Source organism: Epinephelus lanceolatus, chromosome 21 (genome assembly GCF_041903045.1).
Source record: "Epinephelus lanceolatus isolate andai-2023 chromosome 21, ASM4190304v1, whole genome shotgun sequence".
In the NCBI taxonomy this organism is placed as follows: domain Eukaryota; kingdom Metazoa; phylum Chordata; class Actinopteri; order Perciformes; family Serranidae; genus Epinephelus; species Epinephelus lanceolatus.
The window spans coordinates 7,632,289-7,745,544 of NC_135754.1; the positions used below are offsets into that span (position 1 = coordinate 7,632,289).

Genomic DNA, 113,256 nt, shown 5'->3' on the forward strand with positions numbered 1-113,256 from the left:
GGTTGAATGTAGGACTTACATTTGTCAAGTGGACAAAAACACATCACTAAACAAATGCTAATGTTGCTCGATGCCTGCTTGATGTATACATATGCAACTATACGCTAACACATTTGCCACAACTTTATACAGTGATATGTCAGTGTCGTGTTTTCAGCTTGTTTTGCAGGAGAGTTGTGAGCTCAGGGACAAGCTTCACAGACTCCATCAAGCTTGCTGTGATGTGTGAGTGAGAATATGTACAAGGCCAACTGCACTGTCTGCCACCAGGTTTTCTCCATTAGTCACTGAGGAATTTGTGACATCAAACAACATGCATCAGAGATATATAGTCATATAGTCCCCTACCACCCTGTTACTTTCCATTTCAGGAAGTTGCCAACCCTACATCCAAATGAATGCTGATTAAAGCCCTGTCAGTGCCTTGCCATGGCCAACATTATCAACTGATGTTAGCTGATCACATATCAGTGTGCATATTGGCCAATAAGTAACAAGGAACTGCAATATATAAATGGTAAAGACATGTTTCTTTTGTTTTATTTTGTTACAAATATACAGTCCTACATCTGAGCATTTAATTTATGTCTGTGAAGAAAACAAACTGCAGTTGTTATTTTATAGTCTAGACTATTATTCAAGATATAAACATGAAAAAATAACGGCACTTTGAAGACGTTAACAAAAGCTTTATTTCTAGAGCGTTCATTTGCTGCTATACAGTCTCATTCTGCAGTTGAGACAACCAAAGAGCTAACGACACAATGGCAGAGAGTCAGAGGGAAGAGCGCTGAATATGTCAAAAAAACAGAAGCTTATTTAAAAGAATACAAAATACAGACAGAGAGCATATCAAAAGTTCCCATAAATATCAGGAAAATTTAATTCACAGGAAATAATCTGCTCAAAATTAATTTTGAAAACCTCATTTTACACAAACCTCCTTCAATTATTGCATTCACTTTTCGGGTCAGTAGCACAGTTTATTAGTTGTTCCGTACTATTATTGTTATGCATTAAATAAAATATGAAATGTCCATAAAATATGTCACTTAGTCAGAGGTCACAAGTTTACTGGTTATAAGGTTTTATTTATTTTTTTATTTTTATATACTTTATTAATCCCCCTGAGGGGAAATTCCATTTTTTCACTCTTTTTTGTCATGAAAAAATACATGCACAAACAGGACCTATACATGCACAAAGTGGAGAGATGTCAGAGTGAGGGGGCTGCCTTGGTCAGGCGCCCCGAGCAGTTGGGGGGTTCGGTGCCTTGCTCAAGGGCACCTCGGCAGTGCCCAGGAGGTGAACTGGCATCTCTCCAGCCACCAGTCCACACTCCATATTTGGTCCGGACAGGGACTTGAACCGGCAACCCTCCGGTTCCCAACCCAAGTCCCTATGGACTGAGCTACTGCCGCCCGTTTGCTGAAGGGAAAAGGCTGGGAACCACTGGTCTAATAAACAACTGGGTGCATATAAAAATGTCCCACTGAGTAGCCTACATATGTCACTTCTTTAATAACCTAATTTAAGCTACTGGAAACTATCATTATCTTTTTTACCTTTAAAATGAGTATGTAGATATGGGCTTCGAGGAGCATATCAGAACATTCATATCTGTGATTCAGGTTGTCTGCACACAGTTCTCAACATACAGGTGTTTGAGCTAGCAACTAACTGTGCTGTTAACCCATGGGGGAATCAGACACAGACATCACACTATTGGGCTGCTACAAAGTCCCTTCTTTATGTCGCTTTTGCATTTTTACACAGAACCAAACAAGTGTGTGATTATAGACAGCATGCAGGCATCGGAGAAGCAAGAGGCGTGATGGGCATGGCATGTAACACAACAGTGTAAGCCCCAGTGCGACATATAACATATAACATAGCGTTTTCTAAACAGTAGCAATGGCATTAACGAGATGTAACAATCATTTAACGACACTGTAAGCGGTTGATCTAGTCCTCTACTTTGAGGGTAAGGAGGTCCCGGACCTCATTGTTTTCCCAGTTTGCAGACATTTTCAGCTGCTGTTCTTCTTCTTTGAGTTAGCTGCTGCTAACTGCTAACAGCTACTTTTGAAATCTCCTAGGGTGGGTCACACGCAGAAAGTTGCATTCACACCAAATGTGATGAGAATTTTCATGTCGCGTTACTCTCGCAAGTTGAACTCTATAATATTTTGTGTGGACTTGCATCATACATGCGTGAAATCATTGAATCGATGAATGGACTTCTGCTGGTGCGTTCTCTGTGTCAGGATCTCAACGCTGATTGGCTATCGTGGCATGAATTGGTCGCTGAAGTTTTGATTTTTTAACTCTCGCGAATAAGTGTATGTTGCAAAATCACAGTGCTTCATTTGCACCACTAATTTGTGTATTTAGCATCATTTGCATTGCATCCATTGCGCCGCCCAGCAGGAATTTGCATCTCATCGTGTCTTTACAGTGACTTTACATGTAATTCAATTGTGCAAATTGCGCCCGGTGTGAACACAACATAGCACTTCAAAATGTCACACCCATGCCACCCATGATACCGTCCTGCCAGTTGTCTCAGATGTCATTTCAGTGTTGTTGCTACCCTGGATGTCCTTTTAAAGGCAAGAGAACTCTGTCCCTCCATTTGGAAATTGTACCCTTTATATGGAACAGCGGGGCAACATAACAGCGTGAAGTTCCTGCCTTAAAGAGGCAATGAAAATGGGTTAGATAGTGGGCACTACACTTCCGCGACACTGCCATGGGCCAAGATGGCGCTATCAGCTGTGACCTCCATATGAGCGCAGTGCAGATTAGCGTAGATAAGCTAGTGGAATGCAGACACAGGGACTCACATGCACTCCCATGCATGCGCGGCAGGCTTGTTTACCACAACAGCAGAGAAGATTACAACACACACAGAGGGAGCATAACTTAATTCTCTGCCCAAGACTTCATTACTCCACTATATCTTTAATGATGTGCTGTTTTATTAATGCTCTTTAAAAAAAATCCAGTATCTGGCTCGACTGCAGATGCAGCTCTGTGTCACTGAATGTGTACATTTCTTATTGTTTGCCAGTGCAATTAGCAATGTACACATCTACATATTATAAGGTGATAATAAGAGAGTGTTTTCTTGCTCTGGCATTCCTCTGACTCCAAGTGAGTAAAGAAAAATCAATTAATGCAGCTTTAAAGCTGCATTTGGAAGTTAATCTTTTCAGAGATGCAGTGCTTATGAGTAATAAGAACAGGCTTATTTTTACATATTTCTGTCAGCTCCCTCAACTGTATATCATGCTCTGCCACAGGGCATTGATCACAACAACATTCTCCTTATCCCACCATGTGTTTGTGCCATCTTGTGTTTGTCCCTTTGTATGTCCCTGCACCCCCCGTGGGTGTGTATGTGTCCGTGTGTGATGTTTTTTTCTCCCCCATGCTTTATCTTTCTGTGGCTCAGTTTACAGAGGCTCACTGGGGAAGGAGGCAGACCAGCGGAAAAGAGGCGATGATGAATGATACAACACACACTCACCCACTCCCTTCCTCTTCCCCTCTCTCTCTGTCCACCTTTCTGTTTTTCCCTCTGTCTTTTTATCTCCCTGTGAGGAAGGGGAAGCTTGTCCTCTTCCTGTCGCGTGCGGCGGATGTTGCTGTGTAGCCGCATAAAGAGAGGACACCGTCCAGCAGCGATACAGCCAGACATGATGCTGCTGGAAGCCGGATAGAAAGAAGGCCTTACACATCACTTCAAGGGCCTGTCACTCTCTGCATGCATCTCGAGGACTGTGGGGAGCAGGCCACTTCATGTCCAAGGAGTTGTGGTGTCTGATTTGAATAGAGCCCTCTGAATGACACTCAGTCTGCTGAAGGCAAGCCAGGGATTGACACATAACAACCAGTGTGGCGGCCATAAAATGACGGGGGAATGCATCTTTCGTCAGCTGGAGCGTGTGCATGTAAAATGCATCTATCTTTGTACTTATTTCCATTTTATTTGTGTGTGTCTGCCTGTGTGCGATTAGGAAACTGTGTTTCTTGTGTCTCTGAACTCCCAGGGAATGTTTTCAACTCCCGTATCAAAGGCTATTCCCAATTTGTTTCTGTGGATCAAGCAACCGGGACGGCAGCTGAGTTGAATGTTAATAAAAAAAAGAGCGCCCTGCGGGAGCGCCCCAGCCGCTGTCATTACCAGTGTGGAGAGAATACAGAGTGCGGGTGCTGAGGCTGCACGCAGTTGAAGGGTGTGATGGTGGGGGTGTCCGGTTTAATCCTTCCACTTGCCTCTTCAGGGATATGCCCACACCCCTGAGAGATGCTCTGTTTGTGTATTTTTGATGAGCTAAAAAGTTGTGTTTCACCACCAGGGGCTCACATTGTGATTTCTGGAGCTGCGTGGAATAAACAAGCACAAGAGTACCTGACAGCATGCTGATGAAGAATGAAGATACGACCACTCTGATTTGTGGGACAGGAGATCAATGAAAATTTGATGGGTGTAGTTTGTAGCTCCCAGTCTCAGAGGCAAGACGCGTGGATGCTAACAGATCTGCTGTTCCAAGGGCAAATTTAAGATCCAGCCCCCCCCCTTCTTCTGATAAGTGCCTGAGGGCAACTTCCATCATGTCTTTCCAATAGTTCTGGTCCTGGTGTGTTTAAAGCTAATGGCGAAAGCGTGGCTGTTAGCACTCTGGTCATGACTCCTTCAAAGGGAAAGAAAGAATGAGGGAAGAGATGGAAGACGAATAGTGAGACATTGGAAAGGTGGTGACAGCTGCCTGTGACTGAACACCTGATCACTGTTTCTGTTCCTTCAGTCAATATGTACAATAGACTGGAAAACACTGTAGAGGAGCTAGCAAGCAAGAGTGGAGAGTGGCTGTGTTTAGACAGCTTGACGGATCTCAGAATTCCCCGGTCTTTTCTCTTCAGTCTCTCTTTGTATGTTCATGAAGGGATCATGTAGCCTGGTAAAACCATCCTGATCCTGACCTGGACTCGATGCCACCGCAAACACTTCCAGTGGGCAGAAGTATTCGCCTTGACAGACAAAGTCCTTCAGCCAATCAGCATAACCAATGGAGCTAGTTGGTCAGGGTACCTTCAGGCAGTTCGTTTTTTCGTTTTAAACAAAAACGAAACAACGGAAATACCATGGTTTTCCCGTTTTTTCCTTTTTGGTTTAAAACGAAAAAATTAAAAAATGGAGCCGTTTTTCCGTTTTTGTTGTCAGAATCAAAAAAACAAAAAACAACAAAACCAAATTCAAATAACAGCCCGATTTTGGTTTTTCGCAGATTCATTTTTTCATTTATTGTTTTGGACAAAAAGTAGAACGGCGGTGACATCAGAGGCGGAAGTAACTTCAAAATAAAAGACAGGAAGATAAGATTGCCTATAAAACTTATAAATATCCTATAAACCTTTCCCATGTGTCTTTTATTTCCACTTACACCTGATTTTTTGCGCATTTTGAAAAGCTGCCTGCCATTGGTGTGAGGAACTTTTTATTCATAAAAATAGAAATAAAATGTTATGATAGCAAATTTTATGGCTACAGTAAAACTTGTTGTTCAACCATAACGTTGCTGTTCAGAGGGAAATCGTCATGCATATTGTTCCCATGAAGGACGTATAGGGATTCCCTCAGAGGTTGTGTTTTAATATTAATTAACCGAATTGTTTGCAATAAAGTAATCGAGGATATAATAAATTATTGTGTGTGCTGTGTTGTTACTGTTAACACGGGTTTTCTCCATAACGCATCGTTGCATCAGTGAAGTGTCAAGCTGATGTTTGTCCTTTTTACCAGCAGATGGCAGTAGGCCTATGGATTTATTTGCTGTCATTGAATGCCTGGTTTTCTCTTAGTTTCTGTTGGATCATACAGATCTGTAATTCTTCAGGTTATTGATACGGACAATTCAAATTATATGCAGCATTTATTTACTTGTATTCTTTTAAATTGTTGTATCACATAGGCCTATGCATTGTTGGCAGAGATGGGCAGCATTTTAATTACATGTATTTAAAATGTCTTATCACCTACTATGACAATAGAAATGTCATACAAAAATACATCCTGTGCCTTTTTTCAAAATCTGATTAATCGAATAAAATAATCAATGATGGTTTTTTTTTTTTTTTAAATATATAAGTTAGTGGCAGCCCTAACTGTATGCAACACATCTGATTCATATTATTTTAACCTGTTAGTGTTTCTTGCAATGTCCCTCACAAATAATTGTGAATTTGTTTTGTTTTAACCATTTCTTTTCCAAAAAAAAAAAAAAAAACAGTTCATCTGCTTTAATCTAAATGTAATTTAGTTTGCGTTGATGCCTTTATGTTAGCATCATCATTAGGGTGGGGGAAAAAATCGATTCACATGAAAATCGCAATTCTTTTCTTCGACGATTCCGAATCGATTCATTAATCCAAAGAATTTTTTTTTTTTTTTTTTTTTAAAGCACTAGGATCGGGCATTGTTTAAATTTTAACGATTCCTGTTCTGATTCTTTTAAGAGGTGGGTTCAAAGAAGTTTGCATTGTCTAAATGAGGTGAGTTCTTTTTTGGCGGCTTCTTCGTTGTTTTTCGGTGGCTGCTTCTTCCTTGTTTTATTGGCAGTTGACGGACTGCAAACCAAAGACGAAGCAGGGAATGAAAATTGTTTACAAACTGTTTAAGGGAATCGAAATTAAAACTTCTTAATGATTCTGATGAAAGTGAAATGTTAGAATGGGTTCAATTCGATTCTCAATGCCCGACCCTAAGCAGCACTTTTAATTTATTTTTTGATAACTTGAATCTATTATTCTTGAAGTCACTGAGAATTCAGTTTTCATTTGTGCAAGTTAAGCATGAATAAATGTTACCTTTTGTCTTAAGTTTGTCTTTGTATGTTTGATTATTGCAATCAGTTGATTTGACTTTTTCAAATATAAAAATGACATAATTTTGTACATACATCTCTCTGCTTTCATGCCATAATTTTCCACACTGTCTCTCTTTGTGCACAGCAGACTGGAGTAGAAATTAAATACCCCTATGTACTGAATCAAGAATCAATTTTTGAACCGGGAATCGTTTTGAATCAAGAATCAATTTTGAATTGAATCGTGACCCCAAGAATCGAAATCGAATGGAATCATGAGGTACCCAAAGATTCACATCCCTAGTCATCATGGCTCAGGCAGGATGAAGATGGGGCCTCCGCGCAGTATGTGCTGCTCCTGAGAATCACCGGTCCCAACCACCTGGCGGACACGTCCCCGGCAACACTGAGCACAGCGAGAGTCTCCTGACCATTTCATTTTTTTTTAATTCCAGCCAGGACAAAACAGGAGTTTTTTTTTTCTTGTGTTCATTGAAAAGTAAAGATTTGTTAAAGATTTGGGTAACACTTCATAAGTCAGCCCGCGTTTTAGAGTGTACCTCTTGCCCACTTTCCCAGGAGTTATACGCTAACTCCTGGGAAAGTGGGCAAGAGGTACACTTACATGTACTTTCCTGGGAGTTAGAGCATAATTCCTTCCAGTCACTTACCACATACTTTCCAGGGAGTTAGTGTATAACGACGCGGTCACTTGGCATATACTTCCCCGGGAGTTAGAGTATAACTAGTCACTTATCTAATTTCACGAAATTTATGGTTTAATTTCCTCATATGAAGCTGTATATGTATGAAGTGCAATAAAAACAAATGCTTTTGCCCTTTGCTCATGGCAGATGATTCAGTCACGTTTATGTAGCCTATGTGTCATCAGGCAATTTCACCCACACTCCAGGGTTTTAATATTTATGTTTTGTTTACATTTCATTGTATGAGTTTGAATAGAAAGCGCAGTATACTTTCTCTGTACGTAGAGTTTATTTCTTACAATATTCCCGTATCATCCCTCAGTTGTCTTCAAGTTGCTTGAATGTTTGTTTGTTTGTTTGTTTGTTTGTTTTTACCTGTCAATCTAACTACATCGCTCTGGCATAGTCTTATTGATCAAACAAGGTGTCAATCACAGTCACTCTTGTTATGACTGTGGTCATTTATTTGGTTGTTTATGTTGTCTGTACTGACGGCTCTCTCTCTCCTCCCCTCTTCTGCAGTAGCAATCAGCCTGCCTGTGTGTGTGTGATGAGCTGCAGGTGTGTGTGATTCCCCAATCAACCACGTGATCGGGTTACTGCCGCTGATTGGCTGATTGCTCAGTTTTAAACTCCACCTGATGCTGGCCTTCGGCCTCTCACTCTGCCCATTCCCAACATGACAGCAGCTGGTATTCTGTATTATGATCTTGTGTGTTGCAGTAGCATTTGTGATTTAGAGCATTTGCCTGTAGAAGCTGTTACCTTGAACTTTCGTTTTGTGTGTTAAGCTACCTGTGACTGTGGTTAGAACAGCTATTCGTAAGCGTTGTAAATATTGTAAATAGTCTTGCTCAATTCAGTAGCAACCTTAAAGTAGGAGGGAGAAGCCATTTTTGTTCCTTTTTTCTCCTGTTTATTTCAGTTGGGAGGTAGATTAGTTTGATTGTCTTTTGTTTCCACATTTATTTTCTGACAGGTAAGGCAGGGATCTGGATTTAGTTGTTTTGTTTGTTATTTTTGGCATTGCTCCTCTCTGAAGCTATAAAATAAAACTGCTACTTTGAACTTTTGACATGGAAGTTGGCTGACTTTCTTGGGAGTGGGAAGAGCGGGGGCACTTTATCATGTGTGGCCCAGGTGCCCCTAGGCCTGGGTCATAACACTCTGCTTAGACCAGCTGTCATTGGTCAAACAGGGAGGTGCACACTTCCCATTGGTTAAAGGTAGAAAGTCCCACCTTTCAGCGAGGAGCTTGTACTCATAGGCGCAGGAATGACACAAGCAGACGACAAAAAGAAACAAGGGAAATTACACAATGTCTACGGTGTGAAGTGTTGATGTAAACACAAAGCTAACACTCCTAGATACTCGCAGGAGACGTGAGGGAGGAACCGAGGACCTGTGCGATGGGAGTTTTACCGCGTTTATCAACGTCTTGGTGAGTTAATGCTAACGCAGCTAGCGATGTTAGCTCATGCTGCAGATGATATCGCCGCCCACCGCCATGTAAAGTGTGTGCTTCCCCCTAACTGTGGCGTTGCAACCTACTCCTAACAGTAAAGTGCTACAGTTGTTTTGCCTCGAGGTCGTTGCCGTTTGTATTTGTTAGTAGTGTACTACATCTGCACTATTACAGTTGGTTATGGATGTTATTAATGATGAATAGTCAAGCGTAACACAGTGTGTGTACTGGTGTAGCCCACAGTTTCGAAATATGTGTGTTAATAGCATACATGATTTTGTTATTCATAGTTAAGTTGAACAATGTTAAACAAATGGTTAAAAACATTAACTTTGTAGTTCAAAAGGAAATACGTAGTATTTGTAATTGATTAATATGCTTAATAATCACAAGTTATGGATTTAAAGGCTAATAATTTATGATGTTAAATGTAAAGACAGGATAAAGTATTCCATGCTGAGAAAAACTGTACAGTTAAGTTATTCATCTGCTCACTTTGTGTTACTGTGATGTATTTATGTGATTGATTATGGCCATAAAACAATTTAAGTTGATGATGCAAAATAGTAATAGCTCTGTTTCTACACACGTGAGGTTTTTGAGATCCTATGGAAAATTACGTGTGGATTTGAGATTCTACCTGATGAGAGAGAGAGATGGTGAGCCACCCATGAACCTGATCTCTGCCTTGACCCAAGGAGTTGGATCAAGATCACCTATTATCCGCAGGAGCCCATCCATTTTTCTGTCTCCATCACTTGAGCGTCACACTCCAGTGTGGTAGTAGTATCACAACAACCTTTTCCACTTGACTTGTGACTTAAAAAGTGTATTTGTCACAATAAAGGATTAAAACTAAACCGAACAGTTTATAACAGAAGGAACAAAACTGAACTTGAATGAGACAACCAGTGGAACTCTGTTCTTTTTTGTCAGGGACACTTTGATTCGTCTTTGTATTATTTTCTGGTAATATTGTTACCTTGTGAAGCATTGAACTAACTGTTTTTAAAGGGTTAACATCTGAGTGCCACGCTACAGACTAAGGACGGGCAAACAGTGCAAACTTCATAATCCAGCCCGGTCTCTTTTGTTGGTATATACTTAGGTGGAAAGTACTGCCTAGTTTCCCTGTAAGTTCTGGGGAAATTACCTAGTACTTTCAGACTAAGGACAGGCAAACAGTGCAAACTTCATAATCCAGCCCGGTCTCTTTTGTCTCATTACTGTATTGTTTGTGTTTCGTCCTCGGCTGGCACTACAAGACTTCCATAGATGTGCACTTGAGAGAGGTAAGTTAGCTTTGTACTCCAGCCTGCCCATTAATTAGGCAATTCGCAGAATATAGACCCATTTCTTGACATATTCATATTCAAACTCATTCAATGACATGTAAAGAAAACATAAATGTTAAAACCCTGGAGTGTGGGTGAAATTGCCTGATGACACATAGGCTACATAAAAGTGACTGAATCAACTGCCATGAGCAAAGGGCAAAAGCATTTGTTTTTATTGCACTTCATACAAATTCATATGAGGAAATTAAACCATAAGTTTCGGGAAACTCCTGGGAAAGTGTGCTAAGTGACCGCGAGAGATACTCTAACTCCCGGAAAGTATGTGGTAAGTGACCGCGAGGAATTATGCTCTAACTCCCGTGAAAGTACATGTAAGTTCCCGGGAAAGTGGGCAAGAGGTACACTCTAAAACGCGGGCTGACTTATGAAGTGTTACCAAGATTTGTTATAAAACTGCTTGTGGTCCCCACTTTACGCATGTTGTGGTCAACACAAGCCTGGCCTTAATACTAGTAACTTTAACTAGTACACACTACATTTTGAATCTGTCATTACTGTGCCACTTCAATATTATTCAGTTTGGATCATTAGATTACTTATATATTCAAAGTATAAACAAACTGAGGAGCGTAAGGGTGACAGTGCTGCTAGCATCATTCTTTAGGACTATTTAAATAAATACAACACAGACATCAATACAGTTGCTTGGTTTTATGGACTTGCAATCACATCCAGGTCATAAATGATAACATAGTTGTATTTTTTAATCCCAATTTTCATGAAGTGGATATTTGTCGAGGCTCACTGTTGCAAGACAATGTTATCCCATTACAGGTCAGGCCCAGCAGTAAGGAGGACCACCCTACACTCCGTCCATAGCAGTCCAGTCTGGAGGGCCTCAATGCACAGGGCAGCAATGAGGAAACTGCACCTCACTGGGAGGCGGACATAAAAAAGTTTAAATTAAAATAGGAAAGGTTATTTGAACGTACCATAGCAGCTCCTTCACTTGCCTTCATATGAACATTAAATGTTCCTCATCACATTCTAATATTCAACAGTAGCTAAGGTGTTTGTATTCATGTATTTATTAGTTTATTTGTGAGGGACATTGCAAGAAACACTAACACGTTAAAATAATGCCATCTGCTGGTAAAAAGCACAAACATCAGCTTGACACTTCACTGATGCAACGATGCGTTATGGAGAAAACCCGTGTTAACAGTAACAACGCAGCACACACAATAATTTATTATATCCTCAATTACTTTATTGCAAACAATTCGGCGAATTAATATTAAAACACAACCTCTGAGGGAATCCCTATACGTCCTTCTTGGGAACAATATGCATGACGATTTCCCTCTGAACAGCAACATTATGGTTGAACAACAAGTTTTACTGTAGCCATAAAATTTGCGATCATAACTTTCTATTTTTATGAATAAAAAGTTCCTCACAGCAATGGCCGGCAGCTTTTCAAAATGCGCAAAACATCAGGTGTAAGTGGAAATAAAAGATACATGGGAAAGTTTTATAGGATATTTATAAGGGCCACACTGCCAACGAAGTGCTGTGAAGCGCAGCGCACCGAAATTCTCGCGCGAGCACATTCACATCAGACGCGCATTTCTCCATGCCGGTCGACAAGCGTTCTGCTCCCAGCTGTTGTCTCTGTCACATTTGGGGCTGTTTTTACATCATGGGTATCTCTCTCTGTTTGCGTGTGTGCGCCCCAACCCCCACCCCCTATAGCCGGCCCACACACTCTCTCTCTCTCTTTCGCTCTCTCTCTCTCTCTCTTTTTTGTGTATGTGTGAGCGTGTGTGTGTGTGTGTGTGTGTGTGTGTGTGTTCATCTCACTCGCACTCTGTTTTGATACCACTGACTAATATGTATAGCCTATATCCCTGCCCGGCTTGACACATTCACTTGCGGCTCGCGCAGCAAATAGACCAGACGCCGATGACACAATTGGTTAACATGGGCGCCGAAAGGAAACTGGCTTCGCTTCTTGGCACTTCGAGGCTATTCGCAGCGCTTCCGCGTCCGGTGTGGCCCTGGCTTATAGGTAATCTTATCTTCCTGTCTTTTATTTTGAAGTTTCTTCCGCCTCTGATGTCACCGCCATTCTACTTCTTGGAGAGGAACCCAGCTGCATCAAAGAGCATGGATACCAAGAGGCGAAGCTCAATAGAATTCCCCATAGCAACAGACTCGCCCATGGTTTCGTCCTACCGCCGCCATTTTGGACTGTCAGCAGACAGTGCTACTCACCTCGTGATAGCTTGGTCACAGCTGCTTTTTCACGTTTTTGTAAAGCAAAATATAGACTTAAAAAAAAAAAAAAAAAAACCCTGAAGAAAAACGGCATAGATGGCATCTCTGCATATTACATCCACTTAAGAGAAGATTAACTTAATTACTCCTTCAAAATCACCCCATAAGCCAATCTACCAAAAAAAAAAAAAAAAAAAAATCAATATTTTAACTAGAAACACATTAATGGCGACGTCACATAGTCAGGAATAAAGATTTATTTACAGTTTGTACAGTAAGGCTATTTTAATACCATATATTTTAATGCTAAAGCAGTAATCAGTTCTGATATAAATGGTCCAAGAGGCCACATATATATATATATATATATATATATATATATATATATATATATATATATGTATATACACACATATTAAATTGATATTAAAACACTTTAAAACTTACACCTAAGGAGTTCTTACCTGTGCGGGGTGTTCCACTGATAATTGTTGCAGTTAATTGCACTACACTGTTTTCTTTTATTTTTTTTCTCCTCTCTCCTTGACATCTTGCATGTTGTCTGGGCGCAACAGTCCAAGCTCAACAGTCCAAAATGGCGGCAGCGCTACCGCAGCGCCCCTAGTGGCTGTTGGCAAAAATTCAACGGAGCTTCGCCTCTTGGTATCCATGCTCTTTGGCTGCATGATGGCGGGCATGGGTGCCGCCATATATCCAATCCATACCAGAAGTCCATACCACAGTCTATGGTATTATTCGCCGAAGAAGAAGAGGAAGAAGACAACGGAGAAGACGAAGAGAAGAATGCAAACAATACACGCACGACTAAGAGAAAGAACGGTAAGGGAACGAGTCTTTTAATTATTAGGATTAGACAACTTTATTGTCATTGTACATTGTACAACGAAATTCTGTTCGGCACTTAGCACTAGCAGTACTAGCTAGTAGCTAGCACTAGCATAGACTACCAAGCCACTGCGTTTATACACGCCGTCATCTTCATTATATTTTAATACGTGTGTTATGGTCTCTAAGATGCAATTCTACGCAATGTATTGAATCATTAGGGGGACGTCTATGTGGGGAATCTCGGTATGCACAAATTACTACCACCGGATGGGTTTAGCTACATTTGTTGTGTAAAAACGAGGGCATGATTGGTATTAACTTAACGTTAGCTGCTCAAGGTCTGTTGTGCTCCCTTTCATCAATGTCTGTGTGTAAACAGTGTTAATGTTGGCCAGAGATTATTACTGCCCTCGCTTGATGTGTTGGTTCATTTAGACGTGTAGTTTGCAGTGGGGTTAATATGTGTTCCTCTGTTTTTTGGTGTGTTGTGGTGTAAAACATCTGTGCACACACTCACTGCACACAAGCCATTTTCCCAATTTTTGGTTTGCCTGGTCTCCTTGTGTATTAATGCTTGTATAACCTCAACCCTGCACTGCTCAATCAAGTTATATATAGCTTTTTTTTTTTTTCCTGGAGATATTCTAAAAATAGTAACGAGAGTCGTCTCATGTGGTGTACGACATGAGCAACCCCTGAGGGTTAACCGGGTCAGATAAATAACGTATACAATAGCCCCGGGTGTCTGCAAAAAATACATTTGTATTATGTTTTAGTAATGCAGAGCACTAATACACACACATAAATAGCTGCAGTGCCTCCTCCATCATGAGTCCTTTAGATCGGTAAAATATGGTTGATGGTCAGTATGTTTTACAGCTATCAATGTTGATTGACTTCTCCTTTTGCCAGATGCACCCCTCTATTTTGAGTGACGAAGCCAGCCTGGGGCACACAACCCTTTCACCATCCAAGTTTGGGTGTCCTCTCTGCCCCAAATTTAAAACCAAAAATGAGAGCGCGATCCAGAGGCACCTGGAAAACCATACGGAAAATGCAGTTCATTTCCATGGTATGTTGATGAGAAATGTCTGTTTGAGATCATATACTTCTACATGTAACAGTAATGTTTAATTGTATTTGTCTGGGACAAAACAAGACATTTTAGGCTGCATCTTGGGATCTTGTGATTTGTGGAACAGTGATTGACATTTTATACCATTTTCTTACATTTTATAGACCAAACAAATAAATTATTTTACTGTTTTTCCATTTTTTTTCTTTGTTTTTTTTCTACTTTTGAAATTGATATGGATATCTGGAATAAAAACTTGTTCACAAAAAAGAGAACTCCAAGTCTACTTCTTTATGTTGCCAGTACAATAGTGTAATATTGTGTTTACATGTGTTCCTGAAATATAATAGAATACATCTGACAATATGACAATCTAATTATTATGTTCATTTAATAGTTAAATAGTTACAATTAACCATACTGATGTAAGAGTAAGTATGACATTTGTTGTGTCCATGGTTTTCAGTTGTTTTGAATGACCTGATAGTAATCTGCATGTTGCAACTGTAGCCCAATAAATGAAAGTGCTCACCTTATTTAATCTTTGTTAAAAATTAATCCAACTAAAATTCATGTGTTTGCTGATTTTCTGCAATTTTTGTAGGTTTAACTTGTTGAGGTCATTGTTATTCCAAACAAAACATGATTGTATTTAAAATCATTGTTGAAATAATTGTATTATTATTATTATTATTTATTTTATAATATATATATATATATATATATATATATATATATATATATATATAAAATTGTTGGTTGCTTCAAAGTTTGTAAATGTATTGCTAAAATAAATAATATAAAAAAGACAGACTTAAAAACGGACTTCTGGGGGAAAAAACTGACTTCTGGTATGTATGAAACTTCTGGGATGGACTTCCGGTATGTATGAAACTGTTGGTATGGACTTCCAGTATTGTAGACACGAAGAAGATTGACTTCCGGTGTGGACTTCCGGTATGAATTGGATATATATGGCGGCGCCCTTGTCCGCCATCTTGTCTGCAGCTGGGTACTCTTGGGGACTTTTTGTCCAAAACAATAAATGAAAAAATTAATCTGCAAAAAACCAAAATCAGGCTGTTATTTGAATTTGGTTTTGTCGTTTTCGTTTTTTGATTCTGACAACAAAAACGGAAAAACGGCTCCGTTTTTTCATTTTTTCGTTTTAAACCAAAAAGGAACAAACGGGAAAACCATGGTATTTCCGTTGTTTCGTTTTTGGTTTAAAACGAAAAAACGAACTGCCTGAAGGTACCCTGACCCCAGTTGATAAATCAAGTTTTTGCCAAATCCAGTCTGAAGAACGATGAAAACATCTTTTCCTCTGACAAACTCCACAAGTGCATACTCTTGTTCTTGTTTAAATGTTGTTATTGACTCTATTTCTACAATAGCTTTACTTATTGCTGTAGGTGCAAATGCTTCTAGCTCTTATGTCTATGTTGCAAGCCTTGGTGGTGCTTTCTGTGGTTGGTGTTGGACGATGGTGGCGTGTGCCAACAGGTTGTTATCAAGCTGAGGATAACAACTCAGCAGACTGTAAACTCTCCTCCTGCCGACTTCTAGCTAGCTAGCTGCTAGCTGTTCAAGTCAACGTTTTCAAGTGTAAACATCAGTACATACTGAGGAAAAGATGGAGAAGGATGCGCACCAGCTGAACTACCATCGTGCCAGCCATTGTACAGACATTTATTAGGAACTGTAATGTCCTTTGATTCACCACAGCCTCATTCAACCAGGAAGCTCTTTTGCGATCTGCCAGAGTAGAGGACTCTGGTAAGAGAAGGAGAGACGGCGTGTGCTTCACGGTGACAGTGGACATGTGAGGTGCTCCTTGTTCAGCTGTGGATAACTGCTGTAACATTTCACAGTGCAAAGACGACTGCAGTGTGGTGCTGCGTGTTCAGGAATAGCAACCCAGTGGATCGTCTTGTTCAGATTGGGATGCATGGACAGTTAAATCATTCCACAATCAGAAACCGTGGATTACTGGAACCATCCAGAATCATGGACAACTATAAGGCATCAGCCAACGATGTAAGAAGACTTAAAAAAGGACTAAACCCTAGTGCACAAGTTATAGGAGCTGCTGGGATCCATTTCACAGGAGATGTAGGCTACCATAAATTATTTTCATGCAACAAATGATGACTGACCGATCAACTGACTTTTTGCTGTGTTTACTCTACTAACCTTAGAGGTAGCGCTTGCTGCTTCGGGAGCCACCATTACTGTTCTGCAAGCTGCAGCCTGCATTTTACATCATCAGCTATAACACAGTCCCTGATTAGCTGCTTGCATTGTCATCTACAGTGCAGATCCCTGATTGGCCTCGATTGGATTTAAATCTCTGGAAAGTGTTTGGTGCAGCAGCGGGGCCAGACATGACATGAAACAGAATGTTCAGCTCACATCATCAGGATGGTCTTAACAGGCTAGTGATCATGGGCATGACCACAAACTTTTTCAACTTGCACTAACAATTCAGTTCATTTCACAATAAAGTTAGCTTCATGTTGAGTCTTAACACACACCTTCACATGCTGTAAACACAGTCTGGTAGTCTGGGGCCATTTTTTTTATCACAGCATAGTTTCAAATAAGGGAAACATTGATGTCAAAGCACACAGTGATATTGCTTTCTCAAAGTAATGACTTAAAATTTCAATATAACAAGTTAATATATCAACATAACAAGAAACTTTCTCAAAAAATTGGTCAATACCTCCTTATTTTGAGATACTCAATCAATATTTCAAGAAGGTTTCTCATTTTTACTAACTTATTTTTTTGAGTATGTTTTTTATCATTATTTTGAGATACTAACTCATTGTTTTGTAAGCGTTTGTTTTTTTTTCATTATTTTGAGATACTAACTTATTTTTAAATTGTTTTTTATTATTAGAGATGCTAACTTACAATTTCGAGATATGAAGTCATTATTTTCAGAATTTTCTTTCATTGTTTTGAGACACTACATCATTATTTTGTGAATGTTTCTTTTTTTCATTATTTTCAGATAACATTATTATTTTGAGATTCTAAGTCATTATTTTGAGAACTCTCTTTCCATTATTTTGAGCTACTACTGCCTTATTTTGAGATAGGCTACTAACTCATTTTGAGAGCTTTTTTTTCATTATTCTGACATACTAAGTTATTATTTTGAGGAAGTTTCTCATTAATTGACAAAGTAATGAATTATTTTTAGTTACTAACTCGTTATTTATTATTATTATTATTATTATTATTTACTCATTATTTTTTCATTACTTTGAATGAGTAAGTCTTTATTTTCAGATTCTAAGTCATTATATTGAGAGATGCTAACTTATTATTATAAGAAAGTGTGTCTTTATAATGACTTACAGGACCTTCTTATCACACTGGCAGAAATGAGCTTCCATACAAGGTCCATTAAGAAAAGACTGATATGTAGAAGGAAACAAAAGACAAGCTGGGGAGAACTCATAACATTCTGCGCCACTGCTGAGAGATCAGTCCAGCAGTGTTTGTGTGTGTGTGCGTGTGTGTGTGTGTGTGTGTGTGTTTGTGAGTCAAGCATGTTAGTGTGAGTGTATTACTTGGCTTTTTACTTCCATCATGGAGGCTCTGGTAAAATTTGGATTAAGCATTATGATGAGAATTAGGAATGTAATCCTATAATTGTAATAAATGCCAGAACTGTCAAGCAGCTAAGCTAATGTTTAGTCTTAAGCATGTAAAGGGACTGGTTAAGGTTTGGATTAAAGGGTAATTCCACACTGAGTAATACAGAAGAAAAACTAAAATGTTCACCACATGCTGCACATCTGGCCTTAGTGATGTCACAGTGGGTATTTTCCATTAGTTGTCAGTGGCAGAATACCTGGCATTATTGATTTGAGCATGGCATGGGTTAGGGAATCAATTTATACCTAAGATGACAGAATAAATGGGACACACCTCTTCATTTTTCCTTTTCACCTTTGTCTTTACTACGCTTACACATTCACAAAGCACCCACTCAAACACACTGACTTCCTGTGCATGCACACACTGAGGCAGCCCAATCCCCTTGATAGTCTGACATTATATCACACTTCATGATCATACATTTTAATAGAGCAGCCAGCGGGGTTGAAGAACCTGTTTCACCTTAATCCATGTTGACACCCTCTCCTTATTCCACACGGCAACCTCGAAACATGAATGAGCCTCTCTTCAGGGCTCTCCACAGTGAAAAACTAAGGCAAGCCGAGAGATATTAGACATCCAACGTAGAAATGAAACACAAGCTGACACGCCCTTCACTTTGAAATCTTATCTTAGCATATAGAAAATCCTCCCAAACTTATCTAAGCCATTTATCAAAATCTTCAGCAGTTTTCTCTGTGCATATTTATCTTTCCCCGTCCTTTAGTTTACAGGATACATTTTCTGCCAGCCTGATAATTTATCCAGCCTCCGAAATCCTGACACAACTGATGTTTTTCTATCTCCCCATCTGACTATTATAAACCAGTGGGTTTTCTATGTGGCACAAGTCTGCCCCCTAGTGACTAACTGTCACCATGACTGTGAAGCTGACATCCATTCACACGGTACAATTTCTCATACGCCTAAACATGATTGAGTAGATTAATTTACACCTTCATCTAATTAGTCAGTATGTTTTTATGTTCTGCAAAATTCAATCACACACAGAGCTTTAGACTGGAAAGCTGTCAAGAGACAACAGGAAATAACATACTGTGAATACATGATTCACAGGGCAATTAGGCGTATCATGTTTGAATGTGAAACTGTTTTACACATTGCATATTCTGCATTACATAAACATCATCAAGGGTTTATAAAGAAATGAGGTTTGATTTCCAATCAGGCAAAGCACAGAACTGCCCCAGGGCCTCAAGACCCTCGGGGGGCCTAGGGGCTCCAGGTTTACCATGGCAGTTAGTTTGTGGTAATTTGATTAATTGGAAATTTTTGTTTGTTAATACTGTATGTGCCTCTCAAGCTCAGCAAAGACTGAAATGATAGAGGCTTTAAAGGAACACTTCAGTCCTGAAATGATAATTTGTATATCAGTTATTCACCCCATGTTATGTTGGGGAAAAACTTTGTTACTAACTTAGTTTTTCTCGCATGCCTCCACATTGAACGAAGAATCCAAAAACTGAGAAAATTCTTCATGAATTGAAGTCATAGGGGTCCGTGTTTAACAACAGCAAAACTATATGAAAATACTGTTTACAAACGCTCACACAGCTTGTACAGCATAATCCAAGTCTCATTTATCCATTTGTATGCTTAAAACAGGGGTCGGCAAACTTTATTATTAGATTAGAGTCATAATTGGCCAAAAAAAGCGTCTGTGTTTAGGGACCAGTCCAACTTATTATCCAGGTGTACACCTAGATACTTATAGCTTGGCACCACCTCGATGTCCACCCCACAGGTATTCACTGGCTAAAGAGGGGGCTTGGACCTGCGGAAATCTATCTATCTATTGTTTTTGTAAATGGACTCTGGCTTTGAACAAATAACTTTCACTTTCAGTTCAGTTTTAAATACCAAAGTTTTAGCGAGAATGCATGTGTTTTGGAAGAACTGAGCAAACGACTGGATAACTGAGACTTGGATACTATGAGTAATCGATATACAAATAGTCATTTGGGGGATAAAGTGCTCCTTTATGGTAAAGGTAAACATTTAGTAAACACATTTACACTTGCATCTTGAGACCCCATCTCTTATTAAAATCTAGTTTTATGGCCATTATTATTTCAGTTTATATTGTGCTTACGTGGTACACAAGTAGTATTTTTAAAAATAAATTATCAATTTACCACAAATGAGATAGTAATTTCTGACTAAAGCCCTTTTCAGGCATGCAAAACATGACACTGCTGGCCTCATCTATCTGTTAAAGTGATGACACCGGTGTGCTTTACGTTACTGTTCCCTGGGCTTCACTGAGACATGACAGGACATTTACAGTAAGAGCCACAGTTTTAGTGTGATATTTGGCATTTGGTGTATGAGAGGGAGCCATGATACACCCGGATTAGTATAAGTGTTGTACCAGAGTGTTGTCAGCTCTCTCAAAAACTGCAACAGAGATGTATTTTCAAACTTATTCTGCAGTTGAAGCCTTAATAATGACCATAGTGAGCACAGGGGACACTCACTACCACTTCTCACAATGAAGCCTCAAATAAATGTTCTCATCAATTTCATCATTTAACTATTAAATAGTGATTCTACTGACTGCACACGGATACAATGACAAGACCTTCAGTTGGGACTCTCATTTAATTCCCATTATCTCTCGCACTATATGTAAAGTGTTTTGCCAGATATTAATTTATCCATCCATGCAGTTAGCATGAATGAAACTTGAAAGTATAGAGGAAGTGCATATCTGAATTGTGATTTCATTTTTATAGGTGGTTCTGACATGATAAGAATCTCGTCAACAAATTAGAATCAGCTCACTTCCAATGCTTCCTGGTTTATTGAACTGATTTGATTTTCTTTGTGCAGGAAAGAGAATACATTTACGGTGGCATGCCAACGTTTGGGCACCCCTGGGCAAAATTTAATTTACTGTGTATAGCTAAGCAAGTAAAAGTTTGGGCACCCTGCATGGTCAGTACTTAGTAGCGCCCCTCAAGTACCACAACTTCTAAACACTTTCTGCAACCAATATATTCGGCCGAATATTGCAAAAAAAAAAAAACACACACAATCGGTATTCGGTGGAATAAGTGAAAAGCAAGGCCGAATAATAGCGGCGTGTTTTGATAACGCAATCAAACAGCGCGCAGTGACGGATGGAGTAAAATGTCGGCAGTGTGTTGATAAACAGTAACGGCGAATCCCGCCGGTTGTGGGTTGAACGGGGGTCACAGACACGGACAGGAATACGTATTCCTATCAAATACGGCGGCGCATTATAACGGCTTACCGGTGAAGAAGTCCGGCTCCAGGTGAATAACTTGTTGTCATGACTGCCCAAAAGTACCTGAACAGCTGAGCCATGGGGGCACACAGTATGTGGCGTATCAGAGGAGAAACTTTAGGGACTGTTAGTTACTTATGAAGGGACTGTCAGGGGAGGAGGGTGGCTGGTTGATTTTTATTTAATTTATTTATTTTATTTTATTCCCCCCTATGTTAATCACTTATTGATGCTGTTTTTGAAGTATGAATAAGTCAATAAGTAATTTATTCCATTGAAATATCATTGATGTATTATAGAAAAGTGATTTATCTTTTTACAAATGACAAAGGCACATCTGCCTCATTTTTGCTGTGGTATAGTTATACTACTCAGAACTGTGATACTGTCACTGGTATCGTACCGTGGGTCCCAGTTTTGGTACAGTGACAACACTATCTCAAACACACACAGACTCTGTGTCTGTGTCTCTTTCTCTGTCTCTCTCTCTCTCTCCTAATATGAGATAAAAGAACAACTGAACTCCATTTACCTTAGTGAAAAGGTATTCATTTGAATGGAACCATAAGCCAAAATTCTTTAAACTTATTTTTTTGTTACTATGGAATGCACTTTTTCAGTTTGTTTACATAGACAAGTCTAACTTGTTCAGTGCAATTGTTTTATACATATATATATATATATATATATATATATATATATATATATTTTATTTATTTATTTATTTATTTTTTTTGAACTTTTTCAGTTTGTAATCCCGATGCATGTATTTGCATCAGTTCAAGGGGCCTTTATTTTTATATCAGTAAGTAATGCACCTTATTTAAATTGATGTTCATTTGAGATATCAAATAGTTTTTTTGTTTGATATCTTTTTGAAAATGTTTGAGATGCTTGCCAATAGTTTTTCATTGGAAAAAATAAATATCTCTTCATTTAAAGAGTCAAAACTGTTTTGGTTTTGTTCATAGTATTGATGTCATGATCTTAGGTATATATACATATATATATATATATATATATATATATAATGTATATGTGTGTGTGTTATCAGTTATCAGTTATCGGTATCGGCCTTTAGGAGCTGAAAGTTATCGGTTATCAGTATCGGTTTAAAAGAAAAGTTATCGTGCATCCCTAATTTCACCTTGTGCTGCTTCAGCCATAAAGGTCCAGTGTGTAGAATTTAGTTGCATCTAGCCATGAGGTTGCAGAACTGAAACTTTTTTCTGTGTGCCAAGCATGTAGGAGAACTACAGTGGCTGATGTGAAAACACAGATGGCCCTATCGAGAGACAGTGTTTAGTTTGCTCATTCTGGACTACTGTACAACATGGTGAACTCTGTGGAACAGGACCCACTCCGTATGTAGACATATATTTGCTTATTCTAAGGTAACTAAAATGCAACAATTCTTTGTTTCAGGTAATTATACACCAATGAAAACATAGTTATGAACATTATATACAGTTTCTGCCAATATATCCCTCTAAATCCAACACAATGGACCTGTAATCTGACAGCATTCAGTTCAGACTGTATTGTGTCAGGACCACAGACTGTGAAAATAGTGGACGTAGCCACTGTGAAGTCCACCATTGGTTTGTGAACTCCTGATTTGCAGCCCTAATTTCAGCATTGTGGCCATCCCCATCTTGTTTTTTGGAGCCCAAATTGACCATAATTGGACAATATGGCGGAGCTAACCCTACCTTGAGCTGCTAGCTTAGGTAGCACGGTGCATTTATGGTTAACTCTGATAACACTAAGGCTAATGCTATTTCTTGCTAGCTAAATAAATAAATAAAAGTAAATAAATAAAAATATCAACAAAATGTACCTACCAGAAAGAATGATTATCCAACTGTTTTAGTCTGTTCATGAACCGAAAACAATAGCGACAGATACAGCTACACCCTCACTGTGTGAATCTTTTGTTAAGCCATGGGTATATTACCTAAGCAATGCTGTTGCTATTGAAGGGACTTGCTAGCACATGGCACCCACCCATCACTCAAATCCACCACACCCTTCATTATGTGTAAATTCAAGCCTTACTAACATACATGTGAGCATCTGAGTTGTCATGAATGTTGAAATTAGCTACAGAGACCAAAACTGTTTTTTGTGTCAGGCTGTAAACACGTTTATTTCTGCTTTAAATGTGGGCATTTTAATATGGGGCATTTGTGGGAACTGACTCGTTTTTGGAGTCAGCCTCAAGTGGCCATTGGAAGAACTGCAGTTTTTGGAACTTTGGAGTTGGCTTCATTTTTCAGTCTTGGAGGTTGCTGCTTGTTTGGGACTTCTCTGTAAAACTGACCTAGCAACAGTATATTTACATGACGTGTCATGTCTGACAGGGGCAATAAACAGAGAGTTTTTTATTTATTTTATCTTTATACAGAAATCTTGCATCTGATGGTATCCATTTAAGATAAGGACAAACCATTTTATTCTGTATTTTGTTTGCTACATTTGATAAAAGCATTCCTTTGTCAGTGGAATGACAGAGCTATGGTAGAATATAATGGTGCACCACTTTTGCCCTGTACCAGTATGAAATGGTGCCTTTTAAATTCTCTAAGTGCAGTCTTATCACCAAGTGTGGTGTTGTTGTACATAAATGCCACGATTACATGTTTTCGTGCATCATCAAACCGAATCTTGAAGTCAAAATGTGCCGAGATAAACAGACAGTGACATGTGATGCTCTGAAGCATTGCTTTTCATATTTCTCCATTTCTAAGATGAAACCCTTCTTCCTTTTGAGTTGAGGTCAAACAGAGGTGGGGGGGGCCAGAGGGAAATAACGCTGCTATGGATGAGACATTTACACATCTCCCACTTTTGCTCCACACAACCCCTTTTCTGTTTTTTGATCAATCCCACTGGTACCCTTGAAGTCTCCCTCAGCTCGAAGCAAACAAGAAAGGATGAGCAGCACAGGCCTGTCCTGAGGTAGAGAGGAGCTGCATATCTTTCACTGTAATTGCTAAGTTCTGTGACCTGAGCTCAGAGTATCCCAAGAAAGAGTACTGCTCCTCCTGCATGACTATATGGACTTAAAGTTACTGAATCATGTAATGTAACAATAGCTTTGGGCCAATGATGACAGAACCAATTATAGACACAGTTGCAATACACAGCTGATGTTACAGTAGACTCTACAGCAGTTCCTCTTAAAGTCAGGAGAGTGTGAGGGGTATTAAAATGGTCATTTCAACTGAAATGGTAAGAAAAAACCTAACCTCACCCACTCCTGGCAGCATCTATTCACAATAGATTGGGTTTTAAATGTCAAGGCTATAAACAAACTAAAAATAATAAGCCTGGCTGAATGATTTTATTGAAGAATGTATCCTACTCAAGTTTGTGGACTTATTTTTTCTCCTTTTTCTTTCTGTTTTATGTTATTTTACTGACATTTGTTTTTATCAATCAAAGAGAGTGGTGCCAGAATGAATCCTAAATCCCAGAAATTAGTTAGTATCTTTGCACTTCTGATTCCCTCGCTGTAAGTCAATAAGGTTATTGAATGGGTTTTTGGTTCAATGCCTGAAATAAGGTCTGTTTATGAGACTTTAACGTTTAGTTCCACCACATAAAATACTTCCATACATACCCCACACGTCAATCTTGAAGCCTTTACGTGTCTTACAAAAAGTTCTTGCTAACAAGTGGCTACATGAGACTACAGAATGTCATTCCACCAAACATTGCTTTCACAGCCTAGTTGTGGTGGAGATGCTCATGAAAATGGAATGAGTCTTTTAAAAATATGAAATAAATGATTTTAAAAAATGCGGGAGGCCAGCCAAATGACCGTCAAGCCGATTTGGGGAGGGCCCAGTCATTTCTGTATTTCTGTGGACGGGCCTGCATGTACGTATTATAATCTTCTTTTTGCCACAGAGCTTATTTTCTGCAATAATCCAAAATCAAGTGGAATAATTCCACTGGGGTTTTAGTTGAGGGAACAGGATGATGCTAACTTCCCAGTCGGCCTCCAGAAAAACCTTCATCCCTGCACCACTCTATTCTGGTCCAGTTTAAAGCTACATTAATGTTTTTGTTGTTTTTATGGCCCCTTGGAGGCAGAACTCCACAGTAAACTAATAATCATACACATTTGAAACATCATGACCTTGTAAAGTTGAAATGGCTCTGTCATGGTCTCCTGGGGAAAATATCCGGGCCTTAGGCTGCTGAGTGTTCCACTATGTTCACCAGTTCATTGCCAACTTCATCAATCTGCCATTTGATGCAGGGCAGGTTTATTTATATAAAAATATTAATGTCTTTAGATATGTATTTTTTTCCATTGCCTTTGATTGTTTTTATTATTTATTTATTTATTTTTTGCCTTGTGAAAAGCACTTTGTAACTTGGCTTTTCAAAAACACACAAATGAAGATTGTTATAATAAATTAGGTTTATTGTAATTTGGTATAAACATTCCCTTAAAGGGGAATGGCTCGCAAAATAGGTTTGCTTTTTTTCATTAGGGGTGCTTTCACACCTACCCTGTCTGGTTTTGGTTCAATTGAACTCTAGTTTGTTTGCCCCCTAAGTGCGGTTCCTTTTGGGCAGGTGTGAACACAGCAATCGCATTCGGGTGCACACCAAAATAACCGGACCAAGACCTTCTTGAAAAGGTGGTCTTGGTCCGGTTACAAATGAACTCTGGTCCGGTTCATTTGTGGTGTTCCAACCTAGATCCGAACCAACTGCAGTCACATGACACATTGTTTGGGTTAAACATGAGCATGTTACAGTCCTGGAGGATTATTAATGTGTGCCTCCTCCTGTACTGCCTTAATATGCACATTCAGCACATCCAATGCATCAAAACATTGTTTTCTAGTTGGTGCTGCGCCTCGTTTTCAAACTGTATGATTTGACTAAAATGAACAATACAAGCAATAAAGTACACGATGACCAGTGCTGAAATCAACCTGCGTAGTTGTCCCTCCACATTGACATTAGAACGTGTTGCATTTATCTTGCAAGTGTGCTCTTCTTCAGTGTTTTCTTTTCTTTCTGGATTTTTCCTACATGTAAATTCTGACCATTCAAGAGTAGCTCTTTCAAGCAAGGCATTTGATCTGGTCTGCTTGTAAATGCTGCTGTGAGAACACAAACCAACTCGAGGCAATTATGCAACTTTGTAACAAAACTAATCCCTGATTCGGACCAATGCAAGCAAACTCTAGGTTAGAAAGCACCCTAAGAAATGACTCCATATTGAAGTGTGCCATAGATCTAATCTTAGGTGTACTTTTACCACTGTTGCCTTGCAACTATTACTATTACCCAGCTTTGGTTTTGAATCTTTCAGGTTCTGTAGCTACCTCCACCTCGGAATAGGCGTTCGGATGTTTACTCATATTTTATCTCAGGCTTGGTTTACCTCTTTCTCTTTACCTGCTTTTCATTATCAGTCTTGCTCTGTTTCTTTGTCTTTTACTGTGCGCACTAGCAATGACCGACATGAGAGACTCCTTGGCTCTGATTGGTTGTTTTTGTTCAGCCATGTTGGATCTTTGCAAATGCCATTAAGACAACTAGGAGGAGCCAGAGGAAGCTGATTTACATTTTCTGCCTCATGTACTACTGCCAGGATATAGTGACAGTTTTAGCAATGTGACAAAAAAGTTTTTTTGTTTTTATATAAACGTTGCCTATTGTAGCTAAAGGGATCAGTGGGAAGAACGCATACCAAAGAGGGGGGTCTTTACCCTATGCTGTATTTTATAGTACGAGTAAGCCTGTGTCTATGTTGTATTAATTTCCCAGCTTATTGGATTCCTTTCCCCTCTCTGAGCCTCTTCTGTCACTGTGGACTGTTGTACCTCTCAGTGTCTCTGTCTCTGTATGCAGCACCTGGGGTGAGGCATGTTGCTCATCTCTTAAGCCCATTTAACAGCTCGTTACCCATCCGTCTCTTTCTCCCTCTTTCCCTCTGTTCCAGGCACTCATCACTTCTTGGTCAGGTTCCATTTTTTGCTAATGTGGTGGAAATGAGCCGTGGGCATTACAAAGAGAAGTGGAGCAGATTCATGGGGGCATTTTTCCGCTGCACACCATGAAAACACAAACAGGGCCAGGCGTAACAAGGCTCGACACACACAGGCAAAGATGACATGGGAGAACCTGATGACACAGAAGGCTCAGGGGTTAGTCACATGAAATTCAACTGGACAGCGACTAAAAAAATATAGAGGCTGTGAGTTACTCTGTACATAATGAGTAACTGAACCAAATCAGAAGTGAGTCACAGAGATATTGTCCCAACACGAGTAAAGCATTCTTGCCTAGGTAATAAAAATCAGGCCTACTGCAAATCTTCATTGTTAAAAGTACCAAGAACATGGCTTTCAACTTTTTTTTTAAAAAAAACTGGTCACTTGAAAGAAAAGTCCTGTAGTTTTCCTCTTGGGTCCTATTCTCATAACTGAGGCTGAGTCATGGTGTGAAGCTAGCTACTACAATATCAAGCCCCCAGCAACAGCACCAGCACCAGGCTGAAGCCAATTGGACATACTGTGTAATTACAACTTCCAGGTCTGTCATGTGATGCCATTGCGCCCAAAAACACTTTTCCCCTGAGACTTACATTGTGAAAAAGACGTCTGTAAATCACTGGATATTTTTTATGCCTCTGCACCAGCGATAGCCGTAACCGGAGGTATTAGGGTTTTTTTTCTCGTCTTTCCCACTCTTGAGAATTTGATAATCCCAAGAATGCCTTCAGGGATTCTTTTTTTTGTTTTTCAAATTCGGCAGAAAATTAAATGATGAACTGATTAGTTCTATCTCAAAAACACTTTTAGGGAAATGTCTTCAAATGTGGCACAAATTTCACTTGGTCTCAACGGTGAACTAATTAGATTTTGGTGGTCAAAGGTCAAGGTCACCATGATCTTGTCTGTCCCATTTTCGTGATCATTTTATCTCAAGAACACCCTGAGAGAATTTCTTCAAATTTGGCATGAACGCCCTTTTGGACTCAACAATAAACTGATTAGAATTTGGTGGTTGAAGGTCAAAGGTCAAGGTCACTGTGACCTCACCTCCCATAACTCAAGAATTCATTTCACACAGATGTCTAAAAGGATATAATGATGAAGTGATGACATTTTATACACAAAAGGTCAAAGGTCAACTTTTGGTGACAGTAATGGGACAGTGCAAAAATTCCACACCATCTCTCATGTCAAACTGAGGTTTATTTATTTATATGATGTCCAGTGATATACAATGTTTTGCTGGAGTCTCTGTCGTAGAGATAGTGAGTGTAAAGTTAGCATGAACCTGTCAGAATGACCACAATTTGAGAAAAAGACCCACACTGAAAACTCTGAGAATTTCCCATAAATCAATGTGTATGACATTTCTTAGAAACTATTACTTAAGGATAGCAAACTTAAAAAATGCTTCTTTTCTTTATAAAACTTTAATATTCATGATTAAATAGAAACTGAAATGCAATAAAAACAGACCTCCATCTACTATGAAATTCTGTGTTAAATAGAAACTGCCAAAGTCCAAAAATTATAGGAGTCTAACTTCAAAGATCAGACAGTGGAGTCCAGAGACTGCTCAGGATCGCAACAGTTCATTAGGATGAAGAGGCGTTTGGAAAGCTCCAGGCCGACGCGGCGAGTCGTAGAGGTGACGCCTTCTCCTCTGCGGATAAGAAGGTCAGACAGCAGGGAGATCTTCTCATGGTCGCTCTTACATTGATTGTAAGCCTGCGGAAAGACAGGAAAATTTTTAGTATTAACAAAAAGAAAAAAAAGTTACAATATTCTAATATGTTTGCAGACGTGTGTCTTTGAATACGACTGAAAATGTTTCCACCTAGATGTGTTGCCTTGGTATTTAAACTGACATAAAAGAGTCATTTTCTTGTAGGCTGCACTTAACATCCTGAGGCAAAAAAAATGGGTGTTATCTGAAAGATGTATTTGTAGTAAGAATGAGGCTGCACTGGCATAGACGCTGCTTTTTAAAATGCAGCAGTAATGAAAGAAACATATAATCAACAGAAAAGCAGGGAAGGGAAGAAAAACATTAAAGGAAGGTCAAAGACTAATAATAAAGGAATTCAGGAAAATGTATGCGTGTTCCGACACCGTCTGACCGAAATACACAAACTTACAGAAATAAGAAGGAAAGCAGCAGTCTGAACACATACACAGTCACTGCATAGACTGATAGCGACCTACAGCTAACATTTGCACAGTCTACTGAATATATGTATTAGCTGTTTGGGTCAAATAATCACAAACAATAAAAAAAGAGGTGAAAATTCGTCAGAACCCACATTAAGGCTGTAATCTTGCTCATATGCCAACTCGGTGACAGATAATTTTGAATCTGTCAAAGGTTAAAGTCAGCCTTGAAACAAAAAGGCAGCATATTGCTTTTGCCATGACAAAAACAATCTGCTCAATTTATTATCATCATGACAAGAAAATGAGACAATTCTCACAAGATTATTTTCACAATATAACAAAATATTTATATAATAATTTTCTAGTCATGGACTGTTTTCACAGCAGACATTTTGACTTGTCATATTAGGAAAATCACACGTGAAATTTATAAATTAATGATGACTCAGTGCCATTAAGTGTCCCAATAAGCTATTTCAGTGAACCAGGATGCACAGTACCCAGGGTTTCCCCACACATTCATTAATTTGTGGTGGCTCGCAATGATTAAAACATCTGCTGCCACAAGTAGATTTTCTATTTTTGGATCTGGACTGTTTATTAGGAGCCTATTGAAATATAAACTAAGCAAAAAAGTAAGGAAATTTGTGTTTGGTTATTTCTTTGTTGTAACAATGCTTCTTAGCAGTAAATCTTACACCGCTGGAAAGCCTGTTTATTTCCCTTTTGTGGGATGAGCAGCAGAGCTGAGTATGTGGGTTGTGCCCATGAAAAAATTGCCAAATCTTCTCTGCCAATGCCAAACAGCATTTTTTTTTTTGCTGTTGACTCTTGTTTGGTGTTTGGTGGATTGGATGATTGAAGTCTGAGGAAACGAGACATATTGGCAATTTAACAATTTTTCATTTAACAAACAGGAGCCTCAGTGGTGTGTGGAAGAACCATACACAGCCACAACATCAACATTGGTTGGCTTCAAGTCTGCGGTGTGGTTCACTTAACCTGTGGATTAAGAGGACTGAGTTCAGTTTGTTTAAAAAGGACTATATGTGAAAACACCCTAAAAATAACAACCCTTTGCCTCAGACACTGCTGCCTTTTACCAGGCAACAGCAGCGCACCAAGCTTCAGAGAGCTGGGGATGAGAGCAGGCTAGCAGGTGTCAGATCTGTGCAGAGCACCGGAACAAAAACAACACATCACTGACAGTATGATAATGACATACAAAACACAAGTTTCACCGCTAGTGGTTTCTGTGACATGAGAAAACTTTCAAAATAAGAAATGTCAGGTGACACCACTGTTTCTATGATTGCAGCAAGGATTTGTTGTTCATAATGTAGCATTATCAGAAAAAATAACAGTACGTGCCCTGGACGCTTCAGTAGTGAGTTTACTGCATCTTTTAAGATTTTAATGCGTCAGGGACACAGGACATGGATGTGCTTCATCCTGGGCATGAACTGAGTCTTAATCAAATGATTTATATCAGTCAGTGTCAACTTGTTTTCTGGCCCATATAGTCTGTCTTTAGGCACTGACTGGATGTTTTTCTCATTATTGCAGTACACCAACACAGACATCAATACACTTAAAAGATTTGTTGATCAAGAAAGTTTCATGATAGTTTTGCAATTCAACCAGATGAAAGTGGTGTGCTGTTATTACAAGAAAAGCTTCTTGTTAAATGTTATAATATAGTACGGTGCTATAATGAGGAAATATGTCACCAAAAAAACAATCTTGTTATAACGTACCCTGGGGTAAAAATGTGAGAGATACAAAGGTAGTTAATTGTGCTGCTATGAGGAGAGTGTCAGCAGTGAGTGTACCTTCCTGAGCAGCTGTGGGGAGGGATACGCTGCCAGGATGGCTGAGGCCATGTCTGGACTGACTCTGTTAAACTGCTGGATCTGTCTCTTCCACACCTGCAGCAGTCCCTTCCCAGCTTTATCCACCCGCTGCCCCCCCGCCCACTCACTCTCCAGGTGGAATGAGAAGCCTGTCTTCTCTCGCTCTCGCCTGAAAACACACACAGGAACATGGGAGATGACTGTTTGATCTGACAGAAAGAGAGCTAGACCGAAGCTAAAACTAGGATCACTCACTTAAAAGGGGCTTCTGCAACCGCTTTGGTTGTCATGGTGATATGATCGGAGAAGTCCTTCCAGGTTGACAAGAAGCGGACAGAGACGCCTGTGTGAAGCTGGAGATGCACCACTGCCTGATGGGATAATGGAGGGAAGAACAATGTGAATTACTATGAAGACAAAATCCCTTAACATAACTTTAATTAATGCTTTATTTACCCCCTTAGACAAATACCCTTTTGAGTCCAGATGAATGCTTTTTTAACTCTTTCAGATCACATCCCCAGACATTTTGTGCACCTATTTAAGAATATATACCAAAAAAATACAAAATACATTTCTTCTTCTTTCAACTAATTTCAATCACCCACTAATCAATCTGCAACTTTTTGCCACACAGAGCTAAGACTAATGGTGTGTCTCAAATCACATACTTCCGTTAGTATACTGTGTGCACTATGTACTCATTGGCGTAGTGCGCAAATTTCGACAGGGTAGTGTTGTCTCAAACCAAACACGGCCATTGTGCACTCACCGAAAATGATGACTGCAAATTAGCTAGTTAGCAAACTAGCATTAGCATTCGCGTTATCGTTCGTGGTACCAAATCATTACAGACTGCTAAATTAACCCAACAAACATACCTGACAACAATATAGTGGTGCTTAGTGCAAAAAACGTGTATTTGTACAATGCATCAACATTCATGGTCGCACAGTCCTCGGCCACTATTTCCAGTTTGAAAAGTGGTCCCTCCCCTTCCGCAATGTAGCCAAGATGGTGACCATTGATGGCGAGAAGTGTCCATAGTTCCAACTTTTTGACCGTTTTGAGTGCGCCATCCGGGTACTCATAGTGCACTGCATTGTTCCATACTTCTCAGTGTGAACGCACTTATGCACTCAAAATAGTAAGTGTAAGAACAGAAGTACGCGATTTGATACACAGCATAAGTTAATGAGCTAGCAACAGCATGCAAAAATACAAAAGCAGGTCAGCACACTAGAACCTGCTCCTTTCAGAAATCTTAATCGTATCACCACTTGTGACGTATTAGGCACCAGCCCTTCATCATACATGTCTGATGAAGGGCTGTCTTGTGAGGTGACAGACCTTGACCTTTGGCCACCAAATTCTAATCAGTTCATTCTTAAGTCCAAGTGGATGTTTGTGCCAAATTTGAAGAAATTCCCTCCAGGTGTTCTTGAGATATGACACTCACAAGAATGAGACAACAAAGTCACAGTGACCTTTGACCACCAAATTCTAATCAGGTCATCGTTGAGTCCAAGTGGATGTTTGTGCCAAATTTTAAGGAATTCCCTTGAGGCGTTGTTGAGATATCATATTCACGGGGATGGGGTGGACAGTAGGACAACCCAAAAACATATTGCGTCCGGCCACAGCTATTGCCGGCATAGGGCATAAAAATGACATGATCGGCAATGGATAAATTAATGGGAATCAGTTTCACTGCAAATAATTTCACAAAGTCTGTTTTAGATTATAAAAAATGCTTATGTACTTTCCTCTACTAACCAACCTACCTCCTCTAATTCAACCCGGGAAACCTCAGGAAGAACCTCAGCTCCACCATTCCTCCTTCTCTTCTTCACTTGTCCTCCTCCTCGCTCCTCACCCGCAACTGCCTCTCGAAATCGCTTCTGGCTTTGTGACTTCTGGGATCTGAGGACAAAAAGTCATAAATGTCAGGACTCCCTCCAGTCTGGGCAGCTCCCTGTGCCCCATTTCCCCTCTTCACACATATTTCGTTCTCACTGTTCCCGGCTGAGTTGTGGCACACTCTGCTGACAGTGATAGCTGACATGTTTCCACATGCAGCAGCAGCAGCAGCAGCAGCAGAGGTGTTTAGGTGGGTTTACAACGTATCTGAGTGCCATTCCTTGTTTTTTAATATTTTATCAAGTGCTATAGTTCACACTGTTGTACACATTCACACTGGATCCTCTGCCATCTCCACCAAATCAATCAGTCCTCTTCTACTGTCAGACACTGACTGCAGCCGTGAAGTGATTCAGTGCTTCGCTCAAAGGTTCATCAGCAGTAGTGTCTTCAACGTTGAACACCTATGTCCTGTCTTTTACCCTCTCCTATGTTGTCTCTGTTGCCCAAACTGGAACCAGCTGTCTCTAGGCTACTGCCACCTCACATTTGCCTACATAAATTATTGCTGAAATGATTGGTCGACTATAGATGAACACAAAATCTATCCGCCATTTTCACAAGTGATTAATTATTTATTATCTCTACTTCCTGGCTCTCCTGTGGGGATCTGCTGCTTTTGTCTGTTTTATATCCCTGGAAACTGTTTGACATTCAGACTGTTGGTCGGGCAAAACAGGAACTATAAAGATGTCGCCTTCTGACATTTTATAGACGAAACAATTAATCAGAACTGATGCTGTCCTTCCCTACCTGAAGTATTTCTCCAGCTCGATGACCACCAGACTGAGGATCTTAGTGGGGTGACGCCTCTGCTGCTCCTGCACCCAGGACGTCAGAGTCGGACTGGTGCCAGACCTGCCATGCCTCTCCTCCTGCATTAAATACATCCACACATACCACCCCGCTGCTGTAAATAATTACTACAACAACAAACATGGATTAATCTGCCACTGAAAACAGTCCCTAACAAATGCACTATTTCCTCCTGTTTGAGTAACGTTTGATAAAAGCTACATTTTGTTACTACCGGCTGTTTTAGAATATTATGGAGGCTTTTTAAAAATGAAACTATATTCTTGTGAGGTGTTTCTATAGATTTGCAGACAGTGTTGCTGTTATTGGACTTTTCGTGGGATTAGTTGACAATGAGAAAATGATACACTCTTAGAAATTAGGGTTCCAAACAGCTTATTCCTGAAGGGCTAAGGTTCTACCCACAAAAATTCACTTCTCAAGAACCTTTTTTTTTTTAAAGAGAGGGTTCTCCTTTCTACATTATTAACAAACAGTTAAGTTAGTCACACATTCACTCCACTTGGCACTCTGCTGCTCCATCTCCCCAGCCACAGTGCCCAGAGAACGCTCTGCCACTCCAAGAGTGCAGTGTTCTGAATAACAAAACGACACATTCCAACAGCGCTCTGAATTTACGAACGGTCGAGTTTGTGCCAGAGTGCGCTCTTGCATTAGGAGTATTGCCGAATGCACCCCAAGAGTTCTAATGAGAACCCTTTTCATCCAGAACCCTTTTTGAAGAAAGGGTCTTTCAAGGGTTCTTTGTAAGACTACAGGTTCCATTAAAACATTTCTCACTCTGCCTCAATTCCCATTGTGCCAAGTTTGAATAAGTTTTGCACGAAATACTCCGAGTCTCATATGCATTGCCTTGTACCTGTTACACCATGCCGTTAAGTCTTGGAACATAGCCAGTTTTCATTGAAACTGAAGTTCCCCTTCTCTTTCAGGGTGCAGTGACAATTAGGCAGCTGACAGTGGATCATCTGTCTCTGCTCTAAGCATGCTGGCAAGAAATAAAATGTGAGTTGTTGGTTCTGCCGTCCTGATGTAGTGACATTATTGCAAGAAACAATGGGGAAATTATTCCCCATTGTATATCATTTAAAGATTTTACACTGCATTGCATTGTCAAAAAAAAAGATTCATTAAATCCTACATCCCATATCTTAGCATTTTTAAGCTTTTTGATAGATTGCTCTTAATACCAATTAAGGCCGATCTGCAGGAACCCTGAAAAAAGGTTCTCCTGTGGGGACAAGCCAAAGAACCCTATATGGTTGTAGTTAGCACCTTTATTTCTAAGAGTGTGATATAACATTAGCCTTGTCTTTTGTTCGTTTTGATGTACTTCTATATCACATAAATCTCTAGCTCATCTCAATCATTATTCCTTTGTCTCAGCATTTATTTATCATGTTTGTGCTCTGTAGACCAAATCACCTCTGATCCCACTCACTGATACTGCCGCTTGTAGCTGTTACTATGTGGGAGATGCTATAAATCATTGCCCACTAAGACAAACAATTTCAGAAACAGCTTTTTTTTCCCCGACTGCAATATTGGCTCTAAACTAGGTTAAGATCTTCCACTGCCCTCTGCGCTGACTGCACTCAGTAATTGTAAATGTAGCAGATATGTTATGTTGTGGTTTGAAGGTGATTTATAGTGTTTATTCTCGCCATTTGTTTATAGCTATTTAATATTGCTAACGTGTGATGATGCTGAAAGAACAATGTTGTTTCAAATTTTACTAAAAACAAATACCTTCTGCTTCGATATATGTTCATTAAAGTGAATTGAATTCTTTCTATTTATTTGTACACGTATATTTGTTGTTCATATTTTAATTAACATATCTCTACTTGTGACTCTATTACTATATTCAGATGTCAAATTCTGTTGTCTTACATCCTCCATCTGTTCTGTTCTTACTTCAGCTTTATTCTCATGGCTCTATTCTGTTGTAGTTTATTAGAATGACCACATTTTCCCATTAGGCTCATTAAAGTTTCATCTGGGCTCATTTTAAAGTCGCTCTGTACATGTTGTAGTTAAAGTGTGTCAAGCAGCAGCACAGCAGCTGCTTCACCAACCTGAATGTAGCCGTGGATCAGAGTGATGAAGTCGTCAACTGTCATGTGCATCACAACATGGGCCTCTGGTACACACTGACCATCATCTGGCTGGAGACACACGGGAAACAGAGAGGAAATTAGTACTCCACCACTCATTACTAAATATTTCAATACTATTGTGTAGTGGTATTATTACTGAATGAGTGCTTGTAAATCTGCTTCTCATTCTCAACACTGGTCTCATTTGTTTAAGGCAATTAGAGCAAGGTGTCACAAGAAATTTGACAAGTATATATTCATGCTTCACCTTGAAGAGAACACAGCAGTGGAAAAATAATGTGTGTGTATGTGTGTTATCACCTGTGCACAGGGAGCTCTCCTCATCCAGCTGACACTGCGTGGGAGGGGTTGTTTCTCTATGGCACAGCTACAGCCCAGAGCCTGCACCGACGCCAAGAGAGTCCCGCCTCCTTCCAGCTGTAAGAGAGCTGCAAACACAAATCATGTCAACAACAAACCTTGCTTGAATAATGCCTTCAAAGCATAAAACAATAACACAGTAGACACATAAGACAGCCACAGAGCACAACTGACTTCAGAGTGATTTTGTTATCCACTTGAGCAGAATGCTGAGTATTATTTAATGTTTTCTCAGTACCTGGGTCCACAGCCACCACCATGTGCTTGATACACTCCTCTGGCCTCAAGGCCTTGGCAGCCTCTGCCAGAGCTTTTTTCTCTGCTCTCTGTCTCTCTTGTTCCTGCCTGAGCACCTCCTTGCCCCTCTGCTGTGCCTCCCTGGCCTGCCTCCTCCTCAAAGCCTCCTCCCTGGAGGCCTGGATCTCCTCCGCCGTTCGCTTGGCTGGTTTCCTCTTGGCAGGAGAGGTGTCAGTGGGAGGGAGCCATTGCTGAGGGAGAGTCGCCATCTCATCTGGAACATCTGAGACCCCACGGCTCACTGTTCTCACCTGATGGACTCTGAGAGGCTGCTCCGACTCTGAAAACCCATTCTGGCAAGAGAGCTGTGAGCCGGCCAGATTGGATGGCGAATACTGCTCAGCATCTTTCTCATTAGCGACAGTGGAGGAGGCACTAATCACATTGTCTTGTCTCTGTTTGAGTCTCTGTGCCAGAGGGACATAAGGTGCATTGTCATCAGAATCGCTGCTGATCATCATTACATCAGCACTGCCCTTCGCTGGGGAGAAGATGGCTGGCTCTTCTGCATCGGAGCCATCCAGGTCAACTAAGTTCTCTGGGTACCTCTGGGGGGCTCGGCTGAGGTTTTGACTCGGCTGGAGGAAGTCAAACACAGGCAGCTCCTCATCTAGGTCACTGGTGGAGTCACTGTAGCTGCCCATGTTAAGTCATGTCCAAGAAAAAATTACTGTATATGAGATATGACACAAGAATTACTATAGGATCATCAGGGGCTTAGGTTTTGTGACACACTGGGGGTGAATCGGGGTCTCAATGGTCCTCTGATATGAAATCTGGAGCACTAAACACATAAATTACTGCATTATGCACCAATTTGTGCCTTTTCTGCATCCCTCTAAAGTGAAAATATCCTTAATTTAAACAACTAAGGGATGAAAATGTACATGCTCTAAATACTGACAGGAATGTGTCCCCTGCATTCTTCCCGAAACCTACACCTATGAGGATCATCAAGGACCAGGTTATTCTTAGCCCCAGAAGTGCCTTTTCTTCTGGGAACAGACACCCCACCAAGCTTCGTTCACAAATCTGTTAAATGTGGTTTACGTAGTGTCTTAACAAGCGATATACTGTCTGCCAGATCATAATCTAAAATACACAGAAAGTATAGGTATTCTTCTAAATTCGGCGTAAAGATAGCCAACCAAACATTACTTATTTAGGTCAAATTCTGTATTTTATAATCAAAACAGACAAACTGTCGCCGCCCACTGCTGTATGTTTTGGTGTCAGAGAATAAGGACGACCAATAACAGAAATCGCTTGAAGTAACGTGAATATTTTATACGTTGTGCCGACATTGACTAAACTTGCCGATAAGAAATAGACTGTTTTTTAAAATGGAGTTTGGCACAGCATTAATGTTCCTTTTAAAAAAGGCGAAATACCAATGTAAGCTAAGCCCAATTTATCCAGACATACAAAACATGAGCTAACGTTAAGCAGCGAAGTTGGCGTTAACTCGACTAAAAAGAGACGCTGCGCAAACGTTAAGTTAGCTGGAAGTGGCTTTACGTTACTCACGGAGTTTCTTTACGTTTCTACGACATAATGCATACAGACGTGGGATAATGAAGAAGTAAGATGCTAAAATAAGGACCCCTGCTTTCACTTACTTTTTAAGTTCTGTCTTTTTTTCCCTTCAACTTGATTTCCCCGCCCCGGGCTGCAAGGTAATGCTGCGTTCAAGTTTGTGGAACGACCCTGTACTTCCGTTTCCCACCGGAAGTCTGTTAACATATTTGAGTTTGGTTTTAAAAACACTACAAGTAATGTTACTAAATTGAATCTCGAGGCATTTATTGTGTTGTTGTTGTTGTTGTTGTTGTTGTTGTATCGTGTTCAACAATCCATACAATCAATCATCTTAAAATAAAGATAATTATAAAATTTGACTAGAAAACTAATCAAAGGACAAGACAAAAAACTATATACTTAGGGGTGTCATTTAAACAAACTTTAAGGAAATTATTTAAGGGTTTACGAATGTCTTTTGTTTTCTTTGCTTCACTGTTCTTTGGTCCATGTAATAGTGTCTGATTTCTATTTTCAGTTGTTGTATGTATGGCATCGTATTAGTCCATTTGAATTTGTGAATGTGAAATTTTTCATAGAAAACAAAGAGGTTCAAGATGAACAGGATTTTTTTTTTCGCTATCAGTATAATCTTTTTTTCTAAATAAATAATTGAACCACTCAACGTCTTAAAAAATCGAAATCTATCCAAAACACATTTATATCCTCCATAGGCATTCATAAAATGTGACAAATTGTTTCGATTTTATTTACAAAACACACATTTTGCATCAGTATCATATTAGGACATTGAGAGTACCTTACCTTAGTATAAATCAAATTTACAATTTTAAATAAGACTCCTGCATATGCCATTTATCATAAGGTTACATTTAAGCTGCAGATTTACAAAAAGCATGATACTTCCTCGCATTAAAATCAACAGACAAGAATATTTTATTGGAGGGACTTATTGTTTGTAGTATTTTCTTAATTATGCTGACGTAAGCGTTAGTTTTGATGCCATTTAGCTACACTTTGGTAACAACGTATAAACTCTATTTTCAGTTTGCTGTTACGGTCCAGCATCTTTCCTGGGGAAATTGAATGCAGCAAAGAAAATCCGGATGTGACGCAATTGACGCAAGCGATGTCATTCAAGATGGCAGCGCTCGCGTCCTTGCTGCTCAAGACCAGAGCAGGTATCAAGTAACGTTATTTAAATGAATATTTTATCATTTCTTTGCACAAATTGCTCGTGAGAACGCGAGAAATATGCGCATTTATTCCCAGTTGCTCCGTGCGTTTTGTTAGCAGTTCACAACGCTTTAAATGTGTGACATGCTAACTTAGCTAGCGGTGCTAGCCTTTCAATGTGTATATTAGCACTGAATGTCATAGACTCGATGCAGTGTAAACATAACAATACTTATTTTGTAATTCACAAATTATGTCTTTTGTAATAATACTACGCTTATCAGTGAACAACTGAAGACGTCCGTGCATAATAATTGTCGCATGGTCGATTTGAGACATATTCACTTACTTTGGTGCTTTATTTATGCCAATAAAATGATTAGATTTATGTTCTGCACAGTTATTTCCCTCCACTTTGCGAAATAAGCAGGCTCTACAGAAGTTTCAGTAATTTTCAGCTATGTACCTCGCTGGTAATTCACATTAAACAAGTCAGATCTTGATAAACTGACGGAAAAAAAGTGACTGTAAGATATCAGGGCTGAAACTGGGGGTGTCAGTGAGTTGACATGAATTTCTTTGTGCTGCTGCTCGTTTCAGGTCTGTTGGTAGCTGGCCAGACCTCCCTGCTGGACTCTGTGAGATTTGCATCTAAGAAATCTGGTGGCAGCGTTAAGAACCTCGGAGGAAAGAGCCCTGGCCGGAGATACGGCTTCAAGAAACAGGACGGTAATAACATGATTATTTAACACCGCCTATGAGTGCTACAATTATTCCACACCCTCAAGTTCATGTCAAAGTGATAGCTGAGTACTGGTCAAATAGATGTAATCTCATGGTTTTAAAGTATAGCAGCTTTTGATATCTCAGTATCTCCTTTTGTGTCAAAAATGGATAGTAACACAGTGAAGAGAAGAGCTCATACACAGCACTGGGTCAAATTAGACACAGTGCTCCACATGTTAAAAGAGAGGGCTAGCGATTTATATATTTTTCTTATTATGAACAAAGAAAGACTTAAACTAACAATTAATGTACCTCAAATATACAAGAGTCCTGCACCAAGTCCTCCTTCATGATGATGCTAATTTTTAGTTTTTATTTAAACAGTTTCACAGAGCAGTAGATTCAACTCATTTCTAAGGTTGTTGGCGTCACTGTTGAACTGTATTAAATTATACAGAGAGGTGCTTTTGCCATTCAGCATGTCCCCATTGATGTAAAGGAGGATCCTATACAGTTATCATATATAAAACAAGTTCAAGTCTGTGCAAGTTAGTTTTCCATACTATGAGAAAGTGAATAGAAACCAATGAAAAACTAGAGGAATAATTCATATCCACCCAAACAATGTCTCTTTCAGACACGTTCGTGCTTAGGCCAGCAAAATAATGAGACACATTTTGCATGTGTACTAGACTGGCTTGCCTGCAGTCCAGAGTTGGCTCACAGTGAAAATGTGTAGTGCATTATGAAGGACAATGGAGAACTTTGACTGTTGAGTAACTGAAATCATATATCAAACAAGAATAGAAAAGAATTTCCCTTTCAAAACTTCAACAATCAGTGTCCTCAGTTCCCACTTTTTAAAAACATGTTGTAGACAGCAAACTCAGAATGAGTGTATAATCACAAAAAAACCCCAATACAGTTTGGACATTGAATATCTTGTCTGTGGGCTGTATTTAATTGAATATAGGTTGAAGAAGATTTTTACACAGTGTTCAAACTTTTTTGGAATCAGGGTTGTTTGCAAAACACTGTTAAAAATTTAAAGAAAATAACCAGAAGGGTAGTCAACACGACATTGGTAATAATGAGTGTTAATACTGGAGCTTAGACGATCTAACATCTCTTTTCATTTGGTCACAAGGTAACTTTGTCCATGCGGGTAACATCCTTGCGACACAGAGGCTGATGAGGTATCACCCAGGAGCACATGTGAGTTACACTTTCTGTATCAGAGAATGTTGATGTGATGTAGTGCAGATTTGCACATTCTCATCTCCTCCATCTCTGTCCCACAGGTGGGGATGGGAACCAACAAGACGCTCTTTGCTTTGGAGGACGGCTACGTCAGGTTCACCAAGGAAGTCTATATCCCACCACCACGCGACCCCGAGGTCATCCGGGTCATCACCAAGCTGCCAAAAGGAGCCGTGCTCTACAAGACTTTCATCAATGTCGTGCCCCTCAAACAGGAGGGCAAGTTTAAACTGATAGACATGGTCTAACACTGACTGGACTGGGCTGGGACGTCATTGTTTCCCAGGTATTCTTGCGCGTTGTGGGATCAGCAAGGATTTGTTTTGACCGATTTGTGGAGAACTAAGTAAGCAGCAGACCATCAGCCAGAGAACAGAGAGGAGTCAGTGTAAACCTGCAGACTGTTGGCCTCTCCTTGGTTCCCTGTCTCAGAGTTCCATGATTATTTGACACTCTTTCGCACCTATTAAACAGGAGTTCAGTTCTGTCACCCATGGATTTCCAGTTTATTTACAAAAAGTCAACAATTCAACGCACACTGTAGACTTTTTTTTCCCTGTATTTAATAATAAGATCATCCCAATACAGTCTGTGATACTGGCGCATAACCATGGGCTGGTGTCAATCATTACAGCTTTTGTTCACTGAGATGCTTCATGTCCACCAAGAAGTAAGGATACCTTAAAACTGAGGTGTCATCGCTGTAATAGAACATGTACTGTATTTACTGAATTAAAGTTTTATATGTGAAAGTCTTTAATGACTCTGGTTTTATGTTAAGTAAATTATCATGTGTTAGTACTTAAACATCAGTGGCTGCTTAAAGGAACATTTCACAGTCAAAATAATGATTGGTTTATCAGTTACTCACACCATGTTATGTTGAATTTGGGAAGAAACTTTTTTTTCTCCATGGTAAGCAAAGTATCTAAAAACAGAGAACATTGTTAATGAATTGAAATAAAGGGGTCCGCATTAACAGCAACACTATATTAAAAACATCTGTCTGTAACACAGGGTGAGTAATTGATATGCAAATGGTCAGTTTGTGGGTGACATATTCCTTAAAAATGCCAGAAATCTCCTTTTTTTTTTTTTTTACTTTTTACCATAGGCAATGGGGTCCTACATGAACCATATATTATTTCACATGACATGTTACTGTATTTGTTGGTTTGTCTGAGCTCAGTTTTCATGCAAAGCAGAAATGATGAGAGGGAAGCTGCTGAACTGACAGAGCGTTTTGGAGGTGCACTGCAGTAGCTGGTTGTTGAGACTCGTTTATCTGACTTCCAAATCTGCACACAATAATTACAGAGTAAGCTTAACTAGCTTAAATGTCTATATCTTTTGATTTCACTTTCTTAATTCTCTGACAGTAAATTGAATGTCTTTGGGTTGTGGACAAAACAAGACATTTTGGGCTTTGGATTGACATTTTATACACCAAAGAATTAATGATTTTATTAAGACAAAAATGTCAGATTGATCAACAATGATGTAATTGTTAGTTGTAGTCTCATTTCTTATTTTAGTCAGTGCAGCATTAGAAATGCTGATGATTCTGTCCCCTTTATGAGTGTAAAAATATTGATTTATCATTTATGAATATTCATCTTTGCTTTAACATTGATTGTTGCATATTGATTTACACATTTTTAATGTTACAGAGAACTAATTAAGACCTCAAACCAAGTTTATGTGCTATGTGGAAACAAATTGTTGGAAAGGTGTAATACCAAAATTGACCACATGATGTCGTACAATCACTCCTCCAGTACTTAATATGCTCCTCAGTTTGACTTACTAGTGTTAGAATCCACATATTGACATTCCAGGCCTATTTCTAAATAAATTAAAGTTACAGAAAAAAGAAGCAATCTTATAAGAGAATACCACCCAAATTAAGAATTCTATTATGTTATTTCCATGGCCTAGGAAAGTTCAATCAATATTTGTGAACATGAGATTCACTCTTAAAGAAACCTGAGAGGTATCTCTAAATATAAAATCTGGAGCTGCTCCCTAGACGATGAATAGGAGCCTGATTTTGCTTGTTGTCTTCTTTATACCCAAATGAGCTTTATTCTATTGTAGTGTTCACAGTTGTAAAATAGAAAATGTACCCATATATTCAGAACATTCCCCTGGGTGCTCTCATTGTCATCTATAAAGTCTTTCCCAATTAATTGTCCATGGAGCAGCTCCAGACTTTATACTTGATGACTCTGCAAATTTAACTCTAGTGTTTGGATAGCAGAGAGAGTTTTTCATGTTTAATAATACTGTTGGACTGTCTTTGTCCATAGGAACAACATGTATGGATTTTGAAAATAGCCGTAGTTTCCTTTTAAGAATTATACTTCCTAAGGTTTATGATTACTCTGTCACTTGGATAAAAGGAGCCCTTTGATGATTGCCAGTGTCCTTCAACAATCCCTGTGTAAAATTTGTTGTGAATGGTACGAGCTTATCAGCATCTCTTTGAACGAGCTTTGAACAGGAATTAGGAGATAAATGGGAACGGCTGTATTTCAGAGGCTTGTGGTATGCAGGGGGAGTGTGGGTAAGGCTTAGTAAACTATATGGGAGTTGAAACGCTGTCATGAAGCAGAACGAATGATGGATGTGAGCAGTTTGCAGACATGGCATTCTATGTCTCAGATGGTGGAGGGCACATCACTGTTTGTGGGTTGCTGTGCACTCCACAGTCTGATTGGATAATATACCGAGGATAAACTGAGGAACACTTCCATAAACCAGCATCAAGTAACCAAGTGTGAGCAATTTGATTCTTTGGTACCTGTTACACTGTTTGTGTTTTTCCTCTTTAGAAACCAAAAAATGAGTCATGAAGTTACTGAATAGCCACTGACAATTGTGCGAGATCTGTATTTTTGGTTCTCAGTCCAGGCAAGTATCGGTGCAGGTCATCAGTGGATCCACAAGCAGCAAAGTGTAGTCTAGTTCTCCCAGATGCTTCCTGGTTATGGTTGGTTTGTGTTTTCTGTGGTTAGTGTTTGATCTGGGTTAAATAGTAACTGTGCTGTCGTACTTTACCTCTCAAACTGTGAGTAACAGTCACTGATGATGAGTGCAGGCCAAACACTGTCACTGTTTAAGCAATGCTTGGTCTTGCCAAAGAAACTTCTACCAGAGTGAAACCAAGTTTCTTAGGCTAACCTGGCATCAGACGTCAATATGACATCGGAAAGATGCTGAACCCTTACACTGGACAGACATAAAAGTTAGGTTAGAATGAAAATCAGGTTGACAATATTTTGAGTGTCTAAGAATGTTTAAATGTCAAGTTGTGGGGACATTTACATTATGACGTTTTGCAGACTTTGGGTTTTGATTCTCATAACTTACAACCAAATGTTGTTATACGTCAAGATGACACTGGTGTGCAACATTTGAAAGACGCTGGGAATTGGTTACTTAATAACACAACTTAAACAAAATATCAATGTCATATGTCATCAGTTTTCTACGTCAAATGACGACAACATTAGACTTTGTCCTGACGTTGGAATTTGGTCACCTGACAACCTAAAGTCATCCAAATATCAACACCCAATGACATTGAGTTTTTGGTTTCTACTGTTGGAAATGTCAGCTTGTCTGTCAGTTAGTCCATTGGTCCACCACTTAAACATCACAACAACTATTGGACTGATCAGCATGAAACATTGTACACGCATTTATGATTCTCAGAGGATGAAGCCCATTACCAACAGGTTAATAGTTGTAGCTTTTAGTTAAATGAGTCAACGACTATTGGATGCATTACCATGAAATTTGGTACAGATGTTCACGGTGCTCTGTGGATGAATCCTAATGATTTAGTTGATTCCCTGACTTATTTTCTGGTGCCATCAGCAGGTCAAAATTTTCACCTGTCCAGTAAAATATCTTAAAATCTACTTGATGAATTGGCACAAAACCCTGTACAGATATTCATGGTTCCCAGATGATGAATCCCACTGATTCTAATGACCCCTTGACTTTCCCTCTAGCGCCACCTGCAAATTGACCTTTAAGTGAAATGTCTAAATAACTATTTGATTGATTGCCATTTCATTTGTTTCAGATATTTGTGTCTCCTACAAGACAAACTGTAATCGCTCTGATGACTTTTTATTCAGTTTCATCATCAGGTCAAAATTTTAATTGGTTCAGTATTTTGGTTTTTGACCAAATGCCATTTTCATAATCCTCAGGTGTACTTTGTGTTTAGTGCTAATAAGCTAATGTTAACATGCTAACATGCTAAATTAGGGTGGTGAACATGGTAAACATTACCTGCTAAACATCAGCATGTTAAGGCACTTTGAGCATGTTAGCATGCTTATGTTGGCACTCCGCTCAAAGCATCATGGTCTCTAAGTAGCCTATAGCATCACTGAGCTGCTAGTGTGTATCTCACTTGCTGAGATGAAGCAGCTCGACTATAGACAGACATGGTCCTGGGGTTTACGGTCCACATTTTAAGACAAATCGGCATCCATCCATCACACTTATTGTTAAATACAGAAATGTGAGCTAACAAAGTTACTCAAAAATGACTTTAAATTTACGAAAAAACTTCAGCTCTTATGAAAATTTACAGGAATGGCTGTACGAGCACTCATGTCATCACAAGTTGGTTTTGTCCATGTCCTTTTAGCTGTCATCTTTGCTGTCTTACATGTTTTCATGCTCCTCTCTGTCCTGCTGTTTACAGAAATGTCTGAGCTCACAAAACTGGGGCTTGTTAAAGGCCTCTGAAGTAAGGAATATTGACCAAACACTACTGGATACCCACAATATCCCCATAATAACAATATTGTTACCTTATGACGTACTGTTGAGTAAGGCTATTTTTAAAGCTGAATTTTTAGTTGCTTGCGTTATTACAAATGTCGATGGAATTGAGGTTTTCTTAATTAGAACAGAACCAAAAAGTGCCACTTTCTCTATTAGGGTTCTTTCTGTGACTACATTTAACAGCTAATCAATTTTTTTTCCTCACAATTCTATCAATGCAGTGAATTATTAATCCTAAAAGGGTGAGATTATACTGGGTGTTGGTGGAAAGCCATGGTATCATATGATGATCTAAATGTTGTTTCAGAGGTTTCTGAAAAGACTGAGTAGTGAAAGACTGATGGAGGCACTGACCATTAAGGATTTAATTAATATAAAATCTGTTGAATTCAAACATGTGGAATAAAAGTCTTCAGAACAAAAATAACCTGATTGTCTCTAAGGAATCACATTTGTCAAGCCTTTAAATCCATCCTCCCATTATGCCATTCTTGGAAAAACACAATGTAAAACTTGCCAGGAATTGAATGGACAAAGCAGAGCTGTGTCATTGTCACCCTTGTGGAGTGTATAGCCAGAGTCATTATCATGAGAATACCTCTAAGAAGGATCACAGGGATCTATCAACAGCTCTTCCAGAAACTCTTCTCTTGTGTCTGATGGCGTCACTCACTTGGCTCGAACAAAAGTAGCCCCTTTCCTCATGCTGTGGCTTGACAGCAGACTTTCAGATTGACAGAAACGTGGAGCTATGTGCTGGGCATCGGGAGGAAGCTGGTTCCTGTGGCGGTGTGGGTGGTTGAATGGGGTTGTGTGTGTCTTCAGTGAGGTTCGAGGAGTGATCTTGGGGGTGCATTGACAGGTGAACATCCAGGGAGTTCAGATTCACAGGTAAAATGTCAAGGGACTGGCGAAGGGTCTCTTCATATGTTGGTGGAGGCTGGAACAGAATGTGACAAAGAAAAGACTGTATTGTAATAAACGTAAAGATGTAGGTAAATGGAACTACGCAGTTGAAGACATTTGAAATAAGTTCACAGACATGGGCAGTACGATTCAGCCTGTACAAAAAGATTGTATATTAACTTCTGTGGCTCTGGAGGAGCTTTCAAATAACTGAGAAAACAATCATGGTGACATCAGGGTTATTACAGCTTCAGCTGGAGACTAAAAATTTATAAAGGAAAGGCTGTGTTACAAACTGGGGAAGAGTATCTTACAAAAATATGCTATTTGTATCATTATGGGAACTGTTAGCCAATGTCATCTAAATCATGCCAACACCTCCAGTTTATTCAGCAATTGAAATATCTGGTGTTGTGCTAACTGACGGATGTTTTTGCCAGCTGGAAAAAAAACACTATTATGTGAGCTCTCTGGGCAGCATTAAGAATGTGGACCTTACCTTCCTATATAGCTTTCTAGCTACCAAGCCACATCCTTGAAAATTTGAGACAGATAAGTGAGAACAAAAATGGCAACAAGCCTGGTGAAAATAATTGGAGGTCAACATTATTGTCTTTAAGGGGTTCTGGCATGCACAGACTACCTAAGGTATCCATTGGTACCATCCATGTCAGCATAGCTTGTCAGGAAGGGGGCTAAGTAAACCTCCTTTAGGGCAAGTTTTGGCAAGGGAACAACTAGCATGGCCATTTCCAGAGGGGTCCCTTGAACTCTCGCCTCAAGATATCTGAATGAAAATGGGTTCTATGGGTACTTACAAGGTTCCCCTAAACTTAAGAAGACTTGTTCCCTTTATGAATGTGAAATGGCCCATGACTTCTGGTTAGCTCTTGTCAAATGTATTAACAATATACTGGAAACAGATCTCATTGAGGGTCCAGCATTATGTATACAGGGCATCTTGCCAGTGGAGGCCACAAAAGTATGTCTTCAAAGATATGTTCCTGGGTAACACTAGCTCTCATCATGGGGAACAAGATAGTGCTGAGACATTGAAAGTCAAAGGAGAAAATCAGCTTTAAAGAATTCACAAAGTAAATAATAGTTTAAAGGTTTTCAGAAACATTTGAGGTCTCTATATGGAGATGATCAGTAAAGATGATTAATGTGTCACTTGATATCTGTGGTTCTTATGCTTGCTCTTTGTGCATTATATAATTGTTTATGCTAAGCGTATGAACATGCATGACAATATGATGTGTTATAAACGTTTTAGGACACCAGTGTTACACACTGCCAAGAAGAATGTGCCCGCCCTTTTCTTTTTTCCTTATAACTCTTTTCTTTTAACTTTGAATATTGTTTGTTCATTTATAATGTACTGTGTTCCAATACTGAAAAAGCAATGAAAAGTTTGAGCATAAAAAAGGCTTGTTCCCACTAAATGTTGTTTCCTTACAATCAACACACTCCTTCAAATCAAAGCTATATATTTGTCTTTTTGAGGAAAAGGACAACTAGCCTTTTTGAAGAACAATGAATTGTCCAATATAATAACACATTAAAACAGGATTGCTGAAGAACTCAAAGTGTTGACTGTAGCGGTATTATTCTATGTACATCAGATAATTAGTAGACTAGTGTTAACTGTAACCAAAGTATATCAGAATGTGATTCATTAATTCTCCATATTGACATAGTTTTTAACCGGCCTGTATTCATAAACAGTAAAATCGAATTCCTGAAATTCAGTTACGGCTGTTGGTTTTGGTGTGCCAACCCAAGATGTTCAGTTGCCCCATCTGGCCACACCTATGAAAAATTTCTGGGAGCACCACTGTCTACAATCTGTGTTGACTAACCATACCTAGAAACCCATGCTACAGCTGGATGTGTTGCACAGAAGTCCTGAGTGGAAGGATAAACTGTTAGGATGTTCTCCATGGAAATGACAAAGTCTCTTTTTCACATTACTGAGGTGATACAGATTTAACAAATGAGATAGAAGGTGTTAATTGGTGAGCAGGAGACACATAATTTTGAACCCTGAAGAGAACTAGGCTAGCTGACCACCTCCTAACTCCTAGTTTCATACTTGCCCCACAGAAATGATAGGGGCATCAATCTTCTTGTGCCACTTTTGGAAAGAAAGTGAATATATAGGTGTATTTCCCAAAATATTGAATGTTTATTTAAAACCTTTTTCATGTCAAGGTGAAGTGCAATCAAAGTTTGTAAGGGAAAGTACCTGGAGCCACTGACAGGACAGAACAGATTTTGTAGCTCTCTGTCTGCTCACCTTGGGCCGTTGCTAGCCATTTGGGTGCCAAAGCATAATTGCTTTTGGGTGCCCCCTCTTTGCCAATTTGAAGATGATAATTGCCTCACTTTCCCATTTAATGTAGGCTAACAAATTATAGTAGTAGTTCTAGTAATATTATATGCTCACTGTGCTCACCTCATCATGGCAGCCACTGAGGCCAAAGCGTTGTGAGATCATACTGTGGATATGTCTCTGCCGGTCCTTCTTACGAACGCTCTCATAGGAAGGCAGCCTCGGCAGAGCCCCATTCAGGTGGTAGTCATTTGGCTTCCCTATTATGAACAGCCTTCCGGGAAACTGCATACACACACATGCAGAAAAAAATCTGATATGAAACTTCTGGCAGATGCACTGGATACTTTTCAAATCTTTGCAGTTCTCATTAGTTATAAAGTCACACTTTCTACCTGTGCTCCAGTAGCTCCCTGGTTCATGGCAGTGCTGTGCTCATTAGTGATGCCAGTCAAAGAGTGCCTGCTGTGGTAATGAGGAGGATCATCCTGGGAAGAAAGATCATCAGAGATTAGTTTTCATTTTACAGAGTTAATGGTTTCAGTTAAGTTACTCTACATAGTATAATTGGTGTCTGTGTCCCATGTCAACATCTACAGCAGTGGTGGTCGTGATATTTCACTCAGAGGGTACTTTTTGAAAGTGGTCATTTGTGTAACCAATTCATTTTACTCCATTAACTACCACTGAGGCAGAAACCTCTGACATGAATATCTAAAAATCCATTAAAACAAAACTGTATCTTTCTGTATGGCTAGATAATACTAGAGGTATGTGAACCAGTGGACGACACAGGAAGAGGCTTTACACTGGTAAATATGCACCCCACTGAGGAGCCCTTTGATAAGAATCCCTGTCAGCTCCAGGGGTGATGTTGTGTAGTCGACCGTGACCTCTGACCTTCTGGCTGGTGGGTATTAAGGAGGGTTCTTGCTATTTCTCTCTGTGGCAGTGTGGTTGTAGTCTGGCTTCAGCTGCTGATCTTTAATCTGCCATGCATGCTGCTACTAACATGTGCTTGAATGCCACAGTGAAGCTGTGTCCAGACAGAACTGACACACGAGCTGGCAGGAGCACAGAGGAAAAGGAACGGGGAGCTGTGCACACAAAAAGCCCTCCAGTGACACTCACTTCTCACACTCTGGTTCGCCTTTTCCTTCTCATCCTTACTCTGTAATGCTCAGAGACACTAATAATGCAGGCCTCCTAGATTCTTGACTTTTTATCATAAGGAATATGGCAATTTCTGCCCAGGTGCTCAAGACCCTTAGGGGCCCCAGAACCTGCAGGAGACTAGAATAATTTGATCCCTGCAAATTATTATTATTATTTTAGTTAATATAGTTTTCTTATTAGTATTAGTAGTAGCTATTATCATACTAGTGTTGCATGGTCATATTCCTAAATAAAGTTGTGTGTTTAATGAAATTACTATAAACTAACTGACACACAGAAACCTGTTATTACTCCAGCATAGTAGCACAGGTTGGATCATACTAGAGGGCGGCTCGGACTGCGTATTTCTGTCAGAACCCGTCACAAGCCAGCGTCAGGAGTAGGCGAGCCCAACCCGAGCTCAACACGCATTCTGTTTCATGTCCAAACCTAACCTGAGCAGAACGCAACTAATGCAATGTTGCTGAGGCACTCAGTTTGTCGTTGTAACCCTATTGTTGTTGCTGTTGTTACCGACCGTCAATAGGCACACACACACACACACACACACACACACACACACACTTTCATCAGCAGTTCTAATTAATAAACTCTGAGTCATACTATTGTCATTGAGTCATCATCGCCTTTAACTCTTTTTGAACTGTAACCAGCTCGGGTCGGACATCCATATTCTAGTACATAAAGGGTGGTTGATGTGGGGCGGGACGGTCCCAACAGCATATGTATGCCTTAACAGGTGAATCAGGCCATGTCTCTGGGACTATTCTACTTTTTTGTGGTTGTTGATGGTTTATTGATTTTCTACTGCTGTTTTTGTACACTGCCCACATAGACTTGTGTATACTAAATGTTGTGTTGAAACTCAATTTCTAAAAACAGTAGAAAAAAATACTATAGAGAGTGTATCAAGGGAGCAAATGAGGATGGGAAGATTATTTCTCTGAGTGGGGAGTCATAAAGTATTACATTTGTGGAAGCTACAGCTGTACACCACTGCCTAAAGACAGTCAAATAGAATCTGGTATGAAGAGGTCGATTCTGTAAATTCTTACTGAACAGTTAATGTGATTGAAGTCTTTCTGTAGTAGAGAGTTGTTCTTACTGTGTAGTGCTCTGTTGTGGAGGGTCTGAATATGCAGCACAGAGGATCTTTTCTGTACAGGGCCACCACCAGCATCAGGATCACCAAACAAAATGCCACACAGGACCCTGAGGCCGAGGAGAGATACAGCATACAGTAAGGCTGCATGTGGACTCTACACTAAAGGTAAGTAAGGAGAATGGGCAATATGCCCCCCTGCATGTATCTCACTCTCTGAACACCAAATGGCAGTAAAGTTTACCTGATGCCCACGTACATGCAGTAAGCTCTGCCATTTGTAAATGTCTTTCATGAAATTCTGTACAAAACAAATGTTTCCTCATTGGTGTTTAAGAATCTGTGAGTTTTGATGAAAGGTTTATTGGTCATTCAGGGAGATCTGTTTGTTTAAGTTTTCATCAATACAAAATTAATTTGATATACTACTACTAATAACATTCCAACCATACTATATAATGCACTGTGATATCTCTAAAGCTACAATTTTCTGTATTTCCATGAAAAGCCAAGAAAAACACTCATGCACTGATGGGACAGAAATAAAATCCTTTAACTTTAACTTGCTTATTATTTTATATTATGTCAATGTAACAGAATGTTTTGGGTTAACCCCATTGGCAAATTTGTCACTGAAAATGTGTAAATGTGTTGTCTTTAAAATTTGATTATATTCAATACAGTATTTGGTGTTTGTAGGTAAAATTACTTGTTTGTGGGTAAAATTAGTAGGTAGTTACGCATCATATCAATACACATTTAAATAAAGATCCAGTAACCTGATACCTTTTGTGTCATATAAGCTGCATTTTCAAAGTTAATATGACAAAATTATGTTTAAAAATCACAGTTTACTTCATGTAAATTATTAAAAAGTTTTGCTGGCAGAAATGTCCCATCATGTGACACATTTATGTTGTGTCAGATTACTTTGTTGCTAGGGCTGGGCAATTTATGGATATTACATTAATATCGTGATATGAGACTAAATATCGTCTTAGATGTTGTCTCTTCCTGGTTATAATGGCTGCATTACAGTAAAGTGATGTCATTTTCTGAAATTACCAGACTACAACACTTTCTCGCCTCTACCTGCTCACTCATTATATCTACATTATTAATGATTATTTATCAAGAATCTCAAAATATTTAAAAGCACCAACAGTCAACCCCACCATATCGTGGCAATATCCATATGAAGGCATTTGGTAATAAAAAAAATATTAAAAAATATATCTTGATATTTGATTTTCTCCATATCACCCAGCCCTGATTAGGTTTACATTGTAATATTGCACAAACAGAAATTACATTTACCCCGTGTTATGACTGATGTAATGTAATGGTAAAAGAAAAAATGTGTAGGCTATACAACTGATTGTGGCCATGAACCACTAAAACGTGTCATAGTGTAGAAAGTGTTGGTCTCACCTGAAGCCACTAGGACAATCAGCAGCTCTGGAGCCATCGCAGGAATCGCTCTTGGTGTCGGAGATTAAAAAGACATGTAACTTTTAACTTGTCTCTACAAACATTGCCACAGCTTTCAAACACACCTCCCAACGTTTTGGAAAGTTGTCCTGTGCACGGTACAGAGTCAGACACCAGATCCCCCGAGATTAACCAGCGGGTAAATATTAACACCAAGGCAGGACAGAAAGTGTTACCGGCATTAATAACTCACCCTAAACTGACATCATTCCTGAGAAAAAGCAAAGCCAAAGCAAAGATGACTCTTGTGCAGACTCTAGTGGAAGTTAATGGCGACGCGCGCAGAGCTGATCTAATAGGCTTTTTCTTAATATTACAGTACAACAAATTACCAAAAATTACTACTACATACAATACAATTTTTACTGTATAATAATATCATACTGTGATCTTTTTTCCGCTATATTATTATTTATTTATTTATTCATTATTATTATTATTATTATTATTATTATTATTATTATTATTATTATTATTATTATTGTTATTATTATTATTATTATTATAAACTTCATTTTAACTCATTTGTCATTTTGTGTTTAATGCATAATATTTCTCGAAATTATCATATGTTTGCATGTCTAACACTGATGAACACATTGCTTTATTGACAGCAACATATTTTTTATATATAACATTATATGTATAAGGTGAGAAAACCAGTTTGAAATGATGAGATTATGTCTGGAGACCATTAAACATTGTTTTGAAAGACATTTTATTGATATATACATATTTTATTGTGATATTTAACCAAATTTGGAATTTTATTGTGAAGTTCATGCAGGTAAACACAGTAAGTTTACAGTAGCATACTGATGAATCACAGTAACATATGGAGTTTAATGTAAGATTACAATGAAATACAACAATTCTACAGGAGCATTTTGTTAAATCACAGTAATCAAATGTACATAAACTGTGAAGTTACAGTTAAATTCAGTAATTTACAGGAATGTACCATTACCATCAGTAATAACAAGCTTTAACTATGAGTTTACAGTTAAAAAATAATTTTACAGGAAAATACTGCTAAATCACATAACTACTGTGAGATCACAGCATACAGCTGTCATTTTAGAACAATTAACTGTAAAAATTAACAGTAATTTACTGTTAAAGAAATGCAACCAGTAGCCAGTAATTTACTGTAAATTTACAGTCAAATATTGTACAGTATACATTTACCATTTGTATTTTCATGTATATTATATATTCCCCCTGAGACTGTGTCCTCATATGAGGACATCACATTTTGGGACCTTATACTGTATTTCATTCTACTTAACTCAGACCTGTTGTCCTCATTTGTGGACACTTTTATGTCCCATCTAGTGGTAATATAAGTACAATGACTAATCCATGTAAAAAAAAAAAAAAAAAAAAAAGATGGCAGCCATCTCTGACAAGTCAGTTTGCAGTTGATCCCGACACCAATGTGGACAAAGTGCAAAACCTAATCAGATTTTATGGTTGAAACATTTCTATTTATGATTAATAACGTTTGTGTTTTTTTATGGAATAAAAATGTAACTAATTTAAGCAACAGTAACAAGTTAAGATGCTGTTAATTAGGAGGAACTTGTTTAAGGACACTGGGACTTAATTGTTATTGAAAAATATTTACTTTATTTTATACCTGTCGGGTCCTATACCAATCCCAAATGGCTTGGAGAAATTAAAAATGCAACAAAAGTTTGGGTCTCAAACAGCTAGCATAAAAAGTGACACATTATTTTCTTAATCTTCAACTGCTGTATAGTAATATTTCATGTGATTATCAGTGCAAAAAAGTAATTTGGCCTATAATTTTTTTGTACTTTGCTAGATTGAAAAAATGGAAAACTTTGGGACCATAAGGACAAAAAGGACAGCATGCATGTGGGGTCAGGACAGTTTAAAACATGGGAAAGTGCTTAACAGAGTTTTTTTTTAAGAAATGCACAGAAAGTTGGCGAAAATGAACATAAGTGGACCTAGAATGCTGTTCAATAAATGTAGTGGATGGAAAGTTCAATATTTACATGTAAAAGTATAAAGTAGCAGAACATGGAAATACACAGGCGAAGTGAAGCCACAGGTGACGACTTGAATGCCGCCTCATCCTCACATTCTCCTCATCACCCTCATCCCCATCCTCCATCTTCCTCATATCCTCCCATCCAAACAACCTGCCACTGTACAAACTTGACATCGTCTTAATTCTCTCAATGGCTGCTCGGTCGCGTCCTGTGTCCATCCTCCTCTTGCTCCCATCATCCTCACCTCCCCCCCACCTCCTGTATTGTATGCAGCGTGATGTGGGTGAGCGATCACGACATGCCTTTTAAATGTGAAGTGATGTAGGCAGGAGCCCGCAGACTGTGATTCACGCCACAGGAGGAGCTTGCAGAGGAGCGAGGAGCGCGCAGAGGAGAGGGCTGCGTGGGGAGGAGAGACAGAGAAAGAGAGAGACGGAGTTGCGTGGTTTTGTCAGCTCTTATTCTCCTCACCCGGCTCCTCCGTTGTAAACGCGCGCGCGGAGGACGACAGGATGGAGCGGATGGAGTCGATGGAGCCGATCACGGCGCACTACACCACGGCTTACCCGGAGATCCATCCCGATAGTGGGTACGAATCCAGAGAGACCACCGACAGCCAGGCGAAGACCCCACCAGCTCCGACATATGATGAGGAATTAGTGCACAAGGTAGGATCGCAATATAATGTGTTTTAGTGCGCCACAGACCAGCACTTTAAACTTAACAAGACGGGTGCTCTTTCTTTAATATTACTAGTTTGTAGCCTATCTCTTTTTCTGGTGTTTACTGGCATTTATGAAATGTCCCTTAAACCCCCCTGTACCCAGGTGCTGGACAGGTTTTGCGCTCTCCATGGTGCTGATCTTCACTTGGCTGCCGTTTCAGTTGAGCCCTTTCCAGGCTTGTTGCGTGTCAAATCTGCCCTAAAACACCCTTCCTCCTGTAGCCTAATGAACAGTCAGTGCTGCTCTTTACTCATATCTGCTTCCTGCTTCTTGCTGCTTCAGATTTGAATGAGGCTTGAAAGTGGTCACTTTGTGCCGAGATGCTCTTGAGCAATCCCTCTACCTCCTATAAACCTGTCACTGTCACTACAGGCTGTATTCAATGTTTTATAATTGTGTTATTTAAATGTAGTCTTTGTAGACTGGGAGATTGCATCTCCCTGTTATTGTGTTAACAAAATCCACTTCCGTTTTAAATGAGCAATTAGATGGAGGAATAGTGGTCCACATCAGAGTGATGACGGGCACAGGAGAAAAGGCTCATGTGGCATCCTTACTGTAAACGCTCCGTTGTCAATAGCAATATGCTGTCTAAAATTCAGCAGTGCTCTTCATAGTTGCATCCTTGATAATAAGTAGCTTAATGGTAATAATTTTATTTGAAGCATCTTTCAAGCAAGGAGCAGAAGTGCTTTAAGGTGAAAATTTTTGTAAAAAAAAAAAAAAAAAAAAATCAACTGCATAAAAAATAGTTACATAAGGTAAAAAACAACAAGTCAAAATAAACATGATCTGGTGGGAGCACAACACTGTTAAACAAGACAAGAAGGTGTGCCTATAAAAAACATTTTAAAGATAAGATTTAAAAGCCCGAATACCAACTGGAAGACTGGTGCAAAGCTGACGTGCCAGTACAGCAAACCATCACTTCTTGACCTTAACCTGGACTCACAGGTTAAGGTCAGCCTAACCCAGCAGATCATTGCAGCCCAGTCACCAGTAACTAATGTTGGCATTGTATGTATCTGCAAACAATGGATGTGTTACAGTTGTACATTTCATATGTATGAAGGAGTTCAGATAACATGACGATAAGCTGAGTTTCTCATCAGGAGGAGGAGGAGGGGATGACTGATGGCACAACTCCTAGTTTAGACAGCTGCCAAGCCGCAAACAGCAGCAGAACACTGCTCAAGACCAACAAAAGCAGACATTTTCTTTAAGGACAGGTCAGGACATTTCCAGCTGTGTTTATAGCAACAAATTTTTTAACAACAGTTAGGTACATTTGTAGCCATGTTTGTAGCAACAAAAGTGAGTCACAGTGAGTTGGGACATTTCCAGTTGTGTTAGTAGTGTCAAAAGCAGGTATTTTTTAATGAAAGTTTGGAATATTTCTAGCTGTGTTTGTAGCGATAAAAGCCGGTAGCAGCTGGCAAGCAACAGACACCAGCACAGTATCCACAACCAAAAAGACGGGTATTTTTAATGACAGGTCAAGACATTTCCAGCTGTGTTTATATTGACAAAATGTTTAACAACAGGTTGGGACATTTCCAGCTGTTTGTAGTGTCAAAAGCAAATATTTTTTAACAATAGTTTGTTACATTTCGAGCTACGTTTATAGCAACAAAAGTGGGTATTTTTTTAACAGCTGTTTGGGACATTTCCAGCTGTATGTGTAGTGTCAAAAGCAGTTAAGTTTAAAGACAGGTTCGAATATTTCCAGCTGTGTTAGTAGTGACAAAGCGGGTAGCGGTTCCTGAGCAGCTGACAGCAGCAGACAACTATCCAAAACCGAATAGGTGGATATTTTTAGCAACAGATCAGGACATTTCCAGCCGTGTTCTTCACTACAAAAGCAGACATTTTTTTAACAGTGTGGGACATTTCCAGACAAGTTTGTAGTGACAGAAGCAGGCATCTTTTTAACAACATTCATTCATTAATTTGTTTTCCATAACAGCTTATCCTGGTACAGGGTTTTGAGCAAGAGGCAGGGTACACCCTGGACAGGTCACCAGACTATCACAGGGTTGACACATATAGAGACGGACAACCATTCACACTCAAATTTACACCTACAGGTAGTTTAGAGTAACCAATAACCTAATGCACATTTCTTTGGTTTGTGGGAGGAAGCCAAGAACCCTGAGAAAAACGGACAGGAACATGCAAACCCGAGACAGAGAGGCCCCCGGCTGGCTGATGGATTCAAGCCCAGAGCCCTCTTGCTGTGAGCCGACAGTGCTAACCACTGCACTACCATGCCATCCTTTTTCAGTCTTGGACATTTCCAGCCGTGTTTGTATTGTCAAAAGCGTGTGTCTTCTGCCAAGCAGCAGCAAAAAGCAGAAGATTATTTGCGACCAACAAAAGTGGGTATTTTTTAACAACAGGCCAAGAAATTATTATGTGTTCCTAACCCTAACCTAGTGTTTTTGGGCCTTAACCTAACCACACATTAATCACAGCTTTGTCCAACATTAAATTGGTAATTGAAAATTAAAGAAACATAAAGTATTATGTATTACATATGAAATGTACCAGCGTAACATATCCTTGGTTTGAAGAAACGTACAATGCCAATATTTATTCTGGCAATGGCTTGATCTAAGAGGCCTTTGGGGCATTAAGGAGTTGAAAAATCACTAACATGACACCTGGCCATTTGAAGCCTGTAAGTAATGACTAGAATTTAAAGATAGACTAAAAGAAATCTATAACCAGTGCAAGGAGGCTAAAACTGGAGTGATGGGAGCAGTGCATTTGGTCTTAACACTGGGAGCCTGGCTGTGGGTCCAGAGGGCACTCCAGGACAAGGGTTATAATTAGGACAAGGAATGAAACTGCTGACAAAGCGGGTCCCACCGAGAGCATCCCAGTGAGACTCCCTTATGTTTGTGGGTGGAGGCCACTCCTATCCAAAACTATCTTTGAACCAATATAGCACTTATAATCTCCCCCCATATATGACCACCAGTTGTCATGTGACTTATTCAGGTCACATTATGAGGCCAGCATCAATTCCATTAGCTGGATGAAGACTGTGACATGCAGTTAAAAGCTCAGAAAAGAAAGTAAGTGCAGTAATACAACTTCTGTGGTGGAGTAAAAGTCCTTCTTTCGACATTTTACTCAAAGCTGCACAAATCAATATTTTCAAATTAACATTAGATCAAATGACGGTGTAATGTTGAAGGGGTTTCTAACAGTAACAACAGTGACTCTGAGTTCTTATCTTGACAGAGTGTTAAACATCCTTCTGTTCAGTGTTTTGGTTTCAAGGCCTGCAACTTTACTGTTTTGGTTCAGTGTCACTGCCGAAAAAGCTCTAGCATAACGCCCATGTTATGCTAGCAGACAAACAAAGATAGCAACTAGCTAGTGAACATAGCACAACACGTTGCAACTAAAGAGCCAGATATTTCTCTTGGGAGTTGGTGGAGACCAAATCAGAGCTAAAAGGAGAGTGAATGTTGGAGAAACACGACAACAAATGAACGCTAATGTTGCTCTGTCTCCTGAATGTAGGCGAAAAACAACTCAGTAAGCTAACATGACACAATGTCAGAATGAGTGAATGGAGTCAGGCGTCACTGATTATAAGGCTGGTGTTATTGGTAAAGATGTGACTCTTATGGCTCTGAGTGTACTTACAGAGAGCATGGTGACATTAGTTATGAAACCATGCTCAATGACACCCTATAAAGTTTAAGCAGCTAATGCTACATTAGCCCACATAAACCAACAAGTCAGATCCTCTGATTCCCTTCCAGCTCAGGAGTGCTGGCCTTTGACCTCACTGTAGACGGCACAAAGAGAAAAGAGACAGTCCATTTGGGCTTCAGTGAGATGTCACATTATATTATGAAGCTGTATTGCAGGAACAGCTTCCAGTTCAGTGTAAGGGAGCTGCGTCAGTCAAAGCTCATTTCCTTTGTATGTATTAATTTGGCCTTTAGTTTGCAATGTCCTTTTTTCTTCTGAAATATCAGTCACTGTGAGGAATGAGTGCACCAACATTCAATTTCTTTCCAAAAGTAAATATGATATTTTTACATTGTGTTTACGACATCTCACAGTTGTCTAAAGGTGTTTGACAATTACAAGAAATCTTCACAGACGTAATCTGCGATGTCATTGTTCCTGAAGAATGATTTTGTTCCTCAGGACTGCAGCTGCTGCTACGTGACTTTTTGTCATTAGTGTGAGTTTAGTGAGAACAGAGTTTTCCCAAAGGCTAATGGTCTGATGAGACATGAACCGGGTTGCCCTAATGTAACCATTATGCACTTTGACAGCTGCCTTTAATTGCCTTGGAAACAGTGTGTGTCTGTGTGTGTGTAAGGCTTCTACTGTGAGGGGAGCAGGTGCTTTGCAAAGGGGCAATCCAAGCTGTTCTTTCTAAAATCTGAAACAGTTCTTTCAGGTGAACCCTTTCTCTCTCCTCTTAGTTTCAACCTATCAGCCAGGATAAATGTTACCATTGTATATTTCTACAAACATTTGTACATGGATGCGTTGAAACTTTACATTTCTTTATGTTTCACCAACACTGTGGTTAACATGTGGTTCTGTTTGGCACAAAAAGCACCTAGTTATTGATAGGAAAAAAATATGTTTAAGCTTGAAATACCTGGTCTTCACTGCTCTAAATGCCAAATGTCTTGCTAAATAACCAACTGATTTGTTGTGTGTTGGTTTTAAACGGTACTCTGCAGCTTGGCAGCCACTTAGGTGCTATGCCATCCACTATTTGATGGATGATATGATAGGTTTGAAATGTACAATATAACATATCCATGGTTTACATAAATGTACAACACCAACATTTTACTCTGGCGACCCGGCTGTTAGTCCTCTGTCTCACTGATGTGCTTTTTGTCTCTTTTCTCTGGGGGGGTAGTAGCTTTTCTTTCACACTCTCTCACCTGTGCTCCCCCTGAGGGATTACGGTTACACAACAAAAATGGGGCTCCTGTGAGTGCTCTTTGGTTGGGTTGTGGTTAGACATAAATGACTGTGTGGCTTAAGCTCTGTCGAGGAGCTCTGTGTTGTTGGGGTTTTTTTTAAATCAGTGTAACAATGATCTTCTGTTACAGAATTCAATATCTTTTAGGATTTGGTTATCATGATATCAACATTTATTTAATAGTCTTTACAGGTCTGTGAAGGATAGGCTGATGTTATATAAGAAAGAAACTGACAATGCATTAGTCAGTATGTCAGTACTGTCTGACTTCCCTTTTCTGTAAGTAGCTCTCAGCCCAAGCCCACTGGGTCCTACTGAAGACGTAAATATTTAAAGCTACACTGATCAATATTGTTATGTGAAAATGGATCAAATGACTGAGTAATGTGAAAAAAAAGTCACTTACAGTGGCAAAGCAACAGTTAGTATTACCAAACTGTGCAGTTCCCCTCAATTCGCTTTTTAGCGTCTTTAAGCTCATTGTTTTAGTTTTTACAGCCTGCAAATGTACTATTATAGTTAACTCTTGCCACTCTCACTCATAAAGACGACTTTTGGCTGTGACCAGCATGGCTCTAAATTAACACTAGTGTTTCAGCATATCTGATGGATGCGTAAATAATGGCGTCGATGGGGCTCCCACCAACTTCACTATATTTTTGTTTTGATTTGTCGTCTTTTCGCCTTTGTGACTCAAGCATATATGGCCTATGATAGCGATACACTCATCAACATTGGAGAGGAAAGTACAGGGACTGGATTAAGCGCCAGCGGCTAATGGTGCTAACTTCATAAAAGGCATATTGCCGGCAACCATGCTGACAGAGCTAACTGTGTTAACAAGGGGGGAACTGGATGGTGGGTGCTAAGTTTCCGTGACAATGCCATCCTCATATCAGCAGTAACCGCCATACGGGTGCAATGTAACGTGGCGCCAATGGGCTAGAAAGTGGGATGCACACATGCACTACACGCGGACAGACCGGCTTGACACAACAAACCACAGAGAAGCTGTGAATCAGACATATTCACATGTATATATCCATATTCTTTATATTTATACTGTGGTACAAGCCTGTGCAGTTTCTTGTGTAATATTTTACCACTCTGTTCAATAATATTTATAGGCCATATTTCTATTTACTGTAAATATATTACACCATGTGTGTGTTTTAGTAATCCTGTGCAACTATCAATCATAGACATACAGTATCTGTAGAAGTGAAAGGTGTATAGCATATAGTATAAGGATTTTTTATTATTTTATGTTTACTTGATCTGATTTGTATTTTTGTAATATTCTTATCCTTTTTGGCACTCAATCACTTTTTTTTTCTATTGCTTCTGGCTCCTGAGCTGCTGTAACATGTGAATTTCCCTGGTGCGGGATTAATAATGTTGCGTTGCATTGCACGGCGTTGTGTTGTGTTACCTTACCTTACCTTACCTCTTTCCACGTCACGTCACGTCACGTCACGCCACCTCACCTCACCTCACCTCACCTCACCTTGTCTTATCCTTTCTTATCTTATTTACTGTGTATCTTTACATAGTACAGTAAATAGTGGTTTACTGCTATAAATGTCATATACAGAGCCTTTATGGTTTCAATGTTTTTAATGTGTTAATCAATTCATTTTTGGTTTGGGTCTTTTCATGGTGGTTGTTGACAATAGGACAAATATAGAATATAACTAGATTTATCCTGGATGTTTTTCAGTTAACTAACCACTATGTTCACATTACAAATGATTTTCAAACTATTTATAAAGCATTCTTTGTGATCCATAAATTTATACAGATATCAAGGTCCTTATTGTAAAATCTAAACATTTTGTTTGTCAACAGCACCCAGTAATTCTTATGTGGTTATTTTATGTAAAACTATATCTATATATGTATTGCTATTGTGATGTAAAATGAGAAAAAATGACAATGTATCCATATCACATGCTCTCTAACAGCTTTCAGGCTTGTCGTTCAACACATATAGAAGCACGCAAACATTGCCATTGATGTATATTTGCCTCAGCCGTCAGACTGACTTTTAATATTGGAAGCTACAGTTATCTGCTACAGTCATCTGCTCTGTGGATTCAAATCCCAGCTCTGCAGCATATCAAACAGTTTAAATTAGCCGCAATATGAAAACTGTCAAGCTAAATTACATTCTAGGCTGTGTGAAGAGTTCATAGTCTCCAGGAAGATAAAAGTGACTTTTCTCATTGCTCAGGCAGAGGAGATCAGCAGAACATTATGATTCTCTCCACTCCCTGAAATTGTTAATCCAACTTCCCATGCAGTAAATGGTCTTTGATATTTTCTATTGATTACAAGTATGATGGCCTCCATGGAAGCTGTTAATGAAGCTTCGTGGTAAGAACATGACTTAAACAGAAAGAAGGGAAATTCAGTGGTACTTAGGGAATGTTTGTTGTTTATCAGAGGAGGGGGTGGCTGGGGTGTGACTTATCTTGACCCTCCCTTGAGCTACAATATTTTTCCTTGAGCCTCCCTCAATGACTGGGGAGAAATGTAGGTTTATTTTTTTGGTGAAATTTTGAATGAGAAGTAGAATAAAGTGATTTTGATAACTTATTACTATTTTAACCTAGTTTATTATGTTTCCTGACATTCATAGCACATGATGTGTTAAAGAGCCACCGGAAATTTAAAATTCCAACAAAATATGTCTGCTTTTAGTGTCTGGCTATGATAAATGGTGTAATTTTGGCGATTTACAAGAAAGCATGCCTTTCAAACATGTCAGTGTCTTTTGGGTTTCAAAGAGTTTTAAAGATTAACACAAAGTACAACCGTTCCAACTTATATGTCACTTATATTAAGCCAAAATAAAAACTACAAGTCCCTCCCTACTGTTTAAAAATGATTTGAGATCCCCTCCCCCATTTTGAACCACCCCCTCCCCTCTTCTAAATAACAAACAATCCCTTAACAATCTGCTCATGAGAGATACATGATTTGTAACTCTCTCTTTCTCTCTCCACACCATAAATATGTACAATATACTGTATACATCATCCACATCATCCATGTCTAATCCCCGAACATCTGCAGTGTATCACCTAATTGCCTCCAGTCTCCAGTGGGGCTTTATGAGACAGACCCACTTCCCAGTTAACCTCTGTTACCACGGAGACAGAGTCATGCCCCTCTCCCACCACAAACACACTCACCATCATCACATATGTGTACTTCTACGTTTATAGTTGTTTTTCTGCTCTGGTTCTGCATTCACACACACACACACACACACACACACATGCAGGCGTTATGTTACATGCTTTCAGTGACGTCCAGTAAACAGGAAACAGATGCCACTGAGTCACAGGAGAATTAGATGAATTTGTAATATTGCTGTAAAGCCTCTGAGTTTACATTTCTGATAGTTTTTCCATTTTAAGAGATTCATCATAATCATAACTGTGTGACATGCTATGGCCTCAGTGTGTACAATATACTAAAACATATAAATATATATATATATATATATATATATATATATATATATATATATATATATATATATACATATATTTGCATTTTCAGTGACAAAGTTGTAAATTTGCTGATTAGCACTAAACAAGCACAGGTGAGACTGAAATGAATGCCGTAACAGTTTGTTATTAGCAGGTAACGTCTCTAATATATCCATGTTAACAGCGCATCACCACTAATTATGCATCAACTACCTGTTCACTGTCAGGCACAATTACTTTGCTGCTCTTTACTTTTTTAACAATGTAATCAAAACCTCCCTGAGTCCTCCATATTTTTTCACACAGGTTTCAAGCCACAGTGCTTACTTTTATCACTGAACAGAGGATCTCCTAAAAATAATTCTTCTTTCAGCTGCTGCACTGATTTTTCTCCCAACAGAGAAAATAATTACTGGAGTTATTGCTGATGCCTAAATAAAGTAGATATGAAAATTTCAGTGGATGATTGTTGATGCAGTATATTTCATCCACAACCGAGCTGTGACACATTTTTCAGAGTTTCTAAAATCCCTCTAAATGCTGAGATCAAAGGGAGGCTATAAAACTAACTGTTGAGAAAAGCTGCTGCAGCTTCTCAACTCTAATCCTTTTAGCCTCTATCATTTATAAGTGTTAAGACATCACCAAAAAGTTACAGTTCAACCACAGCCTGGCTTAACCGATGATTACATTACTCTGACTAAACTTTTGAACTTTTGACCTACTTGCTTTGTCTTGCTTTCAAAGCAGACACTCATTGTCACTTGGACATACGTGTTCTTCTCTGGTAAAGAGGTCGAACTTTTATGACAGGCTTACTACTCGCTGTTGTAAGACCATTTCTGAATGTCAGCAGTCTTTCACAACTGGGTCAGAGTATTGGGCTGGGTATTGTTTAAAAAATCCAATCCTAGCACCACTACCCTTAAAGTGTTACAGCTACCAATAGAGCATTTCAATCAATACCCATCATGGGAACAGAAGCATTCGGTTTCGTAAAATGCCACCAGATGCCACAGGCTTGTAGTATAGCCATACTTTTGAAAGTTTTATTGTCATCTCGGCACAGTGCACTCAGTCAAATACAGCATGCGTCACTTCACCACATTACGGATTGTATGGGTTGTAGTTGCTGCAATAGTGAGTCAATCACACATCCCATTAATTTGAAGAATGCTTGTGGTTATTGGCTGCAAGCAAACTGTACAAACCTGGATATAAAAAGGATTGAATGCAGGTACCCTTTGACTGGACAAGTTTCTACTTGGTACTGGGTTATTTCAGTCAATACTGATACCCAGCCCTAGTCAGAAAGGAGTGCTTTGAATCAGTAGTGTAGTGGAAGCTGATGAAGTGAGTGTCGGTGGATGGGCAGGTTTCCAAGGAGGAAGTGGGTATACTGTCCTATATATTGCAATGGCTTTTTGGCTGATAGGTGGGTAAACTGTAAATGGCCAGAAAAAGAAGTGGTTATACCATGTACACCTGGGTATTCTTTCCCCAAAACCATTTGTTTGACCACTTCTGAACAAAAATGGCCCATCAAAACATAATAAACATTCAGGCTGCATTTTCAGCATCAAAACTTATCCTTTTTGGGAAGACAGAAAATAACTTGGCTGTGTCTGTTCCTGTATTTGTCACAGTTGGAGAGCATTGTGTTTGTGTGTGTGTGTGTATATGTGTGTGTGGAGGTGTTGGGTACCTCAGTGTGACTCTTCTAAGTGGGCTACAAATGAAAGAGAGGCCAATAGAAGATAAAGTATTGACTGCTGGCCCTGGTGACTAACTTGGACGCTTCTGAATGCTGCCTTTCATTCATTTCATTGTCTTGAAGGTTATCTCCTGCTGCTTGTGAGTCACACTGCAACTGCCAAGCTATTGTAAAACATAATATTATTTGTGCTGCTTGGAAGCAACGATGTCCACCATGACGCACATGCTGACTCACAATCCAGAATTATTAAATGACTGTGGGGGTTCAGCCAGAATGGAAGGCTCAAGGCTGATTCTGATACCATTTTTATTGACTGTTTCTCTGCAGACAATCCTGGTCGGGGACAGTGGAGTGGGAAAGACGTCTCTGTTGGTGCAGTTCGATCAGGGAAAGTTCATCCCTGGCTCATTCTCTGCTACAGTGGGCATTGGATTCACGGTGTGTTTGCATGTACAATTTGTGTGTGTATCTTTTTCATACAGGATATTTTCTTGTTAAGTGTCAACTAGCTCACTCAAATCACAAAAAAATCATTTTTTGTCACTTACCTCTAGTGATATTCAGCCATAGAGAAAGTCCTGGTTTAATTGGACCAGTTTTTGACATTTCTGTGTGAGATTTCTGCTTTCACTCCTACATGGTGGAGGTAAATGGAATTTTGTGAGCGGTGCTGATTACACAAAAAATCAACACTAACGGGTAGTTAAGGGCACACTGTCCCCATTACACTGGACAGTTCACAGAACATACATTTTTGGCTCCCTTGGGAAACAAAAGCACTCCTCAAACACTGTAGGACATGCTGACCGTCACACGTCAATGGAAATGAACTGCTTTGTTGCCCACCAGCACTGTGATTCATGAGAGAAGAACAAGCCTGCTACTTTAAGTCTGTGATCAAAACATAAGTGCTTGGCCCTGGCTCCTGCTGCAATTTTGACTTGAAGATGTTCCTGTTTGCTCCATGTGAGTGTGTTCTATTTCCCTGGTCTGGTGGGAACAGGACTGACTAACCCGTAGCCTGGTGACTCTGTAACACAACGTCGTCCTACAAGTCTGATGGTGAAAGTAGTTGTTGCAGCTGGTAGGCTTCCTCTGGTTTTGGCCTTCTTTTGTTGTACACAGTCTGTATTCTATTTTACATATAGATGTAAAATGGTGGTAGCAAAGTTACAATTTGTTCTGAAACAAAAAATTAAAAAAACGAATTATAGCTAATAACCAAGCAGCAAACTCTGGGGCTGAAAGTGAAGCCAACTCAGTAGTGCCAAAACTGCAGTTCTTTAAATGACCACTTGAGGCTGGCTCCAAAAGTGAGTAAATCCTTATAGACCACCATGTTAAAATGCCCAACTTCACAGCAGTAATAAACATGTTTACAGCCTGGTACAAAAAAATGGTTTTGGTCTCTATAGCTGATTTCAACATTCATGACAACTGCAAGGTCGGTGAGGGGATAACCCACCCATTTCAATGTTATTTAGGCTTGAAATAGAGTGTGCCAGTAAACCCGGAACTCCGTTAGCGCTTTTAGCACTTCCGGTTCTCTCGTCTAAAAGTCAATATGTTTTTTGAATGGGATTTTGGTAAAATGCCTCAAATAAGGTCTGTGGTTAACAAAAGCTTAAGCGAGTTTCAGGTTTTGTTCTACGACATAAAACACGTCAGTAAATACCCTACTTGTGAATTTTGAAGCTTTTACGTGTCGTAAAAAAGGTGGTTGCTAACAAGTTGCTCAATAGGACTATAAACCCTGTCGGGGACATTAAACGTCATCACCCCCGAACAGGCGAGAGTGCTGGCAGTCCGCCATTACAGCTTCTTATTTAGCTTAAACAGTCCGATTTCCCCATTATACAGTGTTTTTAAAATAAAGCAGCCGAAATCAGTTGAAAGCTTAGTGGCGGTGACGTCAAGAGTCATGCGACCGTGGAGTAGTCATGTAGTCCGTTAAAGCCTAACGTTAGCTTTTACTTCTGGCGATAGCATTTAAGCTTCAAATGCGGTATGAAAGGTGTTCATATGTGAAGATTATCTTGCTGAACAAAACCTGTAAGTATCATAAACTTGTGTAAGCACAGAGCTTATTTTCTGACATAATCCAAAACGCAATGCAAAAATCACATTCACTTTCTCTTCCAGGAACCAGCGCTATGCTAAACTTCCGGGTTTTGACGTCAGCCCTGGCACACTCTATTATGCATAAATGAGTGAGTTAGCATGGAGCCCACACTGTTACTAATTGCACTCCCTGAAGAATCACTTTTTTTTTTTTTTTTTTTTTTTTTGAGAAAAACGAAAAAACAATTTTGGAGAGAAGCAGACAGAGGGGTCTGCAATATGTGCTGGAAGGATATATCCAGGATGTCAAAAATGACTCAGCAGCAACAACAGGTTACAAACATATAGATAGTTAGAAGTTTAGGCCTAACTAACGGCTAGAGATCACAGTGTGAAAGTGAACCACCACATCACTGGCAATCGTTCCAGCACAGCAGACAATGAATATAAAGGGAAACTTTGCCTGTATTTAAGCAGCTGTGTGTCGCAGTCTCTAGAAATAAACTGTGTTGAATGTCGGCAAAGCTCCCTGTTTCCCTTCACTGTTTTTGTAGAGCAGTGTGGGCCTTTATTCAGTGTTATAATCAATAAAGCAAAAGTAGTATATTATGTATACATTCAGTAGGCTTTACCTTCAGAAGCTAGCTAGCTAGCTAACCTTACACTTTTCAGGGTTTGATTTTGGTCGGGGAAAAAGGGAAGAAAACATGTCAACCTCTCCAGGTAACGAGTAACATGCCCCAGATACAACATTTAGCTTGAAGTCCACTAAACCAACCTGAAAGTGAAGAAAATCTGAAACAATTCCGTAAGAATCTACTGAGCACAGCCATGTCATTGTCGGCCCCTTGTCGGAGCTGGGCGATGCTACGCTATGATTGGCCAGTCTGCATTTGAGGGGCACAACTTAACAAAGGGTCAATTAAGGGTGTGGATGCACTGACTGACAGACTAGGTGTCATCACGGGCTCTCAGAGATGCCAGCGCTAACCCAGGTTTACTCACAATAGCTCTCCACACTGGCTATCTTTTGTGGAGTAGTTTAAGCTTTAACAGAGGTGTTTAAATACAAGTGGATGGTGACACACAGCTAATAAGCTATGATAGATTCCTCTATTTCAAACTTGCCATTTTTATATTCCATCAAAGGTCAGCATCCCAATCGGCAAAATAAATGTTGGCATTGTACGTTTCTGCAAACCATGGATAAGTCATATTTTTCTGTTACATGTGTTGAAACTTCTTTATGTTTTAATTTTCAATTTTATGTTGGGACAGTGCTGTGGTTAACTAGGGTTAGGTTTGCACAAAAACACTTAGTCAGGGTTAGGAAAACAGCATGTTTTGGCTTAAAATACCCAGTTTGGTTACTACAGACAGGGCTGGTTATGTCCCAACCTCTCATTAAAAAATACCCATGTTGGTCTCGAACAGTAGCCTGTTGCTTGGCTGATTGGTAGCTGTCTCGCTTTGGTTTGGATGCTATCTACAATGCCCTCTTTTTCCAGAATTTTACCATTTTAAATGTTGGTGTGACTGGACCTTTAATCCAAATAACACATCACACAGTAACAGCAGCTCCAAAGAAATCAGTTAACAGAGCTCTGTGGGTCTGTAACAGGGGCACTGATTCTTCCAGGAGGTGCTGCTGTTGAATCTTCTAGATGTATTTTGTATGTGTATTGAAGTGGAGGCAGAAATCTCAAAACACAAAATTTGAAATCTGAAATTGAAAAGATTGTTTTCCTTTTTTTTGGTAATTTGAATGAATTGTTCTTTTAATCAGTGTTCAATCCATGTAACCATCAGTGCAGTGCCCATTTTAACATAAATAACAATTTCTTTCTGCCCCTCCCAGAACAAAGTGGTTACTGTTGATGATGTAAAGGTCAAACTACAGGTCAGTAAGTAAATCAGTGCCACTGAAAACTTGACGTGCTTTCACAATAGCAACCTATTTTTAGAGCACAGGCTGGTTTCCTCTCGGGCACCAGTGTTGTAACTGAAAATTAGAGTTAGCCAAGTGGAACAAGGCCAAACTCTTTTTTTTCCTTGTACTGTTTCAGATTTGGGACACAGCAGGACAGGAACGGTTCAGAAGTGTGACACATGCATATTACAGAGACGCACATGGTGAGGCAAATACATACACTATAATCTCTGCCTGACTCTTAGCTGCACTTTTACCCACAAATGTTACTGTCATAGAGATGTACAGCAAGATAACCATCTGTTTATCCATCTTTTCTCTAAAGCTCTGCTCCTTCTATACGACATCACCAACAAAACCTCCTTTGATAACATAAGGGTAAGTCAGAGATATGTCTATTGCCTGAATGCTCACAGCCTTAACAAAAATTACCAAGGCTACAGGGTGTGTGTGTGTGTGTGTGTGTGTGCGTGTGTGTGTGTGTGTGTTATTGTAATCAACATGCCCTATAAGTTTCATCCTAATGCAAACACATGTTCTCTCTGATTTTTCAGATTGTGTATTCATGCGTCTGTCTGTCTGTCTTGTTTCAGGCATGGTTAACAGAGATCCATGAATATGCACAGAGCGATGTAGTCATCATGTTGCTGGGCAACAAGGTGAGGGGGTATTGTTTGAGAAGCTCAGCAAGTGAAAGAAAATGTGTTAAGGAAATAGAGAACAATGTGATCTTTAGTGACTATAAAACTGTGGCTTCTTATGATAACAGACCTATAATAGAAAATGGGAATGTGTCGTCAACAGCAAGTCGGCCATTTGTGCAGGGTAAGGCTAAAGTCTGATTTATGGTCCTGCGTTAAATCAACGATGTACCTACGTCATTGCCGTGACGCCGTCGTGAACCCTTCGAACTTCTCTGTCACTCCATTTCGTCACGGTGCAATCCACCGCCAGAGCGGTAGGGGGCTGCGTTCCTTTCCTGAATGGTTATCATCATCTCTAGTTGATTCTTTGTTTAGCTTCCGGCTTTTCTGGTCACACTGAACAATGGCAGTCTTTGTAGTGAGGTGATGAGGAGTTGTAAAAGTGCTCATATTTTCTGACTTCCTCAATGAGTCGCTCCTCGACTTGATCCATGCTCCGTCCGTGTACAACAACAAGATGTTTAAAGATGGCGGGGATGGCGCAATCTGGAAATACGGAACCGGAAATGCGTTGCTACCAAGCAAACCAATCACAACCCTCTCGGTCTGCACTGGGTCTGCGTCGCCTTGACGTGTAGTTACATTTTTTGGGAGGTGCACGTCAGGCTACGCTGGGGGCTACGGCTAGCCTCCTGTGTAGCCACATACCGTACGACGTAGGTACGTCGTTGATTTAACGCAGGACCATAAATCAGACTTAAGAATGCCATCCACTAGCTGTTTACTGTGAGTGTCCAACAAAACTTTTGAAGTAACACAGAACAGTGCTCTGTGAATAAAATTCAAAACACCAAATGTAGAATATATAGTATGTAGTCAAACACAAAGGTAAGCTAACATTATGCGTTTAAGTATGCTAGATACTGGAGGATTAATTATGCATGATTAGCCAACGTTTTGTTAGCATTCAGTTAGCATAACGTTAGCTAGCTTATCTTTTGCTGCACTCAAATGGAAATCGTGAGCTCGTGTTTACAACATGGGAAATCATGAACAAGGGAAAAAATGCATCTGCTGATTTACAGACCTCTCTGTCAACATGTAGGTCTATGGGAAAAAGTATTTTTAGGACAAAGGGCATCATGTGACAGATAATTACACTGTTTACCATACAAATTGGCTTCAAATCCTGGCAATCATCCTGGAGGCATGCTGTAGCTACGTACACTTTCCTCCAAAAATGGCAGCGCCAGCCCAAAATGCCCCCAGTGTTGCTCTCTGTCTGCTGGATGTGAGCATAGACAGCTGTTTCCTAACAAGTTTGCCATAGCAACTTTTAAAAGTGATATGTCAGTGTTGCGTATACAACTTGTTCCACTGCCCCAAATTACCCATAAAATCTATATGGACTGCTTTAACTAATGTTTTTTTTTTACCTTTTTATCTTGGAGACAATCACTTGCTACATTGGCCTTTCAGATTACCCAGTCTGATAGGAACTGAAACTCAAAGATTATCTATGTCTACCAAATAATGGGCCAGTATTATAGAATCAGAAACAGAATAAGAAATACTTTATTGTTCCCTGAGGGGAAATTGTGATTCGTTACAGTCGCTCCAATGTAAAGAGTACAGAAGTACAAATGAGACAACAGAATAGAAGTATGTAAATATCCGATAATAGAATAAGTATTATAAATGTGCAGTTTGCTACAGTGTTTTTACACTAGTGCTTAAGGTATTAAAAGTAAAAATATGTTCACTGTGCTGAGTTTGTAAGTGTGTAAAAATATACAAATACGTGCATTGTGCTTCATTACACTGTCTGAACCAGTGTTACATTAAGAAGTATAAAATGTATTATGCTATAATGTTCACTGCAATATATACAGAAATAGAATAAAATTATGTTGAATGAATATATATATATTCATTCAAGGGGTGTTGGTGAGAATAAATTAGTATACTGAAGAATATTACACAGCTGAATAATTGCAGTAGTGTGGCACTTGAATTATTGCACCAATTATTGCACTGTATTGCACAGTTAAGGCAGTGTTGCAAGGAATAATTGTACAGATAAGTCACTATTGCACAGTAGAAACATAATAGATAATTATGAATTATAAATGCAGATAGATAGGTGAATTAAGTCCAAATTCAAAGTCCATCACTTAGTTTCACACTGTTTGCTGTCAGTTGGTGGCAGTAATTCAATAAGTAGCGTGACAATGTGCGAGCAAAAGGCAAGGAAGACAGCCTATGCAAGAATGCAAACAGTGCAGGTTTCATGAATACTCTAAAACTTGTCATTGCAAATGTTTAATAAGGGAATGTTCAAAATATTTATTTACTGTAAATGTAAATGACGAGGATAAAGTAAATAACTTCCTATATTACTATATGACTAACAGTGCATTTGTATTACTGAACCTGATGTTAACCATTCTAACCATTCTTTACTGCATCTCTCCGTCAGGCTGACATGAGCAGTGAAAGAGCAATCAGGAGAGATGAAGGAGAGAGGCTGGCCAGAGTAAGTACTTCATTCACTGCTGTACAATCATAACTAATGTGCTTTTACTCAGCTGTGGGGCAGCTGTGGCTCAGAGGTAGAGCGTAGACTAATCAAAAGATCCGGCTCCTCCAGTCTGCATGTCGAAGTATCCTTGTGCAAGATACTGAACCCCAAATTGCTCCTGATGGCTGTTCCATTGGTGTGTGAGTGTGTTAAAACTGAGTAGCAGGTGGCACATTGTATGGTAGCCTTGGCCTCCAGTGTGTGAATGGGTGAATGTGACTCGTAGTGTAAAAAGCGCTTTGAGTGGTCAGATGACGAGAAGGGCGCTATACAAATGCAGGTCCATTACCAGGTCCATTTACTGTTGTTTGCTCCTCTTCTTGTCTTCAGGAGTATTCAGTTCCTTTCATGGAGACAAGTGCCAAGACAGGAGTCAACGTAGAGCTGGCCTTCACTGCTGTGTCCAAGTATGAAATAGTCTCACATACACTGTATACCACAACTGCTGTATTGTCTAAGTCTGAAGGGCTTACAGTGTTATTAATTTTATATATCATTTTACTACTAAAGACATCATATGTAGACACTTAACAGATATTAGCTGTACCATATTTTTACTGATGATGAACCAATACCATTGTTAATAAATGTAATCACTTATTTTTTCATCCAGAAATCATCAATAATCATTTAAGGGTAACATTTTTCGACGTGGTCCTTATTTTCCCATGTGTCTAATGGGAACAATGCTTTTTGAAAATTGGTCCAGTAAGGCTGTCATACAAATTAATGTGATAACGTATTAGTAATTTTATTATATGATTAATACAATTATTTTAATTAACGTACAAGTATATTGAGCAGATAAAATGATACCAGTTTAATAAAAAAACATTTATTTTGACATCCACATCATAGTGATGACACAAATGTTGTGGATCATTTCATTAATAATTTTATTTAATTGATTAATTTAAGGTAATAACAAAAATCCATCTGCGTTGTTTTCTAAACTGTGTGATGTTTGGTTCTGATCATCAGGGAGCTGAAGCATCGGGCTGTCCAACTTCCCAATGAACCCAAGTTCCAGATTCACGAATACATCGAAGCACAGAAAGAGAAGTCAGGCTGCTGCAGCTACTTTTAAATCTCCTGTCCTGAGTCCTCCTCCCACCGCTCTGGGTGAACAGACTGTCAGAGACACACTGAGAGCTACTGAGTGGGAGGAAGCCCTATTAATTCACTGCTGCTCCCAAAATATGATGCTGCCATTCATTCAAGACTAAAAGCCAAAAGGATAAACCAAGCTATGGACTCACAAAACCCACATATTTCTTAAGATGAGAACAGTTTACCCATAGGTATAAATACTGCTATATCTACATAACTATTTATATCTATGAGTTTACCCAGCTCCTTAGAGTGACGTTTGTCATCATGAGCAGCTGAATATTTTTGGTAGAAATTTTAACAAATCTTATAAAAAGTATTTCAATTCTTTGGGAAAATAGCCTTGTACTATTTGCTTTCTTTGCAAGAGTTAGATGGGAAGATCAAAACCAATGTGTAGATATATGTTTTAGGTACAGAGATGGAGTCAGGAATCAGGATGTGGTTAGCCTAGCTTAGCACAAATACTAAAGGTGGAAGGAAACAGCCAGCCTGGGTCTGTCCGAAGCTTAAGAATACACCTGCGGTTCCAAACCTCTTATATGTGCGTAAGTTTTTTAGAACATGCCTACCGATCAACCCAGAACTTCTATACTGCCGATTAAGCCATATATTAAAATCACATTGCTTGTAAACTTTTCTGAACAATAAACAAACACAAAAAAATGCTGTATTTTTGCCTTTAATAGATTTTTATAATCATTTATAGATGTAAAAAAAATTGTTATTTCAAGATTCATACGTATATTTCCGTGTAACCTGTTATATCTTCAGATTTACTGTACTATCTTACACAAAGGCTACTGTAACTTCTAGTAGACGGACACCTTCCAAACCCAAATAAGTCAGTATTGTGATTATGAATCACAGTCACATGCTTTTAATCATTGCAACATTGTTGTGCACACTGTACAAACACAGACAGCTGAGGCCCATCGTAACATCATGTTCTACAAATAATGGTCATAAACCAACATCTGGACCTCATCCCTACTCAACATATTTTGACGCATGGGCAGAAGCCTTTTGTCAACTCACATGACTAACAAGGGGTCAGCAGTCAGGTTTAGGCAACACAACTACTTCTCACAAGACATGAATCTTGATCTCCTGGGTCAAAAGTCCTGTGCTTGTTGGACCCATCCACCAACACTTCTACCCACCCTAAGCGGACTTTGACAATCCTAAATCTAAATCCGTTGCTCTGAACATCTAACAATGATGCAGATGGGTTAACACTGAAGTTTGTTAAAAGCGTGGTGCATCACGTACAGACTCTAAATGGGGCCCCTGGTGTCATTATAGTGTCACTGGGGACACTAACCAAGCAGCGTATTTTGACATCCTAGGAGTGAGACCACGCTGAATTTTTGACCTGATGGTGCTAAATGGAAAGTTCAGGGCTCACCAAAGTGATTAGGGTTCTTCTTAATGTCTGTATCAGATTCAATGGCAATCCATCTAATAGCTGTCACTATTGTCAGTAGCATTTAACAAAAAAAATCAAAATGTCAACCTTATGGTAGCACTAAAGCAAAATTGCGGAATCACCAAAATGAGCAGGTTTTATCCTTTGAGGACCATGAATATCTGCAAACATTTTCATTGTAATTCATTCAAAAGTTGTTGCACTATTTCAGCGTTGACCGACCAACCAACCATCATTTCATCCCTATACAGCCATCATACTAGCATGGCTAAAACAATAATTTGTAGTTTTAGGAGGAGTAACATGCTCTTAGCTTAGCATACTCAGCTAGTCCAACAACATCTCGACTGAAGCTCCTTACTGAACAGAGATATGAGATAGAGTTTGATCTTCTCATCTAACTACTAATATAAGTTATGCTTTTCTGAACAGTGATCATTTTTGTTTGCCTTACATAGATGTCAGGTTTTTCTACCGTTTAATTTATAATTAAATAATTGCTGATGGAAGTACAAGGATGTTATGAACTCACCAGTTTGCCAAAGTAGAAACAAAAAACTGCAAACACCCACACACCACTGGCATAAGCCAGGGGAACACACAGTCTCAAGGCAAACTTCAAAAATTCAACATTGTTAGAACCTTATGTATCATGCAATCTACCAAGAGATCCAGACAAAGGCCATACACTGTGTCACGGATGCAATTCAAAGCCAAGTACATGGACAAAAGCCCTGTCTGTTTATGACGTGGTCAGACTGGTGCATTCCTGAGAAGCGAAAGTCGGCTGCTGTTAAACGCTTGCTGACTCAAGAAAAGCTCAGGGACTCAGCTGGAGATGACGCTTATGTGCTCTCTGAGTGCCTGGGGAGGAAGACCACAAGACAACTCTATATTTGAACATGCAGAGAAACGCAAATGTTTCGGTCACCTGAAATGTGACCCTAGAGGAAGGATTGCTGCATATGACCAAACATCACATGAGCTACTTGATGATCTGCGGCTGGATTTCCAATTTGGTCCAATTTTAGGAAATATCTATGTACATACTGTATTTGTGAGTGAGTGAGCAGATTTTTGAAAAATCTTTTTGGACATGTTGGCTGCATTATTTCCTCCCTTCCCCATGGCTTGATTAACTTTAAAGCTTAGTTGCATGTTTGGATTGCATGTAACAAGTCTGTGCACAGTGCCTCCAGAACATATGAAACTCTGTTTATATTTGTATCAAGACGAACATGAAGTATAAACATATAATTAGCATTTCTCTTCGGATTTTAACTCGCGCTCAGGGTTAAATTTTGCTTTGAAATACAAGATCTAGTATGTAAGTCCAAATCAACACATTAAAGCTGCATTAATGGATTAAAAATTTGTTTTAGGCCATTTTCAGGCTGTGGAAAAGGTGTAAACACAACATATTATCACCTTGAAAATCAAACAGTTGCGTATTTTCACATTTGGCAAATACAGAGAAACATCAGTGCTGAGTTTCTGGCCATCCAATAAATCTAAGCATACTCTCTGTAGCTCTGTTTTGGTCTCCACCACTTTACAAGAAAAATATCTGTATTTTCAGCAGCTGAATGCTAAGTTTTGTTGCTAACTTTGTCTGTCTGCCATTTCTTTTTAGGCAGGTACTGAACTGTGGTTTTAGCAGAATATTCAAAGTTTCAGGCCAGCCAACCAAAACAGTTACTTAAAGATTCTGTATCTGACGGTTAGAGCATTAATATAGCAGCAAACCCTTATGTGCTATGTAAAGATATAGCGAAGTAATGGTGTCTTGGGAGGAGAATAAAGTGATACTACCTTGTAATCCGAGCTTAGCCACATAGCACCCATCCTCTGGTTCCCCCCTGGATAACAGCGTTAGCTCTGTCACCATTTTTGCCATTGTTTAGCGCTGTTCATGGAGTTAGCACTGTTAGCTGCTAGCTGATTGCTCTTCAGCTGAGGGGAGCTGCAGAATTTGGTGGTAATTCTCTGTGGCTTTGTCACTACAGGTCATAGCATTTCTATTGTACATATTTATTCAATCTATTGTTAATGTAAAAATATTCATTACTGCAGCTTTAATGATGAACTAATGATGTCAGAACAACAGCTCAATGTGCAGGTTTTTCTGTAACACAAGCAAGTTTAAGAACTTCTGCTTGCAGTATGCAACGTTCCTCTGCAAATATTTCATATTGGTCGATTACTATATGGATGCTCAGGTCTGACACAGTTTATAATCTAAAATTATTCAGATTATAACCATTCGACTTTGTACACATTGTTTGTACAACAGTTGTTTGTTGTCAGACCACGCTGCCAAAAGTTGTCTTTGATGTGATGTATGCTGCATAAGAAATAAACTATTTTTAAGTGAGCACACTTCATATGAACTGTGTCATGATCATTTGATGAAGTTGTGCACCTACAGGAATAAATAGGAACAAGACTTCCTATTTGCAGGTGTAACCTTCAAAATAAAAGCACAAGCGTCGCAGCCTTCAAAATGTGGATTCCAGTTAATTTATTTTCATTTTTGTTTTACACTCCAACTATACTACCAACTCCAGCCAGGTAGAGGTTGTTTCTAAGTTCTTTTATGGGGTACATACCTCACTTTTTTGAGGCCATGTAATAACACGTGTTCCCTTTAACAGATATATTTGCTCTCCTATGTTCAAAAGCTGTGTGAATTTGTGACCTTTATTTGACCAAATTATACTGCGGTTTTTTGGTTGTTGAAAGCTGTTTAAAAAAAAAACCTTGAGAGCCCTCAGAGGTTTAAAGATTGTCCTCATTTTTTAAACAGGCCTAAAACTCACTTCAGCAGAGGCCATCTGCCTCCAAGACTGTAACACTGGTGCTCTGATCAAACTGAGCACTTTCTATTTCAGGTTGAATTCTCTGTCCAATTATATTGCAGTGCCAAGCCCATGCTTCTTCAAACAGGAGGAGGCTAACAAACACATTCAGGACACCAAAAAACACAGAAGGTCCTGACTGCATGCCCGCACATCTTATGTTTCTGAACTAATTAATATATTTAGTAACAGCTGTGCTTTACTGTTATTGCTGAACGTTATTAATGACTTCCTAACATGCTATTTTGTGACCTGGGCAAAAGCATGAGTATAACCAGGGCTGTAGCACCAAATTCTGGGCCCTGTGCATAAGCAGTCTCTGTAGGCCCCCCCATCACACCTCTCTTGATCCGTGTCTGTCTCTTGTGCCTTCTGATTTTTTTTTTCAAAGTCAGTTTGCTTTCTTTCTTTCTTTCTCTCTTTTTCTTTCTTTCTTTCTTTTTATTTTTATGGAACCCGTGATTTCCCTTTTTTTGGGAGGACATGACAGTCTAGATAGATAGATCTAGTCTATGTTGGTGTTTCAGCAACATATGTAGTCACTAGTGTTGGGCAGTAATGCGTTATTAGTAACGCCGTTAGTTTTGGCAGTAACTAATACTCTAACGTGTTAGTTTTTAAATTCAGTAACTCAGTTACCGTTACCAGACGGTGCGTACTCCGTTATTTTTTCAACTAAAAAGTTACTTTTCTCAGTAATGCATTACTTTTTGGTTTAAGTAACTGAGTTACTAACTGAGTTACTTTTTTATTAAAGTAACTAGTAACGGTAACTAGTTACTATTTTTCAGTAACTAGCACAACACTGGCAGTCACTCACTCAGCTCTTTAGAGATGAATTCTACAGCGGGGCAGACTAGACCATTTTGCTCCTTTAAGGGTGAGAGGGGCTTCAGAGAGCTTCTACTATGTTTTCTTTCTTTTTTTTTTTTTCTTTTTTTTTTACAGAAAGTTCAGTCTTTACAACAATGTATTCAGGCAATTTTAATTTAGTTATGGCTCTAATTACTTTGAAATAAGAAAATTGCAAACAAAATTTTTTTTTCATGCCAGATTTGTCAAGGGCCCCTTCCCATTGAGGCCCTGGGTAATCAGTCCCACTATTAGTCCCATTATGATGCCCCCAAGTGAAACAAACCATAGTCTGTACATTTATAGTCTTCAAAGGCAAACAAGAATCTAATAATGTGCTCACACCAGGCGTGTATAAAACAATTCGAATTGTTGAGAGTGAATTACATGTAAAGTCAATGTAAAGATGTGATTAGATTTAAATTCCCACTGGGCGGCATGATCGACGCGATGGACGCGATGGATGCGATAGATGCAACAAAAATGACTTGAAATGCATGAATTCAGTGGCGGAAATTAACCTACTGCAATTTCATGTCATATGCTCATTTACCAGAGTTGAAAAATCTGAACTGGTGGAAGTTCATTCATGGATTCAGTGATTTCATGCGTGTATGAAGTAAATTATTAACGTATATGTAGCATGTCAACACAAAATATTCTAGCATTCAAATTCGCATCGCGTTTGGTGTAAGCACAACACAACATAACAACATCTGAAATCCATACATTGCACTATTCATACAGTAACTAAAGGAAAAAATATTTAAATTAGGCTACATTAGTAACCAAAGTGTTGCTGCTTGTCAGGGTCCTAGCCAGGCTTTAAAGATTTTTTTTTTTGTTATTAAACATTTGGAAAACATACAGAAGCATAAACATACAACATCTGGTAGAGGATGTGCATTCTGTACAAATACAGAGCAAAGTAATAGTGAACCTCAATGAAGATAAGGAGAAATAAATAAAGAAAATAAAATACTCTGTTTGGGGAGATGTATATACAAATAAATAAAAAAATATAAAAACTAAGTTGTAAAATAAAACATCAGGCATACAAAATTTGACAAACTAGAGCAAAAACATTAGGATCCAAAACAAGGACCATAATTCAGAAAAAAAAGAACTGAGAAAAGCCAACACATATCTTTTTTTGCAGTCCAGCTAGAGTTCATTTTTTTCAGTGATGAGAAAAATAGAGATTATATTTATTACATTTGTATTAAATAGTTATTTATCATATATTTATGTATTTATGTGTTATATGTTTATTATGTCAGACACAGATAGATTCAAATTGTCCATATAAAAAGAATGTGAGAGATATCAAATGCTGGAATGTCATGACATTCAGACCAAGGATTTAAAGACACTGGGGTTATAAGTCCAACCAGCTTTGCACTATTGGATAATTTTGTATATGTTTCTGAAAATTCTCAATAATGTTCTATTAATCTGGACATTTTTCCATGTTTAATATTTTAACCTTATCTATTTTTTTTATTTTTTAAAAAAAAAATTAAAATCAATTGTATGTTTTTCTAAAAGAAGCTCTAAAAACTTATAAGAGTGCCTTCCTCTCTGCCAGGAATATATTATGATGGGAAATATCAATTACATTTTTTGAAAATAGCTGTTGTTTTAAATTTTCTTGTGCTTTTTTTTTGTAATTTAAGCATACTGAGTCTAAATGCTAGGCTACTGGTATTCAAGACTCCCTGCAACAATGTTGTTTAGATAGGCTATCTAAATTCTTAGACAAAAAGATGCATACGACATTGACACGCAGTAGAGGCTTTTATTTTGAAAATCTGATGACACGCGTTAAACTCGTTGTGTGAGTTTGACGCTGGCACCTCCGCTGAGCACGGGACAGTTTCGGATTGGAGGTGAAAAAGAAGATTGCAACACAGCAGTTCATAGGGGAGGATCTGAGCACAAGCCGGCCGGTGTGAAAGCGCAACATAAGTGGTGGAAAGTTTACTGTGACTCAGTTGAGCGGAAGTCGAGCTCGAGCTAAGTCAGTGTGTGCAACAGGTGTCAGTTTGTGTATGGTTTTTGTGACTCCCTACTTAAAAGCTTTGAAGTGGTTCGGATAGTGAGGAGACAAGTTTTCGTCGGTTAGAAGAGTCTCAACATGTCGAACCTCCGACCCAGAATGTGTGTGCTGGAGAAAGGAACCAGCGGATACGGGTTCCACCTGCACGGAGAGAAGGGCAAGATTGGGCAGTTTATCAGGCTCGTGGAGCCCGATACTCCCGCCTCCGCAGCCGGGCTGCTCGCGGGCGACCGCCTGGCGTTCGTGAATGGAGAGAGTGTGGAGGGCGAGAGCCATCAGCAAGTGGTCGCCAGGATACGGGCCACCAACGGGCCTCTCGAGCTTATTGTGGTGGACCCCGATACGGCTGAGCTGCTGAAAAAACACAACCTGATGTGCCGAAAAGAGTACGTCGAGGAGGGGATTCCCCAGTTCGCAGGAGACAGCGACTCAGACCGCGGGGACGCACACAGCAACGGCACCCCGAGGGAGTCCAGCCCTGTCCCGCGTGAGAACGGGGATGCTTCCTCGGTGAGGTCGGACAGGTCAGGGAGGCTGAGTATCAGCTCCAGCACCAAGGTACAGTGAAGCACAGCAGCTCACTCTATTTAAGTTACTGCACACTTCACTTAGTGTACCATAGATTTATTATGATATCGTGTCATTGTGTTATGTTATATTCCTGAGCAAACATTTAAAGCAAATAATATGAGGCAAAAAGCCCCACAATGCCACCTAAATGGGTGTCTTCTTAAATATGTTTCTGTGCTTTTGGGTTTTGATGAGTCCTCTGTAAATTAGACCTTGAGAACTGTGGGTTACAAGGTAACCTGTGAATAGGAGAGTGCAATATGGATAATCTATTATGTAATCTTGTATCATATCACTATACAGTATCATAATGTAGGCTAGTACAAACTATGAAAAGCAATTCAGTAACTTGACCATGGAAATTTCTTCTTGGCCTTTGGATCAGTTTGTGTTACAAAACACCGTAAACTCAAGGTCCACATACTTTTATGTTGCCGTCACTTAGTTATTATCTTATCAGTTTCTTAGTGTTTGTTGATAAGTATCTGTCAAATATTCTGTTAAGTATCTTGACAGAAGTGTCTGTTTTTGGCTAATTCAGACACTTCTTAAATTTATAATTATAATTTATTACAAAAAGCAATATTACCATGAAGCATTGTTGATTTACAGCATCATTTACAATGTCCTAATACCTAAGCAGCTTTTAAAGGGTCAGCTTGGTATGAACAGTATGGGAAAACCTCTGACATTTGACAGATTTATATCATGTCACACCACATGCTGACATATTGCCCAGCTCTACCAGTCACTGTGTGCACAAGCACAGGATGTAAGGTCTACCAGGTAATTAAAAACACAGTTCATTCCATATTATTGCACAGCCCAGTCACCAAAAGAAAATATTGGCATCTACATTTCTGCAAACAACATGTATGTTTCATATGTATCATATCAGCGTTTCTAGAGTGACGTAGTATATGAGCTGATTTTGTTATCAGGAGGGGGAGGGGAAAGTGGATGGAGAGACATCAAGGTGAGACACCTGCCAAGCTGCAGACCACTGTACAGAACAAACAACAAAAACAGTTGTGTTTTTAGCAACCCCTCAGTGTCTTTCCATAGCCCCATGAAAAGTGGTTGTTATTACAGAGACATCGCTGTGTTTCCTGCCTGGATAGTGCCACAGAAAACAGTTGGGTTTTTTTTGGGTGTCTTTGCTGCGTGTCACTCCCTCTCTCTCTCTCTCCCCTCTTCACGCTTGTCTGTCCTATCCATTGAAGGCTAAAAATGCTCCCAAAAATATCTTAAAAAAAACAACAAAACAAAACAAACAAAAAAACAACAGTTGTTTTTTTATGAAGACATTCCTGCATTTCCTGCTGGGATGGTGCTGTGCAAAGCAGTTTTTTTGACTGGAACATCACTGCGTTTACTCTAGGGCTAGCGCCACGTAAAGCATTTGTTTTTTACTCAGACATCACCGCATTTCCTGCCAAGATAGTGCCATGTATTGTTTCTTTTTTTTTACTGGAACGTTGTTGCATTTTCTGCCAAGGCAGAAATAACCAAGTTGTTTCTGAACCTAACCACAAGTTAACTACAGCATTCTTGAAATGTAAAGAAACGTCAGGTTTCGACATATCTGCATCATAATAACGTACAAATGTAATGTATCCGTAGTTTGCAGAAATGTACCAAACGTTGCCAATTTTTTTCTGGCAGCTGGGCTGCATTGCATTATAGGAGTCAGGCTCTCTTATTGTAGGAGTCATATTCATCAGCCAAAATTTTCCTATCTGATCTGGGGCCAGCTCTATCTCTGAACTGAAAGGTGATGTGGAAACAGATCCCCTATTAAGTAGCCACTTCCAGTTCCAGTGAAAGGCTATAAGCTAAGACAGAGACGTGACACGGCACAGTGAAATGTGCCAGGCCTCTACTCATTCCTGTTCAACAGTGTCTTTGTCATATAAATGCCTGTCAGTGTCTCTGCTTCCCGGATTGAATTCCCCATCAGGTTTAGCTTGTCGGACCAGAGGCTTTGTCACATTGATGCATGTCAGCAATAGAGCATCTTTTTTCACGCTTTGATGATTATCTGAAATGAATTTGAGGGATATGAATTGATGTCTGGGATAAAAATAGTGCTGTAATTGCTTTTACACGCCAATCATGTGTGTGGGATGAAGGTGCACCACAATTTCAGATTTTCTGAAGGAGCTTTTGTTGATCGTACTCACAAAAAGAGTTAGATTAGCAACAATACTGATGGTGTGACGCTCTGTCTGGGATTCTGACGCCTTCCACTACATAGAAATTTTAATTGCTTTGACATGTGTCCCTTTCCTTGGATTACCATAATCCTGCCTCTTTGAAAGACCAGGCTTTTGTTGTCTGTTATGAAACCATTTTGTAAGGTTATTCTTTGAAGTGGTCATAAACATGGAAAGATTTTGTAGCTATGTAACTGTTTTAGTCAGTGCAAAGTCTGGGCACTGATTTAAATGTTTTGTAACTGCAGTGCAAAATAGCCTAATTGTGGAGGTGTTTGTCTGAGTGGAGGAAGGGGTTTTATTTGGGGCTTATAAAAATAATAGGATACTCAGTAGTAGGGGGTCAGCTACAGCTGGTAGAATCCTCCTACTTGAATATCTATATGTTAGAGCTAGAGCTGAAACTAATTTTCATTGTTGATTATTCTGACACTGTTTTGGTTAATTGATGAACTGATGACTCACTATAGGTTTAAAGGGGACATGGACAGTGGCCACATATGAGGTTCTGTTACAACTGTAAAATGCTAAATTGGGTTATGTTCAGACTTGTGCAGTTGGCTTGTACAGTCTCATGGTCATAAATGTGAACCCTCACAAAAAAAGGCAGATGACAAAATCTACATCACATGGACCATTGCCTTGGGTGAAATCATAATTTAAAAGATATTTTCCATGGCACTTCCATTGCTCTTTGGCTGGTTACCTATGACACCCCTCTCTGTGTTGATCAGCAGACACGTTGACTTTTTTATTTGCAGAAGCATGACTCCTGTGTAAGCGTCCAGTCACACCAGCATATAATATAATTATATTTCTGAGTTAAATTAATTCATTTCAGTGGTATGGCTGATCTGCATGGAGGGGTGAAATAAATTAGATCAATTTTTTGTGTTAAGTTCAGGCTTGTGATGTTGCACCATCCAATTCTATATAACCCTGTTCTGATGGATTATAAACTGTCACAGAAGAGAATGGTTTACAGAAAGTTTTGATAGCGGACTCCATGATACAGATATGTCTTTTGAATAAACAGTATTAACTTACTGTCTGGCTGTGACCTCGCTCCCCAGCTTGGAGAGGTATCGTGACTGACAAGTGCTTGCGCATTCCCGGGAGGCCAGCTACAGTAGTTTGCCTGTTTAGCCCTGCATCTAATTACTTTGTAACCTTTCTTGTTCTAATTCAGTGGTGTGAAAGCTTCAGTGGATGTTTAATTCACATGCTTTTGTTGTTGCTGTTACCATCGCACTTTATTGCATATATTTTTATCCATATACCAACTTTTCCACCTCAGCCAAGCCTAAAAACTTTTTTTTGCAATATTTCAACTTTTTTTTTTTAAATGTCCAGTGTTTACACTCAGGTTTTTAATGCACAGATTGAAAGTGCACAAAAAAACACTGGAGATTTTTTTTGATTGATTTTAAAAGACAATATTTAGGCTACCAAAGCTTGGACCCCCTTTACACCTTGCATTGAAATGTGCTTCAAGTTATTGGATTGCAATAAGCTAGTTTTTACCACATGAAAGTACAGGTGTAAATGCATCTAAAATGCATTGAGGTGTAAGTGTAAATTCAATTGTGTTTTTAATCCACATAGAACGACTTTGTTGGCAAAAATAGTGGAACAAGTGGCACTATTCCAAACTAGTAAGGCAGCAGTAGCTCTCCCTCACCTGATGTGAAAGCTGTGGAAGCTGTGATGCTAACACTGCTGCTGTGTCTCCCTCATCTGTAACGTATTCTTCCTGTCAATCAATCTTCGTCATTACGGTCAGGTAGACCTGTTTCATCCTTGTCAACTTCGCTATTACCTTCTAAATCTACCTGACTGTCTCGGACATATATAACAAACAGTGGACCAGCAAATATTTTATGCTAATATTTGTTTTATTTTATGCCAGTATTTACTTTGAAAATGCAGAAAATATCATGATGCGCACCCTTATATTTAAAACATTATGTAAAGTTTTATCATAATAGTTGTTGACCCAAAGGGGTGGGGACCATTTGAACTGCTGTTTTAGCTGCACGGGGCAATTGTATCTCAATCAGACCTCAATGTGGTCACTGGACACAGGTGTAAATGTAACTAACTATACGTAGATCTGGATAAGTAACAAATTTTATTACAAGGTGTAAAGGGGGTCTTGGAAGCAAAGACTGCAGGGATTGTCTAGAACTCACTGATCTAATGTTTGCAAAGTTAACTACTCCACGCTAGCTTCTACATAATGCTAGCCTCAACTTTCTGCATTTTGCAGCCTCAAATGCTGAACAAAGTTGGCGGTTGACACACCACACCTCTGCTTATGCCCATATGGATCTCCTATACAGTATTTTGCCCCATTCTGCTGTCATAAATGGGATGTGTAGATCCCTGTCTTGTTCTATGTAGGTGGCTCATGCCCTGTCACTAATACTCTGACCTTCAGTAAGTGAACGGTCCAGGCTGGCTGGCTGGGATGCTGCAAACCTCCAGCTACATTCCTCCCTGATGGCAAACTTGGCAGGGCCTGACTGATGGTCTTATACTGGCCTCTGATACCAGCCTCTCAGTGGGATACACTTGAGTGGGCTAGCCAGTGATGACGTGAAACTAGCCCTGCTGAACACACTGATGGTTACATTTCCAACAATAGTTCCTTTCATTTGATTGTCTTTGGTTAGACTTGGTATTGCAGTCCAGCAGTCAGTCGCTAAACTTTTTTTTACCCTAGATTAATCAAAGTCCTCATGGTGATAGTCTTGGCAAAGACTTGGATATCTAATGCTTTAGAGATTGCTTTTTCCTGGAAGATAAAAGCACAAACTGAATGAGCATGTCATCATATTATGGTAACATCCTGGCCTCCAGCGACTCACTCCTCCGCCACACCGAGGGCCTTCCATCGGTCACCATAGAGATCCCCGGCAGCAGAAAGAGGCTTTGTCCACAGTGTTTGCATGGGGAGAAAGGCCTGTGGGCCAGGGAGGAAAGGAGAGAGGACTCTCACGCCTCAACAAGGAGGCCATGCTGACCCTGAAATACCTACACCCTCACTTAACACACACTGTCAATAGGGCTGGAGTGAAGTGAGAGTATGTGTGGGTGTGTGGCAAGAGAGGGCTGGCCACAGGATTAAACAGCAATTTGTTCAGCACTTGTAGATGTGAAAACGTCAAACAAATGATGAAATAACAGGATCCTAAATGAATGAGTGTTAAAAGTGTTGAAGAAAGGGTTAACATAATGAGGTTCTTCACAAAAAATAAAAAGTCTTCACTCCTGACAATCCACTGGTTACTCATTTTCACAGGATACAGACTCATTATGTTTGCCCTGTTGTCTCCATGGACTTTTTACTCCACTCCCTGTTTGCAGAAAATCTTAAGACTTTGAACCTTAAACTCAGAATGAAGGCCTTGAGGCAGCTCTCATCTTTACAACAGATCATTTCTGCTTCAGTGTTTCACAACATCTCTTATCTCTCAGCTCATATAAGCCTGGGAAAGAACAATTAATCTGCCACTTTATTGATTCAAGAGAAGAGAACGCAATAAATCAAGATTACTCGCATGTTACTCAAAGCTGCAGTTGCTTAAGTTTCCTCCATTGATAGAATATCTGTAGTTATAATATAAGAGCAACAGGTCAGTGACTGGGTTGGATCTGCACCTGCATGAGTTGTACAATTCAGTACAGAACATAACCAGCGAGTTAAATATTTTGCTTTAGTGTAATATTTAAGCCTTACAGTTCAAGATGCTAAAGATCAGGCGTTCCCAAGTTTGCAGATCAGCAACACCAGTTATAAATGATTAATTTATACTCAGTCAGTACTGGTAATGATAATCATGGCGTGTACAATTTTGCTTTAATTATTTTTATTAGGAGAAAATGCAGTCAGAATGCAGACCTCAGCCACAGAAGTGCATTGAATGCTATTCAGCGCTGTTGGGTCAGTTTCAGTTAATTTTACTTTCAATAGCTCACCACCCATTAAACAGTAAGAAACCAGTTTATTTTTTTGGTAATTTTTTTTTTTTCAAAATGACATGACAAATACAAGAGGCCTTTTATTTAAGTCCGGGGCTCATTGACTCTGTGAGCTTTAGCGCCACATTTCAAAGCACTATCCATGTAGAGGGGGTGAAATTGTAATGTTCTGTGTTGTTAATGCCTTGCCTTTTTTTGCTTTGGCTACGCTGACAGACAGCGAGTCAGCTGCGTTAACACGCGGAAACATAGTGCCCACTGCCCACCCTCTGGTCTTCACTGGTTAGCTCACCTTAGCCTCTCTGTGCTGCATAACCCCCCCCCCCCCCCCCCCCATATTATCTTAATACAGTAGGCTCTGTCTTTGTTTGATACTTGGCAAAAAATGCTGCATATTTTCGATCCCTTGTTAGCACAGTTAGCTTGTATACTTTATTACGTGAATGCCACTATCACGTTGACTTTCCTACTAAACCCCACTCAAACTTTAAAACTTTACATGAAAAAACAACAACCCTGAATCATCAAATATTCTTATTCAACAGCCAAATCTGATTCAACTGACATAATTCAGAGTCGGGTATAGCCCTTGTGCTAACAGCTAACAGTGATAATGTAGTTAACAATGCTAAAGGGGGTTTCCGGGCGATTTTAGGGGAGACCGGAAGGTAGGCACAGCGTTTCCAAAGCCGTTAAGTGGGGATGGCATTTCTAGCTTAAATTGCTGATTGAGCTGCACCGCTAGCTAGTTCCCACCAGACCCAGGTGGTGGGCAGTGCAGTAAACTGAAGAGTAGCAAATTAATCCAGACTAATGTGAGTAACTGGTTAAAATATTCTCAAGGTCCCGATTAACAGCTCACAATTGATATCTCTAATCTGGTTGAAAATGTTAAGTTAACTAACAAACAAATCACTCAAACTCAAGTACAGGGGACAACAGATAACTGCCAATCATATAAAAGCTTTAATGTTGCTGCGTTCCATTTATTTCAGAAGTTGGAGGTCAGAGCTGGCAATGACATCACACTCAAGTTAATCCAGTACAACAAGTCTGAAAACCAATTTATTGTTAGAAAGACTAGTTCAAGCTAGGTTAGCCATTGTTAGCGGTACCAGTTAATAACAACGCATTAATAATGCTGCATTTACAAACAATGTAGCAACATGACCACAGATTGAAGTTGGACAGAACTATGACACAAGTATGACACAAGTGCTAATAAACTGTGCATTACTTCAGCTTTCATTACCGCTGATGCACAGAGCAGCAATGTAGGATTTTGAGGTCAGGGTTGGTGGGTTCCCCCAGGTTTCCGGGTTGGAAATATGACTTAAGGGGGCGTTTCAGTTCAAATTTCCTACCAGGAAGTCTAAAATTCCGACTTTCCAGTGCAAATGGAACACATCATGATCTAATTATTTACAATAATCCAATTATTAAAGTTACAGATGTGCTTATTCATTGTCAAAATTACACCTACATGTATGAATTAACAAACAAGAAAACACTTAACAGCAGATAAACTACAATTTTAATGAACATAAGGATAATAGACATTACAATGACATTAACTGTTAAGTCAGCCGCTTTATAGTGATGAAGCTCAAATCCAGGATTACCAGCCTGTACACTACAGCAGTGCACTAAAGTAGACTCACACAAATAACTCAGCACGCCTCTTTCACAGGTTTTCTATTAAAAAACACAGTAGAATTTTAGGTTCAATCTTCTGTGGTCTATTTTTCCATCACTTTTCGTGATGTTTTAGGTTTTTGCTGTGGTCCTGTTTCAGTATCAGTATTGAGGTATTTGGGCAGGTATTGTATCAAAGTTATCATTGTGTTATCATGACAACACCAGCCAGTGTCAGGCCATCCATGGTACTGCAGTGGATAAACTGTGCCTCTTAAATTATAACTTGTACTTGGAGACTTTCAAGTCAAACATTTTTTTTCATCAACTGTGTGTGTGTGTGTGTGTGTGCGCGCGTGCCTGCATGCGTGTGTGTGTTGATTACATAGCAAATCAATCTGTTTTGTTACTCAGACCAAATCTTGATGGCATTCCCTGTGAGAGCAACTTTCCATCAGATGGGTCTTTGTTTGGGCTGCCATCCAAAGCAAACTCCATAAAAGAGCTGTTGGCGTCATCTGACTGAGATCCTCACTCACCCACTGTTTTCTTAGTGACATAGTCTAAATAAACATGGATACAAAATAGCCTGTTGGTTGTTTAAGCTTCCCTTACAGTTCTTCATACTTAGCTGTAGAGAACATGTAGCCATTCATTTAGTTTTCAGCCAAGGTGTTTCCCCCAAGGTTAACTAAGGACATTCTTCTGACACTGACACGACAGGAGATTTTGAGCCATCACTGCTGTGATCATGTTGTCCCCTTCAGCTCTGACTAGACCGTGAAGTTAAGCTGTCACCATGAAAGCCCGCAGATCCATCAAGATTTAATCGGGGTCTTCGGCACGACAGGGATTATAATTACATTTGGTGCAAGCAGTAAGGAAAGTGTCATTGAAGTCTCTTCTCCTCTCAAACTCTGAATACACTGATACTATGTTACATATACCTCAAGCTTTGGCTCAACCTGCTTTTAATCTTATCAGTCAACAGTTGCTAAATTGAGAATTCAGAATGACCAAAGAGTTTGAGAGGATTAATACATGGAGACGAGGGAGAAATAAAAATACCATATATTCTGACAGTTAATACAGATAATATTTATCACCATTGCTTTTCATACAGTCTGTTGTGGTGTCAAATTAAGCTTTGTGAGGCTAGCTGCAGTATTGAGCAACAAGAAAATAACTCCGCTCAGTCTGTTTTACTTCAAAAACCCTGCGCCTGACCCGCTTAGTGACTTGGCTTTCCTTGGTGCAGCAGAGAGGCTGCTCTCCACTGCTGGAGACATAACTTTAATAACTAAACAGTGGAGCACTCTGGCTCCCTCTCATTTTTTTTATTCTCACACAGGCTGAAGACTGTGGTCTTCACCTAAACACTAACTTTCAATGGCATGGAGACAGGTTGTGTCTCAGGTTGCTATGTGACCATAACCAGCACCACGTCATAGCCTAATTGCCTGCACCTCCCCCTCATTTTGTTATTCTCATACAGGCAGAAGACTGAGGTCTTCACCCTGTCTGTAAGGGGCCGTACACATTCCACATCTTTAACCGCCTATGATTTAATGGTAGGTGAAACACTGAAGCAAGCATCAGCGGACTTTTCAATCAAATAGCAGGTTATAACCACAAACCCACTGAGTGGCTTTTACACCCCATTAAGCTAAATCTAGAAAAGATCATTTCTGTTGTTTAGTGCGTTTCTTATTCTACTATTCTACTTATTCTTATTATTACTCATTGCACTCAATATTATACTTTCTTGAACAGAGGCCTGAGAATAAGATTGCTTGGTGTTATATGACTCATGAACTCATTTCTCAGTTTCAGGTTTTGTTGGTAGAGGCCTCCTCTGTAACCACACACACACGCAGTACAAACATACAAGTATCATACATACACACACACACAGACAGCAGGTTCCTCTGTTAGCAGATGAGATGTGAGCTGTTGGGGCGGAACCAATGAGGAAACCACTTCCTGTCCTTGTAGCGAGTTGCTATAGTGCTGAAGCTACTTTTTTTTTCTCAGTTAAAGATAACCATAATGCTACATGTAGTTAGTAACATCAGCAGTAAACACAAAGCGAAATGTTGTTCATACTAAAAAGCAAGTTAAGGGAGGAAATAGGTTCTAGAAGCTAGAGTAGGATGATTAAGCAGTATATTGATGCAGCAGTCTTTGTTTGTTTGTTTGTTTTAACAGAAAATAGGTCAGCAGCCTTCTTTTTTATTTGTTACACAGTGGGTTACAGTTTTTTTTATTCTGAATGTGTTAACATTACTGCAGAGACAGATTATAGTACTTAATCATTGAAATATTGACAGATATTTTACTGATGAGATGAAGTTGAAAGCTCCAAAAAGGTGGTAAGTGGACCTTGGGTTGAGGTTATTTTAATGCACAGATAATAATAATAAAATTGTCAAGTCAATATGAGATTAGTCAAAAAGCACAAGCTGCTTTGAGTATAAACAGGGTTTTCCACAATTCCATATGATCCAAGAATTACTTAATTCAATTTTCAGTGCTATGGGCACATTTCATTTATACTGCAGTTCAATAACTAGGTGCAGTTCTATCCAGTGAAGAACCTTTCATTACACAAGTCCATTGCACAACCTTTGCTATTGAGGCGGACTGTAGCAATCCCTTTTGGGTTGATGTTTTCACGAGGCTGGTGTGAGAGGGGCTGTGCTTTTCAAGTGTGTCACAACACATGCCGGGTGGTTCAACAGAAATGGCTCAATTCAATCTTCCCATACTTTGTGAAAATTTACAACATGTTTGAGATGTGTTTTTTTTCCTCTCATGCCCAGAGATGGCCATAAAGGTTTCACATCACTGTTTCACCCTCAGTTCAAGGTCCTCCCAGCAAGTCAGCCCTCATTATGTGACACCAGGTTGGAACACAGGATCTGATGTTTAACTACAGCAAGCTGTAAAACCATTAACTGATATTCAACAAGCTTAGGGAATGTTTACAATGGCTGCCTGCTGCCTCCTGTACCATCACACTTAAACTAGGTTAATCCTGCATTCACTCTGAGGCTGTTTATGGCAGAGAGCAAACCAGATGTTATCTCTGTTGGTACAAAGTGTCACCCACGAAGGCCTGCAGCCACATCTCTGCAACTGAAATCATATTGTCTGGTTTCTTTGTGTGGAATCCCCAGCAGGCTGCAGGTGCTGCTCTGTGGTTGACCTTTTTCTGCAGAGGACAGCTTGAAATATAATATCACTTGAAAATGGCATGATTGGCAGGCCACTGTTTGCATCTGCCACTGCTGACTATTGGTACATTTAGCTGTCAATGTTAAGCTAATATCTTTTTGACAGTAAAGCAAGATGGGCTATCTGTAGTTAGGTATTAGCCCTGTACAACTAGCAGAGCCAGCACAGCCTGTCAGTCTCACACAAAGTTTAAAGGATAAGGCTGGTATTATTCTATAGTTTTCTTATTGTCAACAAATTCCTTTTTAAGGACCAAAACCAGCAATGTGTTTCTACATTTCTGAGTACTTCGTGACTTCCCCAACCTGTCTGTGGTACTCACACTCTAAACCACTGTTTCCTTTCTTAAGATGTAAATCCTTAAATACCAGCTGACAAATACATAGTTTCATTAAAAAAAAACAGCTGGTCTCTGTAGTTTTTAGCAAACATTACTCAAACAGGTGGAAATAGGGTATTTGTTGGGGACCGTCATCAGTGGCAGATCAATCCACATTTGGTGCAATTGTGATTCGTCATTTTTTTAGACTGTGTCACCCCATCATAGGAGTTTTTTTGTCATGGTACCCCAGTCCATGGTATATACCGAGAGTGTAAATCTCCAGCTTTATCACAATATGCTATTATATCAATTCTTTAAACAACAATACAATATTTGCCAATATTACAAAGTCTGCCACAATACAATATATGATCATTTAACACAATCAGTTACAGAAGAAGCTGCTGGCCCTTTCTTTTTTACTTTTAACCATATAAGATAAACTCAACAGATAAATAATGTGTACTGACTCCACTAACACACATAAAACAGCACATGGGATAAGTTTGCCTTCAGGGCTTTATGTCAGAAATCCCTTTCTGGAGGACATTTTTTCATGTAAGCCTAAACCATCTTTTTCATGAAACTTCAGGGCTGTTTCACATAAAGCCCTGATGGCAAACTTCTCCCAACATCCATAAAACACAGATTAACAACATCATTTAATGAAAATATAAAAATCAGTTCAATAATAACTGTCAAGGTTCATACAAAAAAATGTTTTTTGCTAGTCACTCATTATTAACTTAAGCATACTTACATCTCATAAATAAGTCTAGTGGCTATTGGAGTTTTCCTCTACTCATAGCTTAACAAATGACACATATTTGTACTTTATAGCCTATTACTTACTGTTGGTTTAATTCACTGCATCTCCCAACGGAACAGCAAGGTTGAATCTCAGCCTGCATGCACGTTTCTTTCAGCTGAACATTGTTAAAATAGAGCGGCTAATGTTGCTGTGTTGCTGTCTGTTCCACAAGAAGTTAGCATAAATTAGCTAGCTTTGTCTGTTGACCCGGACTTTCTCAAAAATTGAAAATATTTTCACACTGTTAATTTAACTTAATAAATAATGTTATTGTCATCATCTTTGTTTTGGCTGCTTGCTATTCATCTGCCAGCTGCTGTTTTCGGTGACACAGAATTTCAAAATAAAGGTATAACCTTAAGATGATGATGTGAATCGATGTTTTCACTTCCTTGCATCAATAATATTTGATTGTTGTTTATTTAATTGATATATTGATTGAGATCAATGGACATTACACCCCTAGTGTGTATATACAATATACTTAAATATATTGAGGCCATATTTTATTAAGCCCATTTTCAGTCACTCGGAATAAAAGCCAGCAGGTGCCCTGCAAATTTAAAATGAACAATGAATACAAATAAATATGCTAAAATGTTAAAGGAGTATTTCACCTCACAGTCAGAATCCAAAAAGGGAGAAAATTCTTGACGAATGGAAGCCAAAGCGATTTGCTTTAACAGGTCCGGGTTGTACGCTTAGTACTTCCCAAACACATGCATTTTTGCTAAAATGTTTGTATTTAAAACTGTGCTGTTTACGCAGAAGTGTGTAATAGTAACTGTTAAGCAAACAACAAAATAAGAAAAGGTTGCAGGTGTTTTAATGTGAGCCTGCTATCTCTGATGTGGGGTGAGAGAGCAAAAACCAGAGTTGATGACATGCATTTGTCTTGACTGTTTTTTTGTGTACCAGAAATGAGAGCCAGAGCACACATGAATGAATTTGGGAACATATAGTACCACAGTGAATTGGACAATGATGGATATCCATCTTCCACAAGCAGTCCAACCGTTAGCCCAGTGAAGTTGATTCTGATTTAGTTTTGGCGGTAGGCTCCGTTTCAGTCCTGTCAGACTGTGTTGAGAGCTAAGATGTATGCAGATGTATTTTTCTGACTGCTGAGCTCCATGGGATTTTTTGACATATAGATTTAGTATGTTCCACTAGGTCACACACCCTAACAGCATGTGTGTGACAAGGCACCACATACAGTAGCAAGTGGATACCAGTAAGAACTGGTACTATGACTGAATTCTGAGCTGTTACGGCTTTCACTGCAGGGATCATTAGGGTATCATATTATTACAGTTGGTTGGTCCTGTGTCACACCTGCTGTAGAGATATTTCACTTGAGCTTTGTGGGTGTGGAAACATATCTTCTTTGATGTTTCCTTTCAGCAGAGGGTTGCTTTAGCAACAAACGTTGTAAAATGTATCAGTGCCAGCATGTTGTAGAGACTTTCTGCTGGACTTTACCCAGGAGTGTCATTATCATACAGCACTTGCTGTCACTGCACTGTTTTGCTGTGCGTGGCTCTGCTGATGCTGTGGTTTTCCTGTGCATGCTGTGGGGGAGACAACCAAAAAAGTTTGAAAATCAGAGAGCTGTTCTCCAGTGTCACCAGAGATGCGTTTTGACTGAGTAATGGTAGTGATGTTATAGATAGATTAACAGAGATGGTAAGCACTGTGTCTCTCCACCACATGCTCTCAGGGTCGTCTGTATTGTGTTTGGATGGAGACAAAAAACCACTCCGCGTAGCTTCGTCTATGAGCCTCACGACACCTCACACTTTACGTCACACTGTACACAGTGCAGTGAAAACTTAAAGGCACAGGAACACAATATTGAACGTCTTCAGACATAACAGTCTGAAAGTTAGTTTTGAGACAAAGCCAAAGTATGAGTGAAAGACAGAAAGGTGGCAGTGCATGTCTGGTCACCTGCTGTGGCACAGGCAGAATCTCTCCTCCCCTGTGGTGCAGTAAATGGATTATATGAAGGTGGTTTACCTTGCATGACTGGTTCAAGAGATGGTATATGGTAAACAAAGAGTTTGTCAGATTGTCTAATGTCTGAACTCCTCCTTTCAGTGTTGGATAGATCTGCGATGATTACTCAATAAATCAACTATTTCGATAATGATAATAATGTCATTTTCAAGCAAACGTGCCAAACATTTGCTGGTTCCGCCCTCTTAAATGTGAACATTTGCTGCTTTTCTTTGTCATTAGGATGGTAAATAAAAAGTCTTTGGGTTTCGGACAACAGATGCAAATTGAAGATGATTGTGATGAGCATTTTTCATTTTTTTGACATTTTATCGACCAAAGTGTGTGTTCCACCTTAGTTAAATCAGACATCTGGCTAATAAGGTAACAAATGCTACAAAATCTGACTTATATTTTGAAAGCAGCAGAGTCCGTGGAACCCCAAACAATTCTGTAATTGCTGTTGGATCAAAATAAACCCAAATCATAAGTCAAAAATTTCAAGTCAATATGTGTGTAGGGAAGGGCAAGACCAAAACATATGGAAATGGAGAGCAGCACATAGTCATTTAATTGATTGTTAATATAGAAATATTAAATATTGCAGTTTTCAGACAGCAGCTCTCCCCAGGCATATGACTCAGCTTACACCCTGAGATAATTGTAGTGCACAGCATTCCAGCTGTGTACTTTGCACCTCACCTGTTATATCCTCCTTATCGTCTTCATTAACATCCGCTGGTTATGTGGGCTTTGTCATAAATGTGTGATTCCATCCAAAGGTTCAAACTAACCATCACCTCGCCATAACTCCTCCCAAGATCACCCTGACTCACTCAGAATGTTCAGTAATCATCAACCACCCTGACTTCATATAAACCCTTGGATCAATGCATAAACCACTTTGTGAGTGGATGAGAGGGTGCGTCCATCTTCAGTGAATGCTGAGGTTGCAGTGGTTGTCTTAAATGGTCACTTGGCAGGGAATCATTTACAGATAGCCGCTGATAGCTGAGGATGTTGTAGATAGCTGTGCTTTTATCAGATGATGGTAGTGTAACAGGTGGGTGGGGAGTGTTTTTTTATCGGAGCCTCAGACACCTGTTACTGCCTCATGCATGTTAGCTGTAAAAAGGTTCGGAGGCTGAAGTCAAGTTACACACACACACACACACACACACACACACAAAAAGAAACGTTAAGACCAAAGAAAATCTTGGTGACTGAAATTCGACCTACTCTTCAACCAATCACTTTGTCGATGGGGGAAAAAGATAGGCGCCTTATCTCTAGGTTAACTAAATGGGCCACATTAACACTTGCCCAGGCCAAGTAAACTCTGTGTTTAGGCAAGTAGAATGCCTCGAGTAAAAAATAAATGTAATCTCAAATGTAATATTATTTGAAAATAAAATGCCCACTGTAACCCTTTTCCCCCTGAGCGTGCGTGAGTTGTGCGAAAAATCTGACATACCGGACACTACAGAAGTTAACTTTGGGGTTGACGATGTTATATACAACATAACGTTATGAACGTTAAACATCTCTGTTACACTGCATGCTTGACAGAGACGTACTGTTTTTAGCCTAGGAGCTACTTTTTGCCATCGTGCCGCTTCAGCAAGGACTCCGGTATGATCGTATCCCTTTCAGAAGCTTCATAATCCAGCCTTGAACTGCAGCATCTTTTTGGTGACTTTGTGAAATAAATCCATAGTGATAAAATTTGACACTTTTATCTATTTATCCATTTTCTGATGAAAAATGAGAGCTGAAAAACGTTAACTTTGGGTAAAACGCTGCACTCGTCACTGTCCCCAGCCGTCCAATAACAGTGGAGAAGGGGCAGGACGAATACCACAAAGACCAGCCATCACACAGGACTTTAGTAGGTGCCTAACAACAACTGCAGTTTATAGCTTGGAAAAGAAATGCATTGGTGGACACATGGCCTTATTAAAGTAACACCCGCGACTGTCTAACCAATGAGAATTTGGTCGGACAAGAGCATATTGACCAACCAACCGACCATCGGTCTAGAAATTTACACCCTAGAAATGGTAGACAGGCACAAAAAAAAGAGTCAAAATTACGACACTGAGTCAAAATCATGAGATACTAATTTGAAAATTTTAATGTTTAATAAAAATTGATAGTAAATCAAAATTTTGACACGTAAAGTCAAAATTGCAGGGAGGTATTCGACTATCTCATATCTTTGACTCATTATCTTATAATTAAAATGTATTATCTCGTATCTCAGACAGTACATTTTATTTTTTATTTTTCTTTTCTTTTCTTTTTCATCCATTGATATATTTTTTAATGGCAGAAGTGTGCTTCCGTACATCATCCCCAGGCTGGACCATCTATAAAATCTTCATGGTTAGATTAAGGGCAGAATTGTAAAACTGACAAATTATCTTGATTGAGCATGTTGAAAGTGCAGTTGGCAGCAACAACACTAGGAAAAGTGTTTATATTGACGTATTGTAAAATGACAACACCTTTTATAGAGCTGACCCCTTTTCTGATAGTATTCCATTCGGCAATCGTTTCCAGGAGTCTTGTAATAAAGACGTAGCGACGTTGTAACGTCAGTGCAGCAGTGCTTTAACTGCACGTGTGTGAAATGGTTAAAAGAATATAGAGGTGCTTCACCCGCATGTGGGATTAGACACTTAACAAGGTGCAGGCCACAGCAGGATTAGCTGCTGCAAGAGAGCAGACTGCTACTGCTTCGTTCAGTTTGGAAAGGAGTCAGCTGTCGCACACTGTATAATCTGTCTTATTATGTGTGTCAGCATCTGTCTGAGGTCCACACAGATCATGCTGTAACAGAGGACATCTCTGCCTATGCATATTTATGATCTTGTGTAAGTGTCCTGCGTTTTTAGGTCTGACTCAATATTTGTTTTGTCCAAATAAGCATCATGCGTACAGTATGTAAATAGGGAAGTTACATGACGTACATACCTTGTCATTTAGAACACACATGTAATGACTGTATTGATGTGGAGTCTCAGACTGACGTAAGCCACATCTGAAAGTGCACTGTGTTGGAGAAATCTGAAATAATTGCATAAATTTGGACTGGCTGAATGCGGACATTAAGTAGCATATGTCGCATCCTTTTTGTCACAAATATACACGAGGTACTGCTGTTGCTGTTTGTTGTACAGTGACTCACTCTACCGTATCAAACCATTAAGCCACAAGAATCTGGCATTTACATATGACCGCCGTCAGCCGTTACTTTTATAGCTTTGTAGAGCTGCTGCAGTTGTAACTGTGTTAAAACAATGTGCTAGAGTGGTTCATAGTAGTAGTAGTAGTTTAATTTCCATATCGGATTGTTTGTGAGATGTTTGACGGAAATGATGTGGGCAGCTAAAGTTTGCAGTGTTGCAACAAGTTATGGAATTGTGAATCCAAATTCTAACTTTAAAAGGTCTAATTATGAGATGAGTTAAAATTATGACATATGAAGTGATAGCTTTTATCTACCTATGATCTTCATTTTTATGTTATTATCTTGTGGCTCTTGTTTTTACCGTCATATTGCCTTTGTTTTTATTGACTGTATGTTTTTATGATCTTCTTTTGTGAAGCACTTTTATTTTTGTAATTGGTATTGTACCAAATACATTTTTTATTATTATTATTCAGTTTATTATGTATAATATTTTCTTTTGGCTGTCTCATAAACCTAAAAAATTAGAGTTTTGACTCATTTTGAAGTCCTAAGTTTTATGTCGCATCTTATAATTCTTAATTTGTCTCTCATAATTTCATATTTTTGTACTTAATATCCTATAATATGTAGGTATAGCATTGACTTAGTTATTTAATGTTCTGAATAAGTATGACGTTAAAAGTCATAGTTGTGACTTAATAAATCAAACTTTTGACTTGCCAGTATTTCTTTCTTAAAGTTATAATTCTGACTTAATATCTCATCAGTTTTGACAGTCTAAAATTTTGTTACCCATATTTAATTGATATATAATAGTTCATATTTGTTAATATTATATTGACTTAGTAAGTTTAGCTTTCGACTTACTGTCCTGTAACTTTGAAATACTATGTCATTGTTGTTCTTTATAAATTATTACATGCTCTATGTCCTAATGTTTAACAAAGAAAATTATGAATTTATATTCTAATTTAGACTTACTGTTTCATACCTTGAGTTTTTATGCCTAACTTTTTTTTTTTTTTTGGGTGGAAATGGGCCTCCATAGATCTTTCCAGTGGTTGATTAAGTACCTGACAGCCATACTTGAGTAAAAGTATAGATTTGTGTACAAAAAAATGACTTTGCTAGAAGTTAAAGTCACCTGTCAGAATATTTCTTTAGTCTTAAAGCTATAGTGCGTAACTTCTGTCGCCTCCCAGCGGATAATGCGTTATTACAACTAATAAGCCGGCGGCACTTCCATGTACACAGAGTAACACTCGCCAGTCGCCACACACCGTACACAGAGTAACACTTGCCTTTGTGGTAGGATCCACTTCTGAACTATGTCTCGGCCGCTTCTCCGCCATGTTGCGTTCTCTTTCTAGCTGCGCTCTACCTCTTGCTATGACACTCTCCGCTCTTCCTCCCCCTCCCTTCTTGTTGTGAGGAAGCATTTCCTGTGCGCCAGCGCGGGAATGTCGCCGGTCGACACGCATACTAAAAATGATATATATTGAAAAATACTGCGAGATGTTAGAGGAGCCGATCGGCTTAATCAGCATTGTGTCATCTCCTCTAGTAGCGGGTTGGGTGAAACGGACATTTACGGACCTGTAGAAGTTACGCACTATAGCTTTAAAGTATCAGATATACATACATTTTAATTAAAAAATGTAGTGGAGTAAAAGTGTACAGGAACATAAAAACTCAAGTAGAATAGAGATACTCCCAAGTATACTTAAGTATTGTAACATTGTTACACAAGTATTATTACTTTGTTATAATACTCCACCTGATATTTTAAGGTATCTTGGTCCAGTTACATTTCCAGAAATACTCAGAGCTGGGCATACACAGAAGTGATTTGCATTATTAAGCTACACAAATAAAGCTGAAGTCCAGGTGAGACTGCATAATACTGATATCATTTACATAGAGACAGTGAAATATTACTGATTACACCTTTTAATGAACTGTTGGTTTTCTGCCGTACGTGTGCAGGAGGAGAGCAGCGGGCTGCGGCCTCGTCTCTGCCGCCTGAAGAAGGGACCCAGCGGCTACGGCTTCAACCTGCACAGTGAGAAGTCCAAACCAGGCCAGTTCATCAGAGCTGTGGATGACGACTCTCCAGCACAGAGAGCAGGCCTCAGACCACAGGACAAGATCATCGAGGTACACAACACACACACACGCTCATCCTCTAGGTCGCATGCACAGATACTTTTTCCACATCGTTCCTGAGTGGTGACACTGTGGGTGTTTTATTTTGTTTTGTTTGTATTTGTATCAGCTGTAATCCTATTACATCAGTGGGCAAACGGGAAACTGAAATCCCAGGAGGTATTAGGTTATTATTAGATGTAGAGTGCGTGCAGCTGTGATCTGCATGTGTGCAGTTGTGTTCACATATATGCTACTGTGTGTCTGGGGTGTGTAAAGACTGTTTTTCTGTGTGTGTTTGAAGCAGAAATCAGCATTTTCTCCCTCACTGTGTGTGTGACGACCAGGCCTTCTGGCCATGTTGAACATGGTAGGGCCAGAGATAATCCACTTACTGCGTCTGTAGCTGAATTACAGCCTGCGCAAACAGTCTGCAGGGCCTCTCACATGCAGGAGGAAGGGGGGGTATACAGATGATGTAAATGAAGTAATACCACAACTGTATTTAGTGTTTTCACAACAAGATGGAAGCTTTAAATGGGATATTGTGGACGTTTAAGAGTTGGAATTCAGTAAACAGTGCCGGGAATTTAATGAATTTTCTGTGGAGGTCAGGGTGTGTTTCAGAGGGTGACTGGTGAGGAACAGAGCAGAACGTTCTGTACCACCTGTCCAGCGTTCACAGCCACTGTGGGAGTTGGTGAGACGGAGAGATTCCTGCCAGTATTCCCACCTTGGATCTTCCTCCCACAGGAATTCCTCAGTCTCTTATCTCCCTGCATGCTTGATTAGTTCCATCTCTGGGAGTATGCTTGTGTACCACGCCCTGTAATAACACCGTTACCAAACAGTTTCCATCACTGGTACCATTAGTCTTCTGCTGGGTATCATTCCATTCATTACTTGTCATTATAACCACAGAATTGGCATCTTTCCTCACTTTATAAAAAACATCATCATTCATTTAGTTTGTGTGAATAATCAGCGATACCACATAGTTTATGTCCAGTGTTCTTATCATCTGTTGGCACATTACAGTTATAAGTGATTGGAGTATTTGCACCTGTGCAGGCAAAGCTTTCTGTCATGTTTAATGTAAACAGCTGTAGTGTAGGATCAGGAAACAATGGGAGATAAAATTATTCGTCCCACTATAGCTTCAGTGTGATATTTAGAGAGTGATTGCAAACACATTTTTATTGGTGCCTTTGATGATAATATGTCTCACCCTGTATGTACAGCCAAAGTGTTCAGTATTGATTAAATGAATAACATTTTTTATAAATACAGTAAAATACATACAAATGTACTAATAAATGCAAAATGGTTTAATACATTATTCAGTTTTAACTCATTATGTTTCCATGCTGGTGATAGCCGTGGCTGGAGGCATAATGTTTTGGGGTTGTTTGTACGTACTTACGTACCCATTCTCACGCACACTCTATCGCCAGAGCGCCTTGAGGGAATTTTTTCAAATTTGGTACAAACATCCACGCACGTCAGCTTTGCCATTGTGAGCATTTTTACGACTGCGGTGATGTGTCTGTGTCACTCTGCAGTTACACCTCCAAAACACAAGTCGGCTTCTGTGAAGGAGGAGGTTTCTGTGAAGTGCTGTCAAGTTTTCTTGATTCAAAACACACATTGAATATGGCTTAATAGAGACAATTTCGAACACAAGTACACAAGTTGGCTTCACTATAACTCGCAGCATTCACAGACAAAGCATTTTTCTTTATCTGGACACATTTTCCCAACAAATATAACATGCTAACATTATTAGCACAAGCCTGTGGCATTTTACATTGTATAAATTAGCCTAGCAGCTAGCAATTTTTTTCCTCTTCTCATACAAAACCAGGGACAACAGCACCATTTAACAAAGGTAATGGTACATAATTTGGCTCCATTACATCTCACAAGGTTCACTGACAGAACAACTGTCCTGTACTAAACACGTTTTCTAAACAAATACAACATGCTAACGTTATTAGCACAAACCTATGGCATTTTACATTGTATAAATTAGCCTAGCAGCTAGCTATCTTTTTCCTTTCTCATATAAAACCAGGGACAACAGCAACATTTAACAAAGGTAACGGTACATAATTTGGCTCCATTACAACTCACAAGATTCACAGATAAAACAACTGTCTTATACTAAATACGTTTTCTAAACAAATACAACATGCTAACTTTATTAGCACCAGCCTATGGCATTTAACATTGTATAAATTAGCCTAGCGACGAGCAGAGATTTCCTCTGCTCATATGAAGCCAGGGTAAATCACACACAAGACTTATAATGCTATTTTAGTGGAGGCTTTACTGTCTTCACAATTTATTGTTTCTTTTCTGTGAAATACAAGTAAATAAAAGCTTTGTTTTTACTGAGGGAAAAGGTTTCAGCTTACAGAAACAGACGGGAGGTCTGCGTCACTGCGATGCGTAGTTACAATTCTGGGGAGGTGCACAGCAGGCTACAGCATAGGTTACGCAGAAGAATAAATTCACTGTTATTCTCATGAACATGCTTTTCGAGATTTTGGGATGCCACCTTAAATTAAAGGAACATATGATCACTATTTTTGGCAAGTCATGTGATGACACAGTGATCTGATTCTGTTTGAACTATCTTGAAGTAACAGTTGCAGGGTGATGTGTACATTTTTGTAAGGATATCCTGAAGACTTGCTGCGGAATCTGAACTCATGAATCAGTGGTTTGTGTATACGGATGTTCTGTTGGAACGATGGTTAACCATGTCGGCTGTCTGCTAACCATGGTTAAGTAAATGATAAATTCATTATTGTTGGCAGGTCAATTTGTACTTCTCAAAGCAAACTGCACTGAAACTCCAGCACCATGTGACCATAATGTGTTACTGACAAAATGATTGCTGACTTGATATTCTGGAATGTCACAAAAAAACCACAATTTTTGTACAAACTAAAAACAAATTATGGAAAGATTCAGAAAAATAAACTGCCTCTCCTCACCTCTCCTCTCCTCTCCTCCCCTCCCCTCCTCACCTCTCCTCTCCTCTCCTCTCCTCTCAGGTTAATGGCATATCAGTGATTGGCAAGCAGCACTCAGAGGTGGTTGCTGCCATCAAAGCAGGAGGAGATGAGACCACACTGCTGGTGGTGGACACAGAGACTGAAGAATTCTTTAAGAAATGCAATGTTGTGCCCACTGAGGAACACGTCACCGGTATGACACACACATGCTTTTACACACCGATTGCACTTGACTTGCAAGTGCATGTTTATCATTACAGTGTTAAAAGATGAAAAACAAAATGATGAGACATTTAGTGTGTGATAATTAATACTAAGATGAAGTGAGACCTGTATGTCTTCTTTTCCCCTGTAGGACCTCTTCCTGAGCCAGCATCAGAGGGGGAGGAGGTGAGGACCACTGCACCCACACACACACACACAACACACAAACTTACAGATAGTGGCCTGGAAAAGCCCCACTGATCCTCTCTGGGCATTCCTGGTAGCAGATTAGGAGTTCTGGACTGTGTTTGGTGAATCGTCCTGGTCTTCACGTGTTCCCTGTCAAGACCGCACTGTAACACTCAAACACACACAGCACACAGACCTGAGTGATGTCATTTTACAAAACTTCAGAAAACATTTTGCCACAGCACATGCCACGTGATTGCAATGTCAGGGGTTTGGTTCCAGCCAGGGACATGTGCTGCATGTTGTACCTCCCCCTCCCCATCTCTCTCTTTTTTCCCTTCTGTCTCTTTAAGATTGTTAACAAAAAAAAAAGTCGTCAAACAAATTGCATCACATGCAGACACATGTCATAGACATGGATGTAAATTGCAACATGACTGGTTGGTGGAGGCGTACAACCACAAGACATTAATTCTAGTTTTCGTTCAAAAACGCCATTTTAAAATGAAAAGGTGTCAGCATGGATGTGGCCTTTTTGCTCCCAGTTTGTAACTCGGGTCCTGAGATAACCCTGATGACATCACTATGGCATCGTAAGGGTTGTTTTTTGACACTTATTAAAGCTTTCCCAGAGCCACAGCAGACATTATACAGCCGGTCTACAATATGAGTAGCACAGACGCATAATGCATTAACTTCAGAAAAAACAATTTGCTCTGTTTTTGTGAATGAACAACGTAATATTCCTGTTAATTCAGAAAAACAAAACTTTTTTTTCTCACATGAATGCATTGTGTTTTTGTAGAGTAGCACTCCTCATCATCTGGGTGTGTAAAATCACATCATGGCCCTGTAATTAGCCGTCAGTGCTAATCCACATGTGTTGGTGTGACATTCCACGAGCACCGCAGAGTGGTTTATCAAAAGTAAACACTCTCCACCTCCTCCTCCACACACACACACACACACACACTGACAACATGGGAAAAGTGGATCGGCCCCTCTGGTGACATTGCGAGTGACCCTTCACCATGGAAACAAGAGCTCACCAGTGTGTGTTTCTTTCTCTCTCTCTCTCTCTCTCTCTCTCTCTCTCTCTCTCTCTTTCTGTCTCCTGTGTCCTGGAGGATCATGGGATTGAAGTGGCTTTAACTCTCAAGGCGAGTTGGGGATTATGCTAATGAGATGACTAACGAGCGCTGTTCACATACTCGCACATGCAGGGAGATCCTACTCTACTGCAGCCAGAACAATCACTCATTCACCAGGAATTACATAACACAGCACTCTCTATGAACTCATGACCACCTCTGACCTGAAATACGTGTGTGTGTGTGTGTGTGTGTGTGTGTGTGTGTGCACTCACTCCTTTTTATCAGTTGACCATATGAAGTGATGGGTCAGATTTACCCACCTTTACACAAGCTGCCTTTTAGACAACCTCTGCTGCCTCTGTTCAGTGTGTATACAGAGATCCAAAATCGCAGCTCAGCTCCAATCATTCCCATAAAACACTCCTGGACAAATAGAGTTAATATCTTAAGAGGTTTTTAACTTACATTAGTGGAAATGGGATGGCCATTAAAAGAGGAGTGTCTAATGAAAATGCAGTTGTTGTGGTTTAGTGTGAGCGCGTGTTAAAAGCCTCTCCATGCAGCCAGGAAACCTCACCAGAGGGCTCTTGTGTTATGCAGCATATTGTAGCATTTGTCCAAAGCCACTTACAGAGGCCTGAGGTTATTTTTAGAACAGCAGCTGCTTACCAATTAGATGCCAATTTCATACATACATACATGAAGTGAGTGGCGCAGGGTCAGGTACTGTGTGTGTGAGGACACACAGTGCAGCTGAACAATGTGGACACGAGCAGGGATGTGTTAATATTTGAAGCAGTTTCCAGATTAGTGCTGCTGACACTGAGCCTCAGCTTTAATAAGTGAGTGATGAGAATATGATCAAGGCACGCTGCCTGTCAGGATTACTGACGGCAGCGGTGTACTGCCCCCTGCTGGACATCAACTAAACTATCATCCTCATTTACTTCAGTCATGCAGAGTTTAAAGGGCCAGTGTGTAAAATGGGTTGAAAACAGTGACATCAGTGGTCAAGATTAGACTAGATTGCAGGGCTCACTCGCTCACCCCTCCCATCGGGTAAATGACGGTGGCCTCGTAGGGACAAAAAGCCTTGCGCACAAGTTTTTCAGGAGTAGGTCTATCTAGCAACAAGGTGAATGTTTATTTAGAAATCTAAACCATGTTACAATATTGTAATGAATCCCTCACGAGCAGGAGACCAGAGGAGCGTTCGGGAAAAAGGCCCGTTTATTTGAGCACTCCAGAAACTCCGGTAACACTACAGGGGGTAAAAGACTCCGTCCCAAACTCTGACTCTTCTAGCGTAACAGACACACTTCATAACTTTACACACATACTCGTTTACCATACCGAGTGGGGACCCCCCTCCCCTCTCTGCTCCACCAATCTCCAGCCCTCACACTGACAGCGTAGCCGGTAAACAGAACTCAGCTGTTTATTTAGCCTAGCAATATCTCCGGACTATAGTAGCTGCAATGGACGACTTTGAACGCGATTTTGAAGAGTTTCTTGTAGCGGACACAGACCCAGAGCCATACCTGTTTGAGCCGGAGCATACAGATGAGGAACTCCATGTGTTTGATGCTGAGTGGGCGAGAAGAGAGGCTGAATGCACAGAATGGGATTCGGTGCTACTGCTACCATTGTTGGGGAGATACAGTCAGGTCCATAATTATTTGGACAATGATACAGTTGTCATCATTTTGGTTGAATCTGAGCAGATAATGGTGCCCCAAACACTTCAGCTTTCATCCTGCTGCTCTTGTCAGCAGTCACATCATCAATAAATACAAGAGAACCAGTTCCACTGGCAGCCATACATGGCCATGACATAACAGTACCTCCACCATGCTTCACTGATGAGGTGGTGTGCTTTGGATCATGAGCAGTTCCTTCCCTTCTTCCTTCTCTTGTCTTCCCATCATTCTGGTAGTTGATCTTTGTTTTTATCTGTCAACACCAACCAACACTCTGCTGTTTCTTCCTTCTTCTTCCTTCCTTCCGCTGTCTTTGATGGTTCATTTATACACGCGAAACGCGTTCTCTGGCTGGCTGGATTGTCCGCTCAGGCTGCCGTACATACATGGCGGCGCAAGATGGCGACCTCTCTAAAGCAAGGCCCTTGCTATATATATATATATAAAAGCATAATTATAAGGCTACGAAAACCAAACAAATTTTATTTTATAACGATTATACACTTGTATAAACATATTAATGGGTATATTATTCAGATTCAGATTCAGATTGACAATAAACCATGCCAAATATTACACACTGGCCCTTTAACTTTTATTAGCTGAGGTTTTGAGTTATCTCTATACACTCACCGGCCACTTAATAAAGTACACCTTGCTAGTATCAGCAGAAATCAGACTCATAAGACCAGGCAACGTTTTTAGAATCTTCGAGTCGAATTTTGGTGAGCCCGTGTGAATTGTAGCCTCAGTTTCCTGTTCTTAGCTGATAGGAGTGGCATCCAGTATGGTCTTCTGCTTCTAGGTTCAACGTGTTGTTCGTTCAGAGATGGTGTTCTGCATACCTTGGTTGAAACAAGTTTTTATTTGAGTTACTGTTGCCTTTCTATCATCTTGAACCAGTCTGGCTGTTCTCCTCTGACCTCTGGCATCAACAAAGTATTTTCGCCCAGAGAACTGCCATTCACTGGATACTTTTCGGACCATCCTCTGTAAACCCTAGAGATGGTTGTGTGTGAAAATCCCAGCAGATCAGCAGTTTCTGAAATACGCCAACAACCATGCCACGTTCAAAGCCATTTTGAAGCTCGGTTTGAACTTCAGCAGGTCGTCTTGAACATGTCTACATGCCTAAATGCATTGAGTTGCTGCCATGTGATTGGCTGATCAGCTGTTTGCATTAACAAGCAGTTGAGCTGGTGTAACTTATAAAGTGGGCGTGAGTGTATAACACCAACAGTATGGAGCAGGGGCAGTAGAATGATACGACAGAACTAATGCAACTCAAGGTCCACTTACTCGCTTGTTCCAGAACTTTTGACTTAGTCATAAATGTCAGGTAAGTGGACCTTGAGTGGAGATTGTTTTATCAAATGCTGTTCCCAAGAGCGACTCGGTCCTTGAACAACAGAAGTGAGAGCTATGTATGTGCATTCCGCATGAATGTTTTTTCTGTTTTGCAGGCAGCAGCAGAGATGAAGCCTAAAGTGACTGTGAGCTCGTCAGCCTCCAGTGCCTCCTCCAACGCCTCCCTGCCAACCAGCTCCCCACCTGCTCAGGTACACAGTGCAACCACATGTTCACCTCACAGAAACACAAATATTTTCATAAACACAACTCAGATATACACTGATTACAGAACAAATATTAAAGGCATACTGGGAAAGATTTACCCAAAAAAAAAACATATATAGACTCATACAAAGTAATCCCAGTGGTTTTATCTGCAGAGACTGCCTTCTGCCTGTATTTCATTCTTACTTATTTGCATTCAGGATGTTCCTGGACACAGCACGCAAGGGAGGTCGGGAATTGAAAACACAATGCAGAAAAAATGCAAATATAGCGAAGTGAAACGCCAAGCGGCTAAAGCTTGCTCCAAAATGAGGGTGGCTTCACTTTCACTGCCGATGTTTACCAACAGTAACTGACAGTTCATTCAATGTATAACTTTAACAATATTATATTTTTAAGTGTTTGCCAAGCAATAATGCAGTTGGTTATGGAGGGTTTGGAAGCATATAGACTATATTAACTAATATTGAATTAAATAGGTCATCATCATGTGGCACGGTGGTGCAGTGGTTAGCATTGCTACCTTGCAGCAAGAGGGTTCGTGGTTAGAACCCAGGGTGGGGGAGCCCTCCGTTGCAGAGTTTGCATGTTCTCCCCATGTCAGTGTGGGTTTTCTGCGGGTACTCCAGCTTCTTCCCAAAGACATGCAGTTAATTGCTGTTAATGTGAGTGTGAATGGTTGTCTGTAGTCTGGCAACCTGTCCAGGGTGTGCCCCGCCTCTCGCACGATGTCAGCTGGGATAGGGATAGGCTCCAGCTCCCCCGCGACCCCCTACCGGATAAGTGGTTACAGAAAATGAATGAATATCCAAATCATTTTAACAAGAGGATGCATCACTTTACTTGATTTATTTTACTGTGACATGTCATAACACACATACAAGGTTGCTTTGTTGCTTCGCGCTGCCTCTGCTACAATGAGGTATTAATTCTTATCATTCTTAAACAGATGTGCTCGTTTTTGAAACAGTTCTACATAGTTTTTACCTGATGGAGGGCCGCAGAGCCACACAGAGACAGGGATGATTAGACCAGCTGCCCCAAGATAGAGTTTAGCAGCGTGCCCGCACAGCCCAAGTATACGTTTGTGCCAAATTTGAAAAAAATATTAAAAATAAAAAGGCATTCCCTCAAGGTGTTCTTGAGATATCGTGTTCACGAGAATGGTACGGGTGGATGGACAGCCCAAAATCATAAAGGCTCTGGCTACAGCTGTCATGGGCACAGAGGCATAAAAAGCATTAGAACAGAGCAAAAACAGTAAGTAATAGGATGCTAAATAAAATCAGTTAAGATATTTTTAGAAATATATCATTTAAATAAAATACAAATAGACATAAAATAATAATAATAGAGCAGCATGTTAGCCTTTAATTTATTGATCATTGTTAATTGACCCGAACTCCACTCACACTGTGATGCCTGCCACATCCTGTCTGAATTAGTATGGATATGTGACACCTGGGTTTCTGAATCATGGATATGATGAAGGGCTTGAGTGTAGTACAACTGACTTGGTGCATGAAGTGGAATATTTCAAGAAATGACATAAAGTTATGAGAAAAAGTTGTAATATTTGAGTTAAAGACAAGAAAAGTCTTATGAAAAAAGTCATATGATTAGAATATTACAGCTCTTTTCTTGAAATAACTTTATTAACAGTACTGCTTTTCATGAAACTTTTTTTTTTTTATCCAAATGGATGAAATCATTGGGATACTCTGTAAGGGCAAACATAGTGTGCATTCTACATTCTGGGACACACACCAGACTCAGGACTATTCCATTGGTGACGACTAAAGCTGTGTCCTCATTTCAGAAAAGCTGACACTTGAGCCACTGGTTATGGCTCTGTTAGGGGGTAGGGTTAGGATTAGGCAGGTAGTGATAATTGTTAGGACAGGTTCCAAGGAAATGAATGTAAAGTGACCCCAGTGGCTGTGTGTGTGTGTGTGTCCAGGAGGAAAAGGCCCCGGAGTCGGCCCCAACAGCCGACAGTCTGGGTCTGGGCATGTCGCTGGCCCAGGCCAGAGAAAGAGCCCATCAGAAACGAGCTGCCAAGAAAGCCCCGCCCATGGACTGGAGCAAGAGGAACGAACTGTTCAGCAACTTATAAACATCACCATCATCATCATCATCGCCATCATCACCATCAGGTCCATTTCCTCCCAACCTGTCTGTACTGCCCTGTCTGCTCTCTGGATTCGGTTTTTACTTTGACACACTGTTTGTTCGGAACATTTTAAACTCCCTTGTTGAACAGTATTATTTGGTGATTTTTTTTTTGTTTTAATTTAGTTTTGCCACTTTTATTTCATGTTTTAATAATTGTTGATGTCACACAGGAATGAATGTTAATATATTAAGAAAAATGTTTAAAAGAGGAAAATAGTGATGTATAGTTTCTCATATGAAAGGACCATGTAAGGAATAACGGGGCACATGGGGGAATAATTATTACTGGCAGATTTTGAATTTAAAATCTACAGTTTAAACGAATGTCAGATTTTGATGTCTGCAATCAGCAACTAGAATGAAAGAATATCCTCGTCAGTATCTGTGAATGATCAATGCTGAGTAACTGTCCTGAGCCCTCACTGCCAACACAACCATTCCACGACAATCTGAATCATCAGTGTGTTTGAGTCTTAAGGTGGTCCAAGGAAAACAATCTGTCATGTCACTCCAGGGTTTCTGTCTTCATATATGATTCAAGGAAATCACACATTTATTTTTTCATGTTGCTCTTGATAGATGATTGTCCATACATGAATAAATGATTTTAGAGGACATTTTATTTGGACTGACCTGAGAGAAATGAAGCTCCTCACTAAGTTTTGTTGATTCTGCTGAACCTGCAGGAATTCAAAGCTGCATCTGTTGGTCTGAGCATCGACTACACATGAGAATTTTACCATATGAAAATATAAAGTGTGCAGATGCTGGCTCTGTGCTGTTAAATGTATTGATGAGCATTGATAAATATAATGTTTTGATCAAATGGAATTGAGTCTGGTTTGTAATGCAGTACATGTTTAACATTGGAAACTGATCTGACACAAATCATCTTAAAGCTGCACTAACCAGTATCAAAAACTAACACCCACTCACATCTTTTCATTTGAGTGTATAGCCCCTTTTCCGCTGGACAAAAACCCACTAACAGCTCCACATCAAAGCATCCTTGGATAAGATACTGAACCCCAAATTGCTCCCGATGGCTGTGCCATTGATGTGCGATCATGTATGAATGGCTAACAGAGTAGCAGGTGGCACCATGTATAGTAGCCCTGAGCCACCAGTGTGGGAATATATGTGAACTGGTGAAGTT

General features: G+C 39.6%; 5 protein-coding genes across 7 annotated transcripts; 3 read left to right on the forward strand and 2 right to left on the reverse strand.

The window, feature by feature from the left end:
- Nucleotides 1–28,709: 28,709 nt before the first annotated feature.
- eme1 (essential meiotic structure-specific endonuclease 1) lies at nt 28,710–38,743 on the reverse strand. Of its 3 annotated transcripts, none has more exons than XM_033611022.2 (9): nt 38,664–38,743; nt 36,986–37,714; nt 36,688–36,815; nt 36,346–36,435; nt 34,205–34,326; nt 33,316–33,454; nt 31,787–31,902; nt 31,511–31,700; nt 28,710–29,252 (listed from the first exon to the last, which is right to left on the reverse strand). In XM_033611022.2, exons 2-9 carry the CDS (start codon nt 37,686–37,688, stop codon nt 29,076–29,078), a joined length of 1,665 nt encoding a protein of 554 aa, XP_033466913.2. In that variant the 5' UTR covers nt 37,689–37,714; nt 38,664–38,743; the 3' UTR covers nt 28,710–29,075. The 3 variants fall into 3 exon arrangements, with proteins under 3 accessions (XP_033466913.2, XP_033466916.2, XP_033466915.2); XM_033611025.2 differs by having other exon boundaries at nt 36,986–37,680; nt 38,664–38,741; XM_033611024.2 differs by lacking the exon at nt 38,664–38,743 and adding an exon at nt 38,572–38,650.
- Nucleotides 38,744–39,678: 935 nt separating this feature from the next.
- mrpl27 (mitochondrial ribosomal protein L27) lies at nt 39,679–42,500 on the forward strand. Its single transcript, XM_033612345.2, has 4 exons — nt 39,679–39,764; nt 40,360–40,488; nt 41,633–41,700; nt 41,787–42,500. Exons 1-4 carry the CDS (start codon nt 39,713–39,715, stop codon nt 41,991–41,993), a joined length of 456 nt encoding a protein of 151 aa, XP_033468236.1. The 5' UTR covers nt 39,679–39,712; the 3' UTR covers nt 41,994–42,500.
- Nucleotides 42,501–44,617: 2,117 nt separating this feature from the next.
- On the reverse strand, nt 44,618–53,750 carry LOC117247720 (uncharacterized). Its single transcript, XM_033612344.2, has 5 exons — nt 53,505–53,750; nt 52,077–52,183; nt 50,191–50,283; nt 49,919–50,080; nt 44,618–47,494 (listed from the first exon to the last, which is right to left on the reverse strand). Exons 1-5 carry the CDS (start codon nt 53,539–53,541, stop codon nt 47,282–47,284), a joined length of 612 nt encoding a protein of 203 aa, XP_033468235.1. The 5' UTR covers nt 53,542–53,750; the 3' UTR covers nt 44,618–47,281.
- Nucleotides 53,751–55,861: 2,111 nt separating this feature from the next.
- On the forward strand, nt 55,862–75,647 carry LOC117247693 (ras-related protein Rab-37-like). The gene is made up of 9 exons (XM_033612306.2): nt 55,862–56,253; nt 66,830–66,940; nt 70,422–70,463; nt 70,630–70,696; nt 70,819–70,871; nt 71,087–71,152; nt 73,617–73,673; nt 74,049–74,125; nt 74,700–75,647. The coding sequence occupies exons 1-9, from the start codon at nt 56,098–56,100 to the stop codon at nt 74,803–74,805; spliced, it is 735 nt and encodes a 244-aa protein (XP_033468197.1). The 5' UTR covers nt 55,862–56,097; the 3' UTR covers nt 74,806–75,647.
- A 6,229-nt stretch (nt 75,648–81,876) lies between these two features.
- LOC117247586 (Na(+)/H(+) exchange regulatory cofactor NHE-RF1-like) lies at nt 81,877–112,931 on the forward strand. Its single transcript, XM_033612171.2, has 6 exons — nt 81,877–82,584; nt 101,982–102,152; nt 105,203–105,356; nt 105,519–105,553; nt 109,814–109,909; nt 111,886–112,931. Exons 1-6 carry the CDS (start codon nt 82,105–82,107, stop codon nt 112,039–112,041), a joined length of 1,092 nt encoding a protein of 363 aa, XP_033468062.1. The 5' UTR covers nt 81,877–82,104; the 3' UTR covers nt 112,042–112,931.
- The last annotated feature ends 325 nt before the right edge of the window (nt 112,932–113,256 follow it).

What these genes read in the sequence shown, in the direction of transcription:
- eme1 (XM_033611022.2), bottom strand. Translation starts at nt 37,688, where the DNA reads ATGGGCAGCTACAGTGACTCCACCAGTGACCTAGATGAGGAGCTGCCT. An exon ending in GGAGAGCTCCCTGTGCACAG is followed by an intron (nt 36,436 to 36,687) that starts GTGATAACACAC and finishes GTGTGTCTCCAG; the next exon opens with CCAGATGATGGTCAGTGTGT. An exon ending in GTTGCAGAAGCCCCTTTTAA is followed by an intron (nt 31,701 to 31,786) that starts GTGAGTGATCCT and finishes GTGTGTTTTCAG; the next exon opens with GCGAGAGCGAGAGAAGACAG.
- mrpl27 (XM_033612345.2), top strand. Translation starts at nt 39,713, where the DNA reads ATGTCATTCAAGATGGCAGCGCTCGCGTCCTTGCTGCTCAAGACCAGA. An exon ending in CGGCTTCAAGAAACAGGACG is followed by an intron (nt 40,489 to 41,632) that starts GTAATAACATGA and finishes TTTGGTCACAAG; the next exon opens with GTAACTTTGTCCATGCGGGT. An exon ending in GGTATCACCCAGGAGCACAT is followed by an intron (nt 41,701 to 41,786) that starts GTGAGTTACACT and finishes TCTGTCCCACAG; the next exon opens with GTGGGGATGGGAACCAACAA.
- LOC117247720 (XM_033612344.2), bottom strand. Translation starts at nt 53,541, where the DNA reads ATGGCTCCAGAGCTGCTGATTGTCCTAGTGGCTTCAG. An exon ending in AGGGAGCTACTGGAGCACAG is followed by an intron (nt 50,081 to 50,190) that starts GTAGAAAGTGTG and finishes GTGTGTATGCAG; the next exon opens with TTTCCCGGAAGGCTGTTCAT. An exon ending in TCAGTGGCTGCCATGATGAG is followed by an intron (nt 47,495 to 49,918) that starts GTGAGCACAGTG and finishes ATTCTGTTCCAG; the next exon opens with CCTCCACCAACATATGAAGA.
- LOC117247693 (XM_033612306.2), top strand. Translation starts at nt 56,098, where the DNA reads ATGGAGCGGATGGAGTCGATGGAGCCGATCACGGCGCACTACACCACG. An exon ending in CCTCCTTTGATAACATAAGG is followed by an intron (nt 70,872 to 71,086) that starts GTAAGTCAGAGA and finishes GTCTTGTTTCAG; the next exon opens with GCATGGTTAACAGAGATCCA. An exon ending in GCCTTCACTGCTGTGTCCAA is followed by an intron (nt 74,126 to 74,699) that starts GTATGAAATAGT and finishes TCTGATCATCAG; the next exon opens with GGAGCTGAAGCATCGGGCTG.
- LOC117247586 (XM_033612171.2), top strand. Translation starts at nt 82,105, where the DNA reads ATGTCGAACCTCCGACCCAGAATGTGTGTGCTGGAGAAAGGAACCAGC. An exon ending in CACAGGACAAGATCATCGAG is followed by an intron (nt 102,153 to 105,202) that starts GTACACAACACA and finishes CTCTCCTCTCAG; the next exon opens with GTTAATGGCATATCAGTGAT. An exon ending in CAGCATCAGAGGGGGAGGAG is followed by an intron (nt 105,554 to 109,813) that starts GTGAGGACCACT and finishes TCTGTTTTGCAG; the next exon opens with GCAGCAGCAGAGATGAAGCC.